The sequence below is a fragment of the Aquarana catesbeiana genome, linkage group LG04 (assembly GCF_042186555.1).
Source record: "Aquarana catesbeiana isolate 2022-GZ linkage group LG04, ASM4218655v1, whole genome shotgun sequence".
Lineage (NCBI taxonomy): Eukaryota > Metazoa > Chordata > Amphibia > Anura > Ranidae > Aquarana > Aquarana catesbeiana.
This window is the reverse complement of record NC_133327.1, coordinates 31,028,167-31,172,345: the sequence shown is the minus strand read 5'-3', so window position 1 is coordinate 31,172,345 and position 144,179 is coordinate 31,028,167.

The following is a 144,179-nucleotide window of genomic DNA, read 5'->3' as shown; positions in this document are numbered from 1 at the left end:
TGGAAAATGTCACGTCTCTTGATTTCTTAAATGATCGTGATTGCTTAAGTAGATGCTGCTGGCTAGTAACTCTACTGATCCAGCTATGAACTTCCCTCACATATATTCACACAGGAAAGCCCTATTTTGAGTCCACTCAAATTTCTTATTTTAACTGAAGGGGAAGTTTTTCTGACCCATGAAACACTTTGGCTGTTTTTATGGTATGAATTAAATGAATTTGGACTCTTTTATCCTTTGGTCTGGCATTCCTTCCATTGGTGCAGTGATTACAACAAGCACAGTGGCCACAGTGTTGGAAGGAAGATCTCAAGGTCTTTATGTGAATTGTTTTTCTGTTTCAGAAGGACAGCTCCTTCATATATAAAAAACATAAAACTTTATAAGCCCCAATTTTAACTTGTCTAAGTCCATCATCATGCATCCTTTAGTGCTGCCTCTTCCAGGAGTGGAGCCAGTGAATTGTGCTGCTATGTTTGCCCCGATTGGTCCCCTTATTGTAACGTCATAATCTGTTACATGGAGTCTTCAGCACCTGTGAGGACCCACCTCTGGGCAGCCAACACGATCCAGATAGTGGACAATCTGTCTCTGCAGTTAAGAAGAGAGAAGACTTGGGACCCAGAATGTCATGTGACTACAGATTTAGGTGCGTGAAAAGGGGCTACACGATTAGGATTCTCTATGTTTTGTTTACGTTAATCTTTGTTTCCTATAAAAAATGAGTGCACAGTAAAGGCCTAGTGACACCACTCAGTGCCAAAAGAAAACTCTTCAAAGGAATGATATTAGCTACATAAAGATAAATCTAGCTACTGTGTTAAATATGATGAAATAAAATATCTTATATTAATTGCGTCAGCAGCTACTATGAAAAGCATCCAAATAAAACTGGTAGCATTTAAAATGTCCAACACATCTTATGTCCTTAAAATGCCATGTCAGTCCATCCACATGTGACAAGCATTTATATGATTCCACATATAAGAGAAAAGGTGAAATAACCTCTTTAAGCAGGTGAAGCTCTCAATATGATGATCCTAATTGTTATCACTCGAGCACCACATACCCAGAACCCCACCACGTGAGTAACACTTTCCTAAGGGTATACACTCACCGGATGTTAATATTTCATACGCCTTAAGGCGGCCCTCAAAAATTGCACTCGCCTGCTCGCATTTGGCGAGTAAAATTATGAGCAGTGTGAGTATGGAAAGGGCTGTGCTGCATCGGGTAATCGGGTATGTATCCAGTCCCCCCCTGCTGCCCACACACTCGCAGTGCAGCCAGTTCAATATGCTGTCTGGGACCACACATCTCTGCCCCACATAGGCTCACAGCACAAGCTTTGCAAAGAAGAAGTGTACCAGCCAGCGCTGCCCCTCTCCACCTTCCACACATTGCCGCTTGGGACCGCCCCTCTCAAGCCACCCAAAAATACTGCGACAGCACAGGCTAGCAGAAAAGCAGAGCTTTACAAAGAAGAAATGTACCAGCCAGCGCTGCCCCTCTCCACCTTCAACACATTGCCGCTTGGGACCGCCCCTCTCCACTTCCCACACATCTCCATCCCGCACAGGCTAGCAGCAGATTTTTGAAAATAAATGCACCAGCCGGCACCGCTTGGAACCGCCCCTCTCCATCTTCCACACATACCCGCACTGCACAGGTTAGCAGCTTTGCAACAGGTGTACCAGCTGCCTGGGACCGCCCCTCTCCACCTCCCACACATCCAAGGAGTGCACCGATGCCTGACCCCCGTGGCTGCAGGACAATAGTATGTGATAATGTGACACGCTGTTGTGATGTTCTGGAGGCATTGGGGGATTGAACAAGGAGTTTGCTGGGAGTAAGTGGGGATTGAGAGCACATATGTGCTGGATTGGGGGGGTTAATTGGAGGCATAGGTCTGAATCATCCCCCCAATTAATAATACATATGCCACCAATTCTGCCAGCCCTCCCCCCATTCTATCATACCTATGCACAAATTCTGCCAGCCCTCCCCCCATTCTATCATACCTATGCCTCCAATTCTGCCCCCCATTCTATCATACCATATGATACAATGGGGGAGGGGCGGAATTGGAGGCATAGGTATGATAGAATGGGGGAGGGGTGGAATTGGAGGCACAGGTATGATAGAATTGGGGGAGGGGGTGGAATTGGAGGCATAGGTATGATAGAATGGGGGTAGGGGTGGAATTGGAGGCATAGGTATGATAGAATGGGGGAGAGGTAGCCGAACTGGAGGCATAGGTATGATAGAAAAGGGGGAGGGGGCGGAATTGGAGGCATAGGTACGGGTGATCGGGTGATCTGTCAATCAAAGTTCCCCGGCCAGGGCTGTATATGGCATTGAGCGGCGGGAACACGGCAATTGAAATGAAAGCTGTTATTGCTGTGTTCCCTGTGCGGCGCTCTGATCACTTGGGCAGCGCTTCTGTTCCTCGCCTCCCCTACACAGGTAGGCTGCCTAGTGGACACAGACTGAATGGTGGGCACAAGGCTGCATTAGTGGACACAAGGCTGCGTGGTGGACACACGGCTGCGTTGTGGGGACACTGCTGCATGGTGGGCACAAGGCTGCATGGTAGGCACAAGGCTGCATTGGTTGGCACACAACTGCATTGGTGGGCTCACAACTGCATTGGTGGGCACAAGGCTGCATTGGTGGGCACAAGGCTGCATTGGTGGACACATGGCTGCATTGGTGGACACAAGGCTGCATAGTAGGCACATGGCTGCATTGGTGGGCACAGGCAGCCTGCATTGGTGGGCATTGATAAAGTTGTTGTTTTTGTTAATATTTATAACTTAATTCTGCATAAAACATTTAAGTGTAATTTCATGAGAATTTATGAGGGCGTGTTTAGGGATGGAATTAGGGGTGGGACGGGGCGGGCTGGGACAACTGGTGGCGAGTAACCTTTGAGGCCTGGCTAGTAGCTCAGGACTTGAAATTTTGAGCCCTGCCTTAAAGTAATGCTTTGCTGTCACTTTAAAGACAAGTCATTCACTAGTTCTTCCAGGGTGAAGGTATAGATGGCTCCAATGCAGCAAGATCATATAGGAAAGTAAAAATGCCACATAGCGTAATCCTGCTTTTCAAAATTTTATTGTAGCCGAATGCCCCCATACAGAATATACATACTAGTTTGTAAAAACAATAGAGCAAAATATATAAAACGGTCCACTGTGTGGGAAGTCATCTGTGTGATATGAACAGTCGTGCTGTTTCTTCCCAGTAATTCCCAGCTGACCGTGACACGCAAACATCACGTCTGGTCATCATGGTGATCACCCACCTGAGCACGCCCTCAGTTGAAGTCAGAAGTGACGAAATGTGTCAGTGGCGTGATCTCCAGGACGACCGGAAGTGACATTTGCGTGTCACGTCAGCTGGGAATTACTGGGAAGAAACAGCGTGACCGTTCATATCACACAGGCGGCTTCCTACATAGCGGACCGGTGACTACGCTACATTTTATATATTTTGCTCTATTGTTTTTACAAGCTAGTACGTATATTCTGTATGGGGGCATTTGGCTACAATAAAATTTTAAAAAACAGAATTACGCTATGTGGCATTTTTACTTATGATCTTACTGCATTGGAGCCATCTATACCTTTACCCTGACAGAATTAGTGAATGACTTGCCTTTAAAGTGACAGCAAAGGATTACCTTAAGGTGTATGAAATAATAACATCTGGTGAGTGTATACCCTAAGGAGAGTGTTACTCACGTGGTAGGGTTCTGGGAATGTGGTGCCCGAGTGATAACAATTAGGATCACCACATCGAGAGCTTCACCTGCTTAAAGAAGTCATTTCACCTTTTCTCTTATATGTGGAATCATATATATGCTTGTCACATGTGGATGCTATCAGTTTTCCTATTTGTAAACATTTTTTGGTTTCTATTCATTTTGTTCATTTGATTTTTGGTGTTGCAACCATGTTTGATGTTGCATTAATCTACACAATATTTGAAAATAATGCCTTTATTTAAATTGTAAACAGAACTGTTCCAAATAAAAAAAAAAATGGTGCATTTTATCTACAGTAATCCTAATTATAGTTTGTCACTGGTCAAACTGGAAAAAAAAACATACCTCTGTAGAAAATACAGAAAATAGACAGCACCGCTTCAATAAAACAATATTAAAAGTATAAACAATGTAAACAAAGAGTGGGTACATTGGGGGTACAGTGGGTACATTTTAGAGTGTATTTACACTTTTGCAGCCAAATGTGTTACATTTTCCCATTAAGGTGGAACTAAACTGTTTCTGAGCACCGCAAGCTGTAATTCTTAATTAATTAATTTTTAATGTTTAAAGCAATCTCACTCACTCATAATATAAGAAATATATATCTTTTTTTTTTTTAATTTTTAGATATGCTGTGTGAATAGAAACTTCATAACAAATATAACAGTGGGGTTTTCTCAAATTTGACCGCAAAAGTGGAAATACATTTTAATGTTTTTAAGTTATTTCATAAATAAATACATTCGTATTTACAAAAGAAATTTTCTTTAGGCCCTAAATACTTACCTAAACCTGTGGTAAGGCACTCAGGCTCAAGTCTTTCCTGCTCTGGACTGTAAAGTGGGAGGATCCTTCTTTGTGTCTACATATCGCTCTCTGCTAACATGGACTTTTTACATTGGCTTGCATTTTCTGAAGGTGATGTCAAGGATGGAAGCCTTATATTTCTCTCATGTCAGTTTTTTCACTTATTAGTAAATAACAATAAACTTCTTCTATTTGCTACCTTTGTATATCAGTACTGCTTGGACTGAGAATGAAGGTGTAGCCTAGGGGTCTCCAAACGGGCCAGTTTACTGTCCTTCAAACTTTAGTGGGGCCGGATTATGGTCAGTGAGGTAGAAAATGTTGTGAAATCAGTGAAAATAAACAATGCCTTAGGCCTGGTGGTCATTGAGAGTAAAAAAATAATATAGTCCCTGTGGAGCAGGAGGATTAAAGCCCCATCATTGGTGTCAGTGGAAGGAATAGTGCCCCAACCTTGGTATCAGTGGGAAAAATCATGCCTCATTGTTGGTGTCAGAGGGAGGAATAGTGCCCCATCTTTGGTGTCAATGGGATGAGTAGTGCTCCATCATTGGTATCAGTTGGAGGAATAGTGCTCCATCATTGGTGTCAATGGCATGAATTATGCCCCACTTTTAGTGTCAGTAGGAGAGATTGTGTCTTATATAAGTGGAAGGAATAGTACCCCATAGGCCAGATAAAGAATAGCAATGGGCTGCATCTGGCCTGCAGGCAGCATTTCAGAGACCACTGGTGTAAATCCAAAAAGTTTTGAAAATGTAACTATTACTGCAAATTAAAAATCACCTCAACCTGCTATTGAACCCTAAAACAAAACAGTAATATATTGCAGCTTTTTAATATTTGGAGTTGTGGGCTGCATGGTTTCCTTTTTTCCCTTTATTTTTATCTGTTTATCCTAATAGTAAAGTGATTCTAAATTTTGACTCTCACAGTTTTTAAATATTCTTATTTGTTTAAGCTTTTTACAACTTTTCTTCAAATTTACAGATTTATTTCATTTCGAAACATTAGAAACGATAAATTTCAAATTGGTCAATTTGAAAATGTTATATTTTTTTCAATTCTAATGCAGCAAAGTGAACAAACGAAAGAAAAATCTTCATCAAATTACAATGACTCTTTAAATCACCTTTGGCTTAACAAAAACAGCATTATTTCAAAATGGTGCTCTAATAACACACTTTTGCTCTGTACACACGGTCGGATTTTCCGACGGAAAATGTGTGATAGGACCTTGTTGTCAGAAATTCCGACCGTGTGTAGGCTCCATCACACATTTTCCATCGGAATTTCCGACACACAAAGTTTGAGAGCAGGATATAACATTTTCCGACAACAAAATCCGTTGTCAGAAATTCCGATCGTGTGTACACAAATCCGACACACAAAGTGCCACGCATGCTCAGAATAAATTAAGAGACGAAAGCTATTGGCTACTGCCCCGTTTATAGTCCCAACGTACGTGTTTTACGTCACCGCGTTCAGAATGATCAGATTTTCCGACAAGTTTGTGTGACCGTGTGTATGCAAGACAAGTTTGAGCCAACATCCGTCGGAAAAAATCCATGGATTTTGTTGTCGGAATGTCCGATCAATGTCCAACCGTGTGTACAGGGCATTAGAGTTCAGAAATATGTTTACAGTTCAAATTCGAATGGAATTTGATGTAAAATGTGATTCAAATTTCAATTTGAATTTCAAAAATTCGGACTGATTTTGTTTCGTTATTCAAAGCCTTCGGTGAACATTGTTCGTTTAAACTGTAATTCCAGTATTTGGATATATCCGGATCTCTGAATAACGAAAAATTTGTCTGAATATTATTTTGGAACTAAATGAACCGCACATGTCTACTCAGAAGCCTCCACTGACAGGGATGATGATATAGCAAAGGGTGCCATAGGTCCTTGCAACACGTCTGGCAGCAGCACAACACCAACTGTAGAGTATAGCAGGCAAATGTCTCTGTTACAGCTGCTGCATCGAAAAAAAAAATACACTCCCTGCCACCCACATGCCCAACGTCTAACTTTACAACTCCTGAAAGAAAAGATTACAGGGGAAAGATTCCCACTGAAAAGAGACAGAGGTGGACCATGGTGCTTAATAAGGGATGAATTTTATTAGAAAAATATGTTTAATACAAAAAGAGCCAAGACCAGGTACCCACCACCAACACCAAGATCATATTAAAAATAGACAACATTGTCTGTTTAAGAGCAGCTGCATCACGCTTCAACCATGCATGCATCTTTCTCCTGTAATCTTCTCTTTCTATAGTATTTAGGCACAGAGACCGCACCTATTATTGGTGAGCCTGCAAATCTTGGGACACCACACGGGTATATTGAACACCCAGTGTTGTGGTAACTAATAGTGAATACTGATCTTTAACCAATTTTTCTATAAACTCTACAACTCCTGCCTTACTGTCTGGCAGATTCTGCCCCCTTCTGTGAATTTTTCAAATGTGCTGTACCACAATGGCAGGTTCCCAGTTGCTATTTCTTTGCATGTAAGGCCATTCCAGATTTGTACCATCACAGAGAAGTCAATGTTTGACGTTGTTGGGCAAGGCAGTCAGCAGCAGGGTCTACATTACTGCAGACACATGGTCCAGCAAGCATGGTCATATATTTCCTTCACAGCACACTGTGTAACTCTGCTTGCAGCTATTAAGGATGCAGGACAGGGCTCAGTGCTGGAGCTTGTTTTGCCGCCACATCTTCATACAGCTCGTGGTGGTTATGTTAGATCTGTCAGCTCCACCCCTCCTCCTCCTCCATGCCCTCCTCTGCTGGATTGCCCTATGAACCACCAGTACCCCTTAAGTGTTCAAGGAGCCATTTAACGATTCAGGCTAAAAAGATGCCATGCAGTGCTTCAGCTGGTCTGTCTAGGGAACAGGAGCCACACCAGAGCAGATATTCTTTCAGCTCTGCAGGGTGTGGCCCAGAAGTGCTTCACACCAATGAAGCTTGAGCCAGGAATGGTGGTGTGGGATAATGACAGTAAACTTCTGCCCACCCTTTGACAGGGAAAGTTGACACATGTGCCATGCCTGGCACATGTCCTCAGTTTGGTGGTGCTGCATTTCTTAAACAGGTACCCAGGTTGCAAGATGCAGGCCAGAAGAGTCTGTAGCCATTTCAGGTGGTCATACACAACCAGTGTTCAGTTGGCTGAAATTCAGCCCCATAAACCCCCTGATTTGTGACATGCCCACCAGGTAGAACTCAACTTTGGCAATGCTGCAGCAGAGGGCCGTCAATGATTACCTGTGTGAGAATGGCACAAGGACAGTCTCAGGCCAGCGCTGCTTTTTTTCCCTATGCCAATGGCTGCTGATAAAGGATGCTTGCACTGTACTGTCACCATTTGAGGAGGCGACAAGGATGGTGGGTGAGCTGTGACAATGCATGCATCAATGACACAATCCCTCTTGTGTTCCTGCTGGAGCATACTCTGCATGTCATTATGGACAGGGCACTCGTTGCAGAGCAGCTGGAGGAAGAGGAGGACTTCCTTTCCTCTCAAGGCCTTCTTTATGCTGACACCATTCTTGTGATGCCACAGAATGCACAGAAGGAGAGGGAGGAAGAGTATTCTGGCAATTTTGGAGGCATAGAAGTAGAGGAAGACATACGTCAAATCTTAACAGATGGTTTTCAGTCCCCAGAAACCTTGGGAGTAGTACGTGGCTGGGAGGAGGCAGTTCCAGATACTGTAATCGTCCGTGACTCCAAGGACTCTGCTTCTCATGCCTCCGCAAACTTGCAGGACCCGAGAATTTTTGGCATCAAGGAGAAGGATCATTATTGGTTGGAAGCCCTCCTTGACCACCATTACACAGGGGAAAGTCTCAGAACTCATCCTGCCCTCACAGAGGGAGCACAGGAAGAAATATATCGATCTAAGACAGGAGTTTATGTAACGCCTTTCCAGACTCTGGTAGGTTACAGTCTCATGGAAAAGCTAGTTTTGAGGCTTCTGTTGGTCAAAGGAGGAGCGGCGGAGAAGGGGGCCGTCTCAGTGATGCATGCAAAAAAAAATGTTGTACTTGGCACTCAGGGCTGTTAGCTTCAAGATCCCATCGGCAGCATTGGCATAGTATGGTGGAAGATTATCTAGGGGCAAAAACAGACATGGAGAGCTTTCCAGTAGACGATCCACTGGGTTTCTGGGTCATTAGAATAGACCACTTTCCAGAACTTGCCCAGCATGCAATTGAGCTGCTGGGCTGCCCTGCATCCAGCGTGCTTTCTGAACAGGCATTCAGTGCTGCCAGAGGTTTTGTGACAGATAAAAAGAGTGTGTCTGTCCACTGGATTAGCAGCAGCTATCAAGTCCCTGATGTCGCTGATTACATGTTATTGGGATCTCGAATCTCTGCAAGACTGTCTACGCTGCCTAGCTTTGTGATTGTTGAGTTTATCTTGAAGTAATTTTTGGTATAGGTTTCATGGGCACAATTAACACCCAAGGACCAATTTTTCCACACCTATTTGACAGGTGCATCAAATTTTAAATTTTTACAGCATGGCCAATTCTTGTCTTCATCAAGAGTACCTCTAGAAGGTAATGGGGTGAAGGCACCACCAACACCCAAAGACCAATTTTTCTGCAGCTGTTACTTCTATCCAAAGTCTGCAAAAGAGACACCAGACTTTAGCTAAAAAAATTTGGTAATCTTGGCCTAAATGTACTATAATTTGGCTTCTTCACATAAGGCTTGCTCACTGTGGTGCAAAACTTTTATTTCTATCCAAAGTCTGCCAAAGAGACACCAGAATGTATCCAAAAAATCTCTAATCTTGTTCCGAATGCACTAATATGTGGCGGCTGGCGAGGGTTTAGGCTGGGCACTCCTTGCACAAAGTGTCACGCCGGCAACAAGTGTTTGGCACTTGGACACGGGCACTTTGACTAAGGCACTGCTACAAAAAAGTAAGTACAGACATTGTTTCACAGCTATTTTGCAGGAAGTTCCACTTCATTCACTAACTTTCCTCAGCCTTCCTTCTATTAGCCTGTCCCCACCCTCTAAAATGCTCACACTAATCTTTGTTATAACGTCCTCTCTCCTCAAACTCTCATGTCTTTACCCCCCCTCTCCAGCCCCCAACCTTTACATATCTCCCTCTCTTCTGCCCACTCAATATTACTCCACTTACCACCTCCTGCTCATTCTAAGCCCACACAGTATCACCACGTCCATTCCACCACAGCATCTGCGCTCCTATAAATCCCACTCCCGTCTTACCACCCTCACTCTCCTATTACTCCTAATGTCTGGGGACATCGCACCAAACCCCGGCCCTCCCACACCCAATTTCCAACACCAAGATCGGCCATCTACCTCCTCCAACAGTAGTCGCAACTTCAACCTTCTCATCCCAATTCCCCTGATTCCACAAGTCAGCCCCCCTCTTTCATGTGCCCTCTGGAATGCCCGCTCAGTCTTCAACAAACTAGTTTCTGTCAATGACCTTTTCCTCTCCAAATCCCTTGATCTATTTGCTATAACTGAAACCTGGCTCCAGGAATTTGATACTACCTCTCCAGCTGCACTGTCCCACAGTGGCCTTCTCTGGACTCACTCCACCAGACCCAGTGGACGAAAAGGAGGTGGTGTCGGACTTCTCCTCTCCCCACAATGCACCTTCCAGGTACTGCCCACACCTCCCTCTCTTTCCACCTGCTCTTTCGAAATGCACTGCATTCGTCTTTTCTCTCCAGCTTGTCTGAGGGTCGCAGTCATTTATCGGCCTCCTGGACCAGTGTCACGCTTTCTGGATGACTTCTCTGCATGGCTACCCTATTTTCTCTCATCCGAAGTGCCTGCCATCATCCTAGGTGACTTTAACATTCCAATCAATGTTAATAATGCTACCACTTCTAAACTACTCAACTTAACCTCCTCTTTTAACCTAACACAATGGACACAAACCACCACTCACTCCAACGGCAACACTCTTGACCTTGTATTCTCCCATCGCTGCACTCCCTGCAATCTCTCCAACGCACCCTTTCCTCTCTCTGATCACAACCTTATCCGTTTCACACTCTCCTTGTCTCCTATATCCCATGCTGCCAACCCACAAACCACTACCTGCAGGAACCTTCGCAACTTCAAACCTTCCCTTCTTCACTCTGCTACTGATGGCCTTTATGACAAAATCGCACCCCTGTCCTGCCCAGACCTAACCACTTCCATCTACAACACCACGTTGTCATCCTCCCTAGACGTACTTGCTCCTCTTTCTACACGCAGAACCAGGCCCCATCTGCCACAACCCTGGCAAACAGACGACACCAGAAGTCTCAAGAGACGCAGCCGTGCTCTTGAGCGAGCATGGCATAAATCTAAATCCCTGCAAGACTTTACCCTCTACAAATCTGTCCTTCTCAAATACAACTCCTGCCTCCACACTGCTAAACAAACCTATTACAACACTCTCATCAAAACCCTCTCATCCAAACCTCGTCAACTCTTTTCTACCCTTAATTCCTTACTTCACCCCCCACCGCCCCCTCCCACCAACTTGCTTACCGCTCAACATATTGCCAACCACTTCAATAGCAAAATCAACACAATTTGCAAGGAGATATCCAGCATTAAAATTCCTCCCCTACCCAACATATCAGGTCCAACACCACACTCAATACTCTCCTCCTTTTGCCCAGTTACCACAGAAGAAGTTGATAAACTCCTCTCCATGGCCCACCTCACTACATGTCCCCTGGACCCTGTCCCCTCTCAATTACTGCGACCACCTTCCCACTCTATCCTCAACTCCCTAACCCACATCTTCAACCTCTCCCTCTCCTCCGGCACCTTTCCTTCCCCACTCAAACATGCACTGGTTACCCCCATACTCAAAAAACCCTCACTAGACCCCACCTGTTTGAATAACTTAAGACCTATCTCCCTTCTCCCGTTTGCCTCCAAGCTCATCGAACGCCTTGTTCATGACCAAATGAGTCGCTACCTCATGGACAACAACCTTCTCGACCCCCTACAGTCTGGCTTCCGCCTACAACATTCGACTGAAACTGCCCTACTAAAAATCACCAATGACCTAATAACTGCCAAAACCAATGGCCACTACTCCATACTCATACTTTTAGACCTCTCTGCTGCCTTTGACACAGTTGACCACCTGCTGCTCCTCAGCAAATTACACTCCCTTGGCCTCCGTGATTCTGCATTATCCTGGTTCTCCTCCTACCTATCTCAGCGCACTTTCAGCGTCACTTACAACTCCATCTCCTCCGCTCCCCTTCCTCTTTCTGTTGGGGTACCCCAAGGCTCTGTCCTTGGGCCTCTCCTTTTCTCACTCTATACCTCTTCCCTGGGCCAGTTGATAACCTCCCATGGCTTCCAATACCATCTCTATGCCGATGACACACAGATCTATCTCTCCACTCCCCAACTCACCCCCACTATCTCCTCACGGATCTCAAACTTGCTGAATGACATATCGGTATGGATGTCACACCACTTCCTCAAACTTAATCTTTCTAAAACTGAGCTTGTTATATTTCCTCCTTCACGGTCCCCCTCCTGTGACTTCACCATTAATATCAACAACACAACCATTGGTCCCTCAGCACATGCCAGAGTCCTGGGTGTAATCCTTGACTCTGACCTCTCCTTCAGCCCCCATATCCAATCACTGGCTAAATCCTGCCGCCTTAACCTCCGCAACATCTCCAAAATTCGACCCTTCCTGACGAACGACACTACAAAACAACTTATTCACTCCTTGATTATTTCCCGCCTCGACTATTGCAACTCTCTGCTTAATGGCCTACCCTTAAGCAGGCTATCCCCCCTTCAGTCTATTATGAATGCTGCTGCTAGACTAATACACCTCACTAATCGATCCGTGACTGCTGCTCCTCTCTGCCAATCCCTTCACTGGCTTCCCCTACCCCACCGTGTAAAATTCAAAATGCTAACCATAACATACAAGGCCATTCACAACATCGCCCCCATCTACATCACCAACCTCATCTGCAGATATCGCCCAAATCGCCCCCTCCGCTCCTCCCAGGACCTCCTGCTCTCTAGCTCCCTTGTTACCTCCTCCCATGCTCGCCTTCAGGACTTCTCCAGAGCCTCTCCCATCCTCTGGAATTCCCTGCCCCAGTATGTCCGATCATCCCCTACCCTGTCCACCTTTAGGAGATCCTTGAAAACTCATTTATTCAGGGAAGCCTATCCCACACCCACATAACTGTCCCTGAGCCACCCCCATCAAATCATTCTTTGCAGCTATTACCTTTTGTACCACCACCCCCTCCCTTTAGAATGTAAGCTCTACGAGCAGGGCCCTCCTGTACCTTTTTGTATTGAACTGTACTGTAATTGTGTTGTCCCCCTTATACATTGTAAAGCGCTGAGTAAACTGTTGGCGCTATATAAATCTCGTATAATAATAATAATAATAATATAATAATACAGGCTGGCTCCCCAAGCCATTGTTTACTAAACAAACAAAGCTTGCAGAACAAATCTATTTAAATGTCTTCTTTTTTTTCTTTATACGTGGTACAGATACACCACTTTACAGGAAGACTAAAGGGACCCCCAGGCACTATATTTAAGGAATTTTTATTTTTTATTGTTTTACTTTAAGCATCATTAAAATCACTGCTCCTTTAAAAGCAATCTTTTTTAAAAACATTTTTTGGCATTGGTACATGTCCCCCAGGGCAGTAGCTGGCCCCCCATACCCTTTTTATGGCCAATAGCTTGCATATAATTCTTCAAAATGGGCAATTTTCATTCTTCAAGTTCGGGTCCCATAGAATTTAATAGGGTTGGCGGTTCGAGTCGGAACATTCAACAGTTCAGGCATAAACTGAACTGGGGAGTCTTCAACCCATCTCGATTAGTTTATGATGACAGAAAACGATGCTGCCACCACATTTAAAGGATAAGTTCACCCATATTCAGGGTGTAACATGTTACGAACATAGCGGCCCCCGCTCCCCCACTCTGACATCTAGTGGGGATCTTCTCCCCCTGCTAGCTGTCACAATTACAAAAAAACAGGGATGAGCGGGGCGCCGCCCACCTTGTCGCGTCACTAATTCACAGTCCTCTGTGAATGAAAAACTACAAGTCCCGACATCCTTTGTGGCTGTCAGCTTGCAGTTTTCAATGAACTACCCCAGCACTGTGGAGTACTGTGGTAGTTAATTGAGTCTTCCTGTCAGATTGTGTCTGCTTGCCCGTACGATGTACAGGCAAACAGATACACTGACAGGTCTGCAGGAGACTGAAAGATCTGACAGGTATGCAGGTCTGCAGGTCTGCAAAACTTTAGAGGCTCCAGAAACAAAATAATAATAAACGCACATTTTTTTGCAGGCAAAAAAATGTGCATCTATTTTTTTTTGTGAAAAGGTGAACTTATCCTTTAAGGATTGGTAAGCTACAATATATATATATATATATATATATTTCGGTTTAATACCACTTTAGGCACAATAGAACGTTCTATGTTTGCAGGTTCTTTAAAGGGATAAAGCACAGAGAAATGTACATGTTACATAGTTACATAGTTGGTGAGTAGATTGCATTCATATTTTTGCCACCCGTATGCATTATTTTACATTTTTCTACATTAAACCTCATTTGCCATGTAGTTGTCCATCCCATTAAATTGTTCTGATCTTCTTGCAAGGTTTCCACACCCTGCAGGGAAATGATTGCCCTGCTTAGCTTAGTATCGTCCGCAAATACTGAGATTGAGCTGTTAATCCCATCCTCCAGGTCGTTTATGAATAAATTAAATAGGATTGGTCCCAGCACAGAACCCTGGGGGACCCCACTTTCTACACGGACCATTCCGAGTACTCCCCCATTTATCACTACCGTCTGAACTCACTCCTGTAGCCAGTTTTCAATCCATGTACTTGTCTTTTGGACCATGCTGACAGATCTTAGTGTGTACATTAAACTTTTATGGGGAACTGTATCAAATGCCTTTGCAAAATCCAGATACACACCACCCACAGGCCTTCCTTTATCTAGATGGCTGCTCACCTCCCCATGGAAGGTTAATAGATTGGTCTGGCAAAAAGGATTCTTCATGAATCCATGCTGATTACTGCTAATGATGTATTGTATTGCATGATGTATTGTATTGCAATTCTTATATCTTGCCTTTACATATTTTTTAATGTAGTAAAAGTGTGAAAAGCAATGCTCAATCCAGGAGGAAAGATTGCCCACTGCCGCCACTAACAAAGAAGAGAAGAAGAGGGAGGACCTGCTTCATCACAAGACTTGCCTGAGGACTGCAAAAAAAGGCTAAGTATGTTGTTTTATTTTGGGAGTTCTGCATCAAATATAAAATACATTTTAATTTCAAATACAAAAATGTAAAAACACTATTTTTATCATAAATCCTCTTTTAAAATTTAGTTAGGTTGACCAAAGTCTTATTAATGGGCAAAAAATCAACATTTTTTAATTGTATATGTTGCAGGATATCGGAATAACTTTTTTCTACACAGAATGTTTTCAAATTTCCTGCTTTAAAACATGGAACTCCAGAATCAAACATTTCTAAAAGAATTTGTTTTAATTGGATTTTCCCGGAACATGCAAGTGTGTGTGTTATTTTTTGTTGTATTATTATTGATTTATATTTTTACAATTTTTGGAAATATTTTTCTTATCGCTGCTGTTTTTGTCAGTCCTAAACTTCACCTGCCTATGTACTTTTTCCTCTGCAATCTATCAATCATAGATTTGTCCTTTTCTTCCAGCTCTATCCCAAAGGTATTCATAGATATATTTTCTGTTAGAAGGACAATCTCCATCACAGGCTGCATGGTGCAAATGAACATCGGCATGTTTTTAGGGAGCACTGAGTCATTGCTACTTGCACTAATGGCGTACGATCGTTATGTAGCTATATCTTTCCCCTTGTATTATAACGTCATTATGAACTGGAGAATCTGTAGAATCATAGTAATATTGCTGTGGCCTGGAAATTTCTTCATCTCAGTTGTCCCAATAATTTCAAGGCCTTTGGTATTTTGTATGGAAAACAAACTGGACCATTTTGTTTGTGAGATACTGGCAGTTTTAGAGCTAGCCTGCGGAAACCTCACATTTTTTAAAGTAGCTCTTTTTGCTGAGAGTTTGTTTACCCTCGTACTACCACTTATGTTTATTGTGGTGTCTTACATTTGCATCATATCTTCAATATTAAAGATCCAGTCTAATGATGGAAGATCCAAAGCATTTTCAACTTGTGCCTCTCATCTGATCGTAGTGTCTATGTTTTATGGGACAACTATAAGCATGTATGTTGGGCAAAAGAAACATTTTTACTCAAATCTGAAATATATTTCTCTCGTTTACGGTGTTATTACTCCAGTGTTAAATCCTTTGATATACAGCTTGAGAAATAATGATGTGAAAGAGGCATTTAAGAAGATATTTGCAAAGGTTGTCCACTAGCTTAAACACCATGGACTCTGCTTTAGCAAAGCTACTATTGGATACACTCTATTAGTATGACCCAGTGCCCAGGTTTTTCAGTGTACTGCAATTTCTAGATTGTAAGCTCTAACGAGCAGGGCCCCCTGATCCCTCCTGTATGGATTTGTATTGAAAGTGTACTGTCTGCCCTCATGTTGTAAAGCGCTGCGCAAACTGTTGGCGCTATATAAATCCTATATAATAATAATAATAATAATACAGTAGGAAAAGTAGGAAAATAACAAATCACTCTAAGAAGCATGGAGCAACCTAATCTTTTTAAGGATGTAAAAATGGGGAAAAAGGTACCACATCCATAGATGCACAAAAGTCTTTACCCAAATATATAGGCTGTACTTTTAGGGTACCACACATACCACTATATTTAAAAAAATTTATATTTTTATTTTCCCTACCCAGTTAAAGTCATATGAAAGCAATTTCATCATCATGTTAAAGTGATCAACAGATGGCCTCCATATATTAGCTTTCACGATATGATTGACCAGATATTCCTTTTACAACCTACATATCGTTAAACAGTATGTTTTTTATATATCACTTCTTTAAAGTGTAAGTTCACCTTTACAGAAAAATCCGTGAGGTGAACTTACACAGGTCCCCCTCCTCCCCCCTCCCTGGCCCCGCTGACCTGGACCTCGGCAATTACATACTTACATAGTTAGTCAGGTTGAAAAAGGACACAAGTCCATTCAGTTCAACCATAAAAAAAAAAAAAAAGAAAAAAAAAATATTGTACAATCCAATAGACCCAATTCTATACCCACAGTTGATCCAGAGGAAGGCAAAAACCCCAGCAGAGCATGCTCCAATTTGCTAAATCAGGGGAAAAAAATCCTTCCTGATCTCCCAAGAGGCAATCGGATTTTCCCTGGATCAACTTTACCTATAAATGCTAGTACCCAGTTATATTATGTACATTTAGGAAAGTATCCAGGCCTTTCTTAAAGCAATCTACTGAGCTGGCCAGAACCACCTCTGGCGGGAGTCTATTCCACATTTTCACAGCTCTTAGATACCAGGGCTCAGATCTCCGATTCTAAGCCCTGGTATATCCGCGTCAGGAGCCTTGGGCTTAGAAATCCTCTCTCCATCCTCGCGTCTTCTCCTCCTGATTAGTTGGCGCCCCCCCATGTGACGGTGCTGACAATGCTCCAAAATGTCCTTATTGACGAGGGACGCTTTGGACATTCAGCTCAAGAGATTTCTATGCCCTGGACTCCTGGTGAGGATATACTGGGGTTTAGAACCAGAAATTGCCATGCTCCAGGTCAGCAGGACGGGGGGGGGGATGAGGAGGGGGTCCTGTGTAAGTTCAACTTACAGATTTTTCTGTAAAGGTGAACTTACCCTTTAAGCTTGTTCTTCAGTGGGATAGAACTAAGTTGACACATTTTCAGTCCTTTTCACTACCTTAAAAGCAGTCACAGGTCAGACAAAGGCTCAAAAATTAAAGAACTTACACTTAGATGGCTTGAATTTTGACCTTCCAAATCTGCCAGGATTCCAGCCATAGGTGGTCCTGCAAACACCACCTGACTCAACAAAAGTAAATTTAAAAAGTGAGTTAGCTGAGTAAAAAATGATCAGTTGAACACTAGCTGCAACCTATTAGATGCAGTCAGGAGTCTGAATACTACAGCTGGCAGTAGATACAATAGCTGGAAGTGGAAATTCCTCTATTCACACTAGCAGGAGTCTATAAATTTCCTCTCGCACAGCCTGGCATTAACCACTTCCCACCCACTCACAGTAGTTTTACTGTGAGTGGGAGGCAGATAAACGGTTTAACACAGGCAGATTGCACAGGCAGATTCTACACAGTTTCAAGGAATCTTGAAATGCAGAGGAGTTATGAAAATAGAAATTGTGGTGGAATAGGATCTTTTTGGAAAAATATATGACGAATGACATTTGAAGAATGAATAAAGCTTTGGAGGTATACAAGGACACATACATTTTTGTGCAGACCCACAACAACTTATCAGAATATATTGGGAAATTTAACCATAAACATACCAACAAAAATAAGGCAGAATTATAAAGGGATAGACTTGCCTATGTAGATGTAAAGTCATATAAATGAGAAGGTTGGAGGATTAAGAGTGAAAACCAAGGAGATTCTTCCAAAAAGGATAGGGAGGTGTCATCAATGGTGGGGGAAGTTCACACTCAGGTGTATCCTTGTATAAGGAGCTTATTCCACTATAAATTTAGTTCATTTCTTGGGACGGCTGGCGAGGGTTTAGGCTGGTCACTCCTTGCACAAAGTGTCACACCGGCAACAAGTGTTTGGCACTTGGACACGGGCACTTTGACTAAGGCACTGCTACAAAAAAGTAAGTACAGACATTGTTTCACAGCTATTTTGCAGGAAGTTCCACTTCATTCACTAACTTTCCTCAGCCTTCCTTCTATTAGCCTGTCCCCACCCTCTAAAATGCTCACACTAATCTTTGTTATAACGTCCTCTCTCCTCAAACTCTCATGTCTTTACCCCCCCTCTCCAACCTTTACATATCTCCCTCTCTTCTGCCCACTCAATATTACTCCACTTACCACCTCCTGCTCATTCTAAGCCCACACAGTATCACCACGTCCATTCCACCACAGCATCTGCGCTCCTATAAATCCCACTCCCGTCTTACCACCCTCACCCTCCTATTACTCCTAATGTCTGGGGACATCGCACCAAACCCCGGCCCTCCCACACCCAATTTCCAACACCAAGATCGGCCATCTACCTCCTCCAACAGTAGTCGCAACTTCAACCTTCTCATCCCAATTCCCCTGATTCCACAAGTCAGCCCCCCTCTTTCATGTGCCCTCTGGAATGCCCGCTCAGTCTTCAACAAACTAGTTTCTGTCAATGACCTTTTCCTCTCCAAATCCCTTGATCTATTTGCTATAACTGAAACCTGGCTCCAGGAATTTGATACTACCTCTCCAGCTGCACTGTCCCACAGTGGCCTTCTCTGGACTCACTCCACCAGACCCAGTGGACGAAAAGGAGGTGGTGTCGGACTTCTCCTCTCCCCACAATGCACCTTCCAGGTACTGCCCACACCTCCCTCTCTTTCCACCTGCTCTTTCGAAATGCACTGCATTCGTCTTTTCTCTCCAGCTTGTCTGAGGGTCGCAGTCATTTATCGGCCTCCTGGACCAGTGTCACGCTTTCTGGATGACTTCTCTGCATGGCTACCCTATTTTCTCTCATCCGAAGTGCCTGCCATCATCCTAGGTGACTTTAACATTCCAATCAATGTTAATAATGCTACCACTTCTAAACTACTCAACTTAACCTCCTCTTTTAACCTAACACAATGGACACAAACCACCACTCACTCCAACGGCAACACTCTTGACCTTGTATTCTCCCATCGCTGCACTCCCTGCAATCTCTCCAACGCACCCTTTCCTCTCTCTGATCACAACCTTATCCGTTTCACACTCTCCTTGTCTCCTATATCCCATGCTGCCAACCCACAAACCACTACCCACAGGAACCTTCACAACTTCAAACCTTCCCTTCTTCACTCTGCTACTGATGGCCTTTATGACAAAATCGCACCCCTGTCCTGCCCAGACCTAACCACTTCCATCTACAACACCACGTTGTCATCCTCCCTAGACGTACTTGCTCCTCTTTCTACACGCAGAACCAGGCCCCATCTGCCACAACCCTGGCAAACAGACGACACCAGAAGTCTCAAGAGACGCAGCCGTGCTCTTGAGCGAGCATGGCGTAAATCTAAATCCCTGCAAGACTTTACCCTCTACAAATCTGTCCTTCTCAAATACAACTCCTGCCTCCACACTGCTAAACAAACCTATTACAACACTCTCATCAAAACCCTCTCATCCAAACCTCGTCAACTCTTTTCTACCCTTAATTCCTTACTTCACCCCCCACCGCCCCCTCCCACCAACTTGCTTACCGCTCAACATATTGCCAACCACTTCAATAGCAAAATCAACACAATTTGCAAGGAGATATCCAGCATTAAAATTCCTCCCCTACCCAACATATCAGGTCCAACACCACACTCAATACTCTCCTCCTTTTGCCCAGTTACCACAGAAGAAGTTGATAAACTCCTCTCCATGGCCCACCTCACTACATGTCCCTTGGACCCTGTCCCCTCTCAATTACTGCGACCACCTTCCCACTCTATCCTCAACTCCCTAACCCACATCTTCAACCTCTCCCTCTCCTCCGGCACCTTTCCTTCCCCACTCAAACATGCACTGGTTACCCCCATACTCAAAAAACCCTCACTAGACCCCACCTGTTTGAATAACTTAAGACCTATCTCCCTTCTCCCGTTTGCCTCCAAGCTCATCGAACGCCTTGTTCATGACCAAATGAGTCGCTACCTCACGGACAACAACCTTCTCGACCCCCTACAGTCTGGCTTCCGCCTACAACATTCGACTGAAACTGCCCTACTAAAAATCACCAATGACCTAATAACTGCCAAAACCAATGGCCACTACTCCATACTCATACTTTTAGACCTCTCTGCTGCCTTTGACACAGTTGACCACCTGCTGCTCCTCAGCAAATTACACTCCCTTGGCCTCCGTGATTCTGCATTATCCTGGTTCTCCTCCTACCTATCTCAGCGCACTTTCAGCGTCACTTACAACTCCATCTCCTCCGCTCCCCTTCCTCTTTCTGTTGGGGTACCCCAAGGCTCTGTCCTTGGGCCTCTCCTTTTCTCACTCTATACCTCTTCCCTGGGCCAGTTGATAACCTCCCATGGCTTCCAATACCATCTCTATGCCGATGACACACAGATCTATCTCTCCACTCCCCAACTCACCCCCACTATCTCCTCACGGATCTCAAACTTGCTGAATGACATATCGGTATGGATGTCACACCACTTCCTCAAACTTAATCTTTCTAAAACTGAGCTTGTTATATTTCCTCCTTCACGGTCCCCCTCCTGTGACTTCACCATTAATATCAACAACACAACCATTGGTCCCTCAGCACATGCCAGAGTCCTGGGTGTAATCCTTGACTCTGACCTCTCCTTCAGCCCCCATATCCAATCACTGGCTAAATCCTGCCGCCTTAACCTCCGCAACATCTCCAAAATTCGACCCTTCCTGACGAACGACACTACAAAACAACTTATTCACTCCTTGATTATTTCCCGCCTCGACTATTGCAACTCTCTGCTTAATAGCCTACCCTTAAGCAGGCTATCCCCCCTTCAGTCTATTATGAATGCTGCTGCTAGACTAATACACCTCACTAATCGATCCGTGACTGCTGCTCCTCTCTGCCAATCCCTTCACTGGCTTCCCCTACCCCACCGTGTAAAATTCAAAATGCTAACCATAACATACAAGGCCATTCACAACATCGCCCCCATCTACATCACCAACCTCATCTGCAGATATCGCCCAAATCGCCCCCTCCGCTCCTCCCAGGACCTCCTGCTCTCTAGCTCCCTTGTTACCTCCTCCCATGCTCGCCTTCAGGACTTCTCCAGAGCCTCTCCCATCCTCTGGAATTCCCTGCCCCAGTATGTCCGATCATCCCCTACCCTGTCCACCTTTAGGAGATCCTTGAAAACTCATTTATTCAGGGAAGCCTATCCCACACCCACATAACTGTCCCTGAGCCACCCCCATCAAATCATTCTTTGCAGCTATTACCTTTTGTACCACCACCCCCTCCCTTTAGAATGTAAGCTCTACGAGCAGGGCCCTCCTGTACCTTTTTGTATTGAACTGTACTGTAATTGTGTTGTCCCCCTTATACATTGTAAAGCGCTGAGTAAACTGTTGGCGCTATATAAATCTCGTATAATAATAATAATAATAATAATAATAATAATATTCCAGTAGTTAAAGCAGGGGGGGGGGGGGGCAGGGAATAGGGGAAATGCATGGGGGGAGACAAGTATGCTTAAAATTATAGGTGGCAAAGGTGGGGAGCAATTAGTCCTAAGAACAATGCAACACATTTAACACACTTTACACAAGTAGGAGAGGACCGCCCTTTGTCATTTCATTTATAAAATGAACACACAATATACAGAAGCAGAAACACAGAAAGGCCCAGAAGAGAAGGAGAAAGGGAGCAAGGATTATAAATGACCCAAAGTAAAAGAACGAATTTGGATCAATATTTACTCAGGAAAACATAGAAAATGTATTCCAGGTGGAATTTACAAAACATGAATATAATGTTGTTGGAAAAGACATCACAAATTGCCCAGAAGCAAATCTGGACAAAGTTGAGGCCATAAAGGACATTAACTTATTTGCTAGTAAATTATTATTTAACCCCTTGGAGCCGGCACCTTCTGGCCCTTTAAGGGGTTTATGATCATGTGATTGACTGTCAAGGCTGTCACATAATTGGAAAGCTCCCGTTTGCAAGTAGTGATCGGGAGCTTTCCGCTAGCCGCCGGCAGCTGTGCCAGGAGAGCGCAGGGTGTGCGTTCTTGGCACAGCTGTATTTACACTAATGTACGCAAATATGCAGCTGCTCTGCGCCAAGGCCCACCCGCCAAGAAACCACATATTTGCACGCGGCTGGCACCAAGGGGTTAAGTAAATTCAGGATAAAAAGAGCTCACCACTAAGAGGTACTTTAACCAGTTAGTGACAGGCCCTTTGTAGCTTTACTGCTACAGGGTGGCCACTCTGAGCAGAATCACATATATATACATGATTCTGCATTCTGTGATTCGTCCCAGCAAATGCCAATCTCCGGGTGCTGGCCAGTGATTGACCACTAGCACCCCATGATCAGTTTTGAGTCTCACAGAACACACCTCTGTGAGTGTAAACATCACAGAGTTGTGTTTGGAGACAGGGGATCAAGCTGTTTGTTCATTCCCTGCTGAGTAGGGAATAAAAAAAAATAGATTTCCAGTAAAAGCAGTATACAGTACACACATAAACACATAAACACATATTAGGCACATATTTAACCCCTTGATCACCCTAGATGTTAACCCCTTCCTTCCCAGTGTCATTAGTACAGTGCATATTATTAGCACTGATAACTGTAATAATGGCCCTGGTAATATCAGTGGCAGTTAGTTCTCCACATCAGTTAGTGTCAGATTGACAGCTGCATTATTACAGTCCCTTTATAAGTCACTGATCACCGCCATTACTAGTATAACATTTTTTTTAAATTCCCGTATATATCCTATAGTTTGTAGACACTATAACTTAAAAACAAACCAATCACTATACACTTATTGGAATTTTTTTTTTTACCAAAGACATGTAGCAGAATAAATTTTGACCTAAATGTATTAAAAAGTAAAATTTAAAAAAAAATATGGGATATGTTAATAGCAGAAAGTAAAAAAAAATAGTTTTTTTTTTCAGAATTATCAGTCTTTTTTCTTTTAAAAAAAAAGGTGGTGATGAAATACCACCAAAAGAAAGCTCTATTTGTGTGGAAAAAAGCACACAAATTTTGTTTGCATACAGTTTTACATTACAAGTTAAATTAGCGCAGCACCCAATAGCAAAAAATGGCCTGGTCATGAAGGGAGGTAAATTTTCCGGGGGACAATTGGTTAAAGGATTGGAATCAGTATACTGGAAAGGACTACAGAGCCCTTAGTACATTTGTGTGATTTATAGGAAGAAGAACATGTATCAGATGAATAGGTTTTTGATTTGGAAAATAAATCTTAATGAAAAAAATAAAATATAATATAACCATGTTTTCACTTTTGTCCTAGAATAGGATTGTGAAGAAAGTCAGTAATGAAATCTTGGGTACGAAGTTTACTGGGCATACAAAAAGATAATTTAACTCATGCATGAAGACTGGCACTTTGCATATTGGAAGGAAGGAGAGACATAATTATTACGTCCCCACGTAAAGGGGGAACGTAGGCATAAAGGCAGGGTGTGGGGGTGGTAGACAGGAGTGTGTTCCACCTGTATATAGTAGAGGGGATGGATGCCCTGTGTTTGTGGGGCATTTCCATATATTTTTTTGTCTACCTAACTATTGGGGAGGTGGTGCATTTCAATAAGAGTCCCTAACCTTGGATGAAAATTTACTGTTTTCTAATTTGACTTCTTTGTTGTCGAAGGTGACCAGAGGGGGGAAAGTGGAGGAGGACCGCTGGATCTCGGCTGATTCCGGGATTGAATTTTGTGGCCATCTATTTCCAGATCCAGATGCTCTCTAGAATGGAGCATTACTGCCTCTTTGATCCTAAAGAAGTGTGGTTTCACAATCACATACCTGGGGGGGGGGTTGGGGGGGGGCAACAGGTTTTGGAGGAACCAGGGCCCTATGGATACAATCTATTTGCATATGGACATCATCAATGTCAGGTACTGCAGCTTGCATTAGGGAATAAGTGATGGAGGTGGCATCTTTCACAGTTTCCAGAAGGCCTCTGATATGAAAGTTATAGCGCCTAGTGCAATTTTCGAGGTCATCAATCTTAGAATAGGCCTCCTCAAGGTGGTTTTGCTGGTTGGTTATCATAGTCGAGTTTTGGGATACTCTGTGGACAGTGTCATCTACCTTTGATTCAATGCTCTCTAGTTGATTTCCCAACTCCTGGAAATCTTGTTTTATGTCAGAGGCTAATGTGTCAGTGACTTTCGCTAGCTTCCTCTGTAGCAAATCAGCAAAGCGGGCCAAAAGTATCGGATCCCCAGAGTATTGTGGCTGGACTGATGGGGTAGTAGCATGGTCTGCAGGACTGTCAGAATCAAGCTCCTAGCTGCTGGGTTGGCTTGTACAGTATGTCTGCCATCTCCCTGTCTAAGACTGAGGAAGCATGCGAATCCTGGCCTGGGGATAGAGCTGCAGTTTGTGATAGAGACCTAGCAAGGCTCGATGGTGAGCAGGAATTGTTTATAAGCTCACCTGTAGCTGGAGAGGTTATGGAGGAGCCCATCCTGTGGCTTTCAGGACCAGGAGGCTTGGGATTGTTCCACTGTGGAAGTGGCTTCTCCTCCCTTGTAGCCTGCGACACGTGTGTGCTGCAGCCAGTCGACATCTTGCTTCCCCTGCCCGCCATGCGAATGAGTAGTGGGAGCCGCCCTGGGGCTTTACAAATGACTGGTGGGACATCCAGCAGGTTCCTGATCCTCACTGTAAGAGGATCGGGTAATTATGCAGTGCGGATGAGGTGCGGGGCTGCTGAATCTAGCAGGTATTGAAAAGGAGTGTGCGGAGCGGCTCAGGAATGCATCTGCTCCGGCTGTCCACGCATGCGCTCTCTAGTAGATTGTTTTAAAAAGGAGCTGGATGCATTCCTAAATACTGTATATCTAGATTTTTCGAGGTAATAAAGTCAGGGGTAGATCCAGGTAATATCTTATTTTCTTCTGGGGGATCAGGAAGGAATTTCTTCCCCCATTGGAGCGAATTGGATCATGCTTTGTTGTTTTTTTTTTTCCTTCCTCTGGATCAACTACAGGTATGGGATAGTGTAAAGGAGGTTTTCTATTTGTTTTTTTTTTTTGCTTTTTGCTTTTCTCTTATTGGCTGTATTAGATGGACTAGTGTCTTTTTTCAACCTGACTACCTATGTAACTATATAACTTTTGACCGCTGGGAAGGAAAATGTGTAGACATCCAAATGTTTAGGTTGTCATCTACACAGAAAAAAACTTGAAATCATCCACTGAAGACAACTATTTACAGTAGGTGACAACTGCCTTAGAAAGGTTAACCCTTTCTTTGCAGAGATTTCCCCTTATTTCCCATTGCATTTCCATGCAGAATTGAAAGGCATAGGTAGTGAAAAAAGAAACAGATTGTATTCTCTGCTTTAAATGGGCTCTAACTTATGCAGATCAGCATTTATTTTCGATTTGTTATATATTTCCATGTCTATGTGTCTGATTTGCTGTCCTGTAAAATTCATGTGACCAGTCTCTATCCCCTTGCTGAATTAGGCATGGGGAACTCCATAGGACACAACAGGCTCCAAGCAGTGGTCTGCATTTTGTGAATAGACCATAAATTACAGACAGCTTGTAGGAGGGGGGTGATTCACCATTGTTAGGAAATTCTCCACCCATGCTACACACTGCAGCTAGCAATTTGTCTCCTAATTTCCAGTATCAGAAACTTACCATAGTGCACAAGGCTCAGCAGCTACTTCCAGACACTTATAACCAGAGCCTTCCTAGGTCAATCTTAGCTGCCCATACCTCTGCTGGCAGGGGTTATATTCTTTTCCCCAAATTCATTTTCCAGAGATACAAAGACGTTTCCAATCTTCTGGATCAATACTACAGAAAAGGGATTGACTGTACTAGTTTACACTCAGTCCTTCATTGAGTGCACCTAACAGTTCAACCCCTCAAGTGCAGGCCCAGCCCATACATATCAAGACAGGTTACCATAAACCAGAAGGTAGACATGTGCGATTAGTTTCGTTCTAATCGAAAATTCGTACGAATTCCCGTAAATTCGTACATTCGAGAGGATCCAAAATACAAATTGCTATGCTTCCGAATTTTGTACGAAATATGAAATTTCGTTTACGAATTTCGGATCCAAATTCCTAACGGAAAATTCGTAATTGTTACAAAAAGTTAACAAACCTAAAAGTTAAAAACCCAGGAAGTCAGCACAGCACAGGGATGGTGGGAACCCCTCATTATGATAAATTCATCATAACGAACATTCGTAATTGTTACGAAAAGTTAACCAACCTAAAAGTTAAAAACCCAGGAAGTCAGCACCAGCACAGGAATGGTGGGAGCCCCTTATAATGATAAATTCATCATAACCAACATTCGTAATTGTTATGAAAAGTTAACGAACATTCGTATTTCGTACAAAATTTCAGACACGAATTACGAATTAATTCTAATACGAAACAGAATGGAACAAAACTAAACAAATTTATTGACGACGCACATGTTTACCAGAAGGATGAACATATTATCTTAAATATCCCCCCCATCCATCAAGGAAGCATCACACCCAGTTGCTCTTGCTTATTACAGAAACTTTAATGAAAACAGGTTTTACCATGAACAGGGATAATCATCCTTCCTGATCAATAAGGGTGCTCTGTAGGAGGAAATGATTGCTCACACAGTCTCTAATATCATCACCTGGCTCCATAATTTGAAAGAAAACTCAACTCTTTCCCTATCCAGGGAAGCTGAGTGACAAAGAATTCATATAAAAACAACCAGGGTGGAACCATCCTTTGACTATGCTGCATGCTATGTGGTGTAACGTTGCAGAGTATACTGTAAATATCCCCCATAATTATGTTGAAAAAAGACACTAGTCCTTTGAGTAAGAAAAAAAAATCCTAAACCTGCATTTGACCAACAAAAAAGTAAATATCCTTATAAATCATGGTGCAACTTGCTCCAGTAGGGAAAAATTCTTTGGCAAAATTTCAACAGCTGAAAAAAGAGGACTAAAGCCGCCAGGACCATGCTTAGTCATATGAAGGGAGACGGTAATAACACCTGTCATTTGTCAGTTAGTCGCTGACTTACCAAAAATTAATCAGAGTGATCAAAGTAACTGAAAAAGGCATCAGAAAAAAGGTTAGGGTAAAAAAAACCCCAAAAGGACATCACACATTGGACCAAACAGCATTACCTAACAAAGCTTTCCTGAAAAATTCAGTAATAGTGATACACAAAAAAATTTGTGAGCTAAAAAACCACATACCTCCACCATTCTAATATAAAAAGACAAAGTTGTCTGTTCACCACTGCAGTTACTCACACAGGCACTAATGCATAAACCCTTTCTATGATGTACCCACTATGGAAAATGGAGTCACCTATTGTAAGTAGTACTAGCGCAATAACGTTCACTTCTATGTCCAGCAGTCTCTACTAAGGTTTCATGTGAGTCACTGGGGACGAATCATGTGGTGAAGTTTGAGTCCACGAGAATCATCCATAAATACGGATCGTAGGAAATTCTCAGGTGAACTCTCCACTCAAACCAAATGGTGGATATAAAGTTAAATCAGACAGAGTATAATCTGTTCCAATATGGTAGGAAGTGCATAGGAAGGCCAATGTCACTTCAGCCCCGTGAACAACACAATAGGGAGGCACTTCAGCATATTATTATTACTATTATTCAGGATTTATATAGCGCCAACAGTTTGTGCAGCTCTTTACAACATGAGGGCAGACAGTATGGTAACAATACAATTCAATACAGGAGGAATCAGAGGGCCCTGCTCATTAAAGCTTATAATCTAGGACAGAGGGTCAAGTGAAACAAAAGGTAATAACTGTGGGGGATGAGCTGATGGCTTGTTGTTAGATGTGGGTAGCATAGGCTTCTCTGAAGAGGAGGGTTTTCAGTGATCGTCTAAAAGCTAATAGAGTAGGAGATAATTGGACAGATTGGGGTAATGAGTTCCATAAGATTGGAGAGGCTCTGCAAAAGTCCTGGAGGTGAGCATGGGTGGAGGTGACAAGGGAGCTAGAGAGCAGGAGGTCTTGAGAGGAACGAAGAGAAGGATTATGTTGGTATTTTGAGACTAGGCTAGTGATGTAGCTGGGAGCTAAGTTGTGCATGGCTTTGTAAGTAGTTGTAGGTATTTACAATGTAATTAGTTGGGTGAGCGGTTCAGCGTATACAGCAAGCCTGGATCATTGCACTCTCACAGCTTACATGTAAAGAGAGGACACCATGGTTAACTGTGTGTAAAGGGATACAACCTGCAGCTCACCCAGATCAGTGGATCCTGCTGTCTTCCATTGTATTCAGCTGGGGGATGCCAACTTGCATTATACCTCCACAGCTTGTGAGATGGTTCGTTTATGCTGCTTGGTCCAATGTGTACCATTCTTTTGGGTTTTTCTTTACCCTAACCTTATTTGTAAGGGGAAATATCCTCCCTTGCCCAGTTTGTAAGCAATGTATTGGGTCAGCTAGACTATCTTTATAGCTCTCACTGGGAATAACCTCCTTTCCTTCAACCAAAAAGAGTGCCCTACAGTCTTTTGCTGTGAGCTTAAAGTAAACAATTTCTCACTGGTCTGTTATATATTATGCTTTAGGCATTTAGGTATTTAAAAGTGATCATATTACCTCTTTATAATTTTTTTGCAATGATGAAATTTAATTTTGAATTCAAATTTAGTTAATCATTCATTATAGCAGCTCCTTTTATGCCCTTTATTAATGTATTTTTTCCATTTCTGAACTTTTTCTGGTTGTACATCATTTTGTAAACTGGTGCATCAAATCTAAATTTTAGGGTAGTTATTATTTTTGCCTAATGTCAGCTTATGATTGTTAGGGGCTTAGAAATATTGGAATTGGCTTATATGCAAGTTATTGCCATAAAAAGTGTTTGGGGACCCGGGTCCTGCCCCAGGGGACATGTATCAATGCAAAAGTTTTAAAACGACTGTTTTTTCGGGAGCAGTGATATTAATAATGCTTAAAGTGAAACAATAAAAATGAAATATTCCTTTAAATATCGTGCCTGGGGGTGTCCTTAGTATGCCTGTAAAGTAGCGCATCTTTCCCATGTTTATAACAGTGCCACAGCAAAATTACATTTCTAAAGGAAAAAATGTCATTTAAAACTGCTCACGGCTGTAATGTATTGTCGGATCCCGGCAATCAAGATAAAAATACCAAAAAGAAATGGCGTGAATGTCCCCCCAAAATCCATACCAGGCCCTTCAGGTCTGGTATGGACATTAAGGGGAACCCCGCACTACTTTTTTTTTCTTTAATGGCGTGGGGGTCCCCCAGGCCCCCAGGCACTATATATTCTAAACAGCAGTATATATACTATACTGCCTGCCCTATATACTCTCCATAAAAACTGGGCCTTTGGTGTTGGTGGTACCAGAATACTGTAAGCCCTTACAGTTACTCCTGTTGGGGACAGGAACAGGCCCTGCTGTTAAATATTATATCAAAAATTGTAATTACATGGCCCTGTTACACAGGGGCAGAAAAATTGGGCTTTTGGTTTTGGTGGCATCAGCACACTATAAACCTTCACAGTTACTCTTGTTGGGTGCAGGAATGGGCCCTGTGTTGAAATATTATATTAAAAAAATGTAATTACCAGTCCCTGTTAAACAGGGGCAGAAAAATTGGGCCTTGGGTGGTGGTGGTGCCACAACACTGTAACCCCTAAGAGATACTCTTGTTGGGCACAGGAATGGGCCCGGCTGTGAAATATCAGAACAAAAAAGTTAATTACATGCCCCAGTTAAATTGGGCCTTGGGTGGTGGTGGTGGTGCCCCAAACCAAAAATATTGTTGGAAGCTAGCATCATCAAGATTGAGGAGGAATAGGATAGTCGGGATAGCCAGTCTTCAAGGGATCCCAGATTCATAGCAAATTCAATCAGTTAAATCCGCATGAGGTGCTTGATAGCTGCTGATCCAAGACTGGTTCATTTTTATGAATGTGAGCCTATCAACGGAGTCTGTGGACATGTGCACTCGTTGATCTGTTACAAACCTCCAGCAGCACTGAATGTGCATTCAGAATGCACGCTGGATGTAGGACAGGCCGGTAGCTCAATTGCATATTGAGCAAGTTCTGGCCAGTGGTCCATCCTCAAGACCCAGTAACCCAGTGGTTGCTCTGTTGGAAAGGTCTCCAAGTCTACTCTTGCCCCTAGATTTTTCTACACCATATAATGCAGACCCTGGTGATGGTTGCTTGAACTGATCAGACCTTGGTGCTGAGGACTGAAAAATTGTTTAAAGGCATCGGTCAGCCGGCCACCTTCTCCACTGCTCTTCTTCTGACTGAACAAAGCCTCGGCAACACATTGTCCAGCACCAGGAAATGGTAACCTTACAGGGTCTGGAAATGCATTTCACAAACCTTTCTTCAAGGCCACCTGAAGATGGTTCATCCTCTGCTCCCTCTGCAAAGGCAGGATGAGTTCTGCAACAGTACCCTTGTAACGTGGATCAAGAAGGGTTGCCAGCCAGTAATGATCCCTCTCCTTGATACCACGAATCCTAGGGTCCTTTTGCAGGCTTTGCAGAATCAGGGAGGCCATGCAGCGTAAGTTTGCAAAGGCATTCGATTCTGAGTCCTTTGGGTTACTAAGGATCACATTATCCATAACTACCTCCTCCCAGCCATGTACAACTCCTTGGGTTTCTGGGGACTGAAAACCATCCCTTGAAGACTGCTACTGAGTGTTATCCTCTACATCCATGCTGACACAATCCACCTCCTTTTCTTTCTGTGTGTTTGGCGTGCCCACAGGAATGCTATCTGGATAAAGGGGGCCTTGAGAGGAAAGGAAGTCCTCCTCTTCCTCCCGCTGTTCTGCCTCAAGTGTCCTGTCCATGATTCCACAAAGTGTGTGCTCCAGCAGGAAGACTAGAGGGACAGTGTCACTGATGCATGCATTGTCGCTGCTCACCATGCTTGTGGCATCTTCAAATGGTGAAAGGACAGTGCATGCATCCTTGATCAGTAGCCACTAGCGTGGTGAAAAGAAGCCAAGCTCCCCTGACCCTGTCCTGGTGCCATACTCGCTCAGGTACTCATTGATGGGCCTCTGCTGTGTGTGCAGCTCTAACAACACTGAACCCTGTCTTGCATCCTTCCCAGCTGCCAGCAGAGTTACCAGTGTGCCGTGAAGGAAAGATAATGTCCCTGCCAATACCTGCTGGACCATGAGTCAGCAGTAATATGAAGCTTACTGCTGACCGCCCTGTCCAACGAGGCCAAAACATTGCCTTCCACATGCCGCTCTGCACCTGTGGAGCTCTGCGGTGTGATGCAATAGGGTGGCAGCCCTTAAGCTTCCCCCTAGCGGACATCCTGCCTTGTTGGAGTAGTGCCTCCTCCTCATTCTCCTTCTATCTCCTCTTAGGCACCCAAGTACAGTCAGGGACGTCATTATCCCCTCCCTCCCCATCACTGGAACAAATTTGGCAGTATGCTGCAGCTGGGGGAACATGACAATTTGCAATTTCTTGTCCTTCTGTGGCACCCCCTCTCTCTAGGCCCACGTTACTTGTGAAGCAACATTGGATCCTTCAAATCGCTCTGCATCCTCCAGCAGCATATAACCGACTCTGTGTTCGAATAGCTTAGAGGATGGCTTCATTTTCCACTCCACCAACTCTTCTGCATGTTGTGGCTCAATAACATGGCCAGCAGCAGCAAAAAAGGACAAGCATGCCCCACGGCCACCTGCAGAGGTTGCACCATGTCAACGACCACCGCTGTTGACTGTAGACACAGAGGCTGCTTGCCCTCTTTTAGTGGCCTGTGAGCATCTGCCTCTCCTTGGTGGCCTTCTGGATATGATGTATTTTTTGTTTTGCAACACCACACTATACTGTCTTAGATACTGTGTACACTGCCTGAAGTGTATTAGAAAGTGTACACACTGTATTAGATACTGTGTACACCGCCTGCACTGTATTAGAAAATGTACAAACGCTGCACTGTATTGTATATTGTGTACACCACCAGAAGTGTGGTAGAAACTGTACACACTGTATTAGATACTGTGTACACTGCCTGCACTGTATTAGAAACTGTACAATGGCTGCACTGTATTGTACTTTCAAGTTGCGCTAAAATTTCCATATAAAGTGAATCTGTGCAATGAAAATTGATTGTGCTAAACTCCCACTAAGTGGATACTGTCAAATAAAATTGATTGATTAACACACTATAAATAGTCCATTCAGTTGATGATAATTCTCCGATGTGAAATTGACACACATTACAAGCAGGAATTTGTGGTGAGAAAAGATGTAACTTCCACCTTTACACACACACTACTACTTACCGACTCCTATTGATCTCCTATTATGGGAGATCACACACGCTTTTGGCTTAATACCCAGCCCGGGCCTAAGATATGAAGCAATGGTCCCAACGTCTTCTCAGACGTTATCACTCAAAGGTGCATATTACCAGATGGTCCCCATGAGAAAATAAAAACTTCCATAGTGTAAAATCTTTTGGTGGTTTTAATAAATAAAAAGCATTACATTTACAAATAGATGAACAAAAAATGCAGTATAAACTCAGAGCCGGCCGGCTCTCGATTGCAGCCCATTACTCCGGGACTTGCGTTAACGCTGTGATGTCAGCATGTCACTCTTCTATATGCGTTTCATCACAAGTGACATTGTCCAGGGGCACGGGCAGCGTACTAACTCACCGCCTTATATTCATCTAACAACACGAAAAACTACACCCTGCTCTGAGCTAGGAGATTACAGGGCCCAGGCAGAGGTCTTGAAAGGTAGACTTGTGGAAAGGGGTTATAATGCAGAAACCTTACAAAGGATTATTGAACAAGTTGGTGTAATTGATAGATCAAGCTTGCTAGGAGAGAAAACATGGAAACCGGATAGGGGAGGGATACCATTGGTGCCATTTATTACCACTTTCTCTACCCAACACCTTCAAATAAAAAATATCATCCGCAAACACTAGCACCTGTTGGGAAATGATCAGGTTACCTTTTTGCCAGCAAATCCACAGGAGATCTTTAGAGGTGTCTCTTCACTTAGGGACACAGTTGCCCCTAATGTTGTGGATCCCCCTATTCAAAAATTGGCTTTTTTCAAAATCTGACAGGGTATCATCAATGCCGAAAATGGCAAGTATGTTCCTTAAATAAAAGTAAGAACAGGAAAACGAACATTTTTGTTTCAACAAGCACTTCTGTTGAGCACCGGATTGAACCATTTATTACCTGCTCCACGACGGGTGTTGTCTACTTGCTACAATATCTTTGTGGGTTGCAGTACGTGGATAGGACCAAACGTACTATGCAGATATACCTTGCGAACATATTACTAACATCAGAAATGGTTTTAAATACCATTCAGTTTCAAAACATTACGCTACACATCATAATAGGGATCCAGCTAATACCCTGTTTGTGGGCATAGATAGATTCAGTGCCCATTGGAGGGGTAGTGCCCTAGTTAGGGAGCTGTCTCGGTTAGAAATGGTATGAATATATAGCGTACAATGCTATACCCCATTTGGTCTCAATATAAATGTGGATGTCAATGCATTAATAGATAATTCTTGAACATATAGATTGTTTTTGTTGTAAACCTGATCTGAGTTTTGGGATGACAACATTTATCATTATGACAATAACAAAATGACATCTAGTTAATTTTTCTTCTATTTGTCCATTTTTTCCATTCCTTAAAAATTTTAGGTAGTTAATGATATTGTAAATCAATTCTAATTACCACCACTAGAGGTTGTTGTACTTCTGACTGAGCACCCATAATAGATGGTTCTTTTTGTTTTTGGCCTTTTGCTTCCATTAGTTTTTTCTACCATTAGTGGCTGCTAGTCTTCTGAGTTGGATGTTTCCAGGGAGATGTTTTAGTGCATTTTCCTTTTGATTTAACTATTCCCTGTCCTGTTTTTTTTAAAATTTTATAACTAGGGGCCGGGTGTCCCCAGGGAAATGATTCCGTTTACTTCTGCATTGATTGAACTGCTCCCTGTTCTGTTTTTATGGATTCAAAAAGAGTACTTCTATACAGAGAATTTTAGATGTACTTACATTCAATAGTTTGGTAACACTCTTGTAGATAGTTCACTCCCGACTTGAACGGGGAACTATGATTGGAACACCCTAACTTTTAGGACCGTGTTAGAGATTTACAGTAAATTATTTTACTGACATGTATACATTTTTCATACATTTTTTATATATGTATTTTGGCATAATTTCAAGGTGTCATTCCTGCACTGTTGAGATAGATTAGATTATCTCAATTGGAAAGAGGATGGGATGGGACTTTTTTATCCAGTTTTATAATAAAGCTAATTCTGTGGAGTGTGGGCATCAATCCTTTGTTGAGATGGCAGACTCTGTGAAGCGTTACTCAAAGCTCAGATCGGGGTGTGTTTTTTTTTACTGTTAGATGAATATAAGACGGGCATGCCACCCGTGTCCCTGGACAACGTCAATTGTGACTAAACACGTAGGGAGGAGCGACACGCTGACATCACCACGTTCACTGAGTAAAGGGCTGCAATCGAGAACTGTCCGGCTCGGAGTTTATACTGTATTTTTTGTTTTTCTAATTGTAAGTGCAATACTCTTTATTTATTAAAACCACCCAAAGATTTTACACTATGGAAGTTTTTATTTTCTCATGGGGACCATCTGGCAATATGCACCTTTGAGTGATAGCATCTGAGAAGACGTTGGGACCATTACTTCATATCTTAAAGGCCCGGGCTGGATATTAGGCCAAAAGCGTGTGTGATCTCCCATAATAGGAGATCAATAGGAGTCGGTAAGCGGCAGTGTATGTAAAGATCGAAGTTGCATCTTTTCTCACCACTAATTCCTGGGTGTATTGTCTGTCAATTTCACATCGGAGAATTATCACCAACTGAATGGACTATTTATATTGTGTTAATTAATCAATTTTATATTTCATGATAGTCACTTTGTGGGAGTTTAGCACAATCAATTTATATTGCACAGATTTACTTTATATGGAAATTTTAGCACAACTTAGTATTGAAAGTTGTTGATTAATGTGTGTATCTCACAGGAAATTGCAACTTGTTTTTCCATACTAATTTCAATTTTTATTTTTATTCGTTAACTATTTTCACTTGATTTTCTATGACAGCGCAGTAATTTTAATTTTTTTCGATGCACTGTATTGTGTACTGTTTACACCACCAGAAGTGTAATAGAAACTGTACACACTGTATTAGATACTGTGTATACCACCTGCACTGGATTAGCAACTGTACAACAGCTGCACTGTATTGTACACTGTGTACACCACCAGAAGTGTAGTAGAAACTGTACACACTGTATTAGATACTGTGTACACTACCTGAAGTGTATTAGAAACTGTACACACTGTATTAGATGCTGTGTAAACCGCCTGCACTGTATTAGACACTGGACAATGGCTGCACTTTATTGTACACTGTGTACACCAGCAGAAGTGTATTAGATACTGTACACACTGTATTAGATGCTGTGTAAACCGCCTGCACTGTATTAGACACTGTACAATGGCTGCACTTTATTGTTTACTGTGTACACCACCAGAAGTGTAGTAGAAACTGTGCACACTGTATTAGATACTCTGTACACTGCCTGAAGTGTATTAGAAAGTATACACTACCGAATGCACTGTGTATATAGGCTACACTGAATGCTCAGAAACAGTACACCACCGAATGCACTGTAGATATAGGCTACACTGGATGAAGAGTATATATATAGTATATACATATATTAATACACCCCCTGCACTAACTAAATATAGAGTAACCACTGAATATATAGTCTATGCTAAATGCAGAGTATATACAGTATCTCACATTTTTGTAAATATTTTATTATATCTTTTCATGTGACAACACTGAAGAAATGATACTTTGCTACAATATAACATCTGCTATAATATTTTCTACAATATATATCGACCCAAACATCTAGCTCATCCCTACTTGGGATCATTATTTTTTTCTTTCATTTATTTTCATCAAAGAGGTAATCATTTACACTAAATAATTTTACTAAAAAAGAAGTGTGGCTTGTGTATTGATTAAGCTCCCTGGTGCTTTATCCGTTGTGATTAAAACATTATATATAGTCGTAGAGAAAGGAAGCCGATGGAAGCATAATCATATTCCCTGCTCTCCCTGTGTATTATTATCACTAATTCTGGAGTGTGCTCTTTAATTCACAGCGATATACAGCAGAGAGAGAGAGAGAGAGATCAATAGACGTAATCCATCTGAAGTTGGAAAACAGGTTCCTTGCTTCTATTCTTTCTCGAATATTTGTCATTATTTACAGCAAAAATCATATTAATTATTTTAACCTTTCTCCACAAAATGACCAAAACATACATATTATATATTCTTTAAATAAAGTGCCAAAAGACACTTTAGAGAAACACAATGAAAAAGTCTAAAATAAATAATGGGAAACAAAATGTACAACCTACTAATAGTATCACTAAAACAAACTGGGAGATTAACTACATTAGTGATTTTGTTAATATTAAAATACCTTTTTGCAGTCAGTAAGTGTTACCTGAAATTAAAATACTTTATGTTTAAATATTTCTAATAATTCAATTTGGTAAAGAGAGTTTATGCACTTGAATGGCAGTTTAACACAACAGGAATGTATTGGTATATAATTAAAGGAACTTAATATAGCAAACTGGCAATGAAATCCTATGCAGAGAAATTATTAAGCGTGATTTAATATGTATTAAGCAATACAATCACAGTATTAAATACACAGACAGTGAGATATACAAGACATAGGACAAACATATACAAGTGCCAGGGATATATTAAATAATTACAACTGAACTGTGCATGGTGGGGCCCATTCTGGTGTTCTGCTGCTTCTGATGGCGAACCTTGGCATCCCGGGTGTTTTGTAACTACATTTACCAGGATGCTCAACTAACCTGCAGAGTGCATGAGCATCATGGGAAATGTAGTTCCAAAACATCTGGGGTGCCATCACTGGTCTAAATCTTTACAGACCTAGCTTCTATAGACTTGGGCTGACCATAGATCATGGAATTTTCTTTCCTTCAACCATGGGTTGAAGGAAATAAAATTGCATGTTCCTCCATCAATGCAGTCAGTGTTGCGAACAGCACTGGAGGGGGACTGCCAGAAGATAAGGAAAGTGACTTTTCCATGTAACATCATTGCACAGCGCAGGTAAGTAGAACCTTTTTTAAAATGTTTTATTTAATTGCTTTTAGTATCAATTTTAGCTTTCATTTCATAGCGATAAAGATGACCACATCTTTTTCTGTGTGACAGTTTTCAGCTGTCTTTATTGGCCAGTGCAGGGGGACATCCCATATGCAAGAGCCTGTCATTCCAACACACAGAGATCGGAGTTCTGTAAGCTGAGCTGCTCATGATGCGTAGCTCAAGGAATAAAAAAACTCATTTTTTTTATACATAGTATACATAGTCAATATTCATTTGTAGAACCACTGTGTATTATAAACAATTTTATTTTTTAAATAAAATATTTGGTTTCTCCTTTTTTTAATAATTTGTTTTATCCTACATCTACATGCTCTCCAACGATGGCTGCCTGCCATTTCTCGTGTCTGTTTTTTTGATGGTGACAACAGTGGACAAGGCTTGCATATTGCATGTTAAAATGCTAACTGGTAGTGTCCATGGGTGTCAATGCAGGAGCACAGTTAGGAGACAGTTACAGAACATTTTCACCCTGTAAGGGGAAGTGCCTGAACATTGCAGGATCACCAGGTATTATTCAATGTATGATAGTGATGAGCTGAATGTTCCTGGTCTCGGTAAACATTACTAACATTCAGATGCTGAATTCAAACCCTATTGATGTTAATGGGGGGGGGGGTGCCACATGATAAAAAACAGATGTATAGGATAAAAATCAAGGGATTGTCAAACAAATGGCATGGGGGATGGTGTGCTGGACTATGTCCTGGAGAACATGTGCTAAGGCAAAACTTTTTTTTTTTTAATTTTCACTTCACTTCAATTCTGACATAAATTGGCATTATTTAAATTTGAGCCAAGTTAAGCTTAAAATTTAGAAAAAGTCCACAAATCTAAAATCAGTTTATAACGACATTTTAATAGAATGCTGTGGATTCTTAATTATAATAACATTGCATCTACAAGCAAAGTTAATTTGACAAAATATCTTCAAATTTAAGGCAAAGTTGTAATATTACAACCCATGGCTCTACTGCAATATAAAAGAGATCTATGTCTAGTATCTCTGTATACAGTAGTTTATTTTATTTGACCTTGCTTCAGATGAAAACAAATCTGGCTTGAGTTAAGATTATAAGATGATAATGATGATAATGATGATGATAATATGATAACAACATTGCATAACTTTAATTGAGAAAGCACTAGTGGGATTTTTTTAGGTACCAAATGGACAAATAGTTTTGTTAAAAAAAATATATAAATGTTTATTATACAGTTTCTTTTAAAATGACAATAAATGTTCATAGAAGTCACATATCAATTCAAATATCATGTACAACCACTTCATACTCTACACGTTTCGCTCGAAAGAGCTTCCTCAGGAGTCTTTAAAAGTGTTGCATGAAGTTTAAATACTACAAAAGAAACAACAGTCATGAGTAATTAAGCTTAAGAGCTACCATAGGAAATATATCACATGATCAAATATATATATATATATATATATATATATATATTGTAGATCGTAAAAATATCCATTTTACATAGTATAATGATATGCATGGAATGGATGCTTATCAGATGCTTCTTGTTCACAGAGAATACATTTCCAACTGCCAAACTAGAGTCTGAACTGAGGGGGGAACCCATATGCAACCATAGAAGGAGAATAATTTTTCTGTAAAGTAGAATTCGATTAAAGGTTTTCCATATGCATGTGATAATGATTTTATTTTTGTTATTATGGAAGGTAAATGGAGCAGGATTTACCTTAGGATTTAATAAGGGTATAGAACCAACACAATCTTCTTTTCCCTAGTTTAGGGAATAGGATGTAGTGCTGGGGCACCTGACATAAATACACAGCTGATGATAATTGCTGCACTAGAGCAGGGCCCAAAGATAGGCCTGCAGCACTGTTGCTGCCAGGTCTGTCTATATGAAAAAACAGCTCAGTGAGATCCTGCAACAAAATGAAAAAACAATAATGTATCCATATCCTTTTGTTTTAGAAGACACCAAGCAAAATGATAATTGTTCCCCACTTAAAACGGGGGCCAGTATCTAGGGGTCAGTTTTGAGGGGGAGACATCTGTGGCCAAGTTGGTGATGCTCCCACCTATCCTGCGTAAGCAGGTAACTAACCATCCAAGGCATCATAAACCCCCATAGTGAAAAATAGTCCCTAAAAAGAGAGGGAAGATAAAAGTACTTATGTATATCAAAAAGGAATTCCAAATAATGAGGAGCTGAGGAGAGACACAATCCTGCAAGCTCTCACGTATGTTCTCCCTGTCAATATGAAGCAGCGAACCGCTGCTATTTAAGCTCTTCCGTCCCACCAGCATCTGATGTACTCGGCGGTACGTGGGCGCATTTACATGGCTACTGTGCATATCTGGATTCCAACGGCGTATATGACCTCACGTGCCAGCGTGCATGGTCATCCTCCGCCATTTTGCAAAATCCGCAATTGCCAGATCACCAAAGGGGTCGAGACTGAAGCTCCACTCTGCCCGCAATGAGACAGGCAGCTGCAAGGTTCTCTCAATGAGAAGAGATGTACAGAGGACTGAAACATGTAGAGTATGAAGTGGTTGTACATGATATTTGAAATGATATGTGACTTCTATGAACATGTATTGTCATTTTAAAAGAAACTTTGTATAATAAACATTTATATATTTTTTTTAACAAAACTATTTGTCCATTTGGTACTTAATAAATCCCACTAGTGCTTTCTCAATTAAAATTATATATATATATATATATATATATATATATATATATATATATATATATATATATACCTTTGAACTCCCATTGCCTGGTTTCATAATTCTTTATTCAAAGGGTGTACCCACCCAATTTTATCCAGACAATGGGAACTCATAATATTGAATGTATACTTAATTAAAATTATATGTATTTTGAGTATATGGCTTTGGGGAACTTTGCACAGGTGCAGTGGATTTAGTATTCATCATGCAATTATAATTTTTATTTTACAGAATAATTCGTTCGAATTCGTAAACAAACTCTTTACCTATTTAAGTCAATGGCGTACTATTGTGGCAGTGCGTTCAGTGGACTGATGGACAAGATCCATCGCTCCCAAAATGCAGAGAGTGGCGGACTCTCAGTGGAAAGATTATTTCTACGACTCCAGCGAATGTTGGAAAAGAAATCCAGTAATTACTGGAACCAATGGTATTTTACCAAATATATGGAAGAAAAGGTCTCTCCTTGGGGTCTAAGGATACAAATAATTCCAAATCTGAACAAGGTAGAAACAGATTTCAGGTCAAGTTCAGACGAGACCCTAAAGAACTGCTACATCCACATAATGGATCTGCTCTGTCAGCAGTACTCTCTTGAACTGGAATCTTTAGATAAAGAAATAGAAGTGTTGTATCAAGCTAATGAGAACTTAATATTGGATCCCCTTTTTTCTTCATGAAAATTAACTTTAAAAAGCCACGTGGAGACTTTTGTCTCTGAGATTCTAAAAACTAAAGAAAAGAAATGTATGCATGATAAATTAGCATATGACAATAGTACTGCTTATAACTGGACAAATGTTAGAAATAGAAGATGTAATAAAACCTTAGCACCTAAAGATTCTAACGATGATCATAATGACTCTGATGCCTCATTATCTTCTGTATCTTCTTCACAGATTCACGATCACACGAGCACCAGTAAAAACTAAGGGTCCACAAAAACGTAAGCAAGATATTGAAAGTGCACAATTATCCGCACCCAAGCGCACATCCAGCACGGGCTGGGCCGAACCCAATGTACATTCAGCAATGGTAAAATCATTGGGGGCTCAGGCTTCAACCCCATGGATAAGGCAGGAGGGGCTGGACCTTCGGGTATGCCCCAAGTGCCATCTAAACCAGCACCTTGTCAGGTAAGTTACCCAAACAGGAATTTTCAACAGCAGGACTTACGTCCTGCCTTGATTTTTTCTCAACAGGTTTTAGATCCAAAGAAGACAGTAAACATGGAGCAAACGTGTCAGAGGACAGTGATGGTAGAACAAAATTTGAAGTAATAAATCTATCCTCCCACTCTTCGTCCAGGGAACAAGTTCAAGTACTAAGTCTAGGCTTAACTTTCTGCCCCACTCAAAGGGTAGATCAATTTGAACTGATTAAAGATCTCAATTTATTCTCCTGAAAATTGATGTTCAAGGTTATCTTTAATAAAAACCAAAAACAAGAAACTACTCCAATTCCCAATAATCCACCATGGCGTGAAATGACTGTTAATTTTATTAAAGCTCTTGATCTGATGGAGCTTTGGGAGGAGGGCCACACCAACGAGATTGAGCAAACCTCCTCGGAGGGGTCTCTGTCTCGGTCTGAGTGTGTCCCCCCAGCCGATGCTCCATCGATCCCAATCTTTTCCAAAGAGTATAAACCTAAATCCCAAACATTCCCGGCTCTCCAAGCAAATCCAAATATTTGGGCATTCACGCAACAGGTTACCGATGAAATATGCCAAACAAAATGGAAAGGGATTTCTAATTCAAACTTATCCCTTGACCAACAGGAAGCAGTTCACTCCTTGCAACAGAATATTGATATAGTGATCAAACCCTCAGACAAAGGGGGTAACCTGGTAGTGATGGATTGCGCACAATATGAAAATATGGTCATGGATCTTCTTGGGAATTGGGAATGGTATAAAAAGGTATCTGAGGTTTTGTCAAGAATATTGAGATCCAGTATAGGAAACTAATAGGCTCTGCCTATCACAACAATTTAATTACCAAAAAAAATGGGAATTCTTAAATATCCAATCGCCCAAAACACCAACACTGTACGCCCTGCCCAAAATCCACAAAAGTCAGACCCATCCCCTGGGCCGACCGATCATCTCAGGAATGGATGTCTGACTGAGACAGCTAGCCAGATGGTGGACGAATACTTTCGTCCTCATGTGGAATCACTGGCATCCTACATCAGGTACACTGTAAATATTTTGGGGGCCTTGGATGGGATTCACATCCCTGAGGGTACCCTACTGGTGGTCATTGATGTGGAGGCCCTCTACAACTCCATCCCCCATGATTTGGGGGTTGGGGTTGTGGGGGGGCTTCATTTGAAAACGGGATCGGACAACAGGACCTTACAACCAATTCATTCTTGATCTGTTGAGATTTTTACTATCAAACAATGCATTTCTCTTTGGTCGCTCCTACTACCTCCAGGTGCAGGAGGTAGCAATGGGGACTAAATGTGCCCCATCGTATGCTGTAAATTATAAACAAATATATACCACGCTGTCTAGAAAAGAAATTTAAAAAAAATTAAAAGCAGCCAGCACAGCAGTGGATAAAGTTGCAAAAATGACAAATTGGGTGAAATGTGCAGCGCTTATGTGATCATATAAACCATAACAAATAATATGAGTACAAAAAACATGAATAATAAATGATGTGCTCAAAAATACTCCAAGCAGTCCTCTATTATGACATGTGATATCTATAAACAGAGGAACTTGGACGTGTGATGTCCAAAAAAGAAAAAAGTCAGTGACAAGCTTCAATCATGTGTGATGATAATCCTCAACCACATGTGGATATAATATAGTGACAGTCTTTAACTTCAAATATGTATGATGTAATAACAGTTGATAGTAGATCCACCACCAAAGACACCAGAAGCTGCTTACCAGAGGGATTGAACTCAAATAGGTGTACACCTAGTGAGTCAATCAAGCTTTGTGGTATAATATACCAAGGGTATCAGATGCTCTATCCAGATATAACCTCCAGATGGACCTCCGAACAGGTATAAGGTATGGATGGACTCAGTAGATATAGGCAGTCAGCCCCACCATTAAAAGAAAGAGGAAGGCATAAAGCGTAACTACGTATGGAAAGTTTAATACATGAAAAGCAAAGGAAATACACTCACGTGTTTGGCAGTAAACTCAAGCGCTTGTATAAAAGAAGAAAGTGGTCTCAGCATATCTTCCTGACGCGTTTCAACTTAGAAGTCATCATCATCATCCAATTCATTCTTGATCTGTTGAGATTTTTACTATCAAACAATGCATTTCTCTTTGGTCACTCCCACTACTTCAGGTGCAGGGGGTAGAGATGGGGACTAAATGTGCCCCATCGTATGCTGAACCTGGGGGGGTGGTAGCGTGACCTATTTTATAGGGAGGATATGCAAGGACATTTTGCTAATGTGCTTATATGGCGTCCTTTTATAGAAGACATTTTCCTGATTTGGACATTTGGAGGTACCCAAAATGAGTTGCTCATCTTTTTTGGAAATTTATAAGTCAATAATTTCAATTTAAAGTTTACTATCAATTATCATGTACAAATTTTGAATTTTCAGGATGTCAGGCTGTTTATCAATTCTGATGGCAGCTTGGGGTCCACATTATTTCGAAAACCCTCAGCAGGGAATTCCATTCTGCGTGCAGACAGTTCTCACCCCCTACCCCTCATTATGAGTATCCCGTACAGTCAATATTTACGGTTGAAACATAACTGTAGTAGAGAGACAGATTTCATAAAAGAGGCTAAGGCTCTATAATCTCACCTGTTATGAAGGGGTTACAGTAAAAAAAATGCCTAAAAAGGGCTTATATTTGAGCAAAGAAACAAGATAGGGAAAAATATTGTTATTTATTACTTGCTGATCCAACTGTCTCAAAATACATAAAAACCTATCCAGAAATAACTTTTAGAAGATCAAAGTCTCTAAGAGACAATCTGGTCCATAGCCACCACCAATTGAGAAAGGTAGGCCAGAATACACGCATGGGAACCTTCCCTTGCCGTAAATGCAATTTTTGTGGATTCATCTATGGGGCTCACAAAATTGCATTGCCTGATGGACGTGTCTTCAAACCATGATTTCTCGCTAACTGCCAATCGGTGGGAGTGGTCTACATTATGATGTGTGACTGTGGTGCCTATTACATAGGCAAAACAAAAAGTCAGTTTTTCCGTCGCATTCATGACCATGTCAGACTAGTCTCCAAATCCAGAATGGGGACGCCTATTAGCCGCCACATGGGCCTTTTCCATTCCTTTAATTTATCCAAAATGCATTTTTTTGCTCTGGAATATCTGCCGGGGAATGAGAGAGGGGGTGACAATGACAGGCTGCTATTACAGCGAGAGGCTCGATGGATTCACAATCTAGCAGCTCTTAAACTGCCTGGACATAATGACGCATCAATTTTAGGCCATTTCTACAATATTAAATGGAACCAGAAGAGGGGTAAGTACAGCGCTGCACCAATAGTGGTAGAGAATGGTTACACAATAAGCAGCTGACACACCTCTTAGACAAAGGAAAAAAGAAAATAAAAAGTGTATATAGTGTAGCGCTATATGTGTAACTACTCAATAAACACAGTGAACTAAGCCCAAACCATTCCTGGAGGACCCAAAAAAGGGAATAAAATAATTCAGAATAATATACAACTAATCAAACAAAATCAAAAATATGCTAGTGTCACACATTATCATATGAATTGATATTAATAAACAGTGAAAAGGCAATGTGAAAATTATCAAAGTAAAGGAAAAAACTCAATGTCCATAAATATTGAAATCTATGATCTCAATGGGATTCAACACCCGCCACCAAAAGTCTCTGAAGGTTGGATAATGAGAACAACGATGAGAAGCGTCTGCCACGTGGATAAATAAACACCTAATAATAATGGAGTCTAAGTGAGTGTCAGAACCACCACCGAAGCATCAGAGGAGGCTTACCGGAACCAGATGACTTGAGAAGACATACGTCTTACAAGTCTCAGAAGGCGGGTTTAGCCACCAGGGCTGGCAAGATGGATCCTCAGGTGTCCTCAAGTTCCAAAAAAGGGGGGGGGGAGATAAAGATGCCGTCTCAGCTTCAACCGTCCAAACTCATCAACAGGCCAACCGGATAGATTTACATGCCATGGGAGAAATAAGGCTCACATGGCATGATATCGTTTAAAAACATAATTTTATTAAAACAGTAAAAAGAGAATACTCACATATTAGGAGATCGGAATAAGCTTATCTATATATCAAACGCGGTGATCGTGGGGAGTCCACCCAACATGTTCCGACTGACAAGCCTTCATCTGGGGTGTGGAGCCCCCCCACCTCACCGCCATTTAAACTAAAAATGACCCCCACTGGGAGTGTCACAACACAGGAAGTGCCCTACTGATATCACTTCCGGTTTAATGGATTAGTGAGTATAATATGAAATATAAACATCTAATTGGATGTAGTATGCAACTAGCGCCAATTAATGAGAATAAAGAAGGGAAAATAAAAATATAAATATAGCACAGGGGACATTAATGATATGCATATGGCCAGCCGACCCGGAAGTGCTTGGAATTTAACCAAGCCTCGGTGTCAGCATGGCCAATTGAGCGTGTCGGCGCACTTTCACGTTCCGCCCGCTGGACATGTCCTAAGTGTGATGCAGACTCCAAGAGGCGGAGCTTGATGACGCTCCGACCCGCGGATTCGCCAACTGAGAGGGAGGCTTGGTGCGCAGACGGACTTCCCTCGGGGACTTCCGCTATTGCGCACAGCCTTTCCACTTAGGACATGTCCAGCGGGCGGAACGTGAAAGTGCGCCGACACGCTCAATTGGCCATGCTGACACCGAGGCTTGGTTAAATTCCAAGCACTTCCGGGTCGGCTGGCCATATGCATATCATTAATGTCCCCTGTGCTATATTTATATTTTTATTTTCCCTTCTTTATTCTCATTAATTGGCGCTAGTTGCATACTACATCCAATTAGATGTTTATATTTCATATTATACTCACTAATCCATTAAACCGGAAGTGATATCAGTAGGGCACTTCCTGTGTTGTGACACTCCCAGTGGGGGTCATTTTTAGTTTAAATGGCGGTGAGGTGGGGGGGCTCCACACCCCAGATGAAGGCTTGTCAGTCGAAACATGTTGGGTGGACTCCCCACGATCACCGCGTTTGATATATAGATAAGCTTATTCCGATCTCCTAATATGTGAGTATTCTCTTTTTACTGTTTTAATAAAATTATGTTTTTAAACGATATCATGCCATGTGAGCCTTATTTCTCCCATGGCATGTAAATCTATCCGGTTGGCCTGTTGATGAGTTTGGACGGTTGAAGCTGAGACGGCATCTTTATCTCCCCCCCACCCTTTTTTGGAACTTGAGGACACCTGAGGATCCATCTTGCCAGCCCTGGTGGCTAAACCCGCCTTCTGAGACTTGTAAGACGTATGTCTTCTCAAGTCATCTGGTTCCGGTAAGCCTCCTCTGATGCTTCGGTGGTGGTTCTGACACTCACTTAGACTCCATTATTATTAGGTGTTTATTTATCCACGTGGCAGACGCTTCTCATCGTTGTTCTCATTATCCAACCTTCAGAGACTTTTGGTGGCGGGTGTTGAATCCCATTGAGATCATAGATTTCAATATTTATGGACATTGAGTTTTTTCCTTTACTTTGATAATTTTCACATTGCCTTTTCACTGTTTATTAATATCAATTCATATGATAATGTGTGACACTAGCATATTTTTGATTTTGTTTGATTAGTTGTATATTATTCTGAATTATTTTATTCCCTTTTTTGGGTCCTCCAGGAATGGTTTGGGCTTAGTTCACTGTGTTTATTGAGTACTTACACATATAGCGCTACACTATATACACTTTTCATTTCTACAATATAAAATAGTAAGAGGTTTTATCCTAAATGACCCCCCATTCCCAGGCTTTGATACATTCAGGCAAATAAATTGACTGTGTAGGAAAACATTATTACATTCTTCCCACTGTTCACCGGACATATATAAATAGTTCTCTCTTTAAACAAACCTGATCAATACTTAAAGCAACTTTGATCGCTGTGTGTGCAGTGTATACTTGGAAAACCCTATGCTGTTCATTTGTTTCTCTGTTTCTATATACATGGGAGGCTGACTATGTATGCCTTCAATAGATTCTAATAAATAATTTACCAAATGTTTGATTGACCTTTTAGGCCTTTGAGCTTCATTTTTTGATTCCCTCTCCTCTCTCTTTTGCTTGGGGCTGGGTGGGGGGACCTGCAACCATATTGGCTCCCGGGGCACTTGCAGGGATGGTGCCTAACCAATCACTGTGTGTTCTGCTCAGGCCCCCATACGCTACTTCTAGGCTTGTCTGCTCTTCATGTGTCAATTGTGACTGGGATTTAGTCCTCTATACTCCTTGTCTCATTGAGAGAACCATGTGGCTGCCTGTCTCATTGGGGGAGGAGTGGAGCTTCAGTCCGCTCGTACCCTTTGATGATCTGGCAATTGCAGATTTTCCAAAATAGCGTAGGGTGACCATGCACACTAGCGCGTGAGGTCATATCCACCATTGGAATCCAGACATGCGCAGTAGCCATGTAAATGCGCCCACGCCCTGCCGAATACATCAGATGCCAGCTGGACAGAAGGAGGTTAAATAGCGGTGGTTCGCTGCTTCATACTGACAGGGAGAACATACGTGAGAGCTTGCAAGATTGTGTCTCTCCTCAGCTCCTCATTATTTGGAATTCCTTTTTGATACACGTAAGTACTTTTATCTTCCCTCTCTTTTTAGGGACTATTTTTCACTATGGGGTTTATGGCTCCTCGGATGGTTAGTAACCTGCTTATGCAGGATAGGTGGGAGCATCACCAACTTGGCCACAGATTTCTCCCGCTCAAAACTGACCTCTGGATACTGGCCCCTGTTTTAAGTGAGGAACAATTAGCGTTTTGCTTTTTGACCTCTAAGACAAAAGGAAATAGATACCTTATTGTTTTTTCATTTTGTTGCAGGATCTCACTGAGCTGTTTTTTCATACAGACGGACCTGGCAGCAGCAGTGCTGCAGGCCTATCTTTGGGTCCTGCTCTAGTGCAGCGATTATCATCAGCTGTGTATTTATGTCAGGTGCTCCAGCACTACATCCTACTCCATAAACTTGGGAAAAGAAGACTGTATTGGTTCTATACTCCTATTGAAGCCTGAGGTAAATCCTGCTCCATTTACCTTCTATAATAATAAAAATAAAATCATTATTACATGCATATGGAAAACCTTTAATTGAATTCTATTTTTCAGAAAAATTATTCTCCTTCTATGATTGCATATGGGTTCCCCTCTCAGTTCAGGCTATAGTTTGGCAGTTGGAAATGTATTTCCTGTGAACAAGAAGCATCTGCTAGGCATGCATTCCCAGTTATCATTATACTATGTAAAATGTATATTTTTATGATCTATGATATATATATATATATATATATATATATCTATATATATATCTATATATAGATATATATATATAGATATATATATCTATATATATATATATATCTATATATATATAGATATATGTATATATATCGATATATATATCTATATATATATCTATATATATATATATATAGATATATACACATATATATCTATATATATATCTATATATATATATATTTGATCATGTGATATTTTTCCTATGGTAGCTCTTAAGCTTAAAATACATGCTAAATTAATTATCTATTATGTATTTTGTCGTTAAGTTTACTGCCATGTAGTTGCATGGTGGGGGTGGAATTTGGATGTAAAGTCCACTTTAAAGTGACCCTGTAGGTATAGGGTCACTTGTACATAAAAGTACCCGATAAATGTCTTGAAATGTCACCACTTTGCTGCTCCCCAAGTGCTTCCACACTTTCAGTTATGTTGAATATGTCCTCCCCTGCCACATGATATGGTTCCTCCTGGAGGCATAAGAACCAGTGGGGGGAACCACTGTACACAGCTGAGAAAACAGTTAATTTAATTCCTCTGATTGCTCAAATGCTTTCAGTGGCTGGGGAACGGCAAATGAATGACCTTTCATCAAATGAGCTGGCAGATTGGTACGTTTATTCCCTCTTCTTTAACAGGTATGCATTCTTGTACAAGTGACCTTGTACTGACAGGGTCCCTTTACCTATATTATCCAGCTCTTTTCCCACATTAATAGTAAAAAAAAGTACAGCCAACTTAATTTTGTTGCACTAAACAGCCAACAAATTTTCTTCTGAAATCCCATTACCTCTTTCTGTATTTTGTAAACCCTCTTTGATCATTAGGTATGATTTTTGGAAGTATCAAAGATACACTATATTACCAAAGGTATTGGGATGCTTGCCTTTGCACAAACATGAACTTTAATGGCATCCCAGTCTTAGTCCATAGGGTTCAATATTGAGTTGGCCCACCCTTTGCAGCTATAACAGCTTCAACTTTCTGGTTTAGGAGTGTGTCTATGGGAATGTTTGACTATTCTTCCAGAAGCAAATTTGTGAGGTCAGGCACTGATGTGGACGAGAAGGCCTGACTTACAGTCTCTGCTCTAATTCATCCCAAAGGTGTTCTATTAGATGAGGTCAGGACTCTGTGCAGGCCAATCAAGTTCCTCCATCCCAAACTTGCTCATCCATGTCTTTATGGACCTTGCTTTGTGCACTGGTCCAAATCACTTGGTGGAGGGGGGATTATGGTGTGGGTTTTTTTTCTGGGGTTGGGCTTGGCCCCCTAGTTCCAGTGAAGGGAACCCTTAAGGCATCAGCATACCAAGACATTTTGGACAATTTCATGCTCCCAACTTTGTGGGAACAGTTTGGGAATGGCCCCTTTGTTTAGCCAAAATCTTAGCTGAATTTTAATGTCCTTGGTTAAAGCACAACTCAAGTCATTCTACTAAAGTGACACCTGAGCAAACAAGCACAGGTTGTATGGTGCAGAATTTGGTTAACTTGGGAAAAAAAATCATTAATCAAAATCATTTTTTACTGTAGGTATTTTTTCAATTTCTTAAAATAAAAAGCATTTCCAAATATACATACAAGCACATTTTTTTTATCATTGATTTTCTTTCAGTGTTATGTATGGGTGAGCATTATCAATGGCTTTTGAACTCTATATGTTTTATAATATTGGAATATATTTTAACAGTTTAAATAAGTTTCCTTATTATTATAAACAGCTCAGTAATGATCACTGTCATACCTGATAAGTATATGCTGCCATATATAGCTATTTTTACTCCTATTGTTACATCACATTAATGCCACCAGTAACATTTTCAGAGTAATTACTTAAAATTTTAATATTAATTTAAAATCTAAAATTAAATTAAAATTAAATTACAATTTTAAATTAAAATTTTATATAAAATGTAAAAGTAATTTTAGTACCTTTACATGTCTATATAAATACATTTCTGACCTCTCTTAATATACAGCAATAATACAATTTTTCCAAAAAGCTCCACCTTGTACCACTGAAAATCACTCAGGGAACTCCAATTTTAGTAACTTTGACTAGACTTAGATAAAGCCATCGGTCTGAAGCAGGCTGGAGTAACTATTTCCTCAGTCTCCTCTATTTCTCTGTGATCTGACTGCACATTTCAAAGTGCAATTAAACTCCACTTTTGAACTTGTACCTACAGGTAAGCCTATAATAAGGCTTACCCGTAGTTAGAGTGAATATCTCCTGAACTTGCACTGTTTGGGAGATATTCACACAACATGTAGCTGGCGTCGTCACCGGAGCATGTGCTCTGAAAGGATGGTATATAATGCCGGACCTTCAGAGCTCCGTGCCGGGTCCAAGCCCATCGAGGCCTCAACTGGAGCCCACAAACCTGGAAGAAAGACCCGGTAAAGATTGCTGCACCAGGGAACCCATGACTGCACTGTGCTGGAGGGCTGCATATATGGGTAAGTCTGTCATAATGTGTTAGTATGCGGTGCATACTAGTACATTATGACTTAAAAAAATTTTTAAAAAAAAAGGAACCCGGTGGCAGAAGACCGAGTAAGGGGTTACTTAGGCAACAATTATTGATCATTCCAAAATGCAAAAATGTAAACAGTGTAACTTTATTTAGACATATTGTTTAACAAGTATCAAGATTAAATAGAAAAAGGCAGTATCATAAAAACATTCAAGTCCAGGGTGGACCTTAAAAAATGTAGCCATGAACTAGTTCAACATACAGGACAAAACATAAAACAATACATGACAAAGACAGACGATGTCCGGACGCATTGTATATGCAGGCAGTCATTCATTGAGTCCAATGTATTTTTTGGCTTTTGGGAATATAGAGCCCCCGAATCCTAATTAAGGCCAAATGACTTCTTGCAGATCCAATAGATGGAAGGAGAGAGGGAGTGGGAAGGAGGGGAGGGATGGATGGACAGGCTGTGCGGTGAACTGAATGAACACCGCTTGAGATGAGCTGACATCAATGCTTGTAAACAGACTAGTAAAGTCAATAAAGATGGTAATCCTAAATCACGGGCGTGTGCTGTTAATGTCGAATAATATTGATGTTAAGAAAATAAAAGTTTCACCCTTATAGGTTTATTAATTGGAATTCCAATAGTTCAAATTAAGTAATTCATGTGTAGAACACTGATAGTCGAAAGGGAAGATCGTGCAGGATATGTAAATGGTATTGAAGTCAACAAACCTACCATTTTAGAAGTCCACTGCTTGGTAAAATAGTTCCTAGTATCTTGTTGTAAAGAACTTTCCGTAAACAGGGAATTGATACACTCACATGCTCAGTTGCACTGCTTGATCATAATTGCCTGTTGCGGTGGTGGAAGATTCAAATCTCCAGTAGCTCACCTCCACAGTGGGAATAGTCGGGAGCCAAAATGACGAGTTAATAAAGTAGACTGACTGTTGAAAATGAATCGCTGCGCGCAATGAGGGATAGGCGTATCTGTCAGCAGTAGGTAGCAGTAGACTTGGAATGGGTACTGCACGATCATACAGCCTTAGCTGTTCGTAGCTCAGCTTGCATCGCTCGCCTTACTTCCCATACACCGGTGGCCCTGACAGGGCTGCATTGTTGATGACGTCAATGCGTTTCACTGGTTTTAATTGCGTAGCTTCATCTCGGACGATACTTAGGCTGATAACCACGGTCCCTTATATAATCACCATTGCGTTTGGTTATCGCCCAGGTAAATTCAAATTTAAAGGGACAATTGTCCTATAGGCAAAAAAGTTCATGTTCTGCAGTTTCTTGACAATCAACAAGTTTTTTTAAAACGTACAATTACATGACAAGTAAGGACCATGGTACATGTAAAAGGAAATCCGTGGTCTACTTAGTATGCTGTGTAACGGGTCCTGATGGTGGCTTTGGAAGAGATCATGGGGAAGGAACAAAGGGAAAGGAACAGAGTGGGGATACACCATAGCAAACAAATGACTTAAACCTGCAGGGGGCCCATTGTTTTTTTATTTTTTTTTGAGAGGCTGATCTGAGTCAGACATTTGTGAATACAGCCAAAACCTGCACAAGCACTAGAGTTTACATGATTGTGTCATCTCGGAGCCAGCATCCCAGTCCAGGAAGTAAATGGTGCCTCTGGATGATGACTGAACAAAGATGGAGATGGAGAGAAAAGCAGATGAATTTATTTTCAGAGTATTGTGATCTCTTTGAGTGGTATTAACTGAAAATTGTTATGCTGACACATTTTTAGAATGCACAGATGCATTTTACATGAACAAGTATGTGATGCTAGGTCTACTTTAAAATGTAATAATACTGATCATTTTAGAGCTATTTAGAATGCAAAGAAAATGTTTTTGAATGTTTTTTTGTGTTATAATTATCACTCAGGTGTAAGACGCATATAGGTAGGGCCACATTTAGAAAATTGTGGGCCTGCCTGACAGGGTCCCATAGAACCTGCCTGCTTCCCATGGCCTGTCCTGGTGGATTGAATAGAAATAATTTAAGTGACGGGAGATGCTGCAGTGAGAATTACTCCGTCTTCTCCTGAATAAAACCAAGTCGTTCCCTCTCTGCCTCTGGCCCCTGCTGCTGAATTGATGGGGCCCAGGGAAATTTTATTTCATCTCTGGGAGTCACAGCTTGTGAGATTACTTGGCATGTGTCCAAAGTGATATGCAAAGAGAGTCCCCGCTTTGCCCCGTACTCCTTGCTGAACATATGGGGCCCAGTCCAGGTACAGGAGGGCCAGCTCTACCTGTCAGGGTGCCTTTCGGAACAAACATAAGCATGTGCTGAAAAGGAGACAGCAGAATAAAAATGTGCATGTGCTGAGCAAAAGACCAGGCATAGTTGCCAATACTTTCCATGGCCCTGCTCGTTTGCATAGAAATGCGTGCATGCACATAAACATAAGTGTTAGCATGAACATGCACTGGTGCACGTTCGCGCATATCTGCTGCCAGAACTGGCATCAATAGCCCTATATATGGACAATGGCTGCACTCAGGCTTTGCTGGATGATCTTCAGCTACCACTACTCCTTGCTCCTGTGTTTTCTGTATTCCTTGGATTACCTGTTACTGACCTGGCTTGCCTCTGGACATCCCTGCTGCCTGAACCCTGGTTTTGACCCCAGCTTGCTCTAAGTATTCTGCTTCTCTTGATCCACTGTGCATGACTGGCTTGCTTTTGACCACTCTTCTCCTTGCTCCACTGGATCCATGTGAATGACCTTGTCTTTGTTCTTGGCCATGCTGCTGCCTACTCCCTAGCTTGCCTTCCTGTGCATGACTTCGGCTACCCTCTTGACTATGCTTTTTCAGTCCGGTCTTGCCAGCCTGATCCTGCCTCTTCATCAGGTGCCACCTTGCCTGTGGTTGCTGCCCTGGTCCCGCTATATCTCCAGGTGCAACTGAAGTCCTGTCATCTGTCCTAACAGACCAGCTGACAGTTATCCAGTTGACTGTGCTGCAAGCAGCTTGCAGCAGATCTACCTAAATGGCACTCATGCTTCTTTGAGCCTAGCACTCACTGTTCTTACCTTCAGGTGTGCTTGGCACTTAAGCGCAAGGGAAGCCCTCTCATTAAATCCATCTCACAAAAGGTACCTGACACTACCCCCATCAGCAAGCCCTGCATATAGAAGTTAATATATGGTTGTTTTTCATTTGGAGTTTGGAATGTTTATAGGTACATTTTGTTCTCTTTGTTTTTATTACCCTTACCCTCAGCATTGTCCCTATTTCGTTTCTAACTGCATAAGGATATTTACAAATTTTCTAAAATAAACATGGAAATCCAGAACCAGACCTTCTTGAAAGAATTTATCTTTGTTGGATTCCCCCAGAACGTGCAGATGTGAATTTTATTTTTTGTTGCATTATTCCTGATGTATATTTTTACAATTTTAGGAAATATTTTACTTATCACTGCTGTTATCACCAGTCCTAAGCTTCACCTGCCTATGTACTTTTTCCTCAGCAATCTCTCATTCATAGACTTGTGCTACTCATCCAGCTCTCTTCCAAAGCTATTAACAGCTATATATTCTGTTAGAAGGACAATTTCCATCAGAGGCTGCATGATGCAAATGTACAGTGGCGTATACTTAGGAAGCGCTGAGTCCTTTTTATTGGCGGTTATGGCGTATGACCGTTACATGGCAATAGGCTTCCCATTGTATTATAACATCATTATGAACTGGATAGTCTGTAGAAACATAATAATAATAAAATGGGCTGGGAATTTCTTTATATCAGTTGTCCCGTTTATTTCAAGGCCTCTAGTATTTTGTACAGCAAACAAACTGGATCATTTTGCTTGCGAGATGTTGGCGGTTCTAGAGTTAGCCTGCGGAAATCTCACCTTTTATAAACTAGCTATACTTGTTCTGAGTTTTTTTACTCTTGTACTACCACTTCTGTTCATTGTGGTGTCTTACATTTGTATCATTTCATCAATATTAAAGATCCGGTCTACTGGTGGAAGATCCAAAGCCTTTTCTACCTGTGCTTCTCACCTGACTGTTGTCTCTATGTTTTATGGAACAAGTATCAGCATGTATATGGGGCAAGTGAAAAGTTTTTCTTCAAACCTGAAATATATTTCTCTTATTTACGGTGTTATTACTCCTGTGTTAAATCCTTTGATATACAGCTTGAGAAATAATGATGTGAAAAAGGCATTTCGTAACATGTTTGTAAGGGTCATCACCTAGCTCTCTCATAGTACTGAAGAGAAAATGAAAGGAGTTGGAAACTATGAGGTTGATTTACTAAAACTGGAGAGTGCAAAATCTGGTGCAGCTCAGCATAGAAACTAATCAACGTTCAAGTTTTTTGTCAAAGTTTAAATGAACAAGCTGAAGTTAGAAGCTCATTTGCTACCATACACAGCTGCACCAGATTTTACATTCTCCAGTTTTAGCAAATCAACCTCCATGCTCTTTAATCAGTAGATGACTTCCATGTAAGATTCCCTTCCTGTTTAGACCCTTTTTCATTTTTCAGTACTGTGATAACGTGACTGACAATTACTCGGGCATTCAACACTGTACCCAAATTTTATATATTTTTTGTGTGACAGATAGAGTTTTTATTTGGTGGTATTCAATCACCACTGTTTTTTAAAAATGTTTTACTATATAAAGGAAACAATACCCTAAATAAAAAAAAAAAAAAAAAAAAACCCAAACTGCTTACCTTAGTTTCAGCTATAAAAGTTTGTAAATAAAAAAAATCTTTCTACACAAATTTAGTCCAAGATGTATTCTTCTACATTTCTGTGGTAAAAAACAAAACAAAACAAATGTATATTATTTCAACTGCGTGAAAGTTATATTGTCTACAAAGTATGGTATATATGTTTAAAATGTATCAACCCTGATTTTCTGACATTTTCTTGAAAATGCCAGTACAAATGATCCAAAAATGAACCCATTTTGAAAAGCAGACAGTCCAAGGTATTTAGTAAGAGGCATGGTCAGTTTTTTTTAAGTTGTAATTGTGTGCCGCAATTTTTCTTTGGAAAGTGGAAAAATTAATAAAATTAGATTTTATTTCAAAACAATCATTAACAAGTTATTTCTCACACTGAGCATAGACATACTTCATACCGAAACAAATTCTTATACATCTCCTGAGTATAGGAATAACATGTGTGAGACTTTTTTTATTGCTGAGATGCATGAAGGGGCCCAAAATCCAAAAGGAGCCCAAAATCCAAAAGGAGAACATTCAGGATTTTAGAGGGCATACATTTTGTATCTGATTCCTTGACTACCTATCACATTTCTTGAGTCTCCGAAGTGCCAGAACAGGAGAAACACTGACAAAACGGCTAGAGCAGAGCAGCCTGTCTTTGTGAACTTCATGACGATATTTATATATTCCCTCCACTGTTATACATGCCCCTGGAATGTAACATCACTTCCGCAGTGGTTAAGGCTGACTAGTGGGGGAGTAGGTTCCTTCCTTTACCTGTGGGGTGGACAGCGGCATTTGGTAATGCCTCATGTCATATCCTTATTGCCCACCTCTCATTGTCCACTCCAGTTGCTTGAGAGGAGATTCTGGTTTTCCTATATGACCGGAAGTGCCACCGCCACCATCTTGGTGACTGGCAGACCAACAAGGGCAAAAGCATAGCCACCACCATCTTGTTGACTGCCTGGCCTGGATTCAGTGAACCCACACTCCTTGGCCACAGCCAAGGAGTAGTGTCAGACTCCCCGGGGGGGGAGGGGGGGTTTAAGGCCAATGCCATATGTTGACCCCTGTTTTCCAAAACATTACTGTGAAGGTATATTGGCATGTACGCACATATGTAAACTGGAAAAAAAAGCAGTCACTTTCAAACAAAAAGCTATGCAGTTATATTGCGTGCATGATGCTCACTCATTTACATTTGATTTCTAATTAACAATTGACCTCATGCAGGCTGGAACAGGACAGCCAAAAGGCAGAATGTGGGCCAGGGGGCTGTAAAATGCCCAGATCTGCTCTATGCATCATACTCTACAGGCAGAAGCCCAGTAAGTAGAGCATGCTCTAGAAAGGTGACCTAAATATTTATCACCTTAACAAAAACATCTGAACAAGGACCTCAGGGGTTAATTGGGTCAGATACATATCCATAATTAAGGCCTTTCCATGACTAATTACTAATTATTAATTATTAGAAGCTCCTTCATAGTAAAAGGCAGAAACAATTAACCCACTGAGCCTAGCGAAAACCTGCAAAGCCTAGAAAAAGGTAAACAGATGCTCAGGCCAGATGCAGACTAGGAGCAAACACATTAAATTGAATGCGGTATACAGAAACAAAGGGAAAAAATGTATATCTGCAACATAAAACAAGCACAAGTTTCACATAATAAATAAAATAATATAGTAATCAAATGTACATTTTTAATTATATCTACAATTCACTAAACACTGTAATGTAGTGATGATCTTGTGTTTTCCAAGACAAAAAATATTTTTTTGAAGGGCTCCTCCAGGGCAAAAATGTTGAGAACATTTCTACATACACCAGCCCAGCACAGCAAGTGCATTCTTTTAGAGCAGTGTGGGCGTATTGAAACTGTGAAATAAAATTTTGGCCAAAAAGAGTGACTATAGCTCAGTGGCCCATAGTTACCTTTCCCTATTTTATTTTCTGCAATAGTAAGAAAAAAATCACAGTAGTTATTAACGATCCCCTTGATAATAGAAATAAAGTCTAATCTGTAATGGTGTGTTGATTGATCCCTATGGTGCATTTATCAAATACATAAAAACCCTGCTAAGATCACATAGAAAAACACAATTATGAAGGGCATATGTGCTCTTACTGGATTTATATGTTTTTTTGTTCTGGAAGTTTAGAGTGAACACGTCAAAATTTGCAGTGAATTTCTACAGCCTCCTTATTGGACAAGTACAAAAATAAAAGCATATATTTCATGTGATGGTATAAGGCTGGGTTCACACTATCTTCGCATGCAGCTCACAGCTGGAGTCCGATGCACCCCTGTTCACCATTTCAGGTCCGATTTTAGTTTTTAGCTGAATTCAGACCTGAGACGGACCAAAAGACACACAGGGCTCCTGTGCAAATTCACACCGGAGCTGCAGCTCCCTAGAGAGGCGGTCAAAATCTCCTGCTATTGTGAATTGGATGCGGGGAACCCACATCCAATTTGCAATAGTATGAACCCAGCCTTAAAGCGGGGTTCCACCCAAATTTTGTACAATATCTGTATGTATTCTCTTCCTTGCCTAGATGCTGACATGCCGTTTAAAAAAATTTAAATCGCTGTAATTACCTTTTATTTTTCTATTCTTCTTTGCACTTCCTGGTTCTCCTCCCGTGGGAGTAGGCGTGTTTCTAGCCTCTACCAGACTCCTGGGAGCTAGTCTCAGGCTTCCCAGGATGCCACTGAGCATGTGCGAGAACGAGCGGTGAATGCTGGGAGCACAGCATTCACCACATCCAGGAAATAAATGCTTGTGGGCTTCAAATGCCCACAATGAAGATGGAAACCGCCTGCAGTGAATAATATAAGTTATTCTTTCCGACGAAATCTGACACAGGCGGACATATTACACACAATATGTGAGTATGTAATGCTAAGAAGAAAAGTTTGTGAATGAACTCAAAAAAAAAAAAAAAACGATAGATAGGTGGACCCCCGCTTTAAGTACATTTCTCTTTTCCTTTATTTGTCAGATACTTACAATTGGGTAGCGCAAAAATATATAATAAATTATACATTTTTTAAAAATAAATATCACATGCATTATCTGAATTTTAGAGTAATGCTTTAGAAAACAGATATGATTGTAGTGGCCAGACCCAAACTGCACACTCTCACTCTCTTCTAATTTCATTAATATTATTCCTAAGGACCCCTTTCTTTTCAGAAACAGGTTGCACAAACATACTTCCTAACACTTGACTCTATCCAATGGTGCTGATTTATTAAAACTGAAGACAGGAAAATGAGCACCAAATGGGAGCTGGTTTACCTTTCGTTATAAAGAAACATTACATTATATCTCTTTGGTTGCCACTGGAAAACAACTCCCCTTTTGGACCTTTTTTATTTTCTCCATTTTTATTGACTTAGCATCAATATGTTGATATAGACTTCACTTCAAAATTACAGGTTTTGTATACGAGAAAATTTTAGTGATATTAGCCTCAAATTTCAGACTACTTGGAAAACATTTTCTTGAAAAAAAAAAAGAAGCTTGCTGTCGAACAAGGCTATTTGAAGAATATGTCAGCGCTGATTTGGTAATTAATGGCTTTGTTATTAAACAATCATTAACACCAACCCTAATGCTAGCCATAAGCTTCAGTTTATCAGCAAAGCCATGTAATCTACATGCCAGCACTGAGGATTCTTTACACAATGTTTTGGCTGACTGTTGGGTTGCTTATCAGAAGCCATGTGGAGACCTGATAAGCATTCTATTTGCTAAATAAAGCAGCTTGCACATCTGGCTAACAACGCCGTCGCTAATACCTTCAACAGAATGTGGTGTTACTGGTAGGATCTCCAGGTAAAAAACTTTGCAACAGATTCACAAATATACAGTTCGGCATGATACCGGCATGATACACAAATCCGCTTCAACTTAAAATCTACTCCAAAATGTATTATTCTGCTCCCTAAGTGGTTAATCCCAGGCTAGAACACAAAAAAACTTTTAATGCATAAAAAGTGTGCCTAACTTATCCCCCCCCCAAAAAAAAAATGTAATATATTGCAGCTTACCAGCTGTGGTGGCTGCTTTCATTTTTTTTTTTCCAGGCTAAGAACATTTTTTAGAAATTACTATTATTCAGACATTAGATACGATTGAACAAATTCTTTTGTAAGCGAAAACATTACATTGTTTTGTATTATACACGTTGCAGGATATCAGGATACCTTATAGTTGCATAAAAATATTTACACTTTTCCTAATTTAAAACATGGACCCCCAAAATCAAACCTTCCTTAAAGAATTTATCCTAGTTGGATTTTCCCAGAACATGCAGATGTCTATTTTATTTTTTGTTGCACTATTCCTGATGTATATTTTTACAGTTTTTGGAAATATTTTACTTATCACTGCCGTTATCACCAGTCCTAAACTTTACCTGCCTATGTACTTTTTCCTCTGCAATCTCTCATTCATAGACTTGTTCTACTCATCCTGCTCTATTCCAAAGGTATTCATAGATATATTTTCTTTTAGAAGGACAATCTCAATCAGAGGTTGCATGGTGCAAATGTACAGTGGCATATACCTAGGAAGCGCTGAGTCCTTTTTATTGGCGGTAATGGCGTATGACCGTTATGTGGCAATATCCTTCCCACTGTATTATAACATCATTATGAACTGGATAGTCTGTAGAAACATAATAATAATAAAATGGGCTGGGAATGTTTTCATATCAGTTGTCCCGTTTATTTCAAGGCCTCTAATATTTTGTACAGCAAACAAACTGGACCACTTTGTTTGCGAGATGTTGGCAGTTGTAGAGCTAGCCTGCGGAAATCTTGACTTTTATAAATTAACTATACTTGTTGTGAGTTTTTTCACACTTGTACTACCACTTCTGTTTATTGTGGTGTCTTATGTTCGTATAATTTCATCGATATTAAAGATCCGGTGTATTGGTGGAAGATCAAAATCCTTTTCCACCTGTGCTTCTCACCTGACTGTTGTCTCTATGTTTTATGGAACGAGTATCAGCATGTATATGGGGCAAGTGAAAAGTTTTTCTTCAAATCTGAAATATTTTTCTCTTATTTACGGTGTTATTACTCCTGTGCTAAATCCTTTGATATATAGCTTGAGAAATAACGATGTAAAAGAGGCATTTAGGAACATGTTTGTAAGAGTCATCCACTAGCTCTCACTAGCTGAAGATAAATTTAATAGATTTGGTAAACCATGTGTAACAAACATTGAACTCTTTTGGCCAGATGACAGCCATGTAAAATCACCTTCCTATTCAGGCCATTTTTCAGTTTTTAGCACTGTGATAATTTGACTGACAATGACTCAGCAACACTGTACTCAAATTAATTTAATTTTTTTTTTTTTGACAATTCAAGCTTTCTTTTGGTGGTATTTAATTATCACTGTTTTTTTTAATGTTTATCTATAAAGACTTTACATTTTGAAAAAAAAACAGTTTCTGCTATAAAACTTTGTGAATAAACAATCTTTCTACACACATTTAGACCAAAAAGTATTCTTATACATTTCTTTGGTTAAATAAAAACAAAACAAAGAAAAAAAGAAAAAAAGAAAAACAAGTGTATGTTATTTAGACTGTGTGACACAATATACAGTATGTTTGAAATTGATCAACCCTGATGTTTTGACTGCCTATCTTTTTGTAAAGTAGACAGTCCAAGGCATTTAGTAAGAGGCATAGTGTGTTTTGTAAGTTGTAATTGTGTGCCACATATATATATATATATATATATATATATATATATATATATATATATATATATATTTTTTTTTTTTTTTTTTGCAACATGAACAAAGTAAATACAATTGTATTTAAGTTATTACCAAGTTAATTCTCACACACAGCATAGACATACTCACAGTTTCACATCAAAACAAATTCCTCTACTCCTCCTGAGTATAGGGATACCATATGTGTACAACTTTTTTGCTGCTGAGATGCATTAAAGGGGCCCAAATTCCAAAGAGCACATTCAGGCTTACAAGAGGCATATGTTTTGTATCTGATTCCCTGACTACTAACACTAAAAACCCTAAATGATCACATTTTTGGAAAGCAGACCCTCCATTGTATTTATATGGAGGCATGGTGAATCTTTTGAAGTTTATAACATTTGCCACAAGTTTTTGGAAGATGCAGATGCTGATCCTTTACCACTCAGATGGCACCCACCATGCTCTGGTGCTGGACTATCCCTCAGCGCCATCACATCTAGTGCAGGACTTTAGTCACTGCATTGGTCTTGATGACACAAGGACCTTAGACCATTGATTAGTGGGGGAGAAGACACCGTGGGGACCCATCTAGCAGTGCAGGGGAGGGGCAGAGGATCAGGTAGTTAATTTGCCTTTAACAAGTTCCCTAGACCTAAATGAGAATTAAGCCTCACAGTGTGGCTGCAGCCTCATATTTTAAGTTCCCTGAACATAGGCTTTAATTGAATACAATGGAAATAAAGATATCGTTTTATAGAACATGGTATTATCCAGCATCAATTACCAATACATTTTTACTTTAGAAAACACAGGATCTAAACTCAAAACCCCACCTACTCTATAGATCCCACCACTGCACCAAAGTGTATTTAAATAATAATAACTCAATAAAGCTGCCACTTTAAATAGAATCAAATAATAGCCCATCTACCGCAATAAAACAAATGAAAGAAAACACAGTAAATAGTGGCACTATTGGCAATTAATATGTGTCATAGACATAAACATCACCCAGTGACTAAAGTAAATAAAGTTCTGAAAATTAAAAGTCCAAAAACTACATTAAAGCGGTTTTCTACCCACAAATTTATTAAAGTCAGCAGCTACAAACACTGTAGCTGCTGACTTTTAATAAGGACACTTATTTGTCCAGGGAGCCCGCGATGTCGGCCCCAAGAGGCCGATCCGTCCATCTGATCGGGTGCAGGCACCACCATTTTAGCTAAGGGAAACCGGCAGTGGAGCATTGCGGCTTTACTCTCCGTTTCCTACTGTGCATGTGCGAGTCACGCAGCGCTTTGTGAATGGCCAGCTGTCTTCTGAGACACACACAGGTCCTATAAGAAAACAGGAGGCTCGCCGCACAAAATGATATGACAACCTGCACCGCAGACCGGATGGATCGGAAGTACAGGCTTTACTTCATTAAAAGGTATTATTGAATAATAAAAAAAATGTAATATCCAAAAACGAGGGGTGGAGAGGTGGTCTTTCATTTAAGACCACCTCTCAAAAGTGGGTGGAACCCTGCTTTACGTTCTCAATTAAATAAAACATAAAGTGTTCAATGAGGATAATCGTGAGAGGATAATCCTGCTTAAGAGCTTTTCCATCACATCATGTGAAGGTCGCGACTCCGCTCCCCTATAGGTGTCAACTCACCAGAAATAATTGCCTTGCACTCTCATGCTCGGCAAAGGAGGCATAAAACCATTAAAGGTTAAAAGGTAATACACATCGGTCTCCGATCTTCAGTGGCAATCTCACAGGCAATCGATATGTGTAAAAACAAAAATACTCCAATAGTACAGTAACGTTTGACCAAAAATTTATTAAAAACAAATTAAAAACCTTCAAACATTGCACTCATATTATGCACAGTATAATAACGCATGTATTGTAACTTCTCATGCAGCAGCACTTTACTGACATATTGTGGCCACAGTGGACCCAACGTGTGATAAGCAGTGGCTCACCCAAACTGAAATTGACTCCGCCGGAACGTAACATCCGGTATTGGAGTATTGTGTCACTCCTGGTTGTCGTAAAGCCACGTTCCGATGCATTTCGGGTGGGTGACCCCACTGAGTTGTACAAAACCTAGTTGCACTGCCTTGTAGAATTGGGATTTAGAACTAAAGCTATAAATCAAAAAGAAAAAAAGATACCTCCCCCTAGTACATGCAGAATCCCAGTAATATATACATTACCTAAAATTCACAAGAATGTACAATTACTGCAAGGCCAATTGTTAATGGTATTGGATCTGTTACATTAAGGTTGGGAGAATATTTGGATACATTTCTCCAATCTAATGTAAGGGCGACTAAAGCTTTTCTGAAAGACACTACAGATTTACTGCAGTCATTGGAGTGGATACGTTTGGATCCTAAAGTGTCCACTTTTCTGGTGACTACAGATGTATCTTCGCTATACACCATTATTCAACATAATGATGCGTTGTTGGCACTAAATTGGGCTCTTACTAAAAAGGATGACATCCCACATACCCAGAAATATTTTTTAGGGAAAGTACTTGACTCTTGTATCTCACACAACTATTTATGGTACCATGGTCAGTTTCACTCCCAACAGGTTGGCGTGTCTATGGGCGCTAAATTCACGGCCAGCCTCACCAACTTATTTATGGCTGAGTGGGAGGACAGACATGTTTTCAATATACGTAGACCTCAATTGAGATTTTATCGAAGATTCATTGATGACCTCCTGATAATTTGGGAAGGGTCAGAGGAATCTGTTCTTGAATTTCTATCTCACTTAAACCATAACGACAACAATATCAGATTAGATCACCAATTAAGTGATATTACAGTCAACTTTTTGGATGTCATTATATATAGAGATCTGGTGTGGAACTGGTCACAAAGGTTTATTTTAAGCCAACTGACTGGAACAGCTACTTGTCAATCAAAAGTGGACATCATCCAGCATGGATTAGGAATATACCGAAAGGTCAAATGTTAAGAGTCAAACGTAAGCAATAAGATTATTACATGCAGGTGAATGTCCTAAAGAACAAATTCATACACAAGGGTTACAACAATGAGGTTTTGGACAAAACATTTAATGAAGTTGCCAATATACCTTGTCTTATGAAGAAGGACCATCAATCACCCTCTTATCAACACCAGTGGGGTTTCATCTCTAATTTCCAATACCAATATAGGGAAATTGAAGAGATTTTCAAAAAATATCGATACATTCTATGCATGGATAGAGATTTGGGTCCTGTTCTTCCAAATTGTCCTAAATTCATTAATAGGAAAGCCCCACATTTTGGAGATCAGGCGGTATGGAAGATTTTAGATCTACCTGGCCAACAAAAAATTTGTCTTGATAAAACAGGTTTCTATTCATGCAGAAGATGCATATCATGTAGAACTGTAAAAGTTAGTAATAGGGGTAAGACCACTATTACAAATATGGAGAACAACATTTTTACCATAGACAAATTCATCAAATGTAATACATCACATGTGGTCTATTTATTGTGGTGTCCATGCGGTTCATATTATGTGGGGAGGATGAAAAGACTCCTTAGGATTCGTATTGCTGAACATGTAGCTATATAAGCCTTAATATTATGTAGAGACATGCTGGTAGCAAATAGGAAATTTTCAACTATGTGTGCAAGCAGTATCACAAATTTGAAATCATCACCATTATATAACATGTGTTGACAATAGTATATATAAATCTACTAATTAGTAAATATAAAGTGACAAGTACCAAGTGGTGCTGTGTATGAAAACTGTGGTTATCAAACCATTGTGCATTAATGTGCAGAAAACATTTAAAATAATAAATCATTAATAATGTGTAAAATCCACAACTATGTATCAAAAAAAATCCCATATACTGTTTGTTGCAAAGTGTTCGTAACAATAATATAATGTGCCATGCACCAAATCCCCGTAGAAATCGTGCAGAAGGTTCTTCTTTGGTGATAAAGAGCCGTGCTGTAATTATTGGCAATCACCCCCCCCAATGTGGTTGCACTCACCGGAGCACTCCACCCCTGCAGGGGTACGAGCGTATGATGTTGATCCTGTTGGTCTCTCCGATTATATGGGTGCCAGTATCCTTCCACGCGTCCCAATCCAAAGCAGCTACTTGCATACAGGGAGATGGGGACTCACTGTCCCTTGATGTAATGTAGGTCCCCACTAGATATCCACTTTGATGTTAAAAAATAAAAGGTTCCACATAGCGTGATTCTGTTTAAAATGGATTCATTTATTTATATTAAACAGTCCAGTCATATAAGACTGATTTCACACTGACGGATAAAAAACATTGAAAAACGATCCGCGGAAGTGACGTTGTGCGTGCCAAGATAGTCCCGCCTTACGTGTTTCGCCTCCGATGAGGTCCGTATGACGAAACACATAAGTCGGGACTATCTTGGCACGCACAACGTCACTTCCGCAGATCGTGGTTCTGGATATCCGACCGGTGGAATGCAAGTGGCGGTTCATGCTAGCGCTGCGTCCCCGGACTGTGTGGAGAGCATATGAGCCTGTGAGCTCCCTCTCCTGTCTGGGAACACTAATTTTAAAGTGTTTTTTATCCGTCAGTGTGAAATCAGTCTTATATGACTGGACTGTTTAATATAAATAAATGAATCCATTTTAAACAGAATCACGCTATGTGGAACCTTTTATTTTTTTAACATCAAAGTGGATATCTAGTGGGGACCTACATTACATCAAGGGACAGTGAGTCCCCATCTCCCTGTATGCAAGTAGCTGCTTTGGATTGGGACACGTGGAAGGATACTGGCACCCATATAATCAGAGAGACCAACAGGATCAACATCATACGCTCGTACCCCTGCAGGGGTTGAGTGCTCTGGTGAGTGCAACCACATTGGGGGGTGATTGCCAATAATTATAGCACGGCTCTTTATCACCAAAGAAGAACCTTCTGCACGATTTCTACGGGGATTTGGTGCATGGCACATTATATTATTGTTACGAACACTTTGCAACAAACAGTATATGGGATTTTTTTTTAAACATAGTTGTGGATTTTACACATTATTAATGACTTATTATTTTAAATGTTTTCTGCACATTAATGCACAATGGTTTGATAACCACAGTTTTCATACACAGCACCACTTGGTACTTGTCACTTTATATTTACTAATTAGTAGATTTATATATACTATTGTCAACACATGTTATATAATGGTGATGATTTAAAATTTGTGTTACTGCTTGCACACATAGTTGAAAATTTCCTCTATCACTAAATAAGGATTTTTTACTAATTACATATATATGGATACATTGATTTTTGGGAGTTTCATATTATAACATATTTCTTCACTTCTAAGAAGCGATTATATCACACACTAGAGCATTTGTTAATTTTACAGCCACACCCTTTGTTCTAACACAGCGCCACTCCCTATACTTTGATTTTCAGTATTTAATAATGCTTGTAGATAATTCTAACGATAGTCTGATATTCTGAGGGCTATGATGTGCTATAGTAATATGTTCCTAATGTCCTATGTTGTTTTTAATGATTCACAATATGGGCTCAGATTAAGAATAAACAAGACCTTGCTTAGGGCTGCTTTTTATATTAGTGTTTTTCACTGTTATATATTCACAATTAGGATGTATAGTTTGTACCATGAATATGTGTGGACTAAAGGCTGTGCATATCGGTGTTGTGGGGACACAGAGTGAGCGCATGTGCTGATGGTCACTAATTAGCTCATTAGCATCTGGAGGTGTATAAAGGGGAGGTTGCCGTGCCATACAGCCACTCCCAGGAGTGACACAATACGCAATACTGAAAGTGACGTTCCAGCGGAGTCGATTTCCGTTTAGGTGAGAGACGGCTTATCACACGCTGGGTCTGCAATGACCAGCGATATGCCAGTGAAGTGCCACTGCGTGAGAAGCTGTTATACTGCACATAATGTGAGTGCAATGTTTGAAGGTATTTAACTTCAAACGTTACTGCACTAATGGAGTTTTTTTTTTTTTTTTACACATATGGATTGCCTGCGAGATTCCCACTGAAGATCGGAGACCAATGTGTATTACCTTTTAACCCTTATGCCCCGTACACACGGTCGGATTTTCCAATGGAAAATGTCCGATCGGAGCTTGTTGTCGGAAATTCCGACCGTGTGTGGGCTCCATCGGACATTTTCCATCGGATTTTCCGACACACAAAGTTTGAGAGCAGGATATAAAATTTTCCGACAACAAAATCCGTTGTCGGAAATTCCGATCGTGTGTACACAAATCCGACGGACAAAGTGCCACGCATGCTCAGAATAAATAAAGAGATGAAAGCTATTGGCCACTGCCCCGTTTATAGTCCCGACGTACGTGTTTTACGTCACCGCGTTCAGAACGCTCGGATTTTCCGACAACTTTGTGTGACCGTGTGTATGCAAGACAAGTTTGAGCCAACATCCGTCGGAAAAAATCCTAGGATTTTGTTGTCGGAATGTCCGAACAAAGTCCGACCGTGTGTACGGGGCATTAATGGGTTGATGCCTCATTCGCCGAGCGTGAGAGTGTGAGGCAATTATTTCTGGTGAGTTCTTAAGCAGGATTGTCCTCTTATGATTATCCTCATTGAACACCTTATGTTTTATTTTATTGAAGACTTCATGTACTTTTTAGACTTTTAATTTTTGGAACTTTATTCACTTAGTCACTGGGTGATGTTTATGTCTATGACACAGGTTAATTGCCAATAGAGCCACTATTTACTGTGTTTTCTTTCATTTGCTTTATTACAGTAGATGCGCTATTAATGCATTTTTACTACGTGATAAAACATAACAATATGTACTTTATAATCATGACAAAAGGTGAAATCTGTTTAAAGAAAGCCCCTCACACTCACTTAATCTCTTGGATTTATTCCACACTAACATATTCTCTTTGCCCTTTGGCTCTCTGCTTTAAACAAAAATGGGAGAAGGAATTACAGATCTCACTAACAGATGAATAATGGACCAACACCTGTCTGCTATCTTATAGCCATTCATTTAGTGCAAGAATTCAAGAGATTAATTACAAAATGTTCTCATTTTGGTACAAGATTAAATAAAATAAGCCCATTCATTCCAAAGACTTGCTAGTGATGCTCAAGGGACAAAGGCTCTATGAGCCACATTTTTAGTTAGTGCATACCACTACAAACCTTCTAGGAAAAAAATCCATACTTTAATTAAGCAAGTCACAGGCCTGAACCTCCCTTACTATCTGTTGAAACAGATGGCCTCAATCGCCCGTCTAAACATTTGAGCAGACATTTGGATAAATGCAGCACGAGTTTTGATCTCCAGATTTTGGAGATCTCCCATGGTTCCTTCTCTGATGGAGTGGGTAGAACATGTAGACAATATTCTGACATGAAATTCATTATGCACTACACATTAGACAGACTAACTCAATTCAATAAAGAATTGGAAGCCATGAAAAGACTTCTAATCCTCTGAAACATATAAAGCCACCAAAGGACTAAATTAAACTTAGGTTAACAAAGTCCGACCGTGTGTACGCCCTAGTACAGTGTCCAGCTCCTCATGACTTGTGTTTGACTATCCCTTGCCTATTAGCCTTAAAAATAGAGAACATTGTTTCTAAAGATTCACCTCAAATTGACTTCAATGGGGATTGTCATTAAGATTGCATTATGTTTGGAATATTTGGAAGTATTCGCCAGGTGTGCCCATAAATCACATGCAAGCAGATTTTCCTGCTTTGAAGTCTTCCAGTTCTCCTTTTGGAGGCCCAAAATGTAAATTTATCCAGATAGCTCTCTTACTGCAAGGAAATATGCATGCAAAAGATACAAGACTTGGATTGTGCCTTTATGACCCTCTCCTCACAATATAAATCTTCTCCCACCTTTGAACTTGCTGTTAAATTAGGAAATATCTGTCATGACTTTGTCTATCTAATTTAGCAGAGAAACAAATGCACTAGACAAAATTCTGATAGTATCATAAGGGGAACAAACCAGACACCATGTTAGCTTAAAGGTTACATTGCTCCACACCATCCTTTAAACCTTTTCGACCTAAGTCCACTGCTGGCCATCTAACTAGTAACCCCCTGAAAATTACCCACATTTTCTAAACTCACCTATCTCACCTCTATTACTCTCCAAAACCTTTCAATGGATCATTGGCAGATTTGCTTTTTTCCAATGACACTCTTACTCAGCTTTTGTTTGATTACATTCTGTTTTTCGTCTCATTGAATAGAAAATATCTCTTTTTAGAAGTCCAAACTGAGATTAAAACCCCAAAAACTAGCAAACAACTGGGCAGACTTTACACCATACACTTAACTAACTAAATAATTAGTGACAGACCACTATAGTCTTTGATTTTCGAAATCTAAAGGGGGGGCACAGATGGATCAAAATTCGCCAAGTTCAGCAGGGACTGGACAAATTTCGATCCATGTGTGACCACTGTCGCTCAACAGAAGTCAATCTATCAACTTCTGTTGAGTGGACCTGTTGGAAAACAGCTGCCTGATCAGTACTGGCAGCCAATGGCTGCAGTGCTCATCTGTGCATTCTGACAGCAGAGGAAGGCCCCCACTGACAGAATACAATAGCTCAGTGGAGAGGATTCCCTCATCCACCTCGAATGTGTGGATGATGAAATTGGTTCAGGTTTTTTTTTGTTTAGTCCGTTGGCTGAACGAAAAAAACAGAGCCATGCATGGTAACCTTAACACCTTCTAGTTATCCTTTGGGGTTTTCTTTGGATGTTTATTGTAATATCTTTGTTCACCCCCAATTGTTTTTTTGTGTTTTGTCTACTTTGTTCTGTAGGTTCATCCACTACAGAAGTGGTTTTATGCTACCTCATATGCACAATTTACCATAATTCCTGAGATTCCTTCTCTTTGGGATAACCCCTTACCTTTTTTTAGTATACCTTTGTTTATACTTCAGATAATTGTACAATGGTTTATATTCTACCCAATCTCGAGTTTACTCTAATGTTGCTAACTTTTGTACATTGTGTGATTAAAAACAGACCTGCCATATACAGTGGGGACGGAAAGTATTCAGACCCCCTTAAATTTTTCATTTTCATTTCATATTGCAGCCATTTGCTAAAATCATTTAAGTTCATTTTTTTTTCCTTATTAATGTGCACACAGTACCCCATATTGACAGAAAAACACAGAATTGTTGACATTTTTGCAGATTTATTAAAAAAGAAATACTGAAATATCACATGGTCCTAAGTATTCAGACCCTTTGCTGTGACACTCATATATTTAACTCAGGTGCTGTCCATTTCTTCTGATCATCATTGAGATGGTTCTACACCTTCAGTTGAGTCCAGCTGTGTTTGATTATACTGATTGGACTTGATTAGGAAAGCCACACACCTGTCTATATAACAAATTACAGCTCACAGTGCATGTCAGAGCAAATGAGAATCATGAGGTCAAAGGAACTGCCTGAAGAGCTCAGAGACAGAATTGTGGCAAGGCACAGATCTGGCCAAGGTTACAAAAAAAATAATTTCTGCTGCACTTAAGGCTCCTAAGAGCACAGTGGCCTCCATAATCCTTAAATGGAAGATGTTTGGGACAACCAGAACCCTTCCTAGAGCTGGCCGTCCAGCCAAACTAAGCTATCGGGGGAGAAGAGCCTTGGTGAGAGAGGTAAAGAAGAACCCAAAGATCACTGTGGCTGAGCTCCAGAGATGCAGTCAGGAGATGGGAGAAAGTTGTAGAAAGTCAGCCATCACTGCAGCCCTCCACCAGTCGGGGCTTTATGGCAGAGCGGCCCAATGGAAGCCTCTCCTCCGTGCAAGACATATGAAAGCCCGCATGGAGTTTGCTAAAAAACACCTGAAGGTCTCCAAGATGGTGAGAAATAAGATTCTATGGTCTGATGAGACCAAGATAGAACTTTTTGGCCTTAATTCTAAGCGGTATGTGTAGAGAAAACCAGGCACTGCTCATCACCTGTCCAATACAGTCCCAACAGTGAAGCATGGTGGTGGCAGCATCATGCTGTGGGGGTGTTTTTCAGCTGCAGGGACAGGACGACTGGTTTCAATCGAGGGAAAGATTAATGTGGCCAAGTACAGGGATATCCTGGACAAAAACCTTCTCTAGAGTGCTGAAGACCTCAGACTGGGCTGAAGGTTAACCTTCCAACAAGACAATGACCCTAAGCACACTGCTAAAATAATGAAGGAGTGGCTTCACAACAACTCCGTGACTGTTCTTGAATGGCCCAGCCAGAGCCCTGACTTAAACCCAATTGAGCATCTCTGGAGAGACCTAAAAATGGCTGTCCACCAACGTTTACCATCCAACCTGACAGAACTGGAGAGGATCTGCAAGGAGGAATGGCAGAGGATCCCCAAATCCAGGTGTGAAAAACTTGTTGCATCTTTCCCAAAAAGACTCATGGCTGTATTAGATCAAAAGGGTGCTTCTACTAAATACTGAGCAAAGGGTCTGAATACTTAGGACCGTGTGATATTTCAGTTTTTCTTTTTTAATAAATCTGCAAAAATTTCAACAATTCTGTGTTTTTCTGTCACTATGGGGTGCTGTGTGTACATTAATGAGGAAAAAAAATGAACTGAAATGATTTTAGCAAATGGCTGCAATATAACAAAGAGTGAAAAATTTAAGGGGGTCTGAATACTTTCTGTCCCCACTGTTATTTCTAGATGGAGGATCAAGTATATTTTTAGCAATACGATCTCTTAAAGTCGGTGCTCTTCTTGTATCTTCTGTTTAATAAATTCATGTTGATATCCCTTTTGTATGAATCTATCTCAAATAAGTTTGGCTAGTTTTTCAAAATCTTCTTTTTCCGTGCAGTTCCTTGTCAGTCAAATCAATTGACCTTTCGGTATGTTGACCAGCCAAGGTGCATAGTGACAGCTATCCATTGGTAGGTAGCTATTTCTATCTACTGGTTTAAAATACATCTGTGTTACCAGTTTTTCTCCTTCTTTCCTTATGTCTAGATCTAAAAATAATCACTTTGGAATTGTTGCATTTTATGGTGTGTGAAGAAAACGCCATTCATTCATTTATCGTTTGTGTATAGCTGCACATCAAGTATTTGCATATTATTGTGTTTGAAGATACATCACATTACACATTGAGTGAGCGTCACATTATTCATCATATTATCAGGACCAATACAAACTTTCCCTTTATGCAGAAGGCCTATTGATATACACTACTAATCCCCTTGTCTCTATTCCATCTCTTATTCAGACATTTGTGGAATTTGGCGCAGTGAGTCATTTTAAGGTAGACTATGATAATACGGAAGCCCTGAATATCTCCCTATCTCTATCTTCTGTAGCTCACCTTCAACGTAACTTTGCCTTTAAATGGCAAGATACGGCTATCAAATATCTAGGCATCAAAATTCCATCTCTATTGTCCACCATGGTGGACCCTAACTTTACGCCACTTTTCCAACTGGTGCATACTTGTTTTAAATCCTATGACAAACCACATGTATTGTGGTTTGGTCGCATCAATACCATTTCAGGCCATTCCTGTTCCCCCTTCGCCAGTTTTTTTCTTATCTCTCAACAGGGCTATACGTACTTTTATATGGCGACATAAAAAGTCCAGAATTCGACAAACCATCCTCTCCCTGCCTAAGTGAGAGGGGGGCTCTTGCCCATTTGTCCATATATTCTCAGGCAGCTTCTTTGCTCAGAGTGGTTGACTGGTATCATGGCCATTCCACCAATTTGTGGACTTGTTTGGAGAATGATCTCATCTCCTCAGACCTTACCTCCTTACCCTGGTTGGAACCTGAACAGAGACCCACAAGAGACTTACTACCCCTCACAGTGTGCACTACTCTGCAGTTGCGGAATACTTACTTACGTAAAGGCTTGCTCTCTTCCAGACAGAATCCCTTGGCCATGCTGTTTGGCCTAGCATCTTTTCCCCCTACTGCGACAAGTTCTTAGTTTCTCTAGTGGCATCGTAGAGACAGCCCTCTTTTGAGCCATACCCTGACTGGCCAGACTCCTACTCCCCTTTCCCAGATACTCCCCTCCTGCCATAGCTCATCACATGCATGGAATATACACAGTTTAATCATTATTTAGGCACCCAGTCCTCTACGGACCTCCTAACGCGACCATGCACTGCTTTTGAATTACTGCTATCCCAATCCTCTAGACCGGACCACACACTTTCGCAGATATACCAGATCTTATTGAGGGAGTCCTACTTGAACCTGCCGCCATTTCTTTCAAGATGGGAGCAAGAATTGCAAATACCGGCGGATGATATGGAGTGGGACAAAATACTGGTTATTACATATAAACTATCTACATCCTCTTACGCGCAGGAGCGCAATTATCAGATCTTATGCAGATGGTACCCTGTCCTACACTTTTACATAAAATCGATCCTTCTATCTCTGATACTTGCTGGCGATGTTTGCGGGAGTCTGACACCATGACCCATATTTGGGACACCTGTCCAAAAATTGTCCCATTTTGGGATAACATACTACAATTGTGTGATGAATTGGTGGGAGATAAAATCCCAAATAAACCTGGGGATTACAGTGATGTGCATGTTGTCCGGCTCTTACAGACAATTTAAAAGAAACCTAGTTAGGCACTTGATCACAGCAGCTCGCTCTGTGATAGCCAGACGGTGGCACCAGGTCGAGGCTCCATCAATGGCTGAATGAGCTTGTGAGTTGGACAAGATTGAGCTTATGGAGCGTATGATCGCTTGGAATGAGGACAAATTGGAATCACACAAACTTATGTGGACAATCTGGTCTCATTTCAGATATTCTTCTGAAGTTGACTCCTTTATTTCCAATATCGTATGAGGCTCCACATTGCTCTGGGATTCTCCCATTCTCCCATGGTACTCCCCCCCACTCCCCTTTTCTCCCCCCCCTTTTTTTTCTTCTCTTCCCTTCTTCTTCATCTCTCCCCCCTCTGCTTCTCTTTTTTTCTTCCTTTCTTATTACAATTGTTTGTTTTTACTTTTCCTATATATTGAATTAGAAAGCTAGCACCGTTGTGTTGCTTGTTACTTCAGGTATTGTACTCCATGTTATGTTTCTAGCTGAAACAGATGTTTCTATCAGATACTCTTTAATGTACTCACCTGCAAATGTTTCTGTTTTATGGTGTTTGTTGCTTATCATACGGGGGAAGTACAAATCTGGTTGTATTCAATTATAATTTGCATTTGCATAACACACTTGTATTTTCTACAAATACTTAATAAAAATATTAAACATAAAAATGTAATTGTATTATTTATTATTGTATTTATTATTATATCTACAACATACTTATCACTCTAATGTAACACCGATCTGAAAATCATTTCAAGGGTTTTCTGAGACTTAAATATTTTTTTCAAATGTTCCTCCAGGGCAAAAAAGGTTGAGAAAGGCTCTAAACACACCTGCCAATCACAGCTCTGTGCAAGTTCCACCGTCATCAGATTATTTTTAAAAGCACTTTGGACTGAAAAGAAAGAAACTGAAATATAATTTTGTCTATAAAGGGTGAACAATGTTCATTGATTAACAATTACCTTTTCCTTATTTTATTCTCTGCAATGACAAAATAATTCACAGGAGGTATTAAATATCCCCTTGATAACAGGAATGAAGTCTGATTTTGGCGTGTTAATTAACATGTTAATTAACCTCAATGTCTGTTATTGGTGTGTTGATTAATCTCTATGGGGCATTGTTCATATACATAAAAACACTGATATGATCACAGAGAAAGAATACAAGCATGAAGAGAAAATGCTCTCATTAGCTTTAAATATGTATTAATTCTGGATTAAGAATGTAATGAGAATTTCAAAATGTGCAGTGAATTTCCTACAGGTTCCTTAGTGGAAATGTGCAAGGATAAACACTGGCATTTGAAAAAATTATTACAGAAGAAAAAAAACAAAACAGAAGACAATGATGAAGAGGATGTGTTCTCTTATTGACTTTTAATACGTATTCGTTCTGGACTTAGTCTGAAATGAGCACTTTAAAATCTGCACCGAATTTCAACATGCTCCTCATTGGAAAGGTACAAGGATAAAAATAGGTATTTCATGTGATGGTGTAAATCAAGTTTATTTTTCCCTTTCTTTGTTTGATACTTACAATTAAGTACACAAAAGTCTTATAAGTTTTTATAAATATCACATGCCGTATCGGAATTTAATATAGTGCTTTATAAAACTAAAATATCAGTAATGGCTCATAGGGACCAAACCCAAACGCCACACCCTCACATTCTTCTAATTTCATTAATACCATTCCCAAGGACTTCTTCCTTTGGTAAACAACTTTCCACAAATGGTCTGTCTAATGCCGTGTACACACGAGCAGACTTTCGACGGACTGAACTCTGAAGGACTTTTTGACGGACTTCCGATGGAGTTCCGACGCAACGGACTTGCCAACACACAATCACACCAAAGTCCGATCATTTCGAACGTGATGACGTATGACCGGACTAAGGAGTCATAGCCAGTAGCCAATAGCTGCCCTAGCATCGGTTTTAGTCCATCGGACTAGCATACAGATGAACTGATTTTTCGTCCGGACTCGAGTCCGTCGGAAAGATTTGAAACATGTTCCAAATCTAATGTCCATCTGATTTTTTGACAGCAAAGGTCCGATGAAGCCCACACATGATCGGATTGTCCGGCAGGTTCGTTCCCTCGGACCTTTGCTGTCGAAAAGTGCGGTCGTGTGTGCACAGCATAACACTTGATTTGATTCAATGGTAATGATGCATTAAAAAAGACAAGAAAATGTGCATCAAATGGTATCTAGTTTTCCTTTCATTATACAAAAACATTTAGCGGTTGCCTTTGGGAACAACTCTATTTGTTTTTATTTCTCTGGTTTTATTCATCAGCACCAATATGTTGTTACTGGGGATGAGTGGTGTGATTTTACATATTACTACACAATTACAGGTTTCCCTTAACAGAAAATGTTAGAGATGTTGCCTCAAATTTCATTCTGTTTGTGGCAATATAGATTAAAAAAAAACACACACACACAAAAAAAAGCTTTCTGCCGTTGTTCACCATGTAAGCACACCAACTTGGAAATTATAAGCATTGTTGATAAACAAAGCCAACACTAAATCTCCCTAATACTAGCCCTAACCCTTGGTTTATCAACAAAGCCATGTGATCTACATGCCAGTCTGTCATTCTTTTAGGATTTACATGTCGGCAGTGAGGGTTATTTGCACATTTTTTTTCAACTGGCTGTTGGTCAACGTATTAGGAGCCATGCGAAGACCTAATAGGCAATCTAACAGCTAACTAAAGCAGCATGAATGATTGGCTTACAACACTGCTACTAATTCCTTTAACAAAATGTGCTGTTCCTGGTAGGATCTCCAAGTAAGAAACTTTGCAACAATAGACAAATACAATGCACTTTATAAAACTGCACATACAGTTAGGCATGACATCATAAGAATAATATATATAGAGTAATATAATAATATATATACACAGGGCATGCAAAAAAAAATTAAAAATAATGCGTAATACATGAATACATGTAATATATAAAGACAGAATAAACAATGCTATTTCTTTGTTGTAAATTATTGGTCCCATCAATCCACCATGTATGGAGATGAACAAAAGCAGATATGTTTCAAGTCTAGTCTGAATGACAAGCATGGCTACTTTCATATACACCATGGAGAAATGTAGACACAAAGGAATGGGAAGTGTGTTATTTGCAGTTTTTAAAAAGTTAAAACAAGCCTGAAAAAAAAAATTAATGCAGGCACCTCATTTATTGACTGGTGGGCTGCAAAATATACAATTTTTGTTTTGAATTTTGATTTTTATGTCAATTTTAAAATATGCTCCTATCCTGAATAATCCTGCAATTTAGGTCCTGGGTTAATTATTATTATAATACAGGATTTATATAGCGTCGACAGTTTACGCAGCGCTTTACAACTTGAGGCTAGACAGTACAAAGACAATACACTTTAATACAGTAGGAATCAGAGGGCCCTGCTCGGTAGAGCTTACAAGAGATTCTTGGGTTATATGGTGCTTTTCTGTTTTGTATCCACACTGTTTTTTTTTTAAACAAAGTACCTTTCTGAGCAGATTCTCTTTCAACACCTTATAGCAAATGCATTTTTAAAAAATAAACACACCTTTAACAATTAAGTGCCGGTTTGCACGAGGTGACCTGCACACGACTTCGGCGGCAACTTGCAAAACGACTTCTGTATAGAAGTCAATGCAAGTCGCCTGAAGTCGCCCCAAAAATACTACAGGAACCTTTTTCTAAGTCAGAGCGACTTGCGTCGCTCCTTTTAGAACGGTTCCGTAGTACAGAACGGGAGGCGACTTGTCAGGCGGCTAGGTCGCCTGACAAGTCGCCCCTGTGTGAACCGGCACTTAGGGAATATATGTTTACCATATAATTATTTTAGACTTCGGTAATACTGGCCATATTCTTACATGAGACAACATTAAATTGTTTTGTATTATACATGTTGCAGGATATCAGGGTACCTTATAGTTGCATAATAATATTTACACTTTTCTAACTTAAAACATGGAACCTCAAAATCAAACCTTCCCTAAAGAATTTATCTTAGTTGGGTTTTCCCAGAACATGCAGATGTCTATTTTATTTTTTATTGCATTATTCCTGATGTATATTTTTACAGTTTTCGGAAATGTTTTACTTATCACTGCCGTTATCACCAGTCCTAAACTTCACCTGCCTATGTACTTTTTCCTCTGCAATCTCTCATTTATAGATTTGTGCTACTCATCCACATTTCTTCCTAGGGCATTCATAGCTATATTTTCTGTTAGAAGGACAATCTCCATCAGAGGTTGTCTGGTGCAAATGTACAGTGGCATATACCTAGGAAGCGCTGAGTCTTTTTTACTGGCAGTGATGGCGTATGACCGTTATGCGGCAATATCCTCCCCCTTGTATTATAACATTATTATGAAATGGGAAAACTGTAGAAACATAATAATAGTTAAGTGGCCTGGATATTTTTTAATATCAGTTGTCCCATTTATTTCAAGGCCTCTGGTATTCTGTACAGCAAACAAACTGGACCATTTTGTTTGTGAGATCTTGGCAGTTCTAGAGCTAGCCTGTGGAGATCTCACCTTTTATAAATTAGCCATTGTTGTTGGAAGTTTTTTTACACTTTTGCTACCACTTCTGTTCATTGTGCTGTCTTACATCCTTATCATTTCATCGATATTAAAGATCCGGTCTACGGATAGAAGATCCAAAGCCTTTTCAACTTGTACTTCTCATCTGACCGTTGTCTGCATGTATTATGGGACGTGTCTAAGCATGTATATGGGACAAATAAAACCTTTTTCTTCAAATCTGAAATATATTTCTGTAATATACGGTGTTGTAACCCCTGCCTTAAATCCATTGATATATAGCTTGAGAAATAAAGATGTTAAAGAGACTTTTCAGAAATTATTTGTGAGGGTAGTCTACAAGTAGGGACGAGCAAAACAACCAGAGTTCAATTCATGGGGATTCACCAAATTCTGTTTAACCACTTGCTTACTGGGCACTTAAACCCCACTCCTGTGATGACCAATTTTCAGCTTTTAGCGCTGTCACTCTTTGAATGACAATTGCGCAGTCATACAACACTGTACCCAAATAGAGCTTTCTTTTGGTGGTATTTGATCACCTCTCTGGTTTTATTTTTTGTTAAAAAATTTAAAATACTGAATTTAGAAAAAAAAAAAAATATTCTTTTATATGTTGTTATAAAATTTTGCAAACAGGTAATTTTTCTCCTTCATTGATGTACGCTGATGAGGCGGCACTGATAGGCACTGATAGGTGGCAGTGATGGACACTGATGGGTGGCAGTGATGGACACTGATGGGTGGCAATAATGGGCACTGATCAGCACTGGTTGGTTACACTGATAGGCAGCACTGGTGGGCATTGATAAGTGGCACTTGTGGGCATGGATAGGTGGCACTCATGGGCAGTGATAGGTGGCACTAGTGAGCACTGTGGGCACTGGCAGGTGGCAATGGCAGGGGGTACTGGTGGACACAGATGAGGCAGAATTGCCTCTTTCTGCTTCGGGACCGATGTCCCTTTCACATAAGCCGGTGTTCGGCTTTTTTTTCTCCTCACGCTGTCAGCGTGAGGAGAAAAGAGAAACGATTACCAAGCTTTGTTTACATCATGTGATCAACTGTCATTGGCTGACAGCTGATCACGTGGTAAGGGGCCGTGATCAGCCCCTTACTCGGATCTGTGATCACCCGAGTCTTTGCCAGAGGTCCCCTTTGGCAAGGTATCCTGCCCTACTTGAGAGAATGTGGCCTGTTATTGCTTGCCCCCTTACCTGGAAAGCCTGGCTGCAAGCTCAGATTAGTGTGTGGCATAGATTTTAGGTGGAAACCATTATTTTTTTTGTTTTTTCTTTTTTGCATGGGTTACCCCTTCAATTTCAGGCAACCCCATGCTTTTTTTCTGAACCTTATCTGATGGTTGTTTTTGGGGAATTACAACCGCTTTGTTTAAAATCAACATGAAGGGGCCAAGAAATGTATTATAGTGGCTATTTAAATTATATATTTTTTCTATGTAAATGTCAGATATACTTCAGTAAATCACGCAGGTGAACCAATTCACCTGCAGGTTAAAGGCCATCCCAAAAAATGGTATATGTTAGATAAGATCGTATAAAGAAATAGGAAGAGGTTTGGAAACGCTGGTGGGATGTGAAAGAATACCCCCCTAGAACAATGTGAAAGACGAAAACAAGAAATGAACCATCAGAATAAAGAAGGAAAGATACGGTGGGGAGAGGGGTTGAGAGGGTTAGCGGTATCAATACCTTAAAGGTAATAAATAAGGAATAAGTAGACAAGATGTGATACACTAACATAGGAAGAAAGAATGACCAAGAATGAATAGAGAGATGTTGGGTAAAATGGGAGAATGAGTGCGGTATGGATGAATAAGAGGATTAAGACGATATAAGATTAATTTGAAGAAATGGCTGGAGTGGGGGAAATAAGAAAGTGGTCATGGAAGAGTAGAATGGATGAAGAAAGGGAAGAAAATGAGATAACTACGTAATAAATATTCGAGAATTTTAATGAGAATATGTTTTCTATTTTCCTCTGTATATGTACATGTAAAACGGAGGTGGGAGGGGGAGGGGGAGGGAGAGTGGGAAATTGTTGTTTGTATGTCAATGATGATAAATGAAAAATGTTTCAATAAAAATTATGTTTAAAAAAAGCCATCTCAAGCATGTTATTAAAAGGAATTGTGTATTTTAAAAATAATTATTGCCTGGTGTTTATTAACCGCTTCCGGACCAGCCGCTGCAGTTTTACTGTGACAGGTTGAGATAAAATTCCAACGTAAGGACAATATAGTTCAACTGATATTAAAAAACATCTAAGCAAAACTCAAAAGAATGTCCTCCATGTTAGTAAGACTCATATAAGCTACTGGTCCATATAGAAGCAGTGACTTCATGTGAAGAACAAAACAATCGCGTGACATCTGAAGTGCACCACCACCGACAATGAAAAGGCTTACCAGATTTCGTGGACCCAAGAGGACATACGTCCCATTGGGTCAAATAAGGCTTGGGTGGTGGATTATGGTAGATGTTCTGGAGGAATGGTAGGGATGGACATCCAAGAGTAAACCACGAATTGGTGTGTCCCTCAGAGTGATGTAGAGCAATGGGTGGCAATGATGTAAAGCAAGAAGGGAAAAGGCCACATAGTGTAATTCCATAAAACAACCTTGTCGATCGCGAGTTCCAGCATGCCCTGTCTGTCAGTCTGATTACTAAAACTTCTCTCTGTAGCTTCCAAAGCTTCATTGGATGAATTTGTTTTTGTGGAGTGACAACATTGGGAGGGGGGGTGTTTTATGTCCTCTTGGGTCCAAAGCTTCATTGGGTCCAAAGCTACAGAGAGAAGTTTTAGCAATCAGACTGACAGACAGGGCATGCTGGAACTCACGATCGACAAGGTTGTTTTATGGAATTACGCTATGTGACCTTTTCCCTTCTTGCTTTACATCATTGCCACCTATTGCTCAACATCACTCTGAGGGACACACCAATTCGTGGTTTACTCTTGGATGTCCATCCCTACCATTCCTCCGGAACATCTACCATAATCCACCACCCAAGCCTTATTTGACCCAATGGGACGTATGTCCTCTTGGGTCCACGAAATCTGGTAAGCCTTTTCATTGTCAGTGGTGGTGCACTTCAGATGTCACACGATTGTTTTGTTCTTCACATGAAGTCACTGCTTCTATTTGGACCAGTAGCTTATATGAGTCTTACTAACATGGAGGACTTTCTGTTGAGTTTTGCTTAGATGTTTTTTAATATCAGTTGAACTATATTGTCCTTACGTTGGAATTTTATCTCAATTTTTTAGCGCTGCACATATTTTTCTTTTACTGTACATGCTTATATCCTACTAGCGGTGTTAGCTGCTTATTTGCCTTTCTGGGCAGCGCAGAATCATTTGGTACATTTTCTTTACTGTGGCAGGTTGGCTCCCCTGTGCAAAACCACATTACTGTATGTGGGCTCATGGAGTCTGGATAGAAGGCGTGTGTGTGCCGCCGGAGGCACGCCCACAGGCTCGCTGCACAGCGGGGGTGCCGATGCTCGCAGCCGACGGTCAGGATGACCACCGGCCACGAGCGATCGTGACTAGGAGACACAGAACAGGGACGAGTGTGTGTAAACAAACACTTCCCTTTTCTGTTCTGACAGGAGTGACAGATCGTGTGTTCCTTTTAGCTAGGAACCACGATCTGTCACTTCCTGTAGTTAGTCCCTCCCACTTTAGTTAGAATCACCTCCCAGAGAACACAGTTAACCCCTTCACCGCCCCTAGTGTTAACCCCTTCACTGCCAGTGACATTTTTACAGTAATCAATGCATTTTTAATCGCACTGATCGCTGTATTAATGGCAATGGTTCCAAAAATGTGTCAGAATTGTCCGATGTGTCCACCATAATGTTGCAGTCACAATAAAAAAATCACGGATTGCCACCATTACTAGTAAAAAAAAAAATAATAATAAAAATTCTATAAATCTATCCACTATTTTGTAGACGCTATAACTTTTGCGCAAACCAATCAATATATACGCGTATTGTGATTTTTTTTTAACCAAAAATATGTAGAAGAATACATCTCAGCCTAAACTGAGGAAAACAAATAGGTTTTCTTTATATATTTTTGGGGGATATTTATAATAGCAAAAAGTAAAAAATAATGCATTTTTTTTTGTTTATAGCGCAAAAAATAAAAACTGCAGAGGCGATAAAATACCACCAAAAGAAAGCTCTATTTGTGGGAAAAAAAGACGTCAATTTTGTTTGGGTGCAATTGTCAGTTAAAGCGACGCAGTGCCGAATCGCAAAAAGTGCTCTAGTCAGGAAGGGGGTAAATCCTTCCAGGGCTAAAGTGGTTAAAAAGTATTTGAATAGGTACATGTCCCCCCACCCCCCTTCTTGGCATTAATCAGATCCTCATGACCTAAATACAAGGTAGCGCTGTGTAACTTAAGTCTTTAAAATGAAGTTAATGTGTGAGCTTGTCACAAAACTCCAGTAAGAAATAAAAGGAAAGCCAATATTGTAATTCTATAAACCAGCTTTTTATTAACAATAAAATGCCACTCCCAAAAATATTAGATCAGAAATCCCATCAAATCATGATCAAATTTCCTAAGGACATGTGTGAGCAAAAGTCAGGAAAAGAAACTAGTTAGGGTCAGACCGCATGGCAACTAGAAGTGATGACAGTCCCCGGCCGGAAGTGACATTCTGCTGTCAGTGAATGAGGGGATTGGGTGAGGTGCCGTCTAAGCGGCATACTAGCTGTTTCTCACACATGTCATTAGGAAATTTGATGGGGGGGATTTGATAGGCTTTCTGATGTAATATTTTTGTGAGTGGCATTTTATTGGTTTTTAATAAAAAGCTGGTTTTATAGAATTACACTACTGACTTTGCTTTTTCTTCTTCCTGGGGTTTTGTGACAAGCTCACTAAGGGTAAAGTAGATGAAGAAACGGAGATCTGTTGGAGGCTACATTTTAGTACAAAGGCGCTATTGCTTATCATTAGATCAGCAACTGGAGTGAGTGCAAGGGAGAGACGGGAGTGTGTCACCTACCACATGGTGTTTGAAGTGGATCGCATGTGCTCACATCACAGGAATGGACTTTACAATATTGTGTTAGTTATATGATATTGGTGGAATGGACTATTGACCACTCATTTTTATATTATGTGGTCACTTTAAGGGACATGTTGTGATATATTTTTAATAGGTAATATAGGCACTATTTGTTTCATGCTGTACACTGAATGTATGTTTATGACGTACGTTACACAGCGCTACCTTCGATTTTGATTTAATTTGAATATGTGATTTATATATGTTATGATTTAAGGTGGCAGGAATTGCATACTATACCATATTATTTTTTGATATGTTCACATTACATGTCTTCCCTGCTTCACTGCTCTGATACCCCTTTACAGCTACAGTGCCTTGCAAAAGTATTCACCCCCCTTGGCATTTTTTGAGTTTTGTTGCCTCACAACCTGGAATTAACATGGATTGTTTGAGGATTTGCATCATTTAATTTACCGAACATGCCCACAACTTTGAAGATTTTTTTTTATTGTGAAGCAAACAACAAATAGGACAAAATAACAGAAAAAGTCAATGTGCATAACTATTCACCCCCCCCAAAGTCAATACTTTGTAGAGCTACCTTTTGCAGCTATCACAGCTCCAAGTCGCTTTGGATAAGTCTCTATGAGCTTGCCACATCTTACCACTGTGATTTTTGCCCATTCCTCCTTGCAAAACTGCTCCAGCTCTTCAAGTTGGATGGTTTGCGATTGTGAACAGCAATCTTTAAGTCTGACCACAGATTTTCTATTGGATTGAGGTCTGGGCTTTGACTAGGCCATTCCAACACATTTACATGTTTTCCCTTAAACCACTCAAGTGTTGCTTTAGCAGTGTGTTTGGGGTCATTGTCCTCCTGGAAGGTGAACCTCCGTCCTAGCCTCAAATCACACAAGGAGTGGTACAGGTTTTCCCTCAATTCTGACCAATTACCCAGTCCCGACTGCTGAGAAACATCCCCACAGCATGATGCTGTCACCACCATGTTTCACTGTGGAGATGGTGTTCTTTGGATGATGTGATGTGTTGGGTTTGCGCCAGACATAGGGGGTCATTTACTATAGCGCTATGGTGCTAATTCGCGCAAATTGCCACAAATTAGCGCTAATTCGCGGCAATTTAGCGCGAATTAGCGCTAATAGCACTAATTCGCGCTAAAACGGTATTCACTATAGCGCTGGTGAGAAAATACTCCCAAAATCGAATTTACTATAGCTCCCTGAAACTAAATAGAGCCCAAACCCTTACTCTGCTAAAACCTAGAGAATTGCACATGGAAATAATGTTTAGAGCATGATATAATTGCCTAAATGGTACTGAAATATGCGGTATATTATTTAAAGATTATCTGCTTTTAAACTGTGTGAAAAAGTGATTTCTACACTGAAATATCTTTAAAAGTCTGAAAAGTGAAAAATTCCCCGTTTTGGACAACTAGGTGCCAACACAACTGAGCATGCTCAGACCTGAAAATAACTCTCATTTTAACTCAAGTGTCTTTTTTACCTGGAGCTATAGTAAATACCAAAATGAGAGCTAATTAGAGAGCATTTTTTGGGAGTTAAAATCTGCTCTAATTTAGTCCAAATGCAGTTTCAGTCATTGATTCTAATGGAACAATTCTAACTTTCACAAAAAAACCTTTTAATGTTGAGATGAAATGTATCTTTCTGTGAAATACATTTCCCTTTGCAACATTGTTGCTTCTACTTAAAATATTTTGATTTTTAAGAATGTTACAATGTGGAATGTTTTGATGTTTTGGTAAAATATATTTTTCTCTGTCACTTTCACTTGTTATTCTTCATCTCACAACAATCTTTACCCCAAACTCACACAAGTGTCTTTACATTCCACAAACAATACCATTGCTGATGAAAATTTAAAATGAATCACAATTTTTTGTGCTTTTTATTATTTCCAAATATTCATAATTTGAGCCCAAAAAATGTGATATGTGTACCAACATCAGAAATCAAAATGTAATTCCCAAAAATTTGAGGGTAATATTCTACTCTCACCCACAAAAAAACACCAAATATCACAGAATAAATCAAGAAGAATAACTCTTGAGTAATGTAATTCCATCACCTGTATGTCCATAGAAATGCAGTATTTATGTGTTTTTATGTGTAATTATGTGTAGGAGGCTCTCACATGTGACAGCTCCATGGCTTAGAGGTTAGAACTTCTCCTTAGTATCTCTGAGGGTCTGGGTTCAAATCCCAACCATGTTACTTCATGTAGAGAAGTTGTCTCATCTCCCAGGTCATATAACTATGTCTAATTGTAGTAGTTATGTGTAGGAGGGTTCCACCACCATTGTAAGTCTTTTCCAGATACACTATATAGCCAAAAGTATTGGGACACCTGCCTTTACACACACATGAACTTTAATGGCAGCCCAGTCTTAGTCCGTAGGGTTAAAATTTGATTTGGCCCACCCTTTGCAGCTAGAACAGCTTCTGGGAAGGCTGTCCACAAGGTTTAGTCTGCCTATGGGAATGTTTGATCATTCTTCCAGAAGTGCATTTGTGAGGCCAGGCACTGATGTTGGATGAGAAGGCCTAGCTTGCAGTCTCTACTCTAATTCAGCCAAAGGGTGTTCTATCGGGTTGAGGCCAGGACTCTGTGCAGGCCAGTCAAGTTTCTCCACCCTAAACTTGCTCATCCATGTCTTTATGGACCTTGCTTTGTGTACTGGTGTGCAATCATGTTGGAACAGGAAGGGACTGTCCCCACAAAGTTGGGAGCATGAAATTGTCCAAAATGTCTTGGTATGCTGATGCCTTAAGAGTTCCCTTATCTGAAACTAAGAGGCAAAGCCCAACCCCTGAAAAACAACCCCGCACCATAATCCCCCTCCACCAAATCATTTGGACCAGTGCACAAAGCAAGGTCCATAAAGACATGGATGAGTGATTTTGGGGTGGAGGAACTTGACTGGCCTGCACAGAGTCCTGACCTCACAGAACACCTTGGGGATAAATTAGAGAGGAGACTGTAGGTCAGGCCTTCTTGTCCAACATCAGTGCCTGACCTCACAAATGCACTTGGAAGAATGGTCAAACATTCCCATAGACACACTCCTAAACCTTGTGGACACGAAGAGTTGAAGCTGTTATAGCTGCAAAGGGTGGGCCAAATGAGTTTTGAACCCAATACTAATACTGGGATGCCATTACAGTTCATGTGTGTTTAAAGGCAGGCATCCCAATACTTAGGCCAATATACTGTATATTGCTTGTGACACTGAGCATGGCTATGGACTTAGGGCTGGTTCACACCACAGAGATACAGAGAACATGTGTGGGGCTGCCTGGTGGCTTAGTGGGTAGCAGTTTTGTCAAGCAGCACCTGGGATGTTCGTTCAATATCCCATTGTCTCCTGTCGAAATAGGTTCTACTGTAAGATTGTTAATTTTGGACTTTAGATTGGAAGCTCATTGCAGCCAGGGACTGATGTTAATGTTTGTTAGCACTAATCATGCCCAGGGACTTGGACATTTCAAATTTTAGGGTTTACACTGCACGGGTACATATGCTTAGAAAACTGTTGCTTTGTTTATGTGGATGCAAATGGACTTTGATCTTTGTCCTGTAGTTGGAGATTTGATACACATAGCCAAGGCTAACACAATTGCAAATACTATTATGTGTTCCTGCCCATCAGGTGCAATCACTTTAGACATACATGAAGAGACAGATTGAAAGATACTGGTGGGCGTGTACTTCTATTGGGTGTGTCAGTGTGCTAACAATACAACCTCTCTTATATAAAGGCCTGCAGTAGGGGGGTTCGTTTGGCCTGAGAAGGTCAGGTTTTTTGTTGTGATGGAGAAGGAATGATATTGGGAGATTTGATGAAATTCTTGTGCATTTTTTCAATCAAAAGTGGGTTTATGTGGCCATGCTGTCAATGTGTGTGTATTGTTCCTGTCTGATCATGCAAACATTGTTTGGAAGCATCTGCTGACCTACTATTTTTGATCTCGTTTAATCGTGTACACAGAAATGTAGCTTCCAGCAGAACATGGTCACCAATGTATGTATGTGTGGATTGTGGGCTGGTGGTGGGTGTTTTGAATAAGTCTTTTGCAATATTATGTTGGAATGCTTTGTAAGAATGACTGTTAAGTATGTTTCTATAATCTTTCAGATAGTGTGATTTGTTGCCCGTTATACACTGAAATTAAAGCTGTGTTCACTCTAAGGTTTTGTCTAATTTTAGATTGTAAGCTCCTATGAGCAGGGCCCTTAAAATTCCGTTGCTAAATGTAGTACCATATATCCTGTCAATTTTTTTTAAAGCTAGTAAATGTAAATTTATTTTTTTTCTGCTGGTAAAATAAATACATTGAGCTTTTGTTGTGGTGTGTGTGTGTGGTGTGTTTTTTTTTTTTTTTTTTTTTTTTTTTTTTTTTTCTTTTCTTTCTTTAGTTTTCGTGGGTTGTGGTTTTGGGAAAGTGCAATATCTCTTTTATATTTTATTTCAATATGTATTTGTGCACCAAAAAACTAATCTCTTTGCCCTGGTTCACATGCTACTTTGAAATTGCGCTACTTCACTGGAAGTAGCACGATTTCAAAGTAGCAAGGTCAGCGTGATTTCAGGTGGCTTCATACACAAATGTCTATTAAAATCGCACCTGCAATCGGCAAAAGTAGTGCAGGAACTACTTTAGCAAATTGATGCGGTGCCACAAAAAAAGTTGCATCAATTGGAACAGTGCCATTGCCAATAGTCATGCGATTTGATCTCTAAAATCGCATGACCAATCACTCCAATGTAAACCTAGGCTTCTGCACAACTGCAAGTTATAGATAAAGATTCCACCTTTATCATTAACAGCTGTGGAGAATTGCAGGTAATGAATTCAGCTGGTGGATAGGCAGTGTTTGAATGTGTCAGCTCTGGTTCACATTGGTCTGATTTGACATGTCAAATCTGTGGCAATTGCACTGTTCTAATTGGTGTGATTTGTATTGATATTGGTGCAGAAACCTGCACTGATGTCTCTGATGTTGCCCCCACAGTCGGGACTGACATGCAGGAATGAAATTGTGGGAGTTCAGCTGAACGATTTCCTCCCTCTGTCAGTGTGAACCAGGGCTCAAACTGGGCCTTTTGCCTTTGTAATTCACCTGCTGCTAACCCAGGGACACCATTTCTTATCAAACTCCCTTAAGTTTACCTTCAAATATATGTAGAAATACAGATTTGCATCTCTGAAAATAAAAAAAATACTAATCATGGTTGAGATCAAATATTCGCAGCTGCAATCAAAAGCGTGGTTTCACCTTCTGACCTGGAAATTAGTCATTGTATGCACCCGGAAGTTCCTGTGCTGGTCAGGATCTCCATCTAGGTGGACATGGCGAGGTCTCTTTAGCAGAGAGGAGGTGCTGCTCATTGGCCGGGTAAGTGTAGGATATGTACTTGATCAATTCGGGGTGGATGTCATAGTTAGATTTGGTGTGGGTGGGGTTCATTGATTTGTTTGGCATCACCACACATTTGCTTCCGTCCCATGTGCACCCATCACTTCCTGCATTTGTTCTGCTGATGTAAAGCAGTAAGGACTATGCAAGTATAAGTGAGAGCTCCTTTTCTTAAAATATATATGGCTTGTTTCACAGCTGGGCGAATTTTCCAGCAAATTTGGACCTCTGAGTTGCATGACAAGTTGTACCCCATGATTCTCAATGACAACCATTCATATCTGTGCTACTTTAAGTCACACCAACTTCATAGTAGTCCCTGTACTACTTTGGTGTGACTTGAGGTATATCGGGTACAATATTACACAGGCATTCCCAGAAGTTGGGGCCAAGTTGCAGTGGCAAAGTGGCAGCAAAATAGTGTGACTTTCAGGTCGCAGCAGTGTGAATGAGATTCAAGGATAACACCTTTGAATTTGGCCCTATTGTCACTTGTGCATCCTGAAGGTGTAGCAAATTCATCCCTGCACTACCTTGGTTTGACTTTGATGCAATTTGAGGTCCATACACCACAAGATTACACAGACATTGCTTCAAGTCATGACAAAGCTGTGCAATTTTTAGGTCGCACAAGTGCAAATGGGGCCTTATTCAAAGGTGTTATCAATTAATCGCATAAGGTTACTTTCACACTTGGGTGACTTTTCCTGGAGCTTTGGACCTCAGAGTCACATGAAAAGTTGTCCCCCTTGATTTCCATGCATATTTATTAGAGCTGCATGATTAATCGTCATCGTGATTTTTTTCCCCTTTACAATCTTGAAAAAAGAGTTTCACGATTCTTGCTATGCAAAGAACTCTCTCTGCTCTTCTGAAGCCACAGCCGAAAAACCAGGAAGTCTGCCAAGAATTAGAACATTCTTTATCAGTGAACTTAACTAGAAACCTTGTAACAATTTGTCAATTAAATAGAATTCTGTGTAAGTGAGGAAAGTTTAACCACTTAAACACTAAACATTTTTCTGACATTTGTTGGTTTCAGGTTAAAATCATTTTTTTTATGCTAGAAAATTACTTAAAACCCCCTAACATTATATATATTTTTTTTAGTAGAGACCCTAGAGAATAAAATGGTGGTTGTTACAATATTTTATGTCACACTGTATTTGCGCCTTTCAAATGCATTTTTTTTGGAAAAAAGTACTTTAATGAATTAAAAAAAAAAAAAATGTGAAAGATTTTACGTTGCGAGAATCGTGATCTTTTTATTCTAAGCAAAAAAATTGTGATTCTCATTTTGGCCAGAACCGTGCAGCTCTAATATCTATGCAACTTCACCCATGTTCACATAGATCTGAATTGACATGTCAAATTGTAGGCCAAATCGGCACCTATTGATGGCAATGGAACTGTCCGAATTGGTGCGACGCCACAACGATTCCCAAAAGTAGTTCCTGCACTACTTTGGGCAACTTCAGGGGGCGATTTCTTACCTCCCAACTTTTTGAGATGGGTATAAGGGACACCTATTAGCAAAAGTAGGTAGGCATAGGACACCTTCTTAAAGGAGAACAGTTGGGACCTATGTGATTTCACTAGACATCTGTGCAGGAAAGTGCACTGATGTCTCTGAAATCGCTGACAAAGTCGGGCTGAGTCACACTTGTGCGACTTTGGACATCAGAGTCATATGACAAGTCATACCCCATGATTTTTAATGTGTACCATTCATATCTGTGCGACTTCAAGTAACACTGACTTCAACGTAGTCCCTGTACTACTTTGACTGACTTTGATACGAGTTGAGGTCCATAGACCTCAAGTTTACACAGGCATTCCCTGGAATTGCGGCAAAATTGCTGATGCAAAAATCATGGGAAAGTTGCGTGTCTTTCCCTGCGACTCCTGCGTCCATAGACCTCAAGATTACATAGGCATTGCTTAAAGTCGCATTAAAATCTTGCAACTTTCAGGTCGCACAAGTGTGAAAGGTGCCTAAGTCACTGTGCTGAGTACTATTTTATACCTAGAATATAAAGTAGTCCCACCATCAAACACTAGTAAACATATGTTCTCAATATAATTGTGCTCAAATGACTGAAAATCACACAGGTGGTATCACCTACTGAAAGCTTGCATTGTACTCAGCAGCATATGCTGAAAAGAGGCAAATGCCTATTAGCCAATGCCACATCGGCACGAGCATGGTTGTTACTATAATATTAATGCCTGAAATGCAAAACATTATTGTATTGAATCAAACATTAGAAAATGTATTTTCTCTGTAGGTAAGTGCTCAGCTCTGTAGCATAGCGGTATACCCTGCTGCCCCCAAAAGTTCAAGCCATGAATTCAAATCCCACTGACAGCATCACCTCCCAGAAGTGTGCATTGTACTCAGAAGCATAATTAGGCAAAGCACATCAGCTTGCTTTATTCCATATTTTAACTCTTCGAATGCATGCAATGGTATGTACTTATTCAAAAATATGGTATGGAATTCCAAAATTCAAGGAAAAAAATGTCGTAGGGTCCCCCCAGTACATACCAGGCCCTTCGGTATGGACTTTAAGGGGAACCCCACACCAAAATGTAAAATAAATTTGATGTGGGGCCCCCAAAATCCATACCAGACCCTTACCTGCCTAGAGGTCAGGATAGGGGGGGACGAGTGAGCACCCTCCCCTTCTGAACCTTACCAGGCCACATGCCCCAAAGCACCTTTTCCCCATGTTGATGGGGACAAGGGCCTCTTCCCGACAACACTGGTCGGTGGTTGTCGGTCTGCAGGCAGGGGGTTTATCAGAATCTGGAAGCCCCCTTTAACAAGGGGGCTCCCAGATCCTGCCCCCTATGTGAATAGGTATGGGGTACATTTTACCCCTACCCATTCACCAAAAAAAGCAGTGAAATGAAAAAAAATTAATAGCCGGTTTTTGACAAGTCCTTTATTGTAGAATAGCTCCGAGCTGTCTTCTTCCCTGAGCCATCTTCTCCAGATGCTGTTTCTCCCTCCTCCATCTTCTCCCCGAGCTGTATTCTCCCAGAGCCGTCTCTCCTGCCACCGCCATCTGCTGTGTTCTTCTGCACCGCTGGTTACCCACTAATAAAAAAAAGCTGCTCTTCTTCCATGGTGGTCTTCCTCCGCTGTGTTGTCACCCGCTGTGTAGTGTCTCTTACATAGCCATAGAGCGGACTCTCCGGGTGACATTATCGGATGGCCACAGAAGACTGCCACAAGAAGAGCGGCTTTTTTTTATTAGTGGGTAACCGGCTGCGCTGAAGAACACATCAGCGGGAGAAGATGGTGGCAGCAGGAGAGACAGCTCGGGGAGAAGAAACATCAAACACTAGTGAATGTATTTTCTATGTATTTTCTATGTATGACTGTGCTACACCCAATAGGCTAGCAGTCAGCACTTCTACCTTGAGAGAACTCATGGGTTCAAATCCCACAGAGAAATACTAAAAGAATGAATTGGTGAAAAAAAGCAAATGACTATTAGCCAATTAGCCAAAGCAGCATATGCTGAAAATAGGCGAATGCCAATTAGCCAATGCACTTTAAATTTGGCTGATTCTATTATATTAACTCTTCAAATGCATGCAATGATATGTAAGTATTCAATACTATTATGGTGTGAAATTCCAAACACCACACACTAACTAATGGGCAGATTACATTTTTTGTTTGTTCATTTGAATTCGCTTGTGCACTGAAAAAATAAACACAGCTGGGGGATGGTAGGTTGGCTGGTATTTGAACTTGTACCATGAGTGCTGTGTAGACATTTGAGCAGACTACTAAGCCATTGTGCTAAGTATGAGACCTGCATAATAGTGTAATATGATTAAAGAATGAATATAAATAATTACCGCTTTTTAGTCACCTAAATTAAAAAATAAAAAACAACACACAACAAATAGGTAACCTAAATGTTTAATACATGTAACTTTACAGAATAGCAGACATTACTATGTAATAATCATTCATAACTGCATTAGTTAACAAAAGAAGGAAATAACTAGGAATACTAATTGCAACATACATCAATAGATGCACACGAGGTAGAGCACATCTCACATAAAAATGTTTCTTTCACATACATGGATCATGATTACAGTGCAGTACTATATAACAACTTGGTAGGAATTGGCATTTGCATATACGCGGAAGCGCTAATTAGCGCCAGCCTAGAATTTACTAACATGTGTTTCTCACTAATAGCGCTAGTTTTTCATTCGCACATTCGCCTGTTGAAATTTTATTTGGCTAAAATGGGAGCTATTATTTGCCATAGTGCCCAGTACTTCCTGGCACTATAGTAAATGACCCCCATAGACTTTAACGGTGTTCGCGTGCTCGAACAAACTTTTTTCCTGTTCACATGTTCTGGTGCGAATTGAACAGGGGGGGGGGGTCTGCTCATCCCTACCTAGCAGTAAAAAGGGTCGCTGGTTCGTATTCCCAACCACACCACAAGACTACCTGCCTGGAGTTTGCATGTTCTCCCTGTGCCTGCGTGGGTTTCCTCCGGATACTCCGGTTTCCTCCCACACTCCAAAGACATGCTGGTAGGTTAATTGGCTTCTGTCTAAATTGGCCCTAGTATATGAATGTGAGTTAGGGACCTTAGATTGTAAGCTCCTTGAGGGTAGGGGCCCATATTAGTGTATAATGTATATGTAAAGCACTGCGTAAATTGATGGCACTATAGAAGTACCTTAAATAAAAATAAATAAGTCTTCACTAATATTATGGTGTGAATCTCCAAAACACCATACACTAGCTAACAAGCAGTCTACATTTAATAAACTTGATTGTATGGTATATAAACCATCAAACACTAGTAAAAGTATTTTGTATATATAATTGTACGCAGCCCAATAGGCTAGCAGTTAGCACCTCTACCTTCAAACATTCAGGTATTGAAAGACTCATGGGTTCAAATCCCACAGAAGAATCCTAAAAGATTGCTATTGGTGGAGAAAAGGAGAATTACTGTTAGCCAATTAGCCAAAGCAGCATACAGTGAATGCCAAGTAGCCAATACACTTTAATGTGGTTGATATTATTGTATTAACTCTTCAAATGCTTGCAATGGTATGTAAGTATTCACTAATATTATGGTGTGAATCTCCAAACACCACACACTAGCTAACAAGCAGTTTACATTTGATAAACTATATTGTATAGTATATAACACATCAAACACTAGTAAAAGTATTTTGTATGTATAGTTGTGCTCAGCCCAATAGGCTAGCAGTTAGCACCTCTACCTTCAAACGGTCAGGTATTGAAAGACTCATGGGTTCAAATCCCACAGAAAAATCCTAAAAGATTGCATTGGTGGGAAAAGGAGAATGCCAATTAGCCAAAGCAACACAAATGTATGTGTATATATATTTACTGAAAATAGGTGATTACCAAGTAGCCAATGCAGTTTAATGTGAAAGTTCTTATTGTATTAACTCTTTAAATGCATGCAATGGTATGTAAGTATTCAATTATATTATGATGTGACATTCCAAACACCACACACTAGCTAAAGGGCAGTTTACATTTGTTTGTTTATTTTAATTCACTTGTGCACTGAAAAAACACAGCTGGTGGATGGTAGGTTGGCTGTTGTTTGAACTCATACCATCAGTGGTGTGGAGATATCCAAGCAGACCACTAAGCCATTGTGCTAAGTACAAGACCTGCATAATAGTGTAGTATTATTAAAGAATTAACATAAATAATTACTGCTTTATAGTCACCTAAATTAATAAATAATAAATCAAAAACATGAAAAAAACAACATACAACAAATAGGTAACCTAAATGATTAATACATGTAACTTCACAGAATAGCAAACATTACTATGTAATAATCATTCAGAACTGCATTTCTTAGCAAAAGAAGGAAAAAAAAAACTAGGAATACTAATTGCAATATAAATTAATAGATGCACGGGAACTAGAGCACATCTCTGATAAAAAATGTTTCTTTCACATACATGGATCATGGCTACAGTACAGTGCTATATAACAATTTGATAAGAATTGGCATTTGTATATACGCGGAAGCGCTAATTAGCGGCAATTTAGAATTTACAAACGTTTGTTCTCTGCTTATAGCGCTGATTTTCATGTGCAAATTCGCCGTTTTGTTTCCATTTGGCTAAAATGAGCTCTATTATTTGCCATAGTGCCCTGTACTTTCTGGAGTTATAGTAAATGACCCCCATAGTGTTTTCTTTGATGGCCAAAAAGTTAAATTTTAAACTCATCAGACCAGAGCACCTTCCTCCATACATTTTGGGAGTCTCCCATATGCCTTTTCACAAACTCAAAACGTGCCATTTTGTTTTTTGCTTTCTTCTGGCCACTCTGCCATAAAGCCCAACTCTATGGAGCGTATGGCTTATTGTTGTCCTATGTACAGATACTCCAGTCTCTGCTGTGGAACTCTGCAGCTCCTCCAGGGTTACCTTAGGTCTCTGTGCTTCCTCTCTAAATAATGCCCTCCTTGCCCGGTCCGTGAGTTTTGGTGTTCTGCCGTCTCTTGGCAGGTTTGTTGTTGTGCCATATTCTTTCCATTTGGTTATGATAGATTTGATGGTTCTCCTAGGGATCATCAAAGATTTGGATTTTTTTTATAACCTAAACCTGACTTATACTTCTCAACGACATTGCCCCATACTTGTTCGGAGAGTTCCTTGGTCTTCATGGCAGTGTTTGGTTAGTGGCGCCTCTTGCTTAGGTGTTGCAGCCTCTGGGGCCTTTCAAAAAGGTGTGTATATGTAATGACAGATCATGTGACATCTAGATTACACACAGGTGGACATCATTTCACTAATTATGTGACTTATGAAGGTAATTGGTTGCACCAGAGCTTTTTATGGGCTTCATAACAAAGTGGGTGAATACATACACACATGCTAATTATCAGATTTTTATCTCTGAAAAATAGTTTTATGTATATATTTTTCTAATTGTCCTTCACCAACTTAGACTATTGTGTTCTGATCCATCATATATAATTCCGATTAAAAAAAACATTGAACTAAAGGCTGTAATGTAACAAAATAGGTAAAAAGCCAAGGGGGGTGAATACTTTTGCAAGGCACTGTAACTGCATTAGAACATGTTTGTAATACATACCTTCATACCCCCGGAATTATCTCCACTGTCTACCCGCTTCTACCAATGCCCTTCTTTTCTTCACCACCTAATTAATTGTCTAGTTGGGCCTCTGACCTTGGAATTGATATTTCAAGGGACGATTGGAAAGATATATGGATTAATTTGTCTAAAAGCTCTAAAAATGTCCTAACAACTGAAACAAACTAATACGTGCCAATGCACTGGTATTTGGTACCTTAGTGTTTATCTCATGTGATTCCGAGATACTCCTCTGCTTGTTTTCAGAGCTGTTCAGGCATTTAGACATATTTGGTGGGATTGCCCTAAGATTTGTTGTCTTTAGTCCCATATTTATTAACTTGTTTATACTGTTTTAGATAGACCTCTGTGGAAGCACCCATCACAAGAAAAAAAACATTGCAAGAGACTGGAACAAAAAAAAAAAAACAACTATCCCCTTTGTAGAACTTAAAGAAAAAATAAAGCCTTGTTTTTTTATTTTTTTATTAAATAGCAAACTTTTTATACTTACCTGCTCTGTGCAATGGTTTTGCACATAGCAGCCCAGATCCTCCTTTTCTCTGGTCCAATGCCGGCGCTCCTGGCTCCTCCCTCCTGCCTTCCACAGCAAGCAGCTTGCTGTGAGTGCACCCAAGAAGGCACACTCCTGACCTGTGGCTCTGTGTGTCCTTTCACACACACAATGCCACGGCTCGGCCCGGCACTGTGCCCTCCATCTCCTGATTGGCTCACTGGCTGTGATGAATAGCTGGGAGGGGGTCATTGGCTCCCGCTGCTTCCAAAAGCCAATCAGCAGTGTGAGTCCCCGGAGAGGCAAGGCTCTCATGGACATCGCTGGATCAAGAGGGGGCTCGGGTAAGTATTGGGGGGTGCTGCTGCACACAGAAGGTTCTTTACCTTCATACATATAATGCATGAAGGTAAAAAACCTTGTGCCTTTACAACCACTTTAAAGCTCATATAAACCTAAGTATGACATATGAGAAGATGGCAGCCACATTGGATGATAAGATGCCCACATTTCCAAAAAATATGGGAGCCTTGGTTCTCTAATTATATGTCAGCACACATCAACCGTACACATTTAACTAAACAAATCTTCAGAAACAGATTACTAAAGTATTTGATTTTTGACATCTGATACCTTCTATTTATCCTTGGAGTTTTTCTGTGGACAAGAATTTTGATATCCCCCCTCCCTTTTTTTGTTTTGTCTGCTTTGTTTTATAGGTTAACCCAACACAGAAATGATATCATTTTATCTCATATGCACAATTTACGTTCATCCCTGTGATTTATTCTCTTTGGGAAACTCTTCTCCCTTTTTTCTCTCGTATACGATTACTGATACTTCAGATAATTGTAAAATGGTTTATATTCTATTCAATCAAGTGTACTTTAATTTTCCAAATGTTTTATGCATTGTGTGGTAAAAAAACACATCTGCCATATATTGTATTTTATAACATTTTAGTAAAAATATTGAATAGAAAAGTTATCTTAATAGGTGTGTTATTTTAAACCGTACCAAGAATCCTTATACCACCAATAAAAATACATAAATAAAAAAATGTATTACAGCTAAATAGATTGAAATATTCATATTTAGGGATGAGCCAGATGAACGTAAGTTCGACTCGAACATTGGCTGTTCACCTGTTCGCCGAACAGCGAACATTAGGCTGTGTTCGCAGCAAATTCGAAAAGTCACAGAACACCATTAAAGTCTATGGAACTCTAACATAAAAAAAAAAGTGCTCATTTTAAAGGCTTATATGCAAGTTATTGTCATAAAAAGTGTTTTTACAGGAGCAGTGATTTTATGAATGATTAAAGTGAAACAATAAAAATGAAATATTCCTTTAAATATTGTGCCTGGGGGTGTCTATAGTATCCCTGTAAAGTGGCAAAGTTTTCCACTGTTTAGAACAGTACCACAGCAAAATGACATTTCTAAAGGAAAAAAAGTAAATTAAAACTGATTGCGGCTGTAATGAATTGTTGGGTCTCGGAAATATAGATAAAACTCATTGAAAAAAATGGCTTGGGTTCCCCCCCAGTCCATTACCAGGCCCTTTGGGTCTGGTATGAATATTAAGGGGAACCCCAAACCGCAAATGTAAAAAAAAAAATTGCGTGGGGGTCCCCCCCAAAATCCATACCAAACCCTTCAGGTATAAATTTGACTTCTCCAGAAAAATATTACACTCTATTTTGAGCCTCTATACTGCTCCAATTGCTAGAGTACAGACCACTGGAATACTCTCAGATCCCTTTACCATTACAAATAGAATCCATCTGGGGTGTCCCTTGTCCCCACTAATTTTTGAATTAGTAATGGAATCTCTGGCACAAGCCATACTTATTGACCCTCATCATCTTACTGGCCTAACAGTTGGGAATACCACCCATAAAATTGGCCTTTATGCTGCTGATGTTATCATCTCACTAACAAATCCTGTTGACTCTCTTTTCCAGCTCCAACAAGTCTTTGATACATTCAGAAACATCTCTCTTTACAAAATCAATTATAGCAAATCCTGTATGTTAGATATTTGTCTACACCCCGCTGTCAAATGTAGCACTGCCTCCACCACTCCCTTCTCCTGGGCCACTAACACTCCTTTCCAAAATTTAGGCATTCAACTGGTCTCTCCTTCATCTCAGATATTTAGAACCAACCTAGCCGCCTTGAGCACAAAACTTTAACACATTTCCTAGGGACTAAAAGCCAATTAGGCTTCCTGGGCAGGATTAACAAAGATGTATTTTGACACAATCCCTACCATGCCTTGCAGACGGACAGGTGTGGTTGCACCCCAAGTGGCTCAGGATGGTATTGAACTCATGACTGTCTGTTCTTGCTCCTGTTTCTTTACCTCTGAGCCACACCTCAGTTCGATTCAGCCTGCTTTCCAGCCATGCCTAGTTTAGCATGAAGTACTGTGGGCGATATTTTGTTTGTACCTGTCACTCCTGGATCAGCTGAGGCAGGTTACCTAATTAGCTGGGTATAAAACCCTGTCTCACTCTGAGGGCTTGGTCAGTTAATTTTCTCATGTTTGTTGAGTGTTCCTGGCTTCTGTTGCAGAGTCCCAGTGTTCCAAGACTGACCCCGGCTTCAGACCCTGACTTTGTTTATCGTTATCCTGACTTCTGGAATCCCTGACTGCGGCTTCACCTCAACTATCCCTTGGCTATTTCTGTCAAGCCCCGTGCACAGATTCACAGCCCAGGTAGCTTATCTTTTTGTTACCGTGGGCTGTGTGTATTTGCAAGGGTGAGCGTACATCTCTGCACCATGGACTCCAACCTAGGTAAGCCCTTACATATTTACTACCCCATATTTTATATACCCATTACCATTCATATCTGCACTGAACTTGATAAGTTAGAAGTGTCTGTTATATCCTTTGTTTGGGATGGAAAGCATCCCAGGCTCAAACATTGCATTCTGTGCACCCCCTTTAAAAGCCGCTGGAATGGGTACTCCAGACCTCGCAGCCAATTAGCAACAATCCTTAACCAATCCAAGATCTGGTGGAGTTCCATGTAACAAAACTACCTAGCTACAAATAGAGCAACTGCCCTTGCAACTAATCCTAAGCACTTCCTAAGGATTCCTTTGGCTACAAGCCTCACTCATTCCTCAACACTATTAATGCTACAGTAAGAACCTGAAAGACCCTGCTGCTCCAATATAATGCCCTTTCACCAGAAATGCTATCACATTTGCCCCTTTTATCCTTAGAACTGCTAATCCACATGTTTCCTTCAAACCCAGGTCTGTGGCAGGGATCGATGCTATTGGATATCTCTTCACTACAAACCAGCTAAACTCTTTTCAGCAATTATGTACTCAATACCATCTAAATCCTAAAAATGTTTTTATGTATCTACAGCTACGCTCAGCACACTCTTATATCCGATGGACCAACTACCCCTTGATTTGGGATCTAGTGAAATACTACAACCACCCTAACCCCTCAATAAATGCATTGCCTTCATTTATAAGCTCTTAATGAAACCAATCTCCTCCATCAAAACCGCTTTGATGCATTATTGGGAGCAGATGACCCACCTCACTTTCACTACTCCACAATGGCATCTTGCTCTGGCCTCCACCTTGAAAGCATCCCACGGTATCACACACACTGAGAATCAGTACAAAAAATGTCCATAATTGGTAATTCACCCCTTCTAAGCTAGCATATATATAAAAAAAAAAATATATTCTCCGTGTCACCCACATGTTGGAAGTGCTGTGGATACACTGGGGCTTTATTTTATATTTGGTGGCAATGCCCCGCCCTCACAAAATTTGGGGCAAACGTTGCCCTGTTTTTTACTTCCATAATTAACATATAATTCATTCCAACTCTTAGGATGGTCCTGCTAGGCATGGAATTCTCCCTGTGGACCTCTTCTTTCTATACTCTTGTACCCACATTTTTGTAGCAGTACGACTAGCAATTGCTAGAAAATGGAAAAGCGTTCACCCACCCTCACTTGGAGATGCTATTATGATTCTGAATACCCATTGTTACTATGAACATTTGTTTGTAAAAGCTCATTTCCAAATGCTGAAATTCCTGAACAAGTGGAATCCCTAGATTACTAACCCCAGAGGTCCAGCCACCTTGAGGTAAAACTGATACCTGTACTCATCTATTTTTTTTTTTTTTTTTTTTTTTTTTTCAAAATGACACCTATCCCCGCGAGGTTTCACCCCTGCCAGTAGAATTATCACAGGATGGCTATGTGTTTCTCTTTTTCTTTCTTTTTCATTGTGTTCCACCATAACACTATGTGGGGAACACCCTACCGACAACTTCTGTTGCTTCCTACTTAAACTATCGCATTGTTGTATACGTATTATTGTCTACCACCAGCTCCAATAGTTATTGTTCTCATATATGTATAAATTTATCTCATTTATCTCATCTAACATTTTGTATTTGCAAAACTCTTTTTGCACTTTTTACAGACATGTGTAAAACATTTTAGGCCTGAAGATAACATAAAACTCCCAAAACATTATATAGTTTCTGAAAGCAGATACTCTAAGGAATAAAATAGTGGTATTTGCAATTTTTTTCAAAATTTCAGTTTAAAATACACTTAAGTTGATTTTAGGGCACACAAACACAATAAATTGCCCAATTTTTTTTTTGGTAAAATATAAAGATTAGGCTGCACCGATAAATAAATATCCAATATGTCAAACCTTAAATTTGTGTGCACCCGTGAAACGGTGACAAACTTCAGTAGCCTATATTTTTCATAGGCGACACTTTAAAAAGCCCCCTATAGGTCATCAGTTTAGCGATACTGAGGAGGTCTGGTGCTAGAATTATTGCTCTGGTGTGCACGATAATATGCAATATGTAGATTGCAATCAGCGTTTTCATGCGTGGGTGACCCTGACAAGCTCATTTACATTCCTTAATGCATACATGTGTGGATAGGGGGCCTCAAACAATTTTGGGGAGGGGATTTTATATGCTTGAGTGTAAAGTAAGTTTTTTTTTTACAGTTTGCACTTTTTTTTACTTAACTTTTTTCATCACATAATGGAGGGGGACAAAAAATCTCCTATGTGATTATTTTTGATGACAGTTTCTCTTTAATGAGATATCCAGGGTCTAAAAGACCCAGGATGCCTCCCCTGTGCTCCACTGAATGTAATGCAATGTAGATACAATCTTTCTTGGCCATGCTAGCCGGGGACACTGACGAGCCAACCTAGAAGTGCTTCAAACATGTCGCTTTCTGGGTCAGCAACAAGGAGGGGAGGAGAGCAGATGTGTGTCTGCTCTTCTCCCTCCCCTCTATCTGGCAGCACCCATTATATTGGTGCCAGGCCCACAGATGGGTAAGTGGAGCCTGGGATACATGGCGTGGGCACAAGTTTGGAAGTAATCGGGCAGCAGCGCAGCCATCCAAAAGCTTTCTATCCAAAACAGATCATCATAAATGGCTTTATAGCTTTAGGGTTCAGCAACAAATGTCTCAGTTCTCAGAGCATTCACCTTGCTCACAGCTCGAAAGAAACAAAAAGAAAAGAGAGGATGTATTAATCCCATAGAAACAGTGGTGGTTCTCTCTCAGGATATTAAAGTTCCATATATACTTGTATGGAAACATTTTTGATCTTGGAGTGAGTAGAGGTAACTAGACATGTGAAATTCGTTTCGATCCAAATGAGTTTTTCGGCGAAATTGGACAAATTCGTTAATTTGTTAATATTCAAAAGAACGAAAATCTGAAATTCGAAAATCCGAAAGAACGAAAATTCGAAAATGTGAAAAATCCAAAAATAAGAACAAATTCAAAACCATAAACTATTAAATTATAGATATTGGAATTTCCTTTCAAATTTGTCTGTTAGTGAATGTAACATACAAATTTATCCGAAGGTTACGAATTATCCGAAATAATGAATGCCGCGTCTAAACAAGTGGAATGTAACAAATTAATAATAATAAACAATAATATTAAACTTTTTATTTATTATTATTTTGTTATGTTGCATTTGTTTAGATGCGTCATTCGTTAGTTCAAAAAATTCGCAACTTCCGATAAATTCGTACTTGTTACGTTCAATAACAGCCAAATTTGAAAGAAAATTCCAATACCTATAATTTAATAACTAGTTATTGTTAGTTATTATTTTGGATTTTTTGATTTTCAAATTTTTGTATTTTTGTTCTTTTGAATTTTTGGATGTTCGTTCTTATTTTCGTATTATAAAATTTTCGAATCTTCTGATTTTTACATTTTCGTATTTTTTAATTTACTAATTTTTGGATTTCCGAAGTTCTGAATTTTATAAATTCATTTGAAATAACGAATTTTGATCCTAAAGAATGACCCCAAAAACGAAAAAAAAAATGAATGAAACAAAAACTAAATTTTCAGCAGTGCACATGTCTAGAGTTAACTGTTTTAGTGTTAATTGAAAAAGGGAGCACTCCTATGGCCACGTCCGTATGGGAAAATTTGTAACTCAAAGAAAAAGGGGCAAAGGGTAGCCCAGGGTCGGACTTTAAAGGCACATTGGACAATATTGAATATGAAAATATATTTTATTAATGACACTACATAATGCAAAAAGAGCAAAAAAAAAGAGAATTACTAAGCATATAGCACATACTAAACACAGTACATGGCGCAAAGCAATATGCACCATGTAAGTAACCTTGAGCTCCTGTGCATCAATGCGTTTTCGCTGTTTAGCTTCATCAGGACACATTCAGGGGTTGTTGGAAAGAACAGGTTTCACTATCTTAAGATTTTGTATGGTAATAACATACATACATCGTTAGAAAGTCCATATAAGGTAATCTCCCCACTAAGCATCAGATATTGCTATATGTAATATTCAGATATTTGGATATTTGTGACCAGAGGTAACCTTGAACAATTTATATAGTGATGCGAGTTACTATCACAGCAAAGATCATATTCCATATAAGAAAATAATAAAAGGAGAAAGCCAAGTGGATATACTCACTAACGCAAAAGAGCAAAAAAAGAATAGAGTATTAAAAGCATGTACAACATCCTACACACAGTACGTGGCGTAAAGCACCATGTAAGTAACAGTGAGCCCCTGTGCGTCAACGTGTTTTGCTGTTTATCTTCATCAGGACACATTTGTTAGACCATAACGCTAATGATATACAGTCAGGTCCATAAATATTGAGACATCGACACAATTCTAATCGTTTTGGCTCTATACACTACCACAATGGATTTGAAATGAAACGAACAAGATGTGCTTTAACTGCAAACTTTCAGCTTTAATTTGAGGGTATTTACATCTAAATCAGGTGAACGGTGTAGGAATTACAATAGTTTGTATATGTGCCTCCCACTTTTTAAGGGACCAAAAGTAATGGGACAGATTAACAATCATCAGTCAAACTTTCACTTTTTAATACTTGGTTGCAAATCCTTTGCAGTCAATTACAGCCTGAAGTCTGGAATGCATAGACGTTACCAGATGCTGGGTTTCATCCCTGGTGATGCTCTGCCAGGCCTCTACTGCAACTGTCTTCAGTTCCTGCTTGTTCTTGGGGCATTTTCCCTTCAGTTTTGTCTTCAACAAGTGAAATGTATGCTCAATCGGATTCAGGTCAGGTGATTGACTTGGCCATTGCATAACATTCCACTTCTTTCCCTTAAACTCTTTGGTTGCTTTCGCAGTATGCTTCGGGTCATTGTCCATCTGCACTGTGAAGCGCCGTCCAATGAGTTCTGAAGCATTTTGCTGAATATGAGCAGATAATATTGCCCGAAACACTTCAGAATTCATCCTGCTGCTTTTGTCAGCAGTCACATCAATAAATACAAGAGAACCAGTTCCATTGGCAGCCATACATGCCCACACCATAACACTACCACCACCATGCTTCACTGATGAGGTGGTATGCTTTGGATCATGAGCAGTTCCTTTCCTTCTCCATACTCTTCCCATCACTCTGGTACAAGTTGATCTTGGTCTCATCTGTCCATAGGATGTTGTTCCAGAACTGTGAAGGCTTTTTTAGATGTTTGGCAAAATCTAATCTGGCCTTCCTGTTTTTGAGGCTCACCAGTGGTTTACATCTTGTGGTGAACCCTCTTTATTCATTCTGGTGAAGTCTTCTCTTGATTGTTGACTTTGACACACATACACCTACCTCCTGGAGAGTGTTCTTGATCTGGCCACCTGTTGTGAAGGGTGTTTTCTTCACCAGGGAAAGAATTCTTCGGTCATCCACCACAGTTGTTTTCTTCCGAGTCTTTTGGTGTTGCTGAGCTCACAGGTGCGTTCTTTCTTTTTAAGGATGTTCCAAACAGTTGATTTGGCCACACCTAATGTTTTTGTTATCTCTTTGATGGGTTTATTTTGTTTTTTCAGCCTAATGATGGCTTGCTTTACTGATAGTGACAGCTCTTTGGATCTCATATTGAGAGTAGACAGCAACAGATTCCAAATGCAAATAGCACACTTGAAATGAACTCTGGACCTTTTATCTGCTCCTTGTAAATGCGATTAATGAGGGAATAACACACACCTGGCCATGGAACAGCTGAGCAACCAATTGTCCCATTACTTTTGATCCCTTAAAACACCGTTCACCTGAGTTGGATGTAAATACCCTCAAATTAAAGCTGAAAGTCTGCAGTTAAAGCACATCTTGTTTGTTTATTTCAAATCCATTGTGGTGGTGTATAGAGCCAAAGAGATTAGAATTGTGTCGATGTCCCAATATTTATGGACCTGACTGTACATATTTGGCCATGCAAAACTGTATCTCTATGAGCAAATAGCTCAAACTGCAATTAGCAGATATCAATGAGACTGCAACACATTCACTGGTTTCCCAGAGTCACCTGAAAGAAAAGAAAAAAAAAAAATACACTGTCACCATGAGGCAGAGAGCCTGTGAGATTGCCTATATCCTTTCATTATAGCTATTTGTGCTTACCATGGTCAGCGCTACATCCAGCATGCCCCCCAAAAAACACATCCACCACATTGGGATGTAACGGGGGAGCTATTTATAGCTCCCTGGATGAGATGTAGACCTAGCCATTCCTCACTACACATGGCGCAGGTCATACGCCAAGCGCTGCCAAATGACGTCAATAAATCACGTGACGGCCAACATACCCACCCCCACCCAGCGTCAGCAGGCTCCAGACCAGAGCCCTGCTGCACCAGAAATGCACTGAATGGGCACAATATACAGAGGGGAGGGTACACACTACTGAACTATGCCACCAGAGCATAGCACCAGAAAAAAAAGGGAAAGACGGGGTGGATACATAGCGCGCCTGGAGCACAGCCTAAACACAAACAAACAGCTGCAGGAGATGGAAAGCATTTACCAGGGTTAAAGCCCAGAGAAAATATACAGAGTCCGGTATAAACAATACTCATATGTTAATGAATCAGAGGCCATTCGTACCTCATGCATTCAGAAAAAACGGCCGAACATACACATCCAGGTTACAGTGTAGTTAATAGCAACAGTCCATAGAACCAGGCAGAAAAATGTGTCCAACATGTCATCCAGATATGCAAAACGATCCAAAGAAAAAGTTTCATTGCTCAAATGCAATCATTGATGTACTTTAAATTTACATGCATATATTGTCCTTCAAAGACATATTAAATAATTTATATGCTAGATATTTACTATTTTTGTCACCATACTTGTTACAAAAGCAACAACGCTCTTATTGTAGATCAATACCTTGACACAGACTCAAGAGAGGACAAAATGAGAAGAGTTACAAGCAGTAATCAATCAGATCCTTAACCACATATCCATATATACAGGTGAACCAATAATATACAGAGGGAAAGGTATCTGTATGGTCCCACTTTACAAGAAAGGTCTGAAACCCAAGACATCATTTAAACCTGGAAATGATGTAGTGTGTAAATCGTATACCTATTGAGTTTTCTTTCTGTAGAACTTTTTGGTCAAAATTGCACCCTCGTGGTTCTTCACAGACCCTATCAATGGCGGAAAATTCAAACACATGGGGATCATATCTGTGTTTAAAGGCAATTAATTTAACGCTGCATCGGTTCAGCAAACAATTCCATTCCTCCTAAACCGTGCTTTATTCACCACTCCTAGGACAATCTCAATGGCCAAGCTCACTCACAGATAAAAAGACCCCTTAATAAAAAGGAGGTAAAAATGAGCGTGAAAACATCAGTCCAGCAGTGAATATGAATCCCTCCTTTATGTCCCTCAATCAATTTCAATATTACAAAGGTGCATAAAAATAGAGGCTTGTCACACAAAGTATGATTTATTGGGAATAAAACAAGTAAAGCGTGTAGCGCTGTTTTGGGATAATAGGTACAGGAACTCCTCTCTTCGGAGTCACCCCTTGACTCCACCCCCTACCCGCCTCCGAGCACCTCTCCTTGGTTTCACCCCATACCCACCTCTCAGTTCCACGACTTTTAGAAAATACAGAACCAAGTATCATTTTGTGGTGCTAAGTATTTTGTATGGAATGTGTTAATGATAACAAGAAAGGCAGTAAAATAGATCTAGCAACAATATACACCCCAGCAACAATGGAATCCCAACAGCTAGCATCAATAGACCTCCAGCAAGATTAAACCCCTCCAACAGTAGATGCCTCCCAGCAATGATTGACCCCCTGGAAAAAAAGGCTCACCCCAGCAATAATAGATCCCCCCCCACCAATGGACTTTCCTAGCAACAATATACAGTAGATGCCTCCCAGCAATGATTGACCCCCTGAAAAAGGCTTACCCCAGCAACAATAGATCCCCCACCAATGGACTTTCCTAGCAACAATATACCCCCTGCAAAAATAGAATCCCTCCAGCAACAACAGATTCCCAAGTAGCCAGCATTAATGGAACCTCCCAGCAACAAAGACCCCCCTCCCTCAACAGTTAATCCCTCCCAGCAACAACTGACCCCCCAGCAATATAAGACCCATGCCAGCAACAACAGATTCCCCATGAGCAACAGCAGATGGCGCCCCCCCTAGGAACAATAGACCCCCATCCTCCACAAAAAGACATCCCCTCCAGCAACAATTGATTCCCCAGCAGCCAGCACCAATACACCCTCCAGCACAAACCAGAACCCCTTGCCATTACATACATTTTGTTGTTCTGGAGGTGTTGGAACTGTGTTCCCCCCATGTTCCTGTTGAAAAAAAGCTCTGGTTATGAGATATGGCCCTCCTCCCACAGGATATTGCGTTAAACATGTAGGTAACTAAGAGAACCAAAAACTTCACTAAGTGGAAGAGTGGGTTTGATAATAAATTTGTCAGTGCCTCCTCCCAGAACAGGGCCCCTGTGAACAGATAGGATCCCCTTCCTGGGAAACTAACCAGTAATCTATTCAAAGTAATTGGGAGCAGAGGGTCTACTGCAATCCATATACAAAAGTAACCGTAAGCATATAGATGCATACCAGTATGGAAACAATACAAGCCTTATATATGAAAAGATTAATAATAGTACATACAGTATATCCAATGTTCTTAGAGGTAATATCAACAAAGGTCCTTATAGGAGTGCTGGTGGAATTGTGCACATGTACACAGATATATCTAGTTTTTAATAGAGATACTTACAGATGAATGTTGCAGCAAACTGCAAAGCCAGGGACCCCTGAAGATAATCAAGATGCAGAGTTCATTTTTGTGTGGAAGACTTGAAACCAGGATCAGTGATGATCAGAGAACCTCCAACCAGCCTGGAATGCAGATTTTCTCAAGCAGAAACCGTGGTGTGATACTAGAATTCAGGATAAGTAGATGCCCCCTTCTTGTGCTGCACTCACCGGATGCCACTACCCATCAAAGGGGGATAGATAGATAGATAGATAGATTTCAGTATGAGTTGTTTTTTTTTTTTTTTTTGTGTTAAACAACAAGGTTGGTCTTTATTGAAAGACATCATATAACAATTGACAGACATACATTGGTTGTGTACAAATTTTCTCATAGTATGCATATATGAGAACAAAGGATAAAGAAAAGAAATAAAAACAGAAAAATTATACAAGGTAATGCACTCGACTCTCCTTATACATAGATTACAGTGCAGGAAATCAAGTTGACACTCCTATCGAGTAATAGGGGGAAGGGGAAAACCATATACCAACATCTCTGTACCAGGAGGTAGTACCCAAAACCTACTTCAGTAAAGAGTTAGAATTGTTCAACCCAGGGTAACCAGATCCGGTCAAACATCTGCGGGCATCCCCTATTCAGGTATGTCATCTTATACATAGGTAGTACTGCATTAATACATGAGTCCCAGGACTCCACCTTCGGAGGAGAAGGCGAGGCCCATTTCTTTAAGACTTCTTTCTTAGCGTAAAAAAGTAAGCGTGAGACCAGGATCTTTGTATACCTAGGCCTCTGGTCGTCTTCGTGAATACCTAACAAGGCCAATTCCGGCGATACTGGTAGTGATAGCTGAAGCCGGATATTAATACTTTCAAAAACCCCGGCCCAAAATGTCATAATTAAGGGACAAGTCCAAAACGTGTATGTATGTACTACCTGGAGATTGGCATCTGGGACAGTTTGGTGATTTATGAGGATAGATCCGGTAGATCCTGAGGCGTATAATATATTCGATGCATAAATTTAGTTTGCAGCAACTTATCTCTAGAGGATATCACTAGTTTAGACCCCAACTCAAAGCATTTCTCCCAAGCTTCCTTATCCAAGCTAGGAATGTCAGCCTGCCACTGTTCCCATAACTTGTCTATTTTAGGCAAGTCTACTCCCAGCAGGGCAAGGTATAATGTAGATAGAGTATTTTTTAAGGGATTCCTGAGCAAGAATATTCTCAATGGGGTCTATTTTTAACCTGATAAGTCCTGGGAATTGGGCCCTAATGGCATGCCTCAACTGATAATATCTGAAAAGCATTCTTCCTGGAAGTCGGTATCTCTGTTAGATCCTGGAAGGAGGGCAATGTCCCCGCCTGGATGATGTCTTGTAGAACCCTAATCCCATATCGAGCCCATAACTGTGGGTCTGGAATAGTCCTAAGATGAGGGGTTACCCCACATTGGGCAGAACGGAGAATATTGGTGAGGCTGTATGAATCTTTTCCTCGCTGCTGACCAAACTTTGAGGGTTATTTTAGTGGGACCTGGAAGAGAAGGATAGGCCAAGGGTCCCCTGTATACCAAATTCCCTAATTCTCTAAAAGAGCCTAGGATTACAGCTTCCAAGCACGCGGCCGCATTCGTCTGTGATTGCTCAAACCACCATCTCACCGTAACTAGTATCGCTGCCCGGTAATACACCTGCAAACTGGGCAGCGCAAAACCCCCAAACTGCACTGGGAGCTGTAATGTCATCTTGGCAAGTCTCAGGGAAGAACCATGCCATAAAAAACGAGTCTATGCACGTGTCCAAGTCCCTAAAGAATGAACCGGGAAGCCACACCGGGCAGTTGCAGAATATATAGTTAAACATTTTTAGCACATTAATGCGGCCCATGAGATTAAGTGGTAAGTCCTGCCATCTGGAGCAGTACTCCTTAAGTTTCGTGACAATAGGTTGAAGGTTAAGACAATGAAAGGCTTGAAGATCCCTAGTTACCCGAATTCCCAGATACCTGAATTCCTCAACCCAGAGCAACTGAGTCGGTGACGCTACCTCTCGGGCCCGAGGATCTATCGGGAATATGACGATTTTGACCAATTAATCTTGACCCCAGAAAATTTACCAAACACATTGAAAGTCTCCAGTGCCGCCTGCAGTGAGTTCTCAGCATCATGCAAGTAGAGCAAAGCGTCATCTGCATATAAGCTTTTCTCCTCCAGAGGGCCAACCCTGAGACCCTGAATAGCACAGGAGTCCCGAATCAAGATAGCTAGTGGCTCAAGGGCCAGAGCAAACAAACTGGGTGATAATGGACAACCCTGCCTGGTGCCCCTCTGGAGGAGAAAAAAATCAGATATGGTATCATTCGTATGAATCCTGGCCTTAGGGGATTTATAGAGTAGACCCAGCCAATGAAGAAACTTTGGGCCAAAGCGCTTCAGGACTTCCCAGAGGTACTCCCACTCCACGGAGTCAAACGCTTTCTCCATTTCGAGGGAGACTATGACTCTGGTACCACTATTATCGTGGGTCGTGTCTAAACTGAGATACAATCCGCGAATATTGATATCGGTGCCCTTTCCCGGCATGAGCCCTGTCTTGTCTTGATGAACCAGGTCCTCAATCACCGTGGCCAATCTAGGAGCCAGGATTTTAGCCAAAAGTTTGGCGTTGGCATTTATCAGTGATAAGGGCCTGTACGAGGAACATTCTTCAGGGTCCTTACCGGGTTTGGGCACCAGGACCACCATCGCTTCAGACATGGAATCTGGGAGAGAACCTAAGTCTGCAAATTGTGAAAGGAGAGAAGTCAATTTAGGGGCCAGTAGCTCTTGATGGACCGAGTAGAATTCTATGGGCAAGCCATCTGGACCGGGGGCATGCAGCTCATGGCCTTTTGTACCTCCTCCAATGTTATGTCCTTATCCAGAGACTTACTTTTGTCTGGGTCAAGCGTAGGAAATGGGATCTGGTCTAGGTAGTCAGTCAGATCTTTGTCAGTATAGTTCGCTTTGGAGGAGTATAGGTCTTGGTAAAATTCTAAATCGATTACTAATCATTTCTGGAGTGGTCAAAAGTGTACAATCCCCACCCCACAACCTACCCACATGTGTAGATGCGTACTGACCTTTGGCTAACCAAGCCAGGAGCCTACCATTCTTGTCTCCATATTCGAACACCCTCTGTGCACTAGCTAGCATAGTTTTTTTTTTTTTTTTTTTTTTTGTGAGATCAACCCGCAGTAAAGATAATTCCCTAAGAGCACATTGCCAGGAAACATAATTATCTGGGTTTGGGATTTGGACATACTCCTTTTCCCTGTCCTGGGCCTGATTTTCAGGCTGCCTAAGTGACTGCACCAATGACCTTTTTGTTTGCTATTTGTTTAATGTATTCCCCCCTAATCCAAGCCTTAAAGGTGTTCCATAGTATAAGTGGGCCCGAGGTTCCTACATTACTTATCCAAAAGTTACACAGTGCCTCAGGTATTTCTTCTTGAATCTCTGTGTCCATAATCCAGTATTTGGATAGCCTCCACACCCTCCAACCCCCAGGCAGAGCCTCCCAGACCATAATCAGCAGAGGGGCATGATCCGAGATGCCTCGAGAAATAATTTCAGTGGATGCCACTTCTCTTAGCAGGCCATGGGATGCAAAGGCCAAGTCTATATGGGGCAGTGTCTGATAGGTGGTGGAAAGGCAAGTTAACTGGGCATCGGAGGGGTGGAAGTGGCGCCAGAGATCCGTCAGGTCAAAGGTGGATGGCCATTGAGCCAACCCAGTGTGGGCAGGGGAGGTGGCACGAAGTCTATCCATTTCATTTGACATAATCAAGTTAAAATCTCCTACGTATAACACCCTATCTACCTTGTATTGTGTAACAGTTTGCATCAAAGAATGCAGTAAGGTGATATCAGCAGGCGGGAGCAAGTATATTCCCACTATTATGTAGGGTATCCCTACAATCAATGCATGTACAATAACATGCCTCCCCCCCCGAGATCAGTTTTGACTGTCACAAGCTGGAAAGCTGGGGATCTGTGCACCAACACACTCACCCCCCTAGCGTAATTAGAATAGGAAGCGTGGTAATGTGCACAGACCCAGGCTCTCTTTAATCCCAGAATCCTGGCACCCACTAAGTGGGTTTCCTGTAAAATACAAATCTTGGGATTGTGTTGCTGAATATATTTGAACACTAGGGATCTTTTAATGGCAGAATTGAGGCCTCTGACGTTCCAAGAGAGCACAGTAAAGTCAGCCATATTTCCTACAGAGCCATAAATGAAGGATACTGATGTGCCAAGGAATTCCACATCCATCCACGGGTGTGCAGCACCATGTCATCCTCAGTGCACTAGCCACCTCCACAACTAAACAGCATGACTGATACACACCTACAGATGTTCCCCCGCAGCATATTATAGACATGATATAAAGACCAACCAAAAACCAAAAACAATAGAAAAAATAAAAACGTTCCCATACTGATGGCAACGGCCATCCAATTCCCCCCCCACCCCGTGCACCTCTAAACAGTGAGTAGCACATGATCCCAGAAAGTAACTGATATCAGAGTTAGGAAACTTGGGAGGCGTGTGCCCGATTAAGCCATTTCAACATTCGTAGTAACAGTTCAAAATTGATAGAAAAAAAAATTTTTTAGAATAAAAAATAAAATCTGATTAGAGTTGCTGGAAAAGGTAGTGTCTCAGACATTAAAAGAATTTTTCTAAGGCAGTTCACTAGGTCATGTTACATAACCCATATAAGAACTGCAGCTCTGTGACTCCATACCAGGATACAGTACAAGGAAAGTCACGGTCAGGAGGAAACTCAGCCCGGGAAAAAACAGGAGCGCAACAACAGCTCAAAGTTCTCAGGGCCACATTCCCAGGCTAACCGGAACAAAACAGCCATCTCACCTCCTCAGTGCAAATCCTTCAAACTGCGGCCTCAATCAGAATTAGGTAATCTTGGGAGAGAAAACGTGCTACAGAGGTAGAGTCTCTAGCCAGGCGCCGGCATCTTTGGGGCTTGTGAAGATCCACACTGTTTCTCCGTCGACGACTCGTAGCTTTGCCAGGAACAGAATGCTATAGTGAATCCCCTTCACTCAAAGTGTCGCTTTCACAGTGTCGAATGAACGACACTGCCTTTGTGTCTCCAGTGTATAGTCCGGGAACATCATAAGTTTAACATTACTGTATGGGATATCCCCCGCCTCACGGGCCGCCCTCAACAGCTCATCTCTGTCCTGGAAGATTGTTAATCGTACGGGGGGGAGCACCCTCTGGCCCTGGCCTCGGGGGTACTCGGTGAGCCTACTCCACCGTGAAGTAAGGGGAGAGCCGAGCCGCCGGAAGCACCGATCGCAGCAGGTCTTCTGTAAATCCAGTAGGGTGGCGCCCCTCCACTCCCTCCGGTAGACCAACTAAAAGGAGGTTATTCCTGCGACTACGGTTTTCTGCATCCTCCGCCCGGTATTCAAGCGCCCGCACTTTTGTTTGGAGAGATCTGATAGAAGTCTCGTGGTCAGTCACGGTATCCTCCACTGTGCCAACATGCTGCTCCGCAACCGTTATTCTGGACCGGATCTTGTCTAGATCTTGTCCAGTTGTACAGCCCCTATTTTGGATGTGAGCGCCGTTTGGCAGGTAGTTATAGCCATCACCTCGAATACCAGGTGGATCGGCCTGTAACTGCTCCTCATGGTCTGTTTGCAACACTATGTTGCAAAGGCGCGCTGGAGTGTGCTGCCGATCAGAAAATGGGGTCACCTCTTCCACAATGCCGGGGGGGAATTTCAGTTTCTTGCCCCGCTTCAGGCCCCCTGGAGTTCTAGAAGGCATACAGGGCTTTTTGGACCACCTAAGTGATATATCTACCCAGATACGGATCTATATACGGATTCTTTGCCAGCAGAGCTCAGTCAGCACGTCTGCTCAGTCTTCCATCCCGGCCACGCCCCTCGGTATGTTTTTTAATAAATTAATAATTTTGTGTATTCATATTTATATTGTGCTTAATGTATAGTGTGGCTGCAGTGTCCTTCAAACATTTGAGACCAGACCATCAGCTACTCCCGGCTAAAGGGTTAATATTCGGCAGACTGTAAACCACTTTGACTTAGAACATTGTTATAGATGGCTGCTAGTCATATGGTCTCGGGTTGCTACACTACTGCACCCTATATAAACCAGATGGTGTAGCAATTTGGCGCTGCTTCCGATGACATCCTTGTGACGAAACGCAAAAGTCGGAGTTATTTGTGTCATTACGTCACATCCAGTTTTGGTCCGTGGAATGCACTGTGACCTGGACTTCCTGGTTTTGTCTCTCTCCTCCACTTCCTCCTTCTGGTTTTTTCAAGCCAACCAGTCAGTCTTCTATCCTATATTTCATTTCAAAGATGTCCTCCTCAGGAGTGGCTAAAACACTATGATGTTATGACAAGAAATATACTCTTAATAACTTGTCTCTGTCCATTGCAACCATACAGTTTGCTATACCCTCTGATGACAATATTGCATAAAACACAGATAACAGATTTTGTTGCACCACATCTGTTGCAGTTCTCTTCCATATGCAGCTCACGAACCTCTCTATAGGCCAGGTTAATGTACTGCATTAAAATAGGTAATAGAGAAAAACACATTAGAGTTTAAAAGTTTTTATTTAAAAACTGTAAACAGGAGGGACCCCCATGGCAAAGCACCTTGTTCTCATGTCGATGAGGACAAGGGCTTCTTTCCCACCACCCTGGCTGGTGGTTGTGGGGGTCTGTGAGCAGGGGGCTTATCAGAATCTGGAAGCCCCCTTTAATAATAAAGGGGGAATCCTGTTAACACCTCCCCCTCCCATGTAAATGAGTATGGGGTACCTGGTACCCTTACTAATTCACAAAGAATCGTAGCCTATAAAGTCCTTCATCAAAAAAAAAAAAAAATCTCAAAATTCTTCATTGTAAAACCATCATCAATCACGATGCCCACTGACTTGGGAATTCCTGGTGACTTCAGTAGTTCCTAGGGATGTGGCAACTGTGTCTTCTATAGGCCCCTGTCACACGGGCTGGAACCATTTTTACTTAGCAGGGTCTCTGTCTGCTGATCCCCTGCTGAGCTGAGCGGGTGGATGACAGGTCCTTGCGAGCGCTGCTTATGCAGGGCTGATCCTAGGGTCAAACGCCTGGGTGCAGAAATATTTCTGGCGCCCCCGCATGGGCGTGGTCATCTTACCAACTCCTCCCCTTTACAAATGATTCTATGGCAACGACTCAAATACAGAGCTGCTCCCCTAAGAAGTCTTTGTTACCCTGAAATCCTCCCATGATCTCATAACAATAAAGAAAATACAAGAAGAGAGAACACTAATGAGACCTGGAGGGGAGTCTCTCTGATGCACACAGAGAGGGTTTCTGTTAGAAAGAGCCCCCAGACATAATACAGGATATGGTCAAAGACTGCGGACACGGTACAGGAGATGGTCAGAGACTGCGGACACGGTACAGGAGATGGTCAGAGACTGCGGACATGGTACAGGAGATGGTCAGAGACTGCGGACACGGTACAGGAGATGGTCAGAGACTGCGGACACGGTACAGGAGATGGTCAGAGACTGGGAACATGGTTTCACTTAGGGGTGTACTCACTTTTGTTGCCAGCAGTTTAGACATTAATGGCTGTGTGAGTTATTTTGAGGGGACAGCAAATTTACACTGTTATACAAGCTGTACACTCACTACTTTACATTGTAGCAAAGTGTCATTTCTTCAGTGTTGTCACATGAAAAGAAATAAAAAAATATTTACAAAAATGTGAGGGGTGTACTCACTTTTGTGAGATACTAACTAATATATATATATATATATATATTTATATTATCTGACATGGACAAATGCATTTTATAAAGGTGACAAGCTGTAAATTTGAAATATTGCTTTATGAAACAAACTAAAGTATCAGATAAAACCTACAGTGGCCAGACCTTGAACATAAAACTCTTGCACATCTTTTATTTCATTATTTTTTAAGATACAGCAGTGTTTTTTTTCGGGGGAAGCAGATTGCCAAAAATAGACTTTCTAAAATTGCATAAAATCTAAAAAAATCTAAATAAATCTAATAAAACTCAAGACAAGAAATTGAGCAAAAAAGTAGCAATCATTCTGGTCTCACCTTTAATTTTAATACACAATTATACAATAGTTCTGATTAGTCTCCAAAAGGAACAAATTCAGTTCTATGTTCATTCTTTTTCTCCACTATTAATCAATCATTACCAATATGTTATAGCTACTGCATGACTGTACATAGAAGCAATTGGTAATAAAAGAACCTTTTCAGTAGAAAATAAAATACAAAGATTTAATCAAAACTTGAAATTTATTACATCCAAGAATGTCAATTAGTTTAATGAACTGAATAAAGAACCCTTGCGAGCTACTATGTGTATTCATAAAATACCAACGACCGCTGCTGGCACTGATCACAATCCCATAAGGTGTGCAAAATGTACTTAAATAATAAATTTGCCGCGCTGTGTGTTTTACATAAGCTCTAAATCATAAAGTCACCCAATGTGCACTAAGTACAAAGAAAACAACGACAACAACACAAATAGTGCTCCCAATCTCAAAGTGACAGCAGAATCTTCAATGCTGAAAAATCATGCAATTCTAGTGCATAAATAATAATCGGTGCAGTCCATATCATTTTGAATCCAATCGAACACCTAAGGGGAATTCTGAAGAGACAAGTTGAGCATCGCTCTCCATCCATCATCCAGGCTCCAAAAGAGGTCGTCCTTGAACAACAGAAAAAGATAGATGTTGGAATATGTCGCCAACTTGTTCATTCCATGCCTAGAAGACTTGGTGCTGTCCTTACAAATGATGGAGGTCATACAAAATACTAGATGTAGTAGTTTTTGTTATGGGGTGTATTCATGTTCTATAGAACTCAGTTTTGTCAAAAATGTGAAAATTGTTCTTGTGTGAGATATTGACTAAAATCTTACTTTTTAAAAGGGTATACTCATTTATGCTGAGTACCGTGTGTATATATATATATATATATATATATATATATATATATACTGTATTTATTGGCGTATAACACACATTTTCACCCTGCAAATCGGGTGCAAATAGTGTGTGCGTGTTATATGCCGATACTGCAATTTGGGCTGCCTCGGAGGGAACAGGGAGGGGGGCGGGGCGAGCACTGTCAGAATACATACAGCGAGAATCTCCTGTTTACACAGCGGCCTCTGTAATAGGAAGTCCCGTCTCCTGGGCCAGCATTGGACCAGTGTTCTGTCTATCATAGAATCTGGTCCAGGAGGCGGGACTTTGTATTAAAGAGGCTGCCGAGTAAACAGGAGATTCTCCCTGTATGTAATCTGATGGCGCTCATCCTGCCCCCCTACCTGAGATGAGCATTAATCAAGCTGCATTGATGGGCAATTGTGAGGCTGCAGATGGACATTGATCAAGCTGCATTAATGGGCAATTTTGAGGCTGCAGATGAACATTGATCAGGCTGCATTGATGGGCACTGACCCTTATTTTGCTTAAAAGTTCTTTATTTAAAATTAAAGTTTTTTTTCATGAAACTTCCCCTTTAAAATGAAGGTGCGTGTTATATGCCGAGATAAAATATATATATATATATATATATATATATATATATATATATATATATATATATATATATATATATATATATATATATATAATGGAAAAGAGGTAGTGGGACTTTACATGAGGCATGTCTATGCAGTGAGTACTGAAGAATAAAATTAGATTGAATCAAATTATACATAATTTAATAAAAATTGATAGTGTGATGCCGCAATCATGCAATGGATTGCATGACTGCCCCACACATCTAATCAGTTCATGAGAGTTAATGATATTGACAATAATTTTGAACATAATAACAATCATAATAGCAATGATAATTATAACAATTATAATAACAATAAATAATAATGATACTAATTATAATAATAACATTGACATTATTGCTAATATGTTTTAATGGTAAATGGTGAATTTATCAATAAATAGTCATACAATGTATAGTAAACATGATTAATGTAAACATTGAAGATAAAAAATAATGATATAAATATATCATATGAACATATTTAACAGAATAAATTCAAGATAGCATCATACATCCAAAACACATCTCAATGCATGATATTCAGGCAATAAAGTATTAAAATATAAAAATCCATAATCAAGACAAATTGGTCTTGGCGCCCTTGGTTGTGGACTCTATGCGTTTCGTAGCCTATAGCTACTCATCAGGAGTGGGATGCAATAATAAAACTAAAGAGGGAAAATGAAAGAGGTTTATTAGCATATAATGTCCTCCAAGGGACACAATTATGTACTGACAACCGCAAACTAATCAAAGACTTATGGATCAGCTCATAAACTGGGCTCAGCTTCAGGATGAAAAGGCAAAAGGCCTGGACATAATGTCTCACCCGGGGTTGAGGCGAGAGACTTCCCACCCCCTCCCATTGAGTTGTGCTCATAAGTTTACATACCCTGGCAGAGTTTATGATTTCTTGGCCATTTTTCAGAGAATCTGAATGATAACACAAACCTTTTCTTTTATTCATGGTTAGTGTTTGGCTGAAGCCATTTATTATCAATCAACTGTGTTTACTCTTTTCAAATCATAATCACAACAGAAACAACCAAAATGACCCTGATCAAAAGTTTACACACCCCAGTTCCTAATACCATGTATTGCCCCCTTTAACATCAATGACAGCTTGAAGTCTTTTGTGGTATTTGTGGATGAGGTTCTTTATCTTCTCAGATGGTAAAGCTGCCCATTCCTCTTCACTTCACTAGATATTCACCATTTTCTTCACTTCACTCTTCCATTCTCTAGATAGTGAAAGGAGAAGCAGCATGGTAATGAGCTCATCTTTGTGTCATCCATCTCTCTCCTTTCTCCTTCTATCAGCATGCTTTTTGTCATCACATTGACTATGTGCACGGTTTCTTCCTCTTACACTCAAGCCCTGCTGTATAAGGACCAGAAGATACTGATCAGATCACATTCCTGTACTGACACTGGTTACGTTTGAAACATATCTAAACCCAAAAAGCCAAAAATGTAATATATTGCAGCTTAATGGTCCTTAAATGTATTGGATGCATTTGTTTTCTTTTTTCGAGACCTGTTTATTTTATTTGCACCAAGTGAATTATCCAGTCCTAAACAGTTGTAAAAAAAAAAAAAGAATTGCGCTAGGTGCAAAAAATAGTGAAAATTGATAAATTACTAATTAGAAAAATTATCCTGCAGCTGGACACTATAACCCCAACATAAGGGCACAAAGAATAAACAATAAAAAATAAGTGCAGCGCTAGATAGGTGCCATAAATAATAAAATGGTGTATAATAAAGTGCAGTAGTGCTAATCAAATGCACTGATAGCAATATAAACAATAATAACCATATAAGCAATTATACTAATGAGGTGCAAGTAGTAATAAATAGTCAATTTAAAAAGTTTAAAGTTCGTGAGTGAAGATATCCATATGGAAATTAAATGATTCTGGATCAAACTTTTCCACCAGTGTTGCCCGTCACCTGAAGGTAAAAGATGGAGGCTTACCAGAAAGCCTGCGACCGCCCTTATTCAGGGGAGGGTCAAAACAGGCTTAGTAGATCAGTCAGGAAACACAGGAACACTTTAGGATCTTTGAAACTTCCCTCCAAGGCAACCAATCAGTTTGAGTAGAAAGCACCTAAATGTTACGTTCCCAGGAGGTCATCCCTATGTTACAAGTTATCCAACAGGTCCAGCATGGAACAGGAGAGAGAAGAGGGGAAGACTCCAATCGTGTAAAACTTCTTTGGTAGTTTATTTAAAATACTCAAGTAACAAAAACACTCCTTGCAAGGAATAAAAAAACGCTCTGCTAGTGTCAAAAACAAGACGCGCATGTGTGATGCGTGATGACCCTACGGCCGTTTCGTCATAACTGACGTCATCAGGGGTATGCAAGCATGCACGCGCATGTGCTTTATATAACCAAACGGCGGAGGCAAGAAGGGCAGCCATTGGAAACTAAAATGACACTCAGAGCCTATTGGTCAAAACACAGATGGCCTTAATTGTCAGAGCTAAGTTAAACTAATTCAGTTAAAGGATTTTAAGCTCCCCCCTGACGACCACACAGCAGATGTAACACTGCTCGGAATACACCTAAAAAGGTAATGGTGGAAAATAATGAACAGTGCCATCTTGTGGATGTCTACTAAACTAATAAACCATATATTAAAATTACCGTATTTATCGGCGTATAACACGCACCCCAAGTTTAGGAGGGAATTATAAGGAGAAAAAATGTTTTAAGGAAAAAAACTTACATTTAAATGCCCATCAATGCAGCCTTGCACAGCTTCCATCTGCATGCTTATCCAGTGTCATTTGCAGCCTTGCAGTCAGCACCCTTGGTGTCATTTGCAGCCTTGCAGCTTTGTCAGTGCCGATCTGAAGCTTTTCTGTGTCCTTTTGCAGCCTTGCCCAGGCTGCAGTTAAACTGCAGTGACATGTCAGTGTCACTGCAGTTTGAAAATGGCGCCGAAATACACAGAGCCGGTTCTCGGCGGCTCTCGTTCACTTTTGGCTCCACTCATAGTCCCGCTCGGGATGGGCATGACTGTGAGCGGAGCTAGCCGAACCTAGCCGAGTACACTCGGCTAAGTTTGGGCGGCGCTTGAGCGAAGCCAAAAGTGGCCGAGAAGAGCCGAGGATCGGCTCTGTGTATTGCGGCGCCATTTTCAAATCGCAGTCGGCGATTGCTCCGCTCAGTCAGCGGGGGATCGCAGGGGATCGGCGTATAACACACACCCGCAATTTTCCCCTGATTTTAAGGGCAAAAAAGTGCGTGTTATATGCCGATAAATACGGTATATGTGAAACACATACATTAAAGTAAATGTTAACTATTAGGCCAAACGATACGACCCTTGAAATATGGGAAGATTACTAAAAAACTTAATTATTAAAAAACAAGCTCTTTATATACAATAAACCTAATTTAGCAAAAAAAACCTATCTTATATATGACCAAAAGACCATTTAGAATAAACAGCATATTATATGAACCCTATTAAGATGACATTAATGAGCCACCTATTGGGAAATAGAAAAAATGGCTAGAGGGGACATCAACAATTATTAATAAAACAGTTGACGTCCCACTCCACATTTAAACCATTAGGAACATGAGATCCCAATCTATGGATCCAATTAGTTTCAGATCTTGATATAGTTCTTTTAACATTACTGCCACGCCAGTGCGAAACATATTTTTCCAAGGCTATAAAAATGGTACCTTCAGGGTTTCTACTATGTTTAAGATCATAATGCCTAGAGACATTATGTTTGTCAAAGCCTTTCTTTATGTTCGTGATGTGTTCCCTTAACCTGACCTGTAGCATCGGGACTGTGCGACCCACATATTGCAACCCACATGGGCACCTCAATAGGTATACAACACATTTAGTGGTGCACGTTATAAACGATTTGATGGAATATGTGGCACCAGTGCTCTGCGATTTAAATTCGGTGAGTCTCCTCTCTTGTAACGCATTAACCTTACAGACTTTACACCTCCTACAGGGGAAGAAACCTTTCAAATCCCCAAAGAAGGTCGGACGTATAGGTGGGTCCAGGACATTAGGTGCTAAAAGATGTCTAAAATTAGTAGCCCCCCTAAATAATACCCGAGGATTGTCAGACAACAGGTCCGAGGATACGATCATTTTTAATTACTGGCCAATGCCTCCTTAATTATTCTCTTTATAGCCCAGTGCTGGCTAGAATAGGTGGTGAGAAAAGCTAGGCCATAGTTGATGTCTTCTCTAGCCATTTTTTCTATTTCCCAATAGGTGGCTCATTAATGTCATCTTAATAGGGTTCATATAATATGCTGTTTATTCTTAATGGTCTTTTGGTTATATATAAGATTTTTTTTTTTTGCTAAATCAGGTTTATTGTATATAAAGAGCTTGTTTTTTAATAAATGCGTTTTTTAGTAATCTTCCCATATTTCAAGGGTCGTATTGTTTGGCCTAATAGTTAACATTTACTTTAATGTATGTGTTTCACATATAATTTTAATATATGGTTTTTATTAGTTTAGTAGACATCCACAAGATGGCACTGTTCATTATTTTCCACCATTACCTTTTTAGGTGTATTCCGTGCAGTTACATCTGCTGTGTGGTCGTCAGGGGGGAGCTTAAAATCCTTTAACTGAATTAGTTTAACTTAGCTTTGACAATTAAGGCCATCTGTGTTTTGACCAATAGGCTCTGAGTGTCATTTTAGTTTCCAATGGCTGCGCTTCTTGCCTCCGCCGTTTGGTTATATAAAGCTCATGCGCATGCGTGCTTGCGTACCCCTTTTTTAAATTCAATCGTTTTTATTAATGTTCAAACAAAAATACATCTCAGTGCATAATATCATTACAGTGATGCATTACAATTCAATCCTCCACTTTGGATGTACATAAAAATCCCATGTCAGAGAAGAAAAAAGTGCTTTGTTATTTTATCTACCTTACTCCTTTCCTTTGCTCTCTCCCCCCCCCCTACATCCATGCATATTAACCTTCCTATTTCGTGTGGGCGTTATCTCTTTATTTACTATAGTATGTATCCCATTTCCTCCAGCCAGGGTCTCCAAAGTTTTTTAAATGCTTTTAGGTTCCTCCTTTTTTATATATACTGCTTTTTCCTTCCACATTGTTTTGGTCACTGTTTTACACCACTCATCTATCTGTGGGGGGGTTCTTGCCTGCCATCTTTGGGCTATAAGTTTTCTTGCCTGGAATAGACACCTCTGAACTATTGTAGATTTGCAGGTTCCGGTGGTCATATCCTCCCCTACCCCCAGAATTACATAGTTTCGGTTCCATTTTAAGTTCTAGGGAAAATACTTTATTAAGTGTTTCTACAATCTCTGACCAGTACCGAAATAATTTCGGGCATTTCCATAACATATGCAACAAGTCCCCTTCTTGCTGACATCATGGGCAGTTGGCATCCGTTCCTCTCCCAAACTCAAATAACCTTTTAGGGGTGTAATACGTCCTATGGATTACCATTAGATGTGATATCCTTTGGGCAGGGGAAATCGACACCCGATGCCCTCCCACTAATATCTCTCTCCATTGCCCATCTGAGATTGCTCCCAATTCCCTCTCCCATTTACCTCTACTTTTACGTTTTTCCGGGGTCTCTATACTATTTTTACAGATATGTGGATATATTTCAGCTATGGTCCCCCCATGGCCCTCCCGGTCTCCTAATTTCTGGAGCACGGCGGACTCACTCCAGGAGGGGCCGTGGTCCCCAAACTGCGACTTAAGGGCGTGTTTAATTTGTATATAGTTATATAATGAATTCTCTGGTATACCAAATTCTACTTTCAACGTAGCAAAGGATTTTAGTAAAGCCTGGTTATAAAGCTGAACTAGTTTCACTATTCCACTCTTTTCCCATGTTTTAATTGTTCCTATTTCTTTTAGTTCTTGAAGATTCTTATTGTTCCATAGGGGGGTATGTTTAATCCAACCATTTATTCCCAACAAAGTTTTAACAGTTCTCCATGCTTTTTTTATTAATTTGACCGTAGGGGTATTGTATATAAAGGAGTCTGCTTCCAACGTCTCTATCACGGTCTTATGGGGAGCTCCCATAATAATCAAATTCTCCTTGCTGTTTCCCCCTATATACTGCAGCTGGGCAGCCAGGAAATAGCTACGTGGGTGCGGAACAGCCATCCCCCCTTCCCGCGTGGGTAATTGTAGGGTCTGTAATCTTATCCTAGGGGTTCCTCCTTTCCATATAAGGGCTCTAAATATTGTTTCTATTTTATCAAACCATTTCCTGCTTATCCATATTGGGGAGTTCTGCATTATGTACAGCAACTGGGGGAGCCATAGCATTTTAATTAAATTGCACCTCCCCGCTACTGATAACGGGAGGTCCTTCCATATTTCAATCTTATCTTTGAATTTCTTTAATAGCGGAGCTAGGTTATTGTCTAAGTAGCTCTCTGGGTCCTTAGTTATTTTAATATTAAAGATATTTTGTTAGTGTTGTTTTTCCCAACCTGTTGATGTTAATGTTTGAGGGGGTGTCTATACTATCTGGGTCTAGTGGTAGTAAGACTGACTTCTCCCAGTTTATGGACAATCCCGAGACTTTCCCAAACCTTGAGAAAATGTCCATTATTTGGTTCAGAGATTCCTCAGTGTCTCCCATGAATATGAGGACGTCGTCCGCATACAGTGCAATCCGCTCTTCGCCGTCCTCTCTCTGGAACCCCGCTATTTTCCTATCCTGCCTCACTGTTGTGGCTAATGGTTCCATGGCCAGGGCAAAAATCATGGGGGACAACGGACACCCCTGCCTTGATCCCCTCTCTAATCTAAACCCAGTCGAATAATCATTATTAACTTTTACTTTTGCGTTTGGTTCATTGTACAATACTTTGACCCAATTTATAAATGAGGATCCAAAACCATATTCCTTTAGTACTCTCCAGACATATTCCCATTCTACGCTGTCGAATGCTTTTACCACATCCAACAGAAGCATTGCTCTCGAGCCTCTGTTTTCCGTGGGAATCTGCAGATTTAGAAAAACTCTTCTTATATTCATGCTAGTTGTACGGTGGGGTATGAATCCCGTCTGGTCTGGGTGGACTATTTTATGAATCACTTTCTTTACTCTGGTAGCTAGAATTTTTGCTAAGATCTTAACATCTGCACAAAGCAGTGATATAGGTCTATATGACCCAGGGTCCAGGGGGTCTTTCCCTTCTTTATGCAGTACTATTATTGTAGCTTCGGTCATTGACGTAGGTAATCTCCCTTGCTCTTTTGCCCAGTTGAACACCTCCAACAGTTCCTGAAACAATACCTCCCCGTACTGTTTATAAATCTCCGCTGGGAGACCATCGGGACCTGGTGATTTACAGTTAGCCATTTCTGATACTGCTGTTTTAATCTCTTCTATAGTGATTGGTCTTCCTAATTCCTCAGACTCCGCCTCCCCCAATGTTGGTATTTCTATATTTTGAAAGAATTTGTCCATTTCCCCCTCATCCCTGGTCCCACTGGATTTATATAACCTGTTGTAGTATTCTTTAAACGTCTCAGTAATCTTTTCCAATTGAGATGTTGTCTCACCTGTCAAAGTCTTAATGACCGGGACCACGGATGGGGGGGAACCCGACCTAACTATACGAGCTAGTAACTTTCCTACTTTTTCCCCTTCCCCATACATAACTTGATTCTGGAATGCTCTTTTATTTTCTACTTTCCTAGTTATTATATCTTTGTACCTTTGTTGTTTATTTTCCCACACCCTCTGTTTTTCCGGGGAGGGTTCATTTATGTACTCCTTTTCAGCTGCAGTTAATTCCCTCTTAAACCGCTCCTCCCAGTCTCGGGAGGTTTTTTTAATTTTGGACACCTTCTGTATGATTAAACCCCTTAAATATGCCTTCAGTGCATCCCACATCACTCCTCTCGATGTAGTGCCCGAATTGAGCTTTATAAATTCTTTCAGTTCTGCTATCACCCCCTCCTGATTCTCTATTACTTCCAACCATACTGGATTCAACTTCCATATTCTATTTGTTTTCTTATGGCCTGGATTTATCGTGATTGTAAGCGGGGAGTGGTCCGATACCCCTCTAGGGTGGTAGATTATGTTATTTATTACTTGTGATGCTAGGCCATTACCTAGAGCTAAGTCTATCCTTGACAGTGAAGCACTGGAGCTCGAATAGCATGAAAACTGCTGTACCCTCGGGTTCCTTATTCTCCACATGTCAAGCAGCCCTGCTTCTTGTAAGAATTGTTTCAACCGGTTTTCCTGTTTTTTTTCTGACGCTGTTTCCCCCCTGGGAGTCTGTCTATTTTATTATCTAAAACCATATTAAAGTCCCCAACCACTATAACTGGTAATTCTGCCTTATCTATTATGAATTCCAACAGGATGCACAGAATATCCAGTTTAAACGGTGGCGGGATATATAAATTGACCAATATACATTCCAGATTCTCCATTACACAGTGCAAAAACACATACCGTCCCTCATCGTCTATCTTGCACTGCCTGCAGGTGAACGTTACCCCACTACCGACCAAGATTGAAACTCCTCTAGAATAGGAGGTATATGTAGAGTGGAACTGATGTTGATCTCTCTTTTTCCATAAGTTATTTTTTGAATCTTTTGTCAGGTGTGTCTCCTGCAGGCAGGCAATTTCGACTTTGAGTGTATTTAAACCCTCATTTACCGCTGCTCGTTTAGCAGGGGAACCCAATCCTCTAACATTCCATGAGCTAATATTCAGGACCATATTTTATTACTTGTATTTATAAACGGGAGATCTAAGTTAGGGGAAAAACCAGCAATAAAGGGCGGGTAAACTACCGCCACAGAAAGGCGAGAGAGATAGAATACTGAAAAATAAAGGAGCAACTAAAAAAAAAAAAAAAAAAAAAAAGGGGGAACCTACCTCTCCACCACTGGGTCCTCTCTCTAACGCCCCCCATTCCCATTTACCTGAAATACTTATCTCTACTGATAAGAGGGGCTTTTCCCCATTCCACCATCTTTTTATTTTAGTGAGTACAAATTTAAAAGGCTCATATATACTATACGTGAAATACATATTTACCATGACTATCTATAATTTACAAGTGCATTCAGTGTGGCTTTGAGGAGAAGATATTCTTCTTTTTCTTTTTAAAGTGCAATCGTGCCCTTTTTGTATTTTCCTATTATGACCCTTACCCACCTTTACCCTCCTCCCCCATCCCTCCCCTCCCCCCCCCCACCTCTCTAGGTCCCCCTTGTAGGCTTTTTTAATGACCGTCACCCATTCTTCCCCTCCATCCTCCCTCCCTCCCCCCACTCCCTCTCCCCTCCCTCCATCTCACACCCGTACAACCACCTATCTTGTTTATTTGCACCCCAGTGAGACCCCCCACCCCACACTTATAAGTTATATCCTATTATATTCTTCCTTCCTCATTTGGATTTACATTTACATTCCAGTTTGCAGCCCCTGTTTTATTTCGGCAAGAGTTGATCTTTCTTTTCTTCCAACCATGCTCGCGCTTTCTCTGGGGATTCAAATATCTGACTACCCCCCAGCGCATTTACCCGAAGCCTAGCAGGGTAGAGGAGCGCATACGTAACGTCATACACTTGGAGGCTACGTATGATGCCCAGAAATTCCATCCTGCGCTTCTGTAGTTCAGGTGAGAAGTCGGGGTACATTGAAATCTTGGCTCCGTTATAGTATAGGTTCCCCTTTTCCCGAGCCCTTCGAAGGAGGGTCACCTTGTCCTTGTGATTTAAGAACTTCAAAAGGAGAGCTCTTGGGGGGCTACCCTGGGCGGGGGGTCTAAATGGAACCCTATGTGCCCTCTCAATGGAGAACTGCTGTGTGAATGTTTCTACTCCAAACGTCTCAATTAGCCATTTTTCCAAAAAACCTGCTGGGTCTAGCCCCTCCCTCTTCTCTGGGAGCCCAACTATCCTCACATTGTCTCTCCTGAGTCTGTTTTCCATTTCGTCAAATTTTTCCAGAAGCCTTTTTATCTGATCTTTCTGTACTTTTAACTCTTGTTTCATTGGTTTTAGATCGTCTTCTAGCAGGCTTATTCTCCCTTCAGTTTCTGTCACTCTTTCTGCGATTTTCTTAAGGTCTTGACTGACATGGACTAGTTCTTCTCTCATAGCTTTCATCTGGTCTTCCATATTGCTCAGGGATTGTTTACAGGAGTTAACTGCGACAAGTATCTCTTTGAGAGATGGTTCACCTTCTGATACTTGTGTCTGTGTACTGTTTATTTCCGATATTTTCCCCACCATGCTTGCCCCTTTGTTTGAGGGGTTCTTAAATGTAGTATTGTTTGGGAGCGCACTCATCTGGCCCAGGCTCTTCCTGTCTGCCGTTGTTTTACTTTGTGTCTGCTGCCCACCTTTCGTTGGTGTGTGGTCTGTTATGTTAACCAGCCTCTCCAGTTTTGCGGTTGCCGCAACCGCGGCTGCAGTTGCCCCTGCTGCCGTTGAGACTCCACCTTTTTCCTTATCTTTTTCTTTAGCTGACCGCAGGGACTGAGACCCCATTGGTTCCACAATTGCGTGCTCATCCCCCTTCCTTCTTGTAGTCATGACTGACTGCTCCAGCCTCTACCGAATGGTTTATTTGTGCTAGTACAATCCCCCCCGCAGCAGGGCTAGGGGCCAGACTTTAATTGGTGTATAAAGTGGCCAGTGCACCAGACAACACTTGAGGTGATTCAGCTTATTGCTGACTAGAGTCCTAGTGATTAAACTGCTGTTGGTCTTCACGGTGTAATATGCCTGTGTATTATGGTATATCGCTATGTTGCCATATAACGCCAATAAGTTCCACTGCATCTCCTAAGTGAACTTGCATATATGAAATTCTTCCGGTAACGGAAAATGTGTAAAGTTTAGAGAGCTTGGGTAGCTTTAAACAGAGTGTCTTCACCGGGACCAGCTAATACAGTTCAGTAAGGCATCCTGTCAGGCAATGCAAAGTGTGTATATAAGCCTGTACACTCACCCCAAGGTCCTCTGTATGCCGCTGTGTACCGCTAGGCCGTTGCTACAGGGGGGGTACAGCGTCTCTGCACTCCGGGTCCCTTTTCCCACACTGTCTTCAGCGCTGGCGTCTAGGACCAGCGAGGCGGCTCTGCTTCAGCGTGTTCCCGCACGTTCCCGTGAGAACTCGCCGTGTCACTGCTCGGCTCTGCCTGTCCCTGCTCTGCTTCGGAACTTCGGGCTCTTTCGGAAGCCGCCGATGCTTAAGAAAAGGTGCAGCACGGCTTCGGCTTCTGTAGCGCGGCTTCGGCTTCTGTAGATGGGAGCCGGCAGGGGGGCAGATAGACACAGGGGCTGCCGGATTCAGGATTCCAGCCTTGGCGCGCAGTATGTCCCACTTACACACATGGGAAGGTATTCACTTCATTCTATGGTGGGAGTGGGAGAGACGCACACACGCACTCCTCACCTCACCATCTCACTCCACCATCCACTTCCGGTCCCGCCTCACCAAAGATTCTGCTTGCGTACCCCTGACGTCAGTTCTGACTAAACGGTCGTAGGGTTGTCACGCACGCATCGCGCATGCGCGTCTTGTTTTTGATACTAGCAGAGCCATTTTTACTCCTTGCAAGGAGTGTTTTTGTTACTTGAGTATTTTAACTAAACTACCGAAGAAGTTTTACACGATTTGGAGTCTTCCCCTCTTCTTTCTCCTGTTCCATGCCGGACCTGTCGGATAACATGTAACATAGGGATGACCTCCTGGGAACGTGCCATTTAGGTGCTTTCTACTCACACTGATCAGCTGCCTTGGAGGAAAGTTTAAAAGATCCTAAAGTGTTCCTGTGTTTCCTGACTGATCTACTACTAAGCCTGTTTTGACCCCCTTGAATAAGCGCGGTTGCAGGCTTTCTGGTGAGCCTCCATCTTTTACCTTCAGGTGACGGGCAACACTGGTGGAAACGTTTGATCCAGAATCATTTAATTTCCATATGGATATCTTCACTCAAGAACTTTAAACTTTTTAAATGGACTATTTATTACTACTTGCACCTTTTATTAGTATAATTGCTTATATGGTTATTATTGTTTTATATTGCTATCACTTTATTGCTATCAGTGCGTTTTGATTAGCATCATTGTATTTGATTATTATTATACGAGATTTATATAGCGCCAACAGTTTACGCAGCGCTTTACAATGTATAAGGGGGACAACACAATTACAGTACAGTTCAATACAAAAGGTACAGGAGGGCCCTGCTCATAGAGCTTACATTCTAAATGGAGGGGATTAGCACTACTGCACTTTTATTATACACCATTTCATATTCATTCAGTTTGTTGTGATTAGCTGCAATTGGTCAAAGCTAATCACATGGTACAGCTGGGCTAGGATTGGACCATTTTGTTTGTGAGATGCTGGCGATTCTAGAGCTAGCCTGTGAAAACCTCACATATTTCATAGTAACTATGCTTATTGTAAGTTTATTTATACTTGTAGTGCCACTTCTGTTTATTGTGGTGTCCTACATCCTTATAATTTCATCGGTATTAAAGATCCAGTCTACTGGTGGAAGATCCAAAGCTTTTTCAACCTGTGCTTCTCACCTGACCGTTATATCTATGCTTTATGGGACGAGTAAAAGCATGTATATAGGGCAAAAAAAGCTTTTCCTCCAATCTTAAATATTTTTCTCTTGTTTACGGTGTTAAAACCCCTGTGTTAAATCCTCTGATATATAGCTTGAGAAATAATGATGTGAAGGAGGCATTTCAGAAAATATTTGGAAGTCCCATGCATTAACTTTTTCAGCTGGGTTTCTAGTCTTATGCTGTGTACACACGACCGGACTTTTCGGCATCAAAGGTCTGACGTAACAAACCCGTCGGACAATTCAATCGTGTGTGCAGAAAATACACTGTCACCATGAGGCAGCCAGACAGAGAGCCTGTGAGATTGCCTATATCCTTTCATTATAGCTACTTGTGCTTACCATGGTCAGCGCTGCGTCCAGCATGCCCCCCAAAAAACACATCCACCACATTGGGATGTAAAGGGGGAGCTATTTATAGCCCCCTGGGTGAGATGTAGACTTTCTTCACTACGCATGGCGTTGGTCCTACGCCGAGTGCCGGCACCGCCAAATAACGTCAACCAATCGCGTGACGGCCGACACGCCTCCCCCACCCGAAGTCAGTGGGTTCCAGACCAGAGCCCTGCCGCGCCTGAAATGCACTGAATGGGCACAATATACAAAGGGGAGGGTACACACTACTGAGCCATCCCACCAGAGCATAGCACCAGAGAAAAAAGGGAAAGACTGGGGCGAATACAGTTGTATGCAAAAGTTTAGGAACCCCTGACAATTTCCATGATTGTCAGTTATAACTATTTGGGTGTTTGGATCAGCAATTTTCATTTTGATCTATCAAACAACTGAAGGACACAGTAATATTTCAGTAGTGAAATGAGGTTTATTGGATTAACAGGAAATGCGGAATATGCTTTAAAATGAAATGAGACAGGTGCATAAATTTGGGTACCCTAACAAAAATCACATCAATATTTAGTAGAGCCTCCTTTAGCAGAAATAACAGCCTCTAGATGCTTTCTATAGCCTGTAATGAGTGTCTGGATTCTGGATGAATGTATTTTGGACCATTCCTGCTTACAAAATATCTCCAGTATGGTTAGGTTTGATGGTTGCCGAGCATGGACAGCCCGCTTCAAATCACCCCACAGATGTTCAATGATATTTAGGTCTGGGGACTGGGATGGCCATTCCAGAACATTGTACTTGTTACTCTGCATAAATGCCTGAGTAGATTTTGAGCAGTGTGGGTCATTGTCTTGTTGAAATATCCAGCCCCGGCGTAACTTCAACTTTGTGACTGATTCCTCCACATTATTTTCAAGAATCTGCTGATTATGAGTGGAATCCATGTGACCCTCATCTTTAACCACACAGCCCCCCAGCATGATGGAACCTCCACCAAATTTTACTGTTGGTAGCAAGTGTTTTTCTTGGAATGCTGTGTTCTTTTGCCGCCATGCATAACGCCCCTTGTTATGACCAAATAACTCAATCTTTGTTTCCTCAGTCCACAGCACTTTATTCCAAAATGAGGCTGGCTTGTCCAAATGTGTGTTTGCATACCTCAGGCGACTCAGTTTGTGGCATGTGTGCAGAAAAAGCTTCTTTCACATCACTCTCCCATACAGCAAAGTGCACTGAATTGTTGAAGGATGCACAGTGACACCATCTGCAGCAAGTTGATGTTGTAGGTCTTTGGAGGTGGTCCGTGGGTTGTTTGTAAATTTGAATACTTGAGAATTCATAAATTCCTAAATTTGGAAAATCGGAAATTCAAAAATCCAAAAATTGGAAATTCGGAAATTCAAAATTAGAAAATCCAAAGATCCGAAATTTCGGAAATTTGAAAATCAGAAAATAAAAAATCCAAAAAAAGAACGGATATATAAAAAGGTATCTAAATGAATGGAACATGACAAATTAATAATAAATAACAATAATATAATTAATAAAAATGTCTTATTAGTTCATTCTGTTTGTATAGAAAATTTTGTATTCATTATGTTGACTAACAGCCAAAGTTGAAAGGAAATTCCAATACGTATAATTTAATAGTTAGTTATTATTAGTTCGTTAGTTAGTTATTTTAAATTTTTGGATTTTCGTTCTTTCAAATTTTCAGGTTTTCTTTCTTTTTTTTTTTTTTTTTTTGATTTTTTTTTTTTTTTTGATTTTCATATTTCTGAATTTTAAAATTTCCAAATTTCCGCATTTTTGAATTTTGGAATAGTCAGATTTTCGAATTTATGAATTTGCAAATTTCCGGATTTTCAAATTTTTGGATTTTCAAATTTATGAATTTTCGAAATTACGAAATTATGAATTTACAATTTTTCTAATTTACGAATTGCGATCATAACGAAAGACCTGAAACATGAAAAAAAAAAACGTATGAAACGAAAATGAAAACAAACAAACAAATTTTTCGGCAGAACACATGTCTAATGTCACCTTTCCATGTGCTCCTTGCCATTAAGGCCAATTATAAGTTGAGTCAGTTGCCGTTTGTACATGGCTTAAATATCACCTATGTTGCTAGAAGCTCATAAAATAGATGACCATAAAGAACATAAAGTCCACTCACTCTTGTTTAAAAATATCCATAAAAAGCATCTTATCCTATGCAAAACTTAGAATAGATATAGTAACTATAAAATAAAGTAACCATGTACAATTCATTAAATGGGCAATAAATACGTGAAATCCATCACTGTCCACCCACCAGTAATAAAAAAACAGTGTCCTTTTAAACTTATTGAACGCCATGTCCAATTGAACCCAAAATTTCATACTTTTGCTCAGTGTATGTGTGTGTGTGTATGTATGTATATATATATATATATATATATATATATATATATATATATATATATATATATATATATATATATATAAATAAAATATTAGTTATTCAGTATGGTTTTTTTTAATGAAATAATATTTGTGTACTTATATTGTACTCAATGTATATATTATGTGTGGCTGCAGTGTCCTTCAAACATTTGAGACCAGACCATCAGCTACTCCTGGCTTAAGGGTTAATATTCGGCAGACTGTAAACCACTTTGCCTTAGAACATTGTTATAGATGGCTGCTAGTCATATGGTCTCGGTTTGCTAGGCTACTGCACCCTATATAAACCAGATGGTGTAGCAATATGGCGCTGACATCCTTGTGACAAAATGCATAAGTCAGAGCTATTTGCGTCATTACGTCACATCCGGTTTTGGTCCGTGGAATGCACCGTGACCCGGACTTCGTGGTTTTGTCTCTCTCCTCCACTTCCTTCTTCTGGTGTTTTCAAGCCAACCAGTCAGTTTTCTACCCTATATTTCATCTTAAAGATGTCCTCCTCAGGAGTGGCTAAAACACTATGATGTTATGACAAGAAATATACTCTCATTAACTTGTCTCTATTCATTGCAACCATACAGCTTGCTACACCCTCTGATGACATATATTGCATAAAAAACAGATAATAGCATTTGTTGCACCACATCTGTTGCAGTTCTCTTCCATATGCAGCTCACGAACCTCTCTAAGGGCCAGGTTAATGTACTGCATTAAAATAGGTAATAGAGAAAAACACATTGCAGTTTTTGAATAAAAACCTTTAAACTTTAAACAGGAGGGACCCCCATGGCAAAGCACCTTGTTCTCATGTCAATGAGGACAAGGGCTTCTTTCCCACCACCCTGGCTGGTGGTTGTGGGGTCTGTGAGCAGGGGGCTTATCAGAATCTGGAAGCCCCCCTTTAACCACTTCCCGCCCGGTCAATAGCAGATTGACGTCCGGGAAGTGGTTCTGTTATCCTGACTGGGCTTCAGGATAACATGCCGACGCGCGCATCACGGCAAATGGTGTCAGTCTGACACGTTGCTCCACCGGTCTCGGTAAAGAGCCTCCGACAGATCTCCAACAGAGATCATGATGTCAATAGGAAAAGCCGTTGACCGGCTTTTCCTCACTCGCGTCTGACAGACGCGAGTAGAGGGGAGCCGATCGGCAGCTCTCCTGACGGGGGGTCTGCGCTGATTGTTTATCAGCACAGCCCCCCTCGGATGCCCGCACTAGACCACCAGGGAAAATCCCAGGACCACCAGGGAAGTGGGCAACATGTGGATGGCCAGGTATGTACCCCATGGCCATCCACATGTGCAAATGATACCCAATCTGTGCCAGTCAGTGCCCACAAATGGGCACTGACTGGCACCATCATGTACCAAAATAAAATCAGTGATGCCCAGCAATGCCACCCATCAGTGTCCAGCAGTGCCACCTATCAGTGCCCATCAGAGCCCACCTATCAGTGCCACCCATAAGTGACCATCAGTGCCACCTATCAGTGCCACCTATCAGTGCCCATCATCAGTGCCCGTTAGTGCCACCTCATCAGTACCACCTCATTGGTGCCGCCTTATCAGTGCCCGTCAGTGCAGCCAAATCAGTGCCCGTCAGTGCAGCCAAATCAGTGCCCGTCAGTGCAGCCAAATCAGTGCCCGTCAGTGCAGCCAAATCAGTGCCCGTCAGTGCAGCCAAATCAGTGCCCGTCAGTGCAGCCAAATCAGTGCCCGTCAGTGCAGCCAAATCAGTGCCCGTCAGTGCAGCCAAATCAGTGCCCGTCAGTGCAGCCAAATCAGTGCCCGTCAGTGCAGCCAAATCAGTGCCCGTCAGTGCAGCCAAATCAGTGCCCGTCAGTGCAGCCAAATCAGTGCCCGTCATTGAAGAAGAAAACATACTTATTTACAAAAAATTTTAACAGAAACAAAAACTTTTTTTTTTTTTCAAAATTTCCGGTCTTTTTTTATTTGTTGCGCAAACAATAAAAATCGCAGAGGTGATTAAATACCATCAAAAGAAAGCTCTATTTGTGGGAACAACCTGATAAAAAAATTTGTTTGAGTGCAGTGTTGTATGTTCGCGCAATTGTCATTCAAAGTGCGACAGTGCTGAAAGCTGTAAATTGGCCTGGGCAGGAAGGTGTCTAAGTGCCTGGTATTCAAGTGGTTAATAATAAAGGGGGAATCCTGATAATACCCCCCCCCCATGTAAATGAGTATGGGGTACCTGGTACCCCTACTAATTCACAAAAAGAATCGTAACCTATAAAGTCCTTCATTAAAAAAAAATCTTAAAGTTCTTCATTGTGAATCCATCATCAATCACGATGCCCACCAACTTGGGAATTCTGGTGACATCAGTAGTTCCAAGGGACGTGGCAACTGTGTCTTCCTTAGGCCCCTTTCACATGGGCCGACACCAGGGCTTTTTTTCCAGGGGAAACTTGGTGGAACTCAGTTCCACCACCTCTGGCTCACCCCTTTGGTGCCTGCTCACCACAATCACTTGTAAACACAGAAGTCTGGTTTCTGTGTTAACAAGTGACAGCTCTGCACTCTGTATGTAACCCCCATGAACTGTGCACTCTGTATGTAATGCAATCCTGATATTTAATACCCCTTTAGGACCAACCTACTGTTTGTGAAATATGACCACACCCACTATTTGATGTGATTTGGAGTGTGTGTGTGTGTGTGTGTGGGGTTGGGGGGTCGTGGTTGAGTTTCAGCACCTATTGTTTGAGAAAAAAATCCCTGGCTGACACCATTTTTGCTTAGCAGGGTCTCTGTCTGCTGATCCCCTGCTGAGCGGGTGGATGAGAGGTCCTTGCACACTCTGCTTATGCAGTGGGTCACATACCTGATGAAGGGGTCTTGCGTGGCTCCGAAACATTGTTTTCTGCTGAAACGATGTGATCGTGATTAAAGACTAATGGACTAATTTTTGGAGATCTTGGTGTGCTGGTGACATTACTCTTTCTGCATATGTAGAGCGGACATGAATACAGCCCACTCTGCTCTATGGGTAGCCGGATGTAAACAGACCGACTGTCTGTTTACACCTGACTGCCCTCTAATCCGATCTGGCCAGCTGGAGGGGGATAGATCCCCTTCCTTTCTTTTTTGCTGGATCGAATCGGATTAGAAGGCAGTCAGGTTTAAACGGACAGTCGGTCTGTTTACATCCAGCCACCCAGAGAGCAGAGCGGACTGTATCCGTGTCTGCTCTGCATAAGCAGAGAGAGAGTAATGTCACCAGCACACCAAGATCTCCAAAAATTAGTCCAAAGCTTTAATCACCGAGATAGTCAGCTGTTAAAGGACACAGGTCCATTTACATGTGGCATTCCATAGAGGAGAATGATCGATCAGGTCCAGCTGAAAAATGGAAAGCCGGACCTGATTGGATCTCACACGTGAAAGGGGCCTTAGGAGTCAGAGACAGTGGGAAGCTTCTATATATGATGCTCGGCTCCTACAGTACAGGGGGACACATGGGCAAAAGTTTCGTCTGAACCTAAGTTTGGACCAAATCCTAGGTTCATCCCAAAGCTCTAGAGGACAGTCTTTCCTAATGTACCCTGAGGAACACGGGATGGTCCTCTATTCTTCCTTGTCATCGCTGGGAACAGGGTGCAAAGGGGAAGAAACTGATGGAGCAGTGGGCCCATAGTCATGAGAGCCTCAGCACATACTCTAAATAAATTTGCCTAGCATGACTCTGTCTAATGCCCCGTACACACGGTCGGACTTTGTTCGGACATTCCGACAACAAAATCCTAGGATTTTTTTTTTTCCGACGGATTTTGGCTCAAACTTGTCTTGCATACACATGGTCACACAAAGTTGTCAGAAAATCCGATCGTTCTGAACGCGGTGATGTAAAACACGTACGTCGGGACTGTAAATGGGGCAGTGGCCAATAGCTTTCATCTCTTTATTTATTCTGAGCATGCGTGGCACTTTGTGCGTACACACGATTGGAATTTCCGACAACGGATTTTGTTGTCGGAAAATGTTATATCCTGCTCTCAAACTTTGTGTGTCGGAAAATCCGATGGAAAATGTGTGATGGAGCCCACACACGGTCGGAATTTCTGACAACAAGGTCCTATCACACATTTTCCATCGGAAAATGCGACCGTGTGTACGTGGCATTAGTGTTTTAAGAATTAGCTTATTTTAATAGTATTTTCACATAATAAAATTGTAAAATAGAGCTTTATCTATTAAGGGTAAATATTGTTCAGTGACTAGGGAACACCTTTTTCTCTTTTTTTATTTTCTCCAGTGGGAAATTATTCAAATCAGTTGTTCATGATCCCTTTGACAACAATAATAAAGTCTATTTTTTAAGGGTTGATTAATCTCTATGGTGCGTTTATCAAATACAAAAAAACATTTATATAGCTGAAGAGAAATAAAGAGAAATAAAGCAGAAGATTATAGAAGAGCAAGTGTGTTCCTACATATCAGTATCTGACTGAAAGTGTGGCTTTCAAAATTGCAGTGAATTAGTATTGGCTATCTATTTCAGGGGTATGAGGATACAAACAGGTAATTCATCTCACCATGTAAAGCAAGTTTCCCTTTTTCTTTCTTTGTCATATATTTGCCATTGCATATATATGAGTAATGCAAAAAAAAAAAAATATATATATATATATATATATATATATATAATCTGACATGGACAAGTGCATTTTATAAAGGTCACAAGCTGTAAGTAAATTTGAAATATTGCTTTATGAAACAAACTAAAGTATCAGATAAAGCCTACAGTGGCCAGACCTTGAACATTAAACTCTTGCACATCTTTTATTTCATTATTGTAATTCCAAAAGATAGAGCAGTGTTTTTTTGGGGGGGAAGCAGATTGTCAAAAATAGACTTTCTATATCGCAACTTCATCTAATAAAACTCAAGACAAGAAATTGAGCACAAAAGTAGCAATCATTCTGGTCTCACCTTTAATTTTAAGATACAATTATACAATAATTCTAATTAGTCTCCAAAGGAACAAATTCAGTTCTATGTTTATTCTTTTTCTTCACTGTTAATCAATCAGTACCAATATGTTATAGCTACTGCATGACTGTACATAGAAGCAATTGGTAATAAAAGAACCTTTTCCGTAGAAAATAAAATACAAAGATTTAATCAAAACTTGAAATTCATTACATCCTAGAATGTCAATTAGTTTAATCAATTGAATAAAGAACCCTTGCGAGCTACTATGCGTAGTCACAAAATACCAACGACCACTGCTGGCACTGATCACAATCCCATAAGGTGTGCAAAATGTGCTAAAATAATAAATTTGCCGCGCTGTGTGTTTACATAAGCTCTAGATCATAAAGTCACCCAATTTGCACTTTGTACAAAGAAAACAACAACAACACAAATAGTGCTCCCAGTCTCAAAGTGACAGCATAATCTTCAATGCTGAAAAATCATGCAATTCTAGTGCATAAATAAATAATAATTATAGGTGCAGTCCATATCATTTTGAATCCAATCGAACACCTAAGGGGAATTCTGAAGAGACAAGTTGAGCATCGCTCTCCATCCATCATCCAGGCTCCAAAAGAGGTCGTCCTTGAACAACAGAAAAAGATAGATGTTGGAATATGTTGCCAACTTGTTCATTCCATGCCTAGAAGACTTGGTGCTGTCCTTACAAATGATGGAGGTCATACGAAATACTAGATGTAGTAGTTTTTGTTGTGGGGTGTATTCATGTTCTATAGAACTCAGTTTTGTCAAAAATTGTCCTTGTGTTCTTGTGTGAGATATTGATTGATTCTTTCACTCATGGTTAGTGTTTGGCTGAAGCCAATCAACTGTGTTTACATTTTTTTTTTTTTTTTTTTTTTTTTTTTTAAATCATAATCACAACAGAAACTACCCAAATGACCCCGATCAAAAGTTTACACACCCCAGTTCCTAATACCATGTATTGCCCCCTTTAACATCAATGACAGCTTGAAGTCTTTTGTGGTATTTGTGGATGAGGTTCTTTATCTTCTCAGATGGTAAAGCTGCCCATTCCTCTTCACTTCACTAGATATTCACCATTCACTTCATTTCACTTCACTCTTCCATTCTCTAGATAGTGAAAGGAGAAGCAGCATGGTCATGTTTGTGTCATCCATCTCTCTCCTTTCTCCTTCTACCGTATCAGCATGTTTTTTGTCATCACATTGACTATGTGCACGGTTTCTTCCTCTTACACTCAAGCCCTGCTGTACAAGGACCAGAAGAGGCTGATCAGATCACATTCCTGTACTGACACTGGTTACGTTTAAAACATATCTAAACCCAAAAAGCCAAAAATGTAATATATTGCAGCTTAATGGTCCTTAAATGTATTGGATGCGTATGTTTTCTTTTTTCGAGACCTGTTTATTTTATTTGCACCAAGTGAATTATCCAGTCCTAAACAGTTACTCACCCTTCTGTATCAGAACAACAGAAACATGATAGGACTATAGAACCCCACCCCTCCCCTATTGTCCATAATATTGAGGACCGTGGTTCTGTAGTCCTCTGAGAACAGCTTAATTGATAACAGTTTGCACAGGCAGAGAGCACAGGAATGTCAATGCACAAGGTTTTGGACAGCATAACAGGTATTCTTTTAGACTTTACAAACAGATATAACAAAGCACTTTCAATGCTGTATTCAGTTGAGCAAAAAGGAGAAAAAAAGAGAGGCTCATTGTTAAGGTTTACATAAACTTTATCCACTTCAATACTGGGCACTTTTATCTCCTTCCCGCCCAGGAAGGAGATAATGCTCTACCCAAACTATATTTTTAACTTTTTTTTTTTTTTTTTTCACACAACTAGAGCTTTCTTTTGGTGGTATTTAATCACAACTGGGTTTTTTTATTTTTGCTAAATAAACAAAAAAAGGCTGAACATTTTGAAAAAAAAAAATGGTTTTTCTTTGTTTCTGTTATACAATTTGGAAATAAATAATTGTTCTTCATAAATTTAGCCCAAAATGTATTCGGCTACATTTATTTGGTGAAAATAACCCAAATCAGTGAATATTGTTTAGTCTGTATGGTATATACTGTATCTGAAAATTGATCAATCCTGATGTACTGACGGACTCATTTCTTGAGGCCCTATAATGCCAGGATAGTATAAATACCCCCCAATTGACCTCTATTTGGAAATTAGACAGTCCAAGGTACTTAGTAAGAGGCATGACAGTTTTTTTGAAGTAATTTATTGTCATAATTGTTTGGCAAATGAAGAAATAATTTTAAAAAATCAAATTTTTTTTTTCTTCTTATATACTGTCACCAGTGCAGTATAGCGTCATCATATAACCGGATTGGTGGTGATCAGGGACACTGACTGGTGACAGTACGAAAGAAAAAAGTTATCATTTTTTATTTTTTTTTTTTTTTGTGACTTTTTATTTATTTATATTTTTTTTTTAGGATTTTCTTTTTTTTTAACACACTGTGACCAGAGCAATAAATATGTTACCATAGTAAAATTGTACTACTCTTGGGAAGTAATCAGGATTTATTTTTTATTTTTACATATTATGTTTGCTTATAGCAGTGAATTACATTGCTATAAGCAAGCATTTTTTTGAATGAAACTGATTCATTCAGTTTGTTTTGTTGTGATTAGCTGCGATTGGTCAAAGCTAATCACATGATACAGCTGGGCTGTGATTGGCCCTGTTTTGTACCATGTGATCAATCTGACCAGTCACAGCTAGCAACACAATTGTACACAATGGATGGCATAAAAGGAAGCGATTCACTGTGTACAACTGTCATGTGACCTGCTGTGATTGGCACATTGATAAGTCATTGGCTGTGTCCCAGGAACAGATCGCGCTGCCGTGCAGCCTCGCGGCCACGTGAGCTGCGCTTCCTGACAGGGTGCCATATAATGTTCAGTCGGGATGGGAAAGCCACCGCCCCCGCCATCATCCTGCTATAGGCTGTGCTGGAAGGTGTTAAAAAAATAAATAAATGTAATGATGTATTCATTGGTTTCATTGCTTTAGAATTTTGTCTTTTATATCTGCCCAGAAATCAGGTGATAAACCCAGTTTTTAGGAAACAGCAAAAATATATTTTTAGGATTCCCATTAATTTTCTAATTATATTATCCAAAATCTTATGTTTGAAGAAACACGGTCATTTTTTTTTTTACCTGTGCTGCAGGATATCGGGACAATACCTTAAATTTCCTTATTTAAAACATGGAACTTCAGAACCAAACCTTCTTTAAAGAATTTATCCTAATTGGATTTTCTAAGAACACACTGACTTGTGTGTTATTCTTTGTTGCATTATTCCTGATGTATACTTTTATAATTTTTGGAAATGTTTTTCTTATCACTGTAATTGTCATCAGTCCTAAACTTCACCTACCTATGTACTTTTTCCTCTGCAATTTAGCATTTATTGACTTGTCCTTCTCATCCAGCTCTGTTCCAAAATTGTTCATAGATATATTTTCCATTAGAAGGACGATCTCTATCACAGGCTGCATGGTGCAAATGTACAGCGGCAGATTCCTAGGAAGCGCTGAGTCTTTTTTACTGGCGGTGATGGCTTACGATCGTTACGTGGCGATATCCTTCCCATTGCATTATAAAATCATTATGAACCGGAAAATCTGCATGAACATAATAATTATTATGTGGCATGGCAATTTCTTTGTATCGGTTGTCCCGTTTATTTTAAAGCCTCTGTTATTTTGCAAAGCCAACAAACTGGACCATTTTGTTTGTGAGATGCTGGCGGTTCTAGAGCTAGCCTGTGGAAACCTCACATATTTCGAAGTAACTATGCTTATTGTGAGTTTATTTATACTCGTAGTGCCACTTCTGTTTATTGTGGTGTCCTACATCCTTATCATTTCATCGGTATTAAAGATCCGGTCTACTGGTGGAAGATCCAAAGCTTTTTCAACCTGTGCTTCTCACCTGACCGTTGTATCTATGTTTTATGGGACGAGTATAAGCATGTATATAGGGCAAAAAAAAAGCTTTTCCTCCAATCTTAAATATTTTTCTCTTGTTTACGGTATTATAACCCCTGTGTTAAATCCTCTGATATACAGCTTGAGAAATAATGATGTGAAGGAGGCATTTCAGAAAATATTTGGAAGGCCCATGCATTAACTTTTTCAGCTGGGTTTCTAGACTTATGCCGCGTACACACGACCGGACTTTTCGGCATCAAAGGTCCGACAGAACGAATCCGTCGGACAATTTGATTGTGTGGGCTTCATCAGACCTTTTCTGTCAAAATCTGACGGACCTTAGAAATAGAACATGTTTCAAATCTTTCCGATGGACTCAATACCTATCGAAAAAAACGTTTGTCTGTATGCTAGTCCGATGGACCAAAAATGACGCAAGGGCAGCTATTGGCTACTGGCTAGTCCGGTCATACGTCATCACGTTCGAAAGGATCGGACTTTGGTGTGATCGTGTGTAGGCAAGTCCGTTTCATCGAAACTCCGTCAAAGTCCTTTGGAGTTCAGTTCGACGAAAAGTCCGCTCGTGTGTACCCGGCATTAGCTCTGATGTGGAGGTCCGCTAATAGACTGATTGGAATGTGAATGAACCCTTAGTAAGTTAAAATAGAAGTCTTAGAATAAGTTCACATGACAGACATACTGTGAGAAAACTTAGTTAAACAAGATCCTACATATGCCATAAATGTATTGCTACTGGGGATATCGCAATCCACTGTATTAGCATTTGCTACATAGAGTGAGCAGTATTCTCTTTCAGAGGAGTAGGAGTGATATTCTTTCCTTCTGGAAACAAAAGAGATTTGGGTGCTCCTCCACCACTCTTGATGTCATTCACCCCTCCTCTCAACCTCAGTAATTTAGAGCCACCCTAGTGTTCATTGACAAAAATATAACATGGTTCCTGAGTGGTGGAGGGATGGTAGTGTCCAATTGTCCTTTGTTTCTGGCAGAAAAGTAATGTCCTT